Raw genomic sequence first — 144,179 nt, 5'->3', positions numbered from 1 at the left:
CGTACCGGGACCTGGACCGGGAAATCCCAGGAAAGTCTCGTCTCGGTAATGTCTTGAGTTCTGACAATTTCGGAGAAGTTAACTTGAAAATTGCCCGAAACTCACTTTTCTTGGCATCAATTGCATAAACTCTGAATTAGTAACATTCTAGGCAAATCCAGGCTCAATATAGACTCATTTTGATAACCATCATACCATCATTGTCTGAATGCGTAACCAAATGTAAATTATCAGTCATCAACCTCCCATCTTACGAAAATTCTACCAATAATTTAAATCATTTCAATTTCTGTCACATTAAACCCATCAAAAAAATGTTTTAAGAGCAACAAACTTAAAACGAGCTCAATTTATGGCCATCATAAATCAGGCTGAAAATTCACAGCTCATGTACTTTTTAAGATTTCACGACGTCTATATTTAACTCGAACTATTCAAAAGTAATATTTTACGACGCCGCGATAGAGTAAGGAATTTTCTGTGCCAACATACAAAAGCAAATTAATTATCGTTCTTATCATGTACGGCACGCAAAAAAGCTTTTTTTTTGGAATTGTACGTGAACATTTATGAGTTACAATGAGTAGATAAGTAATCACAATGATTCATATGGACTGACCAATCTGTGAAATTTAAAGCCTCAAGTATGTCGTAAACTTAAAGTATATCGTGAAATGACAACAAGAAATATTATTAACCAGTGTATGGCTGTCTCAAAAATGACCGTTAAATTTTTTCAAAACAAATTTTGTCGTTAAAATTTAAATTTTTTTTGACCGTTACTTTTACTTTTCTTCGTAACGTAAATTTTTATTTTAAAAAAAGTTTTGTTCTAAATGTTCGAATTTTTCGACAATCTAATGTCGTTAAAATTCAAATTTTTTTTGTCGTTAAATTTCAAATTTTTTTTGACCGTTACTTTTACTTTTCTTCGTAACGTAAATTTTTATTTTAAAATAAGTTGAGTTCGAAATGTTCGAATTTTTCGACAATGTAATGTCGAATTTGAGTCGGCCACACTCTGTTGCTAACGTTCCTCAAAAAAGAATATCCAACTTCATCTCATTTTCGAGCTAACCTCGAGAGAGACACAAGATGAGCAAAACAGATAATCACATTAGCTCCACACAAAAAGATGCGCATAAAAATCACATTTGTCTCAATCTGTCTCCATTGCACAACGTTACACAATATTTCTCTTTTTCTCTTTTATATTAAATTTGCAGAAATGTCACTTTGTGATGTTGTATATATATTTTTTTGAAATAGAATGTACAAGTGTCCTGACAAAAAAAAAAGAATCATTTTGATGACAATGATGATGACGATGAGAATGACAGAAAATACATGAAAATTGTGTAGTAACGAATGAGAAATAATAAAGAATTTAACGATGATGCCAATAAATTTTGCAGATGAAGAATAATTTGGATAAGTGGAAGAACTATCTTCGCTAAGATTTTACTTCTTTCATCATCTCATTGAGATGGAGCTTCAACGATGAGCGAGTAATTGGGTTGAGTGGAAAGTTAAACAGTTTATTTATGAAATTAAATTAAGCAAGGTGAATTGAGGGAGATGTACAGAACTTATTCATCAAGATGAAAAAAGTTTTTTTTTCTCTCCTTTTTTTTCAATTCAGTGTAGTTTATTTAGATGTCTGAGACAGATTTGATTATAGACGTTTGTGAATATCGTACCTTAATGAGGTCTTTCAGAAAAATTTCAAGAAACGAAGACACCAAAAAACCAAGAAACTATGACATTAGGACACCATGACATCAACACAAAAAAATAGCATGACATCAAGGACACTTACATCACAAGGCTACATGACACTAAGGCACCAAGACACCAATTTACTAAGACACCAAGAAACCAAGACACCAAGACATCAAGACATCAAGGTACCAAAACATCAAGTTGCTAAATCACCTTGACACCATAAAGACTGCAAGACACCAAGTTATGACATCAAGTTGCCAAAACACCAAAACACTAAGAACACTATGACACCAAGACACCATGAAACCGCGATCACCAAGACATCAAGTCACCAAAATACCATGACAGCAGACGAGACAAAGACACCAAGATACTAAGACACTAAGACACCAAGAAATCAGGACATCAGACACCAAGACATCAAGACACCAAGACACAAATCATCAAGACTTCAAGACACCAAGACACCACGATACAAAGATAGCAAGACACTAAGACATCATGGCAACATTAAAACATCAAGAAACAAAAGACACCAATATCACAAGACTACATGACACTAAGTGATCAAAACACCATGCCAAGACTTGATAATATCATAATACCAAGATATCAATATACTAAAACACTAAAACACTATGACACCATGACACCATGACACTAAGACTATAAGACACAATGACATCAAGAAACCATCAAGACATGACATGACCATGACATCAGGAAACCAAGACACCAAGACTTCATAATATACCAAAACATCAAGATACTAAAACAACTTGACACCTAGACACCAAGACACTATTAAACCAAGACATCAAGACACCAAGAGACATCAAGACACCATGAAACCATGACACAAGAACCAAGACACCAAGACACAAAGACATCAAGACTATAAGACAACAAGACACAAAGACACGAAGACAATAAGACAGATTAACAACCATTCAACCATAAATTATCCAGTTCAATGCAGTTTCGATTGTTAAAACAAGTCTGAAACTGTTAAACAGCTATAAAACAACACTGAATTTTATAATATTTATTCAATCATTGAAATTGAAAACTTTTAGTTCAATAATGCTGATGGAAATCATCAGTTATCGTTGAGTAGATATCCTATAAAATGTGAAATAAATATTTTGAAATTTATCAACAATCATTTGACTGTAAATTGCTTAAATTTGACAATATATGTAGGCTATATATATATTTATATGATATTGCTATAGCAGCAATATGAAGGCAATAAAAAATTTTCTCATCTTGTTTGCTCAAGCATCCATTGGCAATCAATTTAAATACAACCCAATATTTCATTTCTCCCTCATATTTTTAAGATTTACATATCTGTACATAAGTATGGTGAGGCATCAAGTAAAAGGCTCTATGATTTACATTTTTAGTATTTTGCCTCATTCACATCTTGAATCTAAATCATCTATGTCATACGAGTGGCACTTTGTGAAAATGAAAGATTAAAGGTAAAAATTCGATATATTCAATGTACATACAATATACACATCCAGACATATTTGCATACACATGCCAATGTATAAAGTAGCTGCTCAAATATACAATTTTTTTTGGTGAATTTTTGAAATAAAAAGGCGCTAAATAATACACTTTGTTCGACTGGCTAGCTGGCTAGCTGACTAACTGACTGACTGGCTGGCTTACTGGTTGTTCGTCCAGCAGGCTTTCTGATTGGCTGGTTTGCTGTCTGGCTGGCTCACTGGTTGTCTAGCTGGCTGGCTTGCTGGGTAAGGGACGAGATCTCGGCAACCAGACCTCGTAGAAAGCTCTAGTTTGAAGCATTAGGTTTGTGCCGTCGAGTTATTCCGGTATCGATTGGTTTGGAAGCGCATAATCATCTCTATAGACGGTAATTAATGATTTTTCATTTCATGAACAAAAGAAAAAACATTTTTAAAGCGTTGCTTACAATAAATTTGAATTTTTAATAACCGTTAGAAAATTTAAATCAGTTTAACGTGCGGATAGAGAATTAGGACAAACTAGGTGACAGAGCCAGCAACAGAGTCAGATGGAACGCCTTCTGTTGTAACCTAAGCTCGACATAGAAACATGGTTGCAGTACGTAATTAAAAAATTTAAATTTAAAAAACCGTTAAAAGTTTGGAATTCATTAAAAAACCGTTAGAAAAGTTTAAATTCAAAATTTTTTGAAAAACCATTAGAAAAGTTTACATTTTTAAAATCTGTAAGAAAATTCAAATTTTAAAAAACCGTTAGACAGCTTAAATCCTTAAAAACTGTTGCAAATTTTAAATTCTAAAAAGCCGTTATGGTGAAATTCTTTATCGTTTTTGAATTTATTGAGAATTGATTTGTATTTTACTGGATCTTATGTTTTATGTTGATGCAGTGATTAAAATCCTACTGGATCTTGTTTTTTAGGTTGTATTGAGTGTAAGATTTGCGCATTGATTCTTTTGCGTTTATTTACTATCCAATTATTGATGCCTGACCCAAAAATGCGCTGAAGTTACTCGATAAGGTCGAGTATTTTTGTAATATTTTTTATTATTATTTCTTCTTGTATCTGCAAGGCGAGGCAAAATAAAAAAAGAAGAGAAATAAGGTGAAAAGACGTACACAGAATTCATTTCCGAGGCTGTTTATTCAAATGCTCGAATGTAATCAAATGAAAATGTGTCAAAAATTCCTAAATTTGCTTACTGAAAATGCTTTCATGAATAAAACAAATTTCATGTTTCTTTTCTCTCCTTTTTTTTACATTTTTTTTTGTTGTTGTCATCACTTTAATCATTTCTGCTCTCTTATTTTTTATATGAAGACATTCCTTTGTAGCAATGATAATAAAGTTTTTAATGACTTTCAAACCATAAATTCATTGTAGGTTCAAAACTTTTCTTTCTAAAACTCTGAAGTTCTAAGTTGTTCTGACTCTCTCTCTCTCTCACTCACTTTTCTGCTGCTGCCCTACCTGCGCTTAAAATGCCAAATTAACGAAAAAAAGAAAGATGAAAGATGGAAGTTTTTAAAGATAAAATATGCAAGCTGTCACAAGCCATACTTGCCGTACTATAAATTTTCATTTCAAAAAAAAAGTTTTCTCATAAATTTTTATTGCAATAAAAAAAATAAAAGAACAGAAAAAAAGAAATTACAAAAGTACCTCGACCTTATCGAGCGACATCAGCGCATTTTTTGTCCCAGACATCTGCAATTGGTGGTAATAAACACGAATCAATTAGATTTTTCCAATAAGTTAAAGAACTTCATCATAACGGCTTTTTAGAATTTAAATTTTTTAACGGTTTTTTTCAAATTTTAACTTTTTAACGGTTACTAAAAATTCAAATTTTCTAGAAGTGGTTTAAAATTTGATTTTTTTAACGGCTTTTAAGAATTCAATCTTTCTAACGGCTTTTTAAAATTTAAATTTTCAAACGGTTACTACAGACTTGCGTCATTTCATTTCGAAAAAATTCGAAATTAGTTCGAAAATATTCGAAATTGATTGCGAAAATTCAAAAATATTGGGTGAAAATTTAAACTTTCTAACGGTTTTTAAAAATTAAATTTTCTAACGGTTTTTTGAAATGAAGACTCAAATTTGAACATTCTAAAGGTTTTTCAAAAATAAATTTCAACATTTTTAACAGCTTTTTAATTTAATTTTAATTTTTTAACTGTTTTTCAAGATTCAAATTTTCTAACGGTTACTAAAAATTCAAATTTATTAAAAGCAACGCTTTAAAATGTTATTTCTTTTGTTTATGAAATGAAAAATCATTAATTAACGTACATAGAGATGATTTTGCGCTTCCAGACCAATCGATACCAGAATAACTCGATGGCACAAAGCTAATGCTTCAAACTAGAGCTTTCTACGAGGTCTGGTTGCCGAGATCTCGTCCCTTACCCAGCCAGCCAGCCAGCCTAGCAAAGTGTCTTATTAGACGCCCTGTTTTCAAAAAAGCAATAAAAATATATTCTAATGGTACAAGGGCCTTCGCGTGCTACATATACTTTCTTTTTTTTTGAAAAGCATCAAACCCCCTCCCCCTGGAGTGTGGGTAAACATGTTCAAAAGAAGAAGTGAATTTCGCTACAGATGCTTTTATGAGAAATATGCAGCCGGGAACTGATAAAAAAAATTATTTTTTCTGCTCTACATTTCTGTTTTTTTCTCTGACTTGTACAAACAGCCGACCGAATTATATATAAATTTTTTTAAAAACAATTTAACGGTGAAATGTATGTTCCGGTACAATTTGTCTGATTCTATGTCTGAGCGTCTGTTTCATCGCTGTTGGAGTTTGTTCTGAAGGATTACACGGTTTTTAAAGGACAGTTGTAGATTGCAAGGTAGAATGTCGGATTTAATTTGCTTATCATATGATGGTTTTGAGGATAGGTGACTTGACGGTAGATAACATAGAGCAGGAAGCTTGATAAAGTAGTATTTTTTTGCAATTTAGGAACCGGATAGCTATATCTCCATAATATCTAACTCTTCTTACGTTTGGATCCGAAAGCACGGTGTGAAAACGTCGGAAAATAGTGTTAACAGGCAGTTGTGACTATATCGTGAGACTGCATTTTGCCATTTCCGACATGAAGCCAGAATCATCAATTTGTGCTGTGTTAAAATGATAAGAGGGAGAGATACGATAATAAGAGCTGTGTAATCAGCACTGGATTGACATGAAGGTTGAGATCTGCTTTGTGCCGCGTTCTCAAGAAACCTTCGGTAGCTGAGGAAGTAAGGGTAATTGACACGTGATTTATATGAAGAGAGTTCGAATCTTGTTTGGACTCTGACAGGAAGCTTTTGGTAGCTCAGTAGGTAAGAGCACTTGATACATGGTTCAGATGACGTGGGATGGGTTCGAGTCTCATTTGAACTATGGCAGGAAGAATTGTATTAAACAGCAAAATGATTATATCTAATTCGCGAGTAGCACAATGTAGTCGACAGGACGCTTGCTTTGTCTCCATTTACTTACATACTCCGTTGACCGAATAGATCAATTGTGATCCATAGTCATCCTTATTTTGCGTCTCAAATTGACTCTATCACCGGCAACCCAGGCTGAGAAACCCGCGGTAGTACCGCGGTATTCCAAGTACAAAATACCGTCAAATACTTGCGATATTTCATTAAATACTTTGCATACTGCCTAGTTTCCCAGCCTGGGACTGGCAACCATACTTGCCATTTACCAATCCCAAGTGCATTACTATCTTTATCGACAGCATCTTTCCATGAGTTCTTGGGGACGCTCCTCGTGTATCCCTCGCTTTGTCTTCACATTGATAGTAAAACGTGAGGATGTCCTAACGGCTACTTGTTGGCTGATATCCTAAAATATGCCCAAATAAATAAAACAAAGTCATGGTCTGAGCCAAAATGATTAGCCTGTCAAATTGCTCTCCATATCCTCTTCTGACTGATCTAATTTGATGACATTAAAATTAGAGTTGAGATTAGTAAGTCATCAGATGTGAGACAGTTATTTCAATCATGATTGCAATGCCTCAGACATCCTACATCATCCCATAGTTGGAATTCTATTACATCATCATTATTTCTATTAAGATGATCATTAGTCATAAGTTGACGTAATTCATTTTCGAACACATGATGGTTATCATCATGATTTCTTATAAAAATAAAGCATAGCAACGTCCAAAATGCGTCACTAGAATTCCAAAACGACATCACTTCCATTACTGATGATTTCCTTTTTCTATAAAACCAAACAAAAAATCAGCTTTAACAAGGCAAAGAAGAAGTTTTGAAAAGATGAAAAGAAAAAAGTACTTTGTAGGTACGGTTAATAGTAAATGAGTAAAAGGAGAGACTTTAAAAACGAACTGAATAAGTCGTATGGCAGATTTACGTAAATAATAAAATTATACACAAGTGTGCAGCATTATAATGCTTCCAAACAGATTAGCATTATGGCTCTAATGCCTCTCATTCCATCTCTATCTCACATTCAGTCCACATCATTCCTTTCACTCATTCACTTGATGCTCAACTATATGCCATTTCCATTTTTTCCCTTCCATACACAAACAATGAAATTTAAGTAAAGTAAAATTTAATGGACTTTTAAAACTTGATAGCGCTAGATGTAGAATGGAACAAAAAAAAAAATAATATTAAAAAATAACTCCATCTCTATTTGCCTTCACTTATGTACACATGTTTTAGTCGTTGTTCACATCATAATGTGATTCCATCTCGTACTCTCTTTCCATCTTTCTCACTCATCCACCATTTCTCCTAATTTCACACTGTTGGATGCAAATATCATTTTAAATGCTTAAATGTGCTTTCCTCCTTCTTTTTTTCTTCATCATTTCAGCATATAGTGTAGACATGCAGTGTTGTATTGATTTTATTGCTATTTTTTTTTAAAGTGAATCCTACAATGTGCTGTACTGATTAAATTGTTTGAGCTTTTTTTTGTGAAACTTTTATTGGATGCAACAAAAATATATAAAAAGTTTGGAAATGCGATGTGTCCAGATTAAAGGAAATTGAGTGAATTAAAAACTAGTAATTGGATCTTCATGTTCGGAGTATATAGAGTACTTGGTGATATTGGAATTGGAACAACAAGTTTTTAGTGGGCTTATGGATGTAAAACTAAGACTAATTCTATTTGGACATTTTATTGTTTTTTAATTGTTTGGCTGGAGTAAAAGCTTCTAAAAATTATTTAGTGCAACATTAGAGTGACATCAAAGTTATGGATGTTTATTAGCCAATTTAGTGAACTTTTCTTAAAAACACTCTGGTAAATTGAAGAATTTTCAGTCAAATATGCTCAATACTCACAAAAGCAAATACCTTGCAATGGAGACACGTTATGTGCTAAAGACCTCAAACTGCACCTAACACACAAGCCGAGCTTCGTAATTAGAACGGTGAAATGGAAAAGGAGCTTGAATTAGACGAAAATTAGACATGACCTAGGATTGAACCCAGGAATTTTGGCATGTAAGGCCAATGCTTTAACATTTAAGTCACATATGCTATTTCACCGCTTTCTAGCTACAATCTAGTGTTAATTGAATATATTTCAAAAGCTGATCCTTGACTACACACTTTTTCAGTTGTCACTTTCTTTTTCTTGACATTCTTATGCATAATCCTGGTACACGAGAAGCCTAACATAGCCACAACATTACAATATTGGTAACAAAACGTTAAAATAAGTAGCATGATGCAGTATATCGCTCGGGTTTTTTAAGGTTTCCCGAAGCCTCAATCTTGACCAATTCTCGAGATCGAAACCGAAGCTAACCCGAGTGGACAAAAATACGTTAGAACTAGTATTGAACTGGACATTAACTTGCCATCAATTAGTCATGACGTTCCTTTGTCCACTTGGATAAAACTGCATGATTTGATGAATCACAAGATCGGGACTGGTCGAGTCTTTGTCTATACATCGAGGAAACCATAGGGTTACAGAGTCAAAAGTTAAGCAATAATTTAAAAAGTTGAAAAATTCCAACATTGACTTTACTTTAATTCGAAATCCTTTAAATTCCTGTTTAAACGAAGCAGGTCCAGTCAACATTTTTAATTACAAGTCAGGCATGAGTCAGACACTCAGTTGTAAAAATTACAATTCCTTTCTGTGAAGAACATGAACATTAAAATTTAATTAAATTTTGTAGCGGTACATACCCGAGCAACACAAAGTAGAAGTATGAATCCATGTAGAGCTCAAACGGTTTGTTAATGGACTTTGAACCAGAGTTGTAGGGAATTTGAGAGCCCGGATTCCAAAAGTTTAAAAACCTCCGGACTCAATCGAGTCCAACTCCACATTGGAGTCCTGCCAACTCTGCTTTGAACTGCATGTGCCTTCTAAATGACCCTTAATGACGCCATGTGTGGCGCAATGTAATAGTAGCAACTCATGTGCTTTAAATGTACTTCAGGCACCATGAAAATTCAGTAACAAATTCTCAGTTCATTAACAATATAAATTTCATAATATTCTAGGTTACAGACATTAATATAGCTACTGGACAAGTGCTCTACATTTCCTTTACCTCAAAAATCAATTTATCAATGCATTTTCAAAATGTTACAGATATGCTTGCATGTATTATCTTACAATTTTACAATCAAAAATTAAGGATTAAATCCCCAAAATGTTACGAACCATAAAATGAGAAATCAATAAATTTTCTTTGGGGCAATTTTGGAAATAAAAGTTGTTTTAAGCTTCTTTTTAAGTTTTAAAACTACTTCTTCAGCATTAAAGCTTAAAGACTAAGCTCAAAGAGTGAAAATATTGAGAATTTGTTCATGATGGATGTAAAGTATTGAAAAGAAAATTGATAGGCGACTGTACAATAGATAAGAAAACCTTCCCAGAATTGGATGTCGTGCGTCATTATAAATTTATATAAAAGGAAAGCCTTGAACTTGAAGAAGCAAAAAAAAGATGAAATTTTGCTGATGGATTCAAGACACAGATAAGAATATCTAATGAGATAAAATTTGTAAAATTGTGACCTATGCCTTGATATGTTTACAAAATGCTTAAATTTATCTGATCTCAAGGATCTTTCACCCATCCCCACAAAAACATCGATACTTTTTTGGTCATGAACTCAATAGTTTTATGACAAACATTGTTATTTTCTACAATAAAACGAGAATCACGTTGACAATCTTGAACTTTTTTTATTTTCTATAAAGTTTTTCGTTCTCAAAAATCCCGTAACTACAATATAAGTAAGTCAACAAACAGCTAAAATCTCAATTGACATAACACTTTACTGACGAAAAGACAAAACATGTGGATTACTATTGTTTGATTGTAGATCCATTACTGTATAGCTTTAGTAAATAAGACATTCTCTTTTTTTTTTCGAGAAATGGCAGAAAGTAAAACTTCATGAAAATCCAATCTAAGTTATTTTTTGTGTTAGCGAGATTTTCTGTGAAGCTTAACATGTGAAAAAAGAAAATAATTTTCTAACAAATGCGAGATCATCATCATCATCACGTATTAAAAAAATGTTTAAAGTCCTCGTGTTATTGATCGAGGGACCTAGGCGCATTTTTGGACCAGTTATCAGAAAATCAATTAATAAGCTAGTAACTCGCCAGAGCTAGCCGGAGTCAGCCAGAGCTGGTAAAATATAGACAGAGCTAGTCAGAAATAGCCAGAGTCCGCCAGATCTAACCAGAGCCAACCAGAGCTTGTCAGAGACAGTTAGATCCAGTCATAGTCAGCCAGAGCTTGCCAGAGCCAGCCAGATCCAGACAGAGCTAGCCAGAGCCAATCAAATCTAGCCAGTGCTTGTCAGTTAGCCAGAGTTAGCAAGATCCAGCCAAAGCTAGCCAGATATAACCAGAGCCAGCCAGAACCAGCCAAAGCTAGCAAGATCTAACCAGAGCCAGCTAGAACTAGCCAGAGTCAGCCAGATCGAGACAGAGATAGCCAGATCTAGCCAGAATTAGCCAGATCCAGATAGAACTAACCAGAACCAGCCAGATTCAGACAGAGCCAGCCAGATCTAGTAATAATCAGCCTGAACAAGATAGAGCTAGCCATAGTCAGCCAGAATTAGTCAGAGCTTGTCAGACCTGGCAGATCCGGACAGAGCTAGCCAGAGTTAGCCAAATCCAGCCAGATCAAGACAAAGCCAGCCAGATTCAGACAGAGCTGACCAGAACTATTCAGATCCAAACAGAGCTAGCCAGATCCAGGCAGAAAGAGCCAGATTCAGTAGAGCTAGCCTGAGCCAACCAGATCTAGATAGAGCTAGCCAGAGCTAGTCAGGTCCAGACAGAGCTCGCCAGATCTAGACAAAGCCATAGTCAAACAGAGCCAGATAGCCTTATGATCAAAATGAAGTTAAAAGCGCCATTTCCTCAAAATAGCGCTAAAAAGCATTTCGCTGATTCTTTGTGTACGATAAAATGTTCACATGACATTAGTTGATTCAATTAAATGTTGTTGCTTTATACAGAAAAATGACACATACAACCTCATTTTGATGTGCTCTTTGGTGTTTATCTGCATTAGCATAACTGGCTCAATTTATGATGTGCCTTTATTTAAACATATATTAAATGTCTGGATATAAAAAAATTTCATTTTTTTTTGCTTTTCTGACATGAATATTTTAATTATCGATTCGATTCAATTTTTAAGAGCTTTCAACTTTATGTGCTGTGCAATTTCCGTTAGTGTCAATTGCTCCCCAAAAAAAATATTTCTGAAATACCCTCTTCATTAAAAATCAATAGAAATATATCGTTTAAAATTGTTCAGTGAACGAGAAATTTTTGCATCAATTTGCATTATCTTAATTCTTTTTGTTTTCGGTTGTGCATCCTTCTCTGCTGTGTCGATGATAATTGAGAGAGCTTTTTTTATGGGTGTCGTTTACTAATTACGTAATGTGAAAATTCAATTTCTTTAAGAACGTCTTAAATTGTATGAATTGAGTTTCTTAGGAAGTCGTTTTTGTTAATCCAGTCCTGCTGACTTCTTGTAGACTTGTTGTACACTTCTTTGTCCAATTGATTTCAGAGATAGCAAGTTGTAAGCCCACTATTCCTTTCCTGTTTGTGGGGCTGCCATCTTACAGGCGAGATTTTTGAAGTTTCTAAGGAAGTGCTTTAGAATTGACCACTGACTCTAGTTTGCAGCCAAAGTGATTGAAAGTGACCTATTTGCAATCTCCAGGTCCTATTTGCAAATTGTTCATTTTCTCAACCCTTTTATGTTCTAAAGAGCTCATGGGATTACTGTGTAAGCAACGATGCAAAAGTGCTGGGAATTAGTAAATGACAGAAGTTATCAAAAGACAGATCCAGCTTCCATCGAAATCTAAATGTGACAATGGTCCCGTAAAGGAAGTAAAGAAGTTAATAAGTTATTTATGTTCTAAGGGTACGTTTACCCAAACTAAACTATATACTAATATTTGGTTCATTAATGAAACAAAATTAAGTCCGGGTCTGTCTCGGGTTGCTTCAGCCATTTCTACATCATTTGCTTTCTGGGTCAAGAGGCTGTCGATAATGAATATTGGTTGGATGTGTTGCGCTTGATATTGAATATTGGCAAGTTAAAGCCAGCGATAGAGCTAGCTTCAGGTGACACCTGTGGGAGGATATGTACCAAAATTTATCTGTCTGACCAGCGAAGTAAGTAAGTAAGTGTTTTCTGGTAACATATTAACCAGCCATTAATAGGATCGTTATAAGGAGCTCTACAGTTCCATAAAACCTAAACTCACCTTAACCAAAGGAAAGAAAGAGATATTGCAACTAGACGTGCCCCTTAAAAACTCAATTTCTATGTAACATAACACCTGAACATCCCTATGTGTTCATGTCTCTCCCAGATTCGACTAGTTGCAGTTCAATTGTTATTTTTAAAAATCATTTTCGTATCTAATTATCTGAAAAAATAATTAATTTCCTTTTTCGCAGCAACAAAAAAGTGTTTTGTAGGACTTTTGGATTCACAATAATAAATTTACGGAATGCTTTTGACTTAATGAAAAATTTTCAATTGAAAATGCTTTTTGGCTTTTTTATGCTGCAAGCCTTTTGTTTGATTGTGATGCATTCAGAGAATTATATAACATATATTGATGATTGATTTCACATAATTTTTGATTATGATGTCTCTTATTGAATTATGTAGGTATTTTGATATTATTTGACAATGTTGTCTTATTTGAGTGATGGTATTTTATTAAAGGACTTGATTAAAGTGAATTTAAAGTGAATCTATTGAGGTCTTTTTGTGAATTTCCTAAATAAACAGGACATTGGACTCTGTAAGAATAATGATATTGTTGAAAGAGCTATGGCTTTAATATCACTGTGATAAAAGGTTTCCCGGAGTCTCAGATCGAGGTAGTCTCCATGTCTTTTTGTCCTCCTCTGGTTAGACTGTTTTGCCAATCATTAGCTTCATAAATAGGAATTTGAGGCCAAAATTCGAGGCTTAATTACTGAAAATTAAAACTGTACTCCAAGACGTCTGACCATCTCGTCCTAGTATTGTAAAATCGGCACCTAAGGCGTTCACGATACATATATACCACAACACTTACCCCTAAACCAACACCTGTACTAATTCCTGCACTTATACTTACCCCTAGTCTCATACACATCCCTATACTCATACATACCCCATACACTCATCTTGGTGCATACCCTAGAACATACCCTAAGAGCAAGACTAAGGATAAGTATGTACCCTGAGTAGGGTTAGGTGTTTATCGAGAAACTGACTCTTAATTTGTACCCAAAAATGTTGAAAATATTGGATTAATATCTTATCTTCTAGAAAGGCAACAGAGTACTCCATGATGACACCTGGACTGCCCTACTTATTAAATACTATGTACCTAAACACTTCTATAGAGCATGTTGCTACAGACTACCTATAGACGCAAAAACTTCTAATGCATGTAATATAGCTTCACTACCAAGATCGTCAATAAATTACTGTCAATTTGATAGACTAATTTAGTCAAACGAAATCGAACTTTATTTGATTGCATGACTCCCTCAAAATATTCACATTCATATTAAATCATCACATTAAATTTAATTTCACATCAAATGCATACTTAAACGATAGTTTACAATTTTCATTGCCAGACAATTTACTAATTACAAAGCGATAATTTAGTTTATAAAGTGAGATCAAAAAGCAATTTTATATAAACTCGATAGTTAAAAGTTCCTTTCAAATTAAATTGATTGACTTATCATGCAGTATAGCATGGGAGTGGTGAACCTTTGTGTCGCGGTACGCTAGAGTGGTATTGAGATTTTTAGGGAAGTGAAATGAATAGCATGTTGGGTGTGATTTTGGATGTGGTTTATCAATAATGTGGGTCGTGAAACAAAGGTTGTCCATCACTGCACACAAAATGCGGTTCTGAGCATTTTTAAAAATTTGACTAGAATTTAGTGTGCCGTGGCACACATTTTGTCCACCCCTGCAATATAGCATGATACAATCTCACTCTCGCTATTTTGATTGATGAAAATTGTTTGTTAAAATTTACAGCAAACTGTTTAATCCTATTTTTAAATTTTTTTTTTATTTATGAGACTGGTATTGCTGTCGGATTCAATTACAATTGTTCAAATAAATGAGAAATGTAATTACTTTTTTTTATTTTTCACCCTGTATTTAAATTAAAATTAAATGAAATTAAATTAAAAGTGGCAACCTTACTGATGGTTGACGGTGGTGGAGCTTTGGGGTTGTAAACTTTTTTGTTTGTACCAATATCTACGGAATTGCTATCGTTGCAATTAAAAGTTTTTTTTTGACATGGATAGTTTTTAACTTTTAACGCTCATTAAATAGATAAAGGCGGGGGAAATTAATCATATCAAATTTAATCACATAAAGATAATCTCATGCAAATGAGTATCCAATGAAAATGTATGCGATTTTTAAAAACAGATTGACTTTATCATGAACGAAAAAAAAAGTTGGAAATGGCAATAAAAATATATGAAATTAATGATTTTTATAGGTTAACCTGGATGCGCCCTTAATAAGCTTAATTTAACACGGAGTGGAAAGGTTTTAAAGCTTTTAAGTAGTCGATTAAAGTTGAATTAATGTTTTGATTTATGCTTTAGGTACAGTTTCATTTTGAATGGAAAGTTTTTAAATGCTGTTGTTCACTTTTTACTGTATCTCCCTAAAGGCATATATCCTATTATCTGCACTTTGTTTGTCCATTCATTTATCATACAAATTGGATGTTTACTGAAAGGTACTGACACGAATTTAAATACTTGAAGGCATGATGTACTTGTAATATTGAATAGCATTCACTAGATTCTTGCAGTGTCTATGATGTTTCTATTTAGTATTCTATATCAGCTCTATCCGAGCAATACAGATGAAGAAGTCTTTGTCCTGGAGTTATTAAGGCTATGCTAAGGCTTTCATTAACACCAACTGTCACACAAATGAAGAAGGATCCGCCAAGAAGCTTTTAAGTCCCCTTTTTAATCTCGTATATCAACACCAAATCCCGAGCGGCATAAATGAAAAACGCTCCATCACGAAGGTTTAAGGATTCAGCTAAATGCTCTTTTATTAGCGGCTGTTACATGGATCCACATGAAGGCAGCTTCAACTTAATTTAGTCGAAGCTTGAGATAACATTTGTGTCCATAGAGATAGCCATAATTGAATTTACTTATAATTAGTAACATCAAGTCAAGTTGAAGAAAATTCATACTTTTTGTTGACATACATAAACAAAACTATAATTATCGTGGACTATTGATTCATCAGATATTTAATTGTTTACTCGTTGAATTTTTACATTTTTAGATTCATTTAGTTTTTTGGTTTTGGTACAATAGTAAGACTCATGAGAAATCAAATCTGATCGACAAAATCAGAATGTGCTGATTTTTGGGGATTATTCAAAAATGATGTTAAAGATATTCAAAACATAATATAAACATTAATCCATACTCGAACAGAACAACTTGATCGCTAAGTCATTGCTATGTCTTTGAATTAACGGTTAGATACGAAGCTGACCTGATAATTCATTGACGGCTGATTTTGGCCCATTTTTGCGATTCGCCGCATTTTGTTGCTATGGACAATTTTTGAAAAATTCACAATAACTAGCCATCAAGGTGAGAGGGTGTTTAACCCTCTAAGAACACCCCTGAATGAAAGCATTCAAATTTGACAAGACAATAAATCCTTGTATTCGAGTCCGACTCCTTCGAGATGACCGCTACTTTAGCATATAACCGCTACTTTACAGCTGCATAGCACTGCACTAAATATTATACCCCATAAAAGAATGACTCTATATCCAAGATTCACTTTGTCGTAAAAGCAAAAGCTATTATTAAAAGCAAATAAAAAGAAGAAAATGTTTACTTTGTTCGCATCATATCTTTAATATTGATTCATATCTGTCCGTTCTCTTTTTATCAAACAATGACTTGATATTTCTGTTGGTCCATTGAACCATTATTATTTGACATTAATTTTATCATCATAAAATAGCTTTAAGAGGTTATTAAAGCTATGCCTATATATTTTTTCTACATCATTGTTTGTTCCGATTATTGATTTTTAAACACTTAAAGGACATCAATCAAAATAGGTTACATTATAAGAGGCAATCAATTATTAGTTAAAGGGAACTGTAAGAGGTTGAGAGGTTTTGATGATATTAAAGTCATTAGTTGTGCTTTATAAAAGCAAATAACAGAGTGTGGTTTTCTCAAAAACGACTGTTAATTTTTTTAAAAAAACTATTTTTATGGATAAAATTCAAATTTTTTTTGAACGTTACTTATACTTTTCTTAGTAACGTAAATTTTTATTTTAAAATAAGTTGAGTTCGAATAGTTCGAATTTCTTCGACAATCAAATGTCGAAGAATTCGAATTTGCGACAGCCACACTCTGGCAAATAATACTCAAATGTTAAGATTTTCTTGGAAAAACAAGTTTCAAGTATGTTTGAATATGTCATTAAATGTTCTATAAATGGAAATTAAGTGCTTCAAAAAATTTTTACCCCCATTCAAAAGCTTCTATGCTTAATTTTACAATGGAATAGATGAAAATTTATGAAAATTTATTCAATAGATTAACTTTTAACTTTTATTGACTTTTAATTTTAATAGACTCCCATTGATACCGAGAGCAGCTTCAGTAAATTGAATTCATAAATGGAACTTGAGGATTAATATTGAAAATTATGCATCAAAAAATGATGGGAGGATGATTTTAAATCCACAGTCCTTTGATACTGTAGAGATCCCGAGATGTAAATTGACGAGAAGGATTAAGTATGGATATGTTGTAAAGGGACTCGTTCACTTATTACTAAATGCTCTCAGGGGAGAATGAGCAGGAGGTTGAAATGTTGTCATGTGTCAACAAATGGAAGTGATTTTGTTACGAAGAGTATGGACTGGTGGAGAATATGGAGGGGAGAGTATGGACTGGTCAAAAAGTTAATTTCCTGCATTATGTACTAAATGAACGGTCACAAAAGTCGAGAGATTTTTGAGTTTCTGATGGTCAATCTTTCCATAATTAAATTTTCTGGTTCACATAATTTTGTCAAAATTAAAATTCTATATCATGAATGCCCCACATTACCGAAACAAGGAAGTGTGAGTCGAGAAGTTCATGTACAATTTGAGGCTTTAGTCCTTAAACGATTTCGACTTTATACTGACCAGAAAATTTGCAAGCGGCAGCCTGCTTCAAGCGCATACTGGGGGAGGCCAAGAATCACACTTGATCTGTACGGCCAGCGAAGTAAGTAAGTAAGTATTGACTTGAAGTCGTCCTATTACCAGATTTTGTTGTCATGACACTCATCCAATAATCTACTAGTTTCTATTGATGACCAAACCTATTTATATGAATATCTTCATGCTATACCTCAAGATCTTGCTCCGTTCCTTAATCGAAAATTCACCCCAGAGCACTTATTCATCTTGATCTCGCTGTTAATGTACTTGCTTACTTCGCTGGCCGTACAGATCAAATGTGATCCATGACCTTCTTCAGACGGCTCCTTTGGAATTGGTTTGGAATTGAACAAGTTTGGAATTGGTAGGATTCGAACCAACGACCTTCGAGTTTCTCATCCCAAATTTGAGCTTAACATTTCCGATTGTTCCACAGCAACACTTAGCTTTTGCAGAGTTAAATACACATTACTCACACTTGCTTGCATTCATATCTAAAGTACACAATAAATTTGCAATAAGCATATACATACATCCTATATACTTTAAATGCTACCAAGAAAAACATAAGAATTGAATCATCACATTATATCCATGATCCAAAGATGATTTCCTTACAATGCTTCCTTACAATCTGCATCAAGTACATCAATTCTAATAAAAAAGAGCTTGCCACAGTAGCAACATGGTTAAAATGTGAATTGCTTATATCCATGGAACCGTGACTACAAAAAAAAAATCCAGCACGTATAAGCATTTCAGTGTTTACATAGCAACGCAACCTACGCTGTTCCGCACAGTATACGTCTGTTATAGATTCACAGACGGTAAAATATAGTAGAATTCAAATTTCCTTCAAGTAGTTCTGGTTATTATGGAATTAAATTTTATTGTTTTCTATTAGAAAAATTGTAAAGTGTACAAGAAAAACTTTTGACCTCTTTTGCATTAACAAGTTTTCTCATCTGAGAAAAATTCCTCGCCTGAAAACTTCATCGCTTCTACAAAACAATAATTATAATAACAATGTTTATATATGAGTGATTTACAAAAGCATTTGTATGAGGAATAAAAAAATGTTGAAAATCCTCGAGGATTATTGAAGGAATTGAGCGCATTTTTGATCCAGCGATCAGTTTATGTGCTCGGTAAGACTAGTTATGCTTCAAATCCGATTGAGTTCTTGCGCCTCTTTAGCTTTTCTTCCAGCCAGCCACCTAGCCAGCAATCCAGTTCATCACCCATCTAGACAGTCAGACATCCAATCATCCACCCAGCCAATCATCTACCCATGCAGTCAGCCAGTCAGTCATCCACCTAGCCAGCCAGCTATCTAGACCGCCAGCCACCCAGCCAGCCACCTAAACAGTCACCCAGCCAGCCACTTAAACAGTCACCCAGCCAGCCACCAGACACCAGTCTAGTCATACAAGCCAGCCAGCTATGTAGCCAGCCACGTAGTGAGCCACCCAGTCAGCAACCCAGCCAGCCACCCCGTCAGCCACTCAGTCAGCCACTAAGCCAGCCACTCAGCCAGTAATACAGCCAACTCCCAGGCAGACTCCCAGCAAGGAAGCCATCCAGCCAGCCATAAACCCAGTCACCCTAACATCAACCCAGGTAGCTACGCAGCCAGCCACCCAATCAGCTATGCAGCCTGCCAGCCAGCCAGACACCCAGTCAAAAACCCAGCCATCAACCAAGGAAGCCACCCAGCCAGACAGTCATCCACCCAGCCAGCTAGCAACCAAGCCAGCCACCCCAACCAACAGCCATACATCCAATCAGCCACCCAGCCATTCAGCCAGTCAGTCATCCACCCAGCCAGCTACTCAGCCAGCAACACAGCCAGTTACCCACCAGAAAGTCGATCAAACTGAAATTACAAGCACATTAAAAAATACGCTAAATATAGGAAAATAAGTAGTTTATAGAAGAAGAATGAGGAGAAAAGTTTAAGCCATGCATGAAAAAGTTTCTCAGTTGAAATCAACATTTTCATTTATGAAATATCTAGCACACAAAAACAAAAGGAACATTCGAGAACAATGAATAGCTCATATTTTCTTATAGTTTGTAGGAATAAAAAAAAGAACTTGAACATTTGTGGATAAAAAAGGAACTTTGAAAGATGTGCATTGTCATTGTTTAATTTTCAGGATTGTTGCGCATTAATAAAAATATTTCTTTCCTTTTTTTTGTGAGCTCTGCATTATTATCCATTAGTTTTTCAATTGCTCTTGTGGTTTTTATACTTCCTTTCATCATAAAAAAAGTCTGAGAACAAGAAAAGCTGCAAAACATGATAAAAAAAAGATGAAGAATTTAAGTTTCCTGCAAGCTATATTTTGTTTTTGTATGCCAATCATAATCATAACACATAGCAGGAGCAGAAGAGGAAGCAAAATCAATCCCGGATGAGCGAAAATTAATAAAAACGTACGTGTATATAAAGTACAAATAAACATTTTTTTGAGCTTCTTGCATGTTTCTTTATTTTAGTTAGCTTTTTTTTTGTTTTGGGCAGGATGTTTGGTGCTGTCTTATTTATAGAATCTTTAAAGACTTAGCTTTTAAGATGATCAATTATTTTCAATTTTTTGCTGAGCAGCGCTGTTGCTTGAGTGCTAGTCATAATTAAATTTGGTATATGTTCTGTCTTGGGATGCATGCTGATGGATTTGATAATTGAAGTTCCTGCACTCATAGGTGTAGACAAAATTTTAATATTTTTTGTTTGGATCGTAAAATTTAGGAAGTTTTCGAGATTTTTCAGGTAAAATTATAGTAAATTAAGGGGGGAAGGGGAGATGACCACCTACATCAACCACGTTTTTACCCTTCCACCATTCCACACTTTCACACCCTTCCACAAGTTAATACCCTTTCACACCCTTCCACCCTTTCATACCCTTCTACCCTTTCACATCCTTCCACCCTTTCACACCCTTCTACCCTTTCACATCCTTCCACCCTTTCACGATCTTCCACACTTTCACTCCCTTCACACTTTCACGCCGTTCCACCCTTTCACGCCCTTCCACAATTTCACGCCCTTCCACCCTTTCACGCCCTTCCTTTACCGCCCTTACACACCCTTGGACACCCTTGCACACCCTTCCACCCTTTCACATCCACTCAAAATTTGATCCAAGATTGTCCAGGCTGACCTAGAGTACTGGTCTAGAGTATAGAATCCTTGAAAATTAACCTAAAGGCTGAGAGTTCGATTCTTACTCCGAGCAATTTTTTCAGGTTGGGGTGCTAAATAATGAACCCTTTTACAACACGGGTATCCCTAGCAATACACCATGACATTGGAAGTTTCACCTAGCATTTGTCACAACGTCTTCACGACGATCAATCCACCGTCATATGACTATTTTCCGATTATTCATTTTTAATGCTTTTACATCGTCATCGTCATGTTACATCGCATGAAGTTATCTTTAGAATCTCATAAAAACAAGACACGTACATATTTAAATTAAAAAGCACTTCTATTTCAATATCATCACTACAAACATTTTTACAAACTACATGCACACTGTCTCCCATCCTGTCATGTAACTCGTTTACTTATGTTTATGAGACAACATAAGAATTTACGCGCATAAAAATTACACCATAAAAATTGCTTTTACATTCGACCGAATAAAAAAAAAAGCTCATTTTGCCTGAATGATTTACAAAATCACGTTATGACACTTGTTGATGAGGAAAAAAGAAAATTACACAATCAACTGTCATGATCAATAAAAAAAATTTTAAAGCTGTTTCCGATACTATATTTTTGTGAATATGCTATAAAATTATTATTATTGAACGATATGTTTGAACGAAATGTTTGTGCTTATATGAGGCAATATCAGAGTTGAAGAGCAGACAACCTGTTACAGGCAAAAACCGTACAAATTCTCGATAATGTGTATGATTTTCTTGCAAAACCTTACAAATTATCCACAAATTCTACGGTTATGCCAGTTTTTTTTATCCAAAACCATACAAATTATAAATAAATTGTACAGTTTTTCCTCTATCCTTCCAAAACCATACAAATTATCAAGAATTTGTAAGTTTTTTGCTTATTTTTTTCTTCCAAAACCTTACAAATTACCAAAAAATTGAACGGTTTTTGCTTGCTTTTCTTCCAAAACCATACAAATTACCAATAATTTATATGGTTTTAGTCTGTTCCTTCCCTTCAAAACCTTACAAATTATCAAGAAATTGTGCGGTTTTCCCCTGTGACAGGTGCCTGCTTTACAACTCTGAGCATTATATCCACATATGTAACTTAAAATTCAATAATGCAATAAAAAAACAAAAGAATTGAAAAAGCCAACCAGCATGTGAAGCATAACATTATTAATTATGAACGGATCAAATTACGCGTATAATGTGATTACATCCAAAAAAATTATTATTGTGTGAGGTTTGAAGCTGCAAAAATTTTTTAAATGTTAATTAAAACATTGTAAAAGGTTAATTCTATTTACAGCTATTTACATTAATTTTTATTGCTTATTGATGTTGATTAGTGTTGAAATCAAGTGTTAATTTCATATCTGCGTAATTCAACTGCTATAATCATATACCGGGGAAATTGTTGCTGATTTTTCCGTCAATAATATCGATTCATCATGAACCATCTGTTATTGGAAATGAAATTGAGATGGATTATTGAGGTTAAATTGGCAGTTCTAAAAATTTTTTGGAATTTTTTTCATTCATTTTTGGATTATATGTTATTATTTGTTAAAGCTACTTACACATGTTGCTAGGTATGGTTTGGAGAATTTAAAGATACATTTGTTTTACGTAGACATGCAGCATCAAGGATTTTGTTGAAGTTAATGATCTGACTTTAAGGAAGTATTGATGAGTTCTGAGTATCCTGAGCAGTTTATCATAGTCACTAGGGCTCCGCTACATCACCGAGTTTACGCCAATTTACAAAGGAACCTTTATCTTAATTTTTGTCCATTTTGAGGACGTAAAATGAAATTTGCCATATCGTGCAGTTCTGGTGTCTTTAAAATTTCAGGTTACTTCTTTATGTGACTTTCTTAACATTCTGGTTTGGTATCAGAAATTGGCAAGTAGAAAGCCGACGATAGAGCCAGCTTCAGGTGACTCCTATGGGAGGTCATGGATCACAAACGGTTTTGTACGACCAGCGAAGTAAGTAAGAAGCTTATCATTCTGGAATGTAAGCAAATGAGTGCTTCTGCAGAGTTTTCATCAAGGTTCTCGTCTCCGACTTGCTGTGACAGCTCGAATGTCGTAAGTTCGAATCCTAAAATTTCCAAGTTCATGCTTTTTAAAAATTTAGGTCTTACAATTGCTTATTGTACAAGACCAAAACGGCATTGAACCTCTGCGGAACGTTTGATTAAGAAACGGGTCAGGAAACGACCATAGTGTAGCGGATAAAATAGAAATTAAGGGCTACAAGATTCTCTCATTAATAAGAGTACCACGTTGTAGGAATCAAAAAATCGAGTCCCTGTCTGCTTCAGTGGCCTATAGATAATTCAGCCATTTCCACGACTTCTGTTTTCCAGGCTAGCTATAAAGCAGTTGTATTTGATTCCCAAAATCATCAACAAGTCATTATGAAATACACGAAATCATTTGATAATAACCGGAATTAATTCCGAACGTGACTTACAATTTAATATTCTCAACAATTAATTAAATAAATCTGGGAATTGTCTTTATCAACTTTTATTAAAAATGAATCTGCATTCTTGGAAGTAACTTTGAGCCAAAAATAATTAGGTTCTAAGCTGGATCTTCTTAGAAGATCGGCTATTAAACTACGACTTATGAATTACAAATTCTGGGAAAGTTTTTCAATTATTTAAAATAAAAGCCTTCAAGGAATTGAAAAATTTAAAGCATGACATAATATTTATTGCAAAAAATTCATTTCTTAAGTGCTTTACCTTTACCTACATCCACAATTTTGTCTAAATTCCAAGCTTAAATGATTTTTTTTTGCTGACTTATTCCTTACGAAAAGCTCCTTGGAAGTAAAAAATAAAATCAAAAGCATCCTTTATGAAATCCAAATCCATCTCCAAATTCCTCTATTTAAAATTCATCATCCTTCATCCATAAGCAATTTCTCTTTTTTTCATCTATTTCCAAACACTTCAATATTTATCATGATTCATCCATTCACCTCCAAGTAAATGTACTTTTAGTGAGAAGCAGAAAAATTCTTATTAATTCAAACCACAAACATTGGAATAGCTTCATATACATGTATACGATTCTATGTACGTGTACAGCTATGAATAATTGTTTCGAGATAGGAATTTTCAATTTAAATTGAAATAGCTCGCTTTCCTCAAAGATGTTTGCTTACGTTTAGCACGCAATGTATATTCTTGATACTTTTCTCTCTCTTTCTATGATATACCTTACATTATGTAGATATGTATTTAAGGGGGTCGTTAGGATGTTACGGAATATTTGCATAGAAACTCTTCTTTCTTTTAATGAAATATTATGGAGTATCAATGACAGATATTCATGCCAGGCCAAGGTTCGGTTGGATTACTTACTTACTTACTTCCTTGGCTGGGGCGCACGAGGGCCCATTGCCGTGCCTTCTGCCAGTTCGGGATATTAGGGACTCTAGTGTCCTTTTCAACTGTCGGTTGGATTAGGGCTGGTCAATTGGTACATGGAAGGGTTCTAGAGTGATTCATTCACTTGACTGGACTAGAATGAATGAGATGAATGGAAGACTAGAATCAATTTGTAAACTAAAGTAGGTCAGTCATTTAACCAGTGTGCAGAAAAACACTTAAATCGCAAGTTTATTGGTAATGCCATGAACCGAATGCTCTGTGCGGATTCCGTCACGATTTCTGTCGAGGCTAACCACCAAGGTATGTCACTGAAAATAGAAGGTTGCTAATCCGAAAGGCTTAAGTGAGCCAATAGTCCAGTGTTGTCCAAACTGTATGCTGATAGACTGATAGGCTTTAGATCGGTTCAGTCACTTCAAAGTCTTAAGTAAGTCAGTCATTCGATAGGGAAAAGTCCATCAGTTAGTTGAATTCAGTTACCTGATAGCCACAAGGTGGTCATGTACCTGAGATGTCCATTTCATGCTTTCTCGTAATCTCGGTCCTGAAAAATAGATTCAAGTTCCTGAAAATTCACTATTTCCAATTTTGTTACGGAATATGCAGGCAACCCCCAATACCCCTTCTATAAATATCGAAAAGTATTAAAAAAAGAATGGCGAGGTACAAAATTTATGGCAAAAAGAAATTTTGATTCATCATGAAATATGCAAGCTATTTGAGTAAAAAAAAAATGCCAGAGTAAATTAGAGTAAAACATAAGCAAGACTGAATAAGAATGTGATGGGTAGCAGCAAAAAAAAAAAAAAAAAAAAATGGTAAAAGGTTGAATGCATAAATATGTTTGACTTTTTTTTGTACATAATAAAGTAAAGCAATATTTCAACCGTTTGTCGGTTAACATCAAAAATTTACTGAAGCATTTGATAGTGAAGTGAATGTTGTGGATGTACAATAAACGTAACAATCGTATTGTGATTGCAAATTTTACTCTCTATTCACTACACATGTTCACATACCGCATACACACAATTTACAATTTGGTACATGTTATACAGCATATTTTGAGGACTTAAGAGTCACTTGCTTCTCTCTCTACGACCATACAATTTTTTCGATGAAATCCATAAAGCTTGCTACATTTGTGTAGACTCCATATGAGTTAGCAAATCCACAAAATTTTCCAAACGATGTGATTCCGATGATATTGTACATGCAATAGGGCTCCGTCATGACAATCTGCAAAATCGATTATTGTTCTAGATCAACATAAACGCAACTATATATTATTGGCTATAACTAAAATTGAGGTATGATGTATGTATGACATTTTTTTGTGCTCCATCTCAGGTTGAACAACTTTGATGGCATTTTTTTTTTGTTCTGAATTGTCTGTTTGCTTTGTTGATCTCACAATCAATCGAAATCTGTAATTGCATACTTTTGACATAGGCATCGACTTTAAATTGCAATGCTTTGATCATCGATTTAGAAAATAAGGTCAGTACATAATGAATCAAAGATTTCAATTGGAATTGTTTACAATTAAGATGAACAAAGCAAAATGTCATTTATGGCTAATGAAATTGAAAGATATTATGGGAATTTTGGAGATTCATCTTTTGGTTAATTAACTTTTCGCACAGGAATTGGATGCTTTAGTCATTTACAGCTAATGCATTCGGATGTAATCGAGGAATTGAATTGATTTTTAAGAAACTAAACATTACGAGTCAATTTAAGTGCACAATTTGTTTATGGCTGATTATGAACACATATTAACTTGAATGTATCCAGAGTGAGTGGAGGATGAAAGAGAATTTTGTCTATTTAGGGACTGCTTACCACCTTTAAATAAGTCTTTGCTCAAAAATGTACTTTAAGCAGTTGAGTACCATGCTAGTGGAATTTAAGGTGGTTTGTTCAAATCCTGGTTTGAGTTTGATTTGGCAATTCAAAGGTCGTTGGTTCGAATCCCAGCCATTCTTAAAATTCTAATTTTTTGGAAGTTTAGAGATTTTAACTGCTTAAAATGCCAGAAAAAACCTTAATTTGACATCTGGAGATCATTGAATTACGGGGATCCTAGTCAGAAACCTGAAGTTTAGTTAATATGCATAAGAATGAGAGCTACGAACCCAAACGGTACAATGGGACGAATTGTATTTTTCATAATAAAAATGGTTGGAAACGGTATGCTGTTCGTGTAAATCACCTAATGATTGGACTATTGATTAAATGGACCTGAAAGTATTACTTTATGACTATAAGAAGATGATGGCGAAGATTTATGGGACATTCAAATCCCACTGGATTCACCTCTACCCTCGGTAATGCAATTTAAACATTTTAGAATCATGTCCTTGCAGAATACAGTCAAGCTTTAGCACCTCAAATTTTAACTAAAGTCAATAACAACTCAAAGAATTCAAAATGACCTCCAAACCATATCTCTAAATTTTTCTACACCACCAAAATGGACTCTACTTCTACTAAAAATATTTCCATGACATTACTCTACTATTTTTAAAACATAAAAAGGGTAGCATAGAAAAATAAAACAAAATACTGTTATCAGTAGACTGAACAAAATACACACCTGAAGTGGTCCTCCTGTTGTCATTCAGTCATGTCGAAAAGGATTGTATATAGAGTGAAAAATAGAGAGATGATCTTAGTCAGGTGATATATATTTTGCTTAAAAAAATAAAATATTCATACCGCTATCACCCTGAAAAAATAATTCATCAGATAGGTAAAAATTCGTTGATTAAAATATTCAAGCCATCCACTTCATTTTTGCTCTATCCAATGGTCTCTTACCTCGCATGCATCCTAGAACCAAAAATGAATTAGAATCTGTTATTATGATTAACAATTAATGAGGAAGAATGTTCAAAGAACTGAGGGCAAAACCATATTTCGGCGATGACATAAGGTTAAAATGGCTATAAAGCTCTGCATACCTTGTTACCCCCTTTCTCTCCAGCACAAAATTGTGAATCAATTATTCCATTTGTAAGCTGCTTATAAGACTGTGTGATAAAAAAGAGTAAAATGTGAATTAATTTTTTCATGGCACCAAATATTATAAATAACCTGATAAGTGCGTACACAAGTGGTTCTATCGACATAATTCAGTACAACTTTCATGAGATGAGGAGTTCCTTTATCGTTTTCTGAAAGGAAGCACACAAACATAATAAATTAGTTGTCTGATATTTTGGAACATATCGAATGATAAAGATGAGAATAATAGCAGATGAGGATGTGTTGTGGGGTTGGGGAGCTTAAGACGCATTTTTAAAGGTTAAGAGCTTTGTATATTTATTAAATTTTTGTTTTAAATGACCTAGAAGTCAACTCGAATTTCATATGATTTTAAGTCGATTTTAGTCTATTTTTACACTTTAAATCTCTGTCAAAACTGAGTTCTAGGTCTTTTGAATTGCTCATTCATGATGGTCATCGAAAATTGAGATATGGTGACTTCTGCCCCTAACGGAACATGCAGCGATTAGTCGACCGAATGCCAAGTTATAAACTTGACAATTGTGCAACTTGTGATGATTTCTCAACTTTATAACTAGAAATTCGGTCGATTAGTCGCAGTTAGGGAGCAGAATTCCCGTTCCCGTGAAATTTTGGGAATATTCCCGTCCGATTTCGGGAATCGAAATTTCCGTTCCCGGGAATTTCCGGGAAAATTCCCGTTTTTGGAAACCCTAGTCACAGTCTATTGATGAGTTCTCGATCCTGAGACCAAGACTACTCAATTTCAGTTTTGTTAAATCTCTTTTGGAATCTCGGCTCGCTCTTAGTCTCCAGAATTATGAGAGTCTGAGACTACGGGAAACTCTAAGCTTGTCTTTACCCTAGTAGCCCTACTAGTCAACTCAAGTATGTGAAAGGGTTTCTAATGTCACAGAACTGCGATAGATTTTCGTTATCAAGAATACTCTACTAAATGATCAAAAGGTCGGTTTCTATAGGAATCGAACCCATTCCACCATATTGTATAACTCAAGTCTATTGCTCTACCTCAATATCAGATTTCTTACACTCAAACACAGTGGCAAATTCGATTATTTATAGCTCAATATTCCACAATTCCCTTTAAACTTTAAAATCATCGTAGTTGAAACAAAAGGAATAAACTAGATTTCCATAAAATTTCAATCAAAAACTGTTCTTGATTATTTCAGAGAAGTTCTCAACACAAAGAAAGAAATTTAATTGGTTTTAAATTGAATGAAAAAAAGAGAACATAAGAATGCATAGTGAAAATGAGATTCTCATGGATGTAGACAAAAAGGGAGCATTAATGCTATTAACTTAGAAAGAAGCGAGAATAGAGAAGAAGAACAAGAATCAATGAGAATATATTATTATTGGAACATAATAAAATTATATCCGTATATTCCATATCGTCTAGAACTAAAAATAGATGGTGATGTAAATTATTCGCATTATACAGACCATAGTTTGTCTTCCCAAAACCAATAGCAATCGCCTTTTTGTATGAATTTTCCGATCCACTTGATAAACAAACGCATGCTGGACGAACATGCTCATCAAATCTAATAAATGACTTCAATTTGATTAAAGCTATGTCGAAATATTTTTCACTATTTTTATAGTTTGGATGTAATATGAAGGAGTCAATATCGATAAGTTGTCCATTCACATCATGAATATAAATTACTCCCAGCTTAACAACTACGGGTGGTCCATTTACATGGTCTGTTTCACAATGTGCAGCTTAAAAAGGGATTTTAAAGAATATATCCAAATTAGATTTTGATTGTTCTAAATATTCACAATTTTTTTTATTGCTGGCTTCCTCCATGGCAATAACAAATTTTAAATTGAGGGATAAAGTAAGATTTTCATTTCTATACGCACCTGTGAGGATGTACAGCTCTGATATAATCGACCCTCCACACTTGAATGCATATTGTTCCCCTTTCTCATTTGATTTATAGCCGATTGCTGCCTGTTTTATAGATATGCACATATACAGTGATTTTCAGGCACTCACAAGTGAGGCCAAATGGCCAAAAGTCAGACTGACATGAATTCAGCTTCTGGTACTTACCATATGAGGAAATTCATTTTCATTGACTTGATCTCCACCAACAATAAGTGGAGTTTCAACAATTCCGCATTTCGATACCAAATTGGATTGTGATGAGAAAGCATCCATGACAGGACTAGCTTCATTAACATAGACATATTTTGAATATTCTTTACATTCTGCAAAATTTTTGCGAATTTAATTTAATTTTAATGGAATTTTTATGCGAGAAAAAAATAGAGTAAGGAATTTCGTTCTTTTATTCCTGCTGTTTTTTATGTAGATTTGTCAAATGTAAATGAGCTTAAGGTTTCTACTTTGTCATGTTAATTGAATGTCTGTCAGATTGGTCTGGCTTGTCATTCACACCTTGAGATTTCATTGAAATGAGATTCTTTTTGGAGATCTTATTGATGAAATTTTGATGACTTTTTGCTTTGTGATGTTCTTTTTGAGAGGTACTGGGGGTAGAGTGGTTTGAAATTGGTTTTTTGGAGATTGGAAGATTTAATTTTCTTAAGGCTTGGGATATTTCAGAATTTATTTGTTAATTCGTTAAAGCATAGTGAGGTAGTTTATTTAATACAATCAAGGAGGGATGGGAACCCCATCATGGGGTGATTCGGATTTAAACATATTAGGAACGGTTCCTGTTTCAAATAGCTTTTGTTAGAATGGTATTCCTGTCAAGGCTTATCCATGGTATATCATTAGGATTGCAATAATAAGTGGGACACACAAAAAGTATAATTTATATATGGTACGTTGCTATAGATTTGGATTACCCCCCGATAGCTCTGTGAGAGAAGCATGGGATTGAAAATCGGAAGACGTAGGTTTGAATCCTACTCGAATTATTCGAGATTATACTATTTTTTCTGGAGCAACAGTTTTCTAGGGGATTAGCTAATCAACATCTCCGAGGGGCAAAATCTAGTCACTAGAATGTCGCTACTTCATCGTGTTGACGGCAAGACGAGAACGTGTGCTGCTGACTGATTTCAGCTCATTCTTGCCGCAAGAATAGAATTTACGACTTCATGTTGTTAAAAAGTGACCCAACTAGAATTCTAGGCTCTTTAAAACTAAAATAGCTAATTCGCAGCTTTCTAGTTCAGATCCTGAGTGGGACTCGACCCCATACCTCAAAAAGAATACCTTCTGATATCCATTCGACGACTGCTTCAAGTCACTTTACTCACTAGGTCTACACTACATATATATCTACATACACAACAAACATGCGCCTAAAACACAAACTTACTTCCACAGGCTATCTCACCAGTCGCATAAATAATTTGAATAAGATGGAATATTGTTAGAATTTTCAAGACGAAATTCCTCCGATGAGAAATCATTTCACACAATAAACTTGATAAGAGCAAGCAACAAAAAAGAACTGAGTCTTTTCTCTCATTTGCCTTTCAATTCATCACTAAATTACTTGAGAAACATTTGCTTAAATGATTTTTCTCTAAATTAAAATTAAAATAAAAAATACGAAAAACAAATTATTAGTTGGAATTATTTTGAAAAGGCACAAAACAAAGATGGAGAGATTCTAATTATTCACAGCAATTTAATTTTACAAATTTTTAAATTAAAGACCATTAAAAATAATTGTTGGAAATTTGTTCAAGCAGAAAAGAATTTTTTTCGATATTAAACAATTTTCTGGAGAGTAAAAAACGAGTTTGGAAATGCTTTTGTTGTTAAGGGCATAAAAGTTAAATACGTAAAATTGTTATCTGTAATTGGGTTTTACATTCATAGGAGTTACTGGAGCTGATTAATTGAATATATATGTTGGGGAGATAACATGTGCATATGAAAATTCTATTGGAACTAGGAATGTTTAGTTTCAACTTTTTAACAAGTGACGCACTAAAATCAATTTGTTAGTTAATCGAAAAATTTGTTATGCATTTTTCATTAGATTGCATCGTGACGAACCTGAGATTACGTTACTATATTGAAGTTTATCAAGGAATAAAGTAGAGCTCGAAATTGACTGGTATTTTATAAGAAGTCGAAACGACTCAAATCGCCTTTTCCATGCAAAATCCGAATTGACTTAAGTCAAATTTTCTTCACATAATCCGAGTCGTTTTCGAGGTCTGGAGTAAAATTTGAGGAATTTAAAGAAACTTTGAGTGATTGAAAGAATTTGAAATAGACTCCAATTTTATATAAATTTGTATTCAATTCAACTTGAGTCGACTTTTTCAATACTAAATCCGAGTCGATTTTGAACTCTGCTAATTTGGATTGAAGGATTGGGTCAATGGATGCAATATTGCAAAAGTAAAGTTTGATTAGAATTTTTTCAAATTGAATAATATTGACAAGAAAGGAGTATGTTTGTCCCCATACCCCAAAATCCTTTCCCTCTTCAAATACACCTCTGCATAGATTAAACCGAATTTGAAACGGATATTTGATAAGTTTCAGATGAATTTTGGATAGATTATAATTGCAATGCAGTCGACAGAGCATCGTATTGATTGGAAGACGCAAGGGTTCCCTGACGGCAGTGTGAAGCTTGATTTCGATACATTTTTACAAAAGAAAATGAAATTTGTTACATTTTGCTCGGACTTGTTAAAAATTACTTATTACAGCTGAAGCAAAGGCAGTCGCTCAAGACGTATGCAAATAGGGAGCTCAAGCATATTCTCCAATTATGCTTCTGCGAAACAGAATTTTGCATTATATGAAAAACAAACTGCATGGTGTGTAGCTTTCTAAGCACTAAGAATTTTTACTTTAGTCAGTCATTGGCTGTCATATGGTGTTCAAGTAACAATTTAACTGCCATTTAGATGCCATGTGGCTGGAATGAAAATATTGTGCCGATCGAAATATGGCACATAGCTTTCTACATTGATTTTTTGATAGAGTCAGATTCGAGGTCAAGCAATGTTGTCCATAACATAAAAGAATAAAAAGGCAATTTTATAAAAATTCAAATTTCTTCAAAACAATTTGACCTAATGAAAGAAGTGCCAAAATATCCTCGAATGCGCATCAAAAGCCCATAAAATGATGCTAAACAAACCATCAGAGGCTATTGCTTTGTTGAAAAAGAAATTTTGGTTCTCATTTTTCTTTCTCATTTCATTCAAGAAATTTCTCAGATCTAAACTACAAAAATAAAAAAATGCTTAAAATCATGGAACCGTTCTTAAAAAAACATATAAAACAATGAGAACAAGTCCATAAAAGGGTTAAATGCTGGAATTCCGGAATTTTTTCTTCATTTCTCTTTTGCTGTTTTGTGTGTAAAAAACTTTTTTAAAATAGAAAAAAAAGTTCCAACTGTGAATAAAATTAATAAAAATGTTTTTTTTTTTGTGCTTAAATACCAATCTCTCCATCTCTCTCATCCTCAATTGATTAAATTCGCTAGCCAGCGTTGAAAATTAAAAAAAATAATAACGAGTAGTACAGAACAAAAAAAATGAAAAAAACTTTACTGACAGCAACATTCAGCTTCTCACGAAGATTTATGATGAAGCGTGAACAACGCACAAAACTCGTTCCGTGCTTGTACGATGAATACACAACAAAAAAATAAAAAAAAATTAATTACAAATAAAATTAATTGTGACGATTTACATTGTTGGTATATCCTCATATCGTTGACTGAGACAAAGAGTCAAATGTGCATAAAATGTTAAAAAATCAAAAAATCAGGAGATGGAAATGCACAAAAAATTGTATTTTCATGTCAAGCATGAAGTAGTGCTGTAGTATAAATATTAAGCACATATTTTATATTGTACGTGTATTTTATAAAAAGCAGTAAAATTAATTTTCAACATATACATAGCAATACTCGTGCATGCATATAAAGGGTCAAACAAGGATCCTATTAGAGCATAAATAATTAGTTAAATCGTATGCATGTACGTATGTTATAACTATATATGGCAAACAATAGGCACAATTCTTGTCTGCTAATTAGAAAGCGGGGCTTTGATATGCTGCTTTTGATGAGAACATATGAATGACGTGAATATTTCATCCAATATCCAATATTCTATATTATAAACACCCAATTCCTTTGCTGATACAAGAACGGAAGCCATGTGAAGCCATTTTGTGAAGCCAACATTTGAGGGGTATCAGGGGGAATGGGGGGTGTAATGTGAAGTTATGTGAAGCCGTGTGAAGCTATGTGAAGCCAACATTTGAGGGGTATCTGGAGGAATGGGGGGTGTAATGTGAAGTTATGTGAAGCCAACATTTGAGGGGTATCAGGGGGAATGGGAGATGTAATGTGAAGTTGTGTGAAGTTGTGTGAAGCCATGTGAAGCCAACATTTGAGGGGTGTCAGGGGGAATGTAGGTATAATGTGATGCCACATGAAGCTATGTGAAGCTGAACATTCTGAAGATGGGCGCCACGGGCGCTCCCGATACTCTAGTATATATATAAACGTGGAAGAATTAATGAAATTATTTTGATGCTAATGAGCATTTCGTTCGATTGATATTGAATGGATTTTCCAATATAATTCCTCAATTTACAAAACACAATGGAAAGCATGAAAAAATTAGTTCTTCAATGCCTTTTGTGAGAATTCATAATCAATATAGAATTAATTTTTTGTACCATTTCATTATAAAATTTTTGCTGGTAATTGAAATATTCATTAAACAGCATAAATAAGCATTTTTCATTATTGTGTATGTCAAGAGCTTCAGTATTTCAAGCTTCATTAATAATTTCTATTGATTTACATTCTCTAATAATTGTGATGGATGAGAGATGAAATTTTGGTGCGAATATGAAAATTAGCGGTGCTATTGATAGTGATGTTAAGAAGCATTAAGCATATATGCGAGGTATGCGATGAAATTAGTTTGGTAGTAAATAATTGAAATATACGTTAATAATCGTTAATTATCGTTGTATACGTTTACTGTACTAGTGATCATGGTGATGTAAGAAAGTGAATTGTAAGGTATAGATTTATATGATTTCATAAGTATATTAATGAATGAATGGCTTTGTGGAACATAAATGTGGGTTTGATTCCTACAAGTTATTAATTAAATTGTAATTAAATTCAATATGTGAAGCAGTTTACTTACTTACTTCCATGGTAATGTTCGTTCTATTGCCGGCTTGCTCCTGTCAATTGCCAATACCAATCTCTATCGACTGCTTCCTTCCTGGAGTTCTGGAGGAATTAAGGCATGTAAGCAATTAAGTGTCTTGCTTGGCCATGCTCCGACTTGGAGCCTAGGTTATTACAAAGGCTTTTCATCTGACTCTATTGCTGACCACATCACAAAGCTTGTACAAATTCTTTGTTTTGACATCTAATTGACATTCAAATCCAGCCATATTCAAATAAGATCCTTTTTCGGAATAGATAAGGTGGTGGGCTGAAATTTGGTGTAATAAATCGAAACTTGTGAGTTCGAATCCTTAGCCATAATCAGCAATATCCAGCCAGTGAGAAACAGGGACGAAATGACACAGATTGCCTTAAGATTATACTTTCGGAACCGACCTTAAAGTATTAAACTCACAGGAAATCGAAACGAGTCATTAAATGCAGATTAGTATAATATATTGAATTTCCTTAAAATAAATCGGATGACTGCAATCTATAGATCTACGTTATAATCAATGATAAAAGCCTCTATCAATTGCAATTAAAGTAGTTAAAAGTTGAAAATCGGCGAGAATTTTGACTCAAATTTGATATCCAAATTTAGCGCTGTTTTTTAAAGCAATATACATCGACTGCTCAAAATCTTACAATAGAATTCTGGGCAGTGCTCAATTAGTAAAAAAATCGTCAACTTGAAGTGAAGCATGAATTTCGTGTGACTCTCCTATAGCTTCTATATTAAGCTTTTATGTCGTCAGAGGGTATCGTCTGGATTAATAAAGTATGCAAAACTTCCCCATATGTGAGAAAAAGGACACAAAAGACCTCCAAATGTAAAATTAATGCGATGAAATATTAAATGGTAGTAAAAATTAATCAAAGGGAAATGAGAGTAGGGAATCGTGGGAACTTAAAAAATCCGAAAGTCTGGATGTGACTTTTGATACCATAATAACATATTGCAGTGAATAATGAGGGCATTTTAAAAACTCGTTAATTTTCCGGTTGCTAATTGCAGTGTTTACTGGTTCAACGACAAAAAAACGAGAACCGAAGCCGATTCCTCCCCGATACAATGTCATCAAGTTGTTATAGCAGCTCATAAAAGTTTATAAATTAATGCTTCTTTTCCCACTTTTCTGTCTCGAATCTTTTTGACACAGCTCGAACGTCACATGATGATATTTCATATTATACAATGTATAAAAATGAGACCATAACTCTGCGGTTGCTGTATGTAAAGCACACAATCCAAATACCATAATTTTAACTCATTTCTGTTGACACAAGTAGCAAGCATGCATTGAGAGTGAGGAGTGGATAAGATGAATAGTTTTGCCAATAAAATTCACGGTTTTTTTTTTCGTCCTCATCCAGATTTTTATATTTTATTATTTTTTCACTATTGCATGTTGGGGTTGGTCGTTTGTTGTGTAACGCTTTTAAAAAGGCAGGGGGAGTTGGGTTCTGGTCGGCGTTGTGTGGGGAGGGAGTCGGTTAAGATCAGCGTTGTGTGGTGAGGGAGTGAGTTCTGTTCAGCGTGGTGTGGGGAGGGAGTGAGTTCTGTCCAGCGTGGTGTGGGGAGGGAGTGGGTTCTGGTCAGCGTAGTGTGGGGGAGAGAGTGAATTTTGGTCAGCGTGGTGTGGGGAGGGAGTGGGTTCTGGTCAGCGTAGTGTGGGGGAGAGAGTGAATTCTGATCAGCGTGATGTGGGGACGGAATGGGTTCTGGTTAGCGTGGTGTAGGGAGGGAGTGGATGAGGACTAAACCCTAGTCTTTTGTATGGTGCTGTGGTTCAAAGAATCGATGTTTCGCGTTACATAACAATTGATCTTTCCCATAGAGTGTGGGTGCAGAACAAGAAGGGGAGCAAGAAAAGAATTAAATTATTCATGACAGACAAACTAAAAAAAAATTTATGCACTTGAATTGTGTGAGAGAAAAAAAAGGAGTGGAGGGAGATATATATTGAAAAAGTTTTTTTTTTTTGCTAAAGCTTTACGATAGTTTTATAGCACAAACTCTTCCTTTTCATTCTACATAACTATATTTGCATGGTGCAGCAGTCTCGTGATGTTTGTACTTTAAAAAATAAAAAATTATTATTATTATTTTCATAAGCAAATTTTTTTAGTTTCTGTATGAAAGACGACGTTGTTTGCGTTTGGTTTGTCTTTTGTAGGAAATAAATTTAAATTGAAAGGAAATCTCTCGGTTTGAGTCAAACTTTTTCTATGGTGGAAAAAAAAACAATGAGAATGAAATAAAAACTTGTGGAATGACCTTAGTAATTCTAAAAATAAATCTATGAAAAATGGTGCAGTAAAGCTTGGTTAGTGAGAGTTTGTAGCTTTAATGACACATTTTATTCGGAACTCATTAAGCAGACTGTTTTGTATGAACGGATTTGCTTTTGCGACGTTGTTGAATTCATGGAAAACTTTATTATTTCTGGGAGGAAAGCAAACTCATTTAAATTGATCACTTTGTTCTAGATCACTGGAAATGAGTATGCTGAATTAAGAACCGAAACATAAGGCCTGAAAATCGGTCGCTTGATTTTGGAGAAATCTCAAGATTGAGGTTGTCTCGAGCCTTAAGTGCCCCTTTACCCTCTGGATGTGTTTTGTTCTCAATCCCGTCTCTAAGACTAATACCCAATACTCAAAAGCAATTAGTAAGCCTTATGCCTGGTCATAAACATGAGAGGGTGTTGGTGTTCTAATGGACGTTTTGCTTTCCCCAACTCTGCACGCTGCATGACCCAGAGTGTATCAATGCAACGTTCCTAGCCACAATTTATGTGTCGCGAATCACAAAAACCTAGTTGGAGTGACTAGAACAGCAAAAAAGCACCCAATCCAACTAGACATCCCCTTAGATTGATCGAACCCGGAGCTATTGAGTCCATTGCCCGACTTCCTAACCAACTTGAACATTGCCGCACTTTCGCTGCTTTTGAATGATAATTTTCGAGTACGGTCGACTATTCACACCCTGTTTGAATCGGGTAGTAATTAGAATGCCTATAATTAACAAGCTTAGGATAATCAAGCATTATTGATTAATTTCATTATCCAATCTTGAGTATTATGAGCATGTGAATCTATAAAAAGCTTCCTACTCATTAAAAAGTACTCTAAAATATTAATTACGTACTCCCAATCAATCCCACCTACACACTTGTCATGGTTAAGCTGATTATTAGATTCTACACTTTTACTACTTTCTTAGAATTCATTAAAATTATAACATCAAGTTTCAAACAGGTCGATTTATTAAGAATAGATCAATCAAGGCCAGTGCTTCAATGTCAGTCGCCAATGAAGGTCAATTCAGAAGCGTAATTAAATTAAATTCCGGTTAAAAAGTTGTGCTTCCGTTAATTCACTTAATAATCATTCTATACTTGTTTACTTTTACTTCTCATCCTCACCCACTCACTCATGGTGCTTCAACAAAGTTGGCGACAAAGAGAACGAGGAAATAAAAAATAAAAAATTTTCATATTCGTGATGACAGAATTTTTTTCTTCTGTGACATTCAGTGTCTACAAATAATGAATTGCTAACATTTCAATTTCTCGTCTACGTCTTCTCATTCTGACATGATTTTTAAATACTCATGTACACATTGTAGATATTTTTTTTTGAAATTTGTTCATAAAGTATTGCATGTCATATTTTTAGTCATAATAATTATGAGATAGAATAAGGAGGTCATTTATAAATGACATGTAGCATTTAGAGGGAAGGACGAAGTTTGTGGTTGCACGATATTCTTTAAGAGCAGAATTGAATGCTTGATACTCAATATGGATCAAGTTTAAGCTTAGTCAGTTTTATACAGATGCGACTTCGAATGGCACACAATACTTAAAATGCTTAAAAAGTGGAATGGGGACAGCATCGTGCATGCATATCTCACGAATCTCTTTTACTTACTTACTTGCGATTTAGAACAATTTTCATCTATGACTTCCTATTGATGACGTCTTGATGCTGCTCTCCCGTTGGCATCCATTCGTCTATTCTGATTACCAATACTAACCCTATCGACAGCTTATCTCGATTAGTTCTTAGGACACCTACGTCATCTTTAGACTTCTTTAAATTCATACTTGAAGATATCGACTAATTGTGCTTCTACAGGTTTCCTATTAACATGTCCGACCTGTCAAAGAAAGATGTTTATTAAACAAGCCTGAGTTCGAATCCAATTTTGTAAGAAAAAGTCGACCGAGTCTACTTGAATCCATCTCAAATTCGAGTGGACTTCCTTTTCGACTTCGACCTCTAGTTTAGACAAACATCACTTTCGAATGACCCCCTGAGAGATTAATCCATATATGAAAATATGCTACAACTGTCCTTATTTTATCAGAACATATCCGTATGTGAATTCATATTTAAATAAGCTTAACAAAAACTTCATGACATTTTTATTGCCTTTTCCGGTTGCTTAATCTCCATAGAATTTTTCATTTCCATTTTAGAAAATTTTTCATTTGTAATCACAAGTGTTAGTTGCGTCTTTTTTTACCCAAATCTATATTCACCTCTTGTGGTGTCATTTAATGGCAAACGGATTATAAAAATACAGACGTCATACAACATTGTTCAAAAAAATAAGGAAGATGTGTCTATTCACGTATGTCACGAGAGAATGAGTGAAATAAATGGTAAAATAATACAAACTCTTGACGACTCTACATTCCGTTTCTTATATTTTTGTTCCTCTCACACTTCCTTCTTTGAGGTCCGTTGACAGAAACATCTCTAACTTTCCTGACCAATTAATCTTGTTCACAAAAATTTTTTTTTCTCCTGCTTATTTTTGCTTTTCAACTGTCGTCCGAAAAAAAAAGTGCTTCGTCAAGCACTCGAGATGGGCTTCTCACCCATTAACATTGCTTTGAGCTAGTCAGTTAGTGAGGGATGGGGAGAGGACAAAAAAAAAGGAAAAAGGAGAGAGATTAGTAGGAAATATTGTGAAGCTATCTAATTGTATTTTTCATTTCACTTGACAAATGATGACATTTGTCTTCTAAAATCATCAATATATACAGAGAGTTTATGTTCTTAAACGGTAAGGGAACATTTGTTCCCTTTTTGGACATTATTGCTGTAAAATATATCAATTATATCTTACTTTGTCTGTATGTCGGATGGGGAATGTTGTCATCCATGAAAGGGATATCTTCAGACATGCTTCAATCAGATGTAACTCAGGTGCTTTGAATTATTAATGACATGAGTTACTTATGTTGAAAAATTTTGCATCTCAAGATGGAATTTCTTGAACTCTTGTGTCTGATATTTGTTGATGTCAATACTTTTGAAAGTTGTAATTCTTATTTTGAAAAGGAGTTTGAAGCTGTAAAACTGTTGTTTACTGTCATTTCGTTGGAATTATCTGTTGTTACTGTTTGGATGTTATTGGAATGTTATGTTAAAGCTGTAAGATTCTCGACACTACATAGCAGTAGTTCTTGAATTATATATGCTGGGGAATATTAAGGTACAAGATATAAGCTACAGCCAGCGATAGAGCTAATTGTAGGCGACATCTTTGGGAGGTCATGGATCACAATTGATCTGTACGACCAGCAAAGTAAGTAAGTAAGCAAAAGGTATTCTTCTTATTTTTTCATGACATTTTCATCGGTTTCTTCACCTACCCAGGATACCCTATCCACTCTTCTTAATGCTACCTAGGATATCTTACTGATCTTAATCCAAGTATCCTAGGGATCAAGGTTACCCTACCTACTCTATTTTAACTGCAGTAGGTTACTCTTCCTCAACCTATATTAGGAATCGTTGGGATGGAGCAATTCCATGGGTATCCCGAGTAGGTTAAGAAGTCGACTTCTGATTAAACACCAGACAGGGGTATGCTCTAGGGGGTCAAACTTTCCTCTTTCTTTTTTGGAAAATATTCTTCAATTTTTCGTTGTTTTACCGTGAGAATAATTCCAAACTGTCCTTCATTTCCCCTAAATTATTTGCGATCCATTCCAAAAATTTCAACCCTTTCCTGCTTCCCTCCTGACACCCGAACAATTGATATCCTAACAGTACCCCTTGAATTAGTGTTAACTCTATATTTGTTAAGAAAAATTTCAGACGAAGTTTATCTAAGACATGCTGAAGCCAAGTCTAATCTGCATGAAAATGCTCCCAATCTCCTCTTCAACTCATTCACAATGATGTCTCTTACTTCCTTTTTAATATAAGAAAACAGAGTGAGCATGCTGAATTAATTTGAAAAGATTCTCTTTACTTATTTCATCCACTTTGATTTATTTATGAAAATAAATTGTAAAAGGTCAAATGTGAGATTGATGATTGTCATGCTTTCATCAAAATGAGCAGCACAGCCATCGTCCATCTCAAATTTTAGTGAAATTCAACAATCCCTGTTTACATTTTTAATTGTCATTTATGCTCATTCGCACTGAGACTTGTTGTCTTCTTATTAATTTCACATTTTATTAATGCACGATGAGCAACAAGGAACAAAAAAAAAAAACATTTTTTTAATGTGCACAAAAAAAATTACAAGAGGAAATTAAAAAGGAAGAAAATTAAATTTTAAATGAGGAGAAAATTTTCATTTCTTTTTGGTATAGCTTGAAGGCATTTAAAACAAATTTTCATTAGATAGAAAATGTTTTGTTCCAAAGATGTAACTGATGGAACTATTAAATATGCATGTACTTCCTTTCCTGAAGAAACGTCCATACAACTTCATTTGAATTTTTATTCAAGTTGGGGATCGGGCAATAAAAATGACAAATTTACATAACATTAAAAAATTTCTTTAAATATTTTTTTTTGTGCTGTATAAAAATCTTAAGCTTAATTGTAATTTTACAGAGTGAAAGGGTCTTGAATGGACATGCGGTAAATAGAACAGTTGTGAGGAACCTTTTTGATGCGGCACACTGAAGGAAGTGATGAAGAGAATGATTAAATGAATTGTGAACAATTTTGATGGATTAATATGTTGTGCTGTATATAAAGGGTTGTCCACCACTGACGATGGAGAAGTAGAGCAATCCTCCAAAATGATGTAGATTCTGTGACTTTGATAAGTTAATAAATCATGGTTAATCGTATAGAAAACGCATTATCAGGTTACTTTTTAAGGAAAGATCAGAACTCGAAGTCAACTTATATTTTGTATAGAAAGGCAACTTCGAGTTTTAGGGAACTCAAAACTCTGAAACTGTCAAATTCAGTTGTATGGCTCAGGTAAGGCCAGGACAACTTCGATCATTTTCGAAATTAGCATTTTAAGTTATGAGCCCAAAAGTCATCATTTTGAAACACAATTGTAGTTTTAACAGGCAATGCAAATGAACTTAATCATTGCCACCATGTCGAGAGAAGACGTTTTAAATTTTTTTGGGATGCAATTTTTGGTCACGAAAAACCCCTAGAAAACTGAAGAATATTGTTCAAATTTGGGAAGGCAGGAGAGACAGGAGGAAACAATTAGAATCATTGAACAATGGTAAAGAATCATTGACGATTGATAAACAGACTGGCAATCATAACAGCATTGTGAAGTGATCAAACCAGACTTTTAGGTAGAATTACACCTGAAGGGCACAACATGTTTGTTAAGGCACCACTACGTTGCCGTACTAACAATAAGACGCGATGATGCCCTAATGACACCTTGACGAATGATTTCGAACGCTTTTGAACCATTGAGACATTTCGTTGCATTTTGCTGCTTGGGTCAGACAATTTCAAAAATACCCTTTCAAACAGACTGTTATGGACCACATAATTGCTTTATAGACAAACAGCCCAACAGCCAGATAGACAAAAGTAGTCGATATAATACAAGATCATCCACAAATGCAGACTATAAAGGATATGATCCAAAGAGAGCATAAAAGTGCCTAACATTGAGTAAGATATTTGGTTGTGTAAGGAAGATAAAGGAATGAAAAAAAAGGAAAAGGAGCTTAAAACATTATTTTACCTCAGAGGTTTAAATGTGTAAATGTTTTGAAAGAATTACGATCCAGATATTATCGTACTACAGAGATTTTTTTTAAAGATTTATGCCTGCCTTTTCTTTTTCATGCACACTTTTTCATAAAAAAATATTAATTAATCAAAAGCATATGGGTGAGACCTTTCCACCCTCCATAATTTATCATTTCTAAGGTTCATCGATTATGAAGAAGTAAAAAAAAAACGAAATCCTCAAAAATTTCTCACAACTTCCTGACTAATTAAATTTTAATGCTAAATACAACCATTAATAACTTTTTTTAGTCTACACAAATGTTTACATGCTATCTTTGTTGTTTGGTAAATCGTGAGATTATTTATGGAAGTGTGTGGGAGACTTAAGACAGAAAGTTTTAAACAACTTAGATTTCCCACGCATTGTCGATTCTATTTTCATATCGCATGAAAATTTGAAGGAGATTTTATTTCCAAAGTGATAAAATATCTTTGGGGCTATTCACTTATCACAATCAGGGAGGAGTGGGGAGGAGGTAAATGTGATTTGAACAATAAAAACACCGAGAATTCCATTGTAAAAAGAGTAACTCTGAGAGAGCTTCCATCAAGAACCACAGTGCAGTAAATTTCATTTTTAGAAGTAAAACTTGCTTGAAGTCACAGTAACTCTAATAAAGCCATCATGACACTCTCACGTCTTGCTGTGAACCCAGCAATCTGGTGACGTTGCGATACTTTGGCGACTACGCTGTGCAGCTCAGTTTCATTGCTTCAATCAATGACTCACAGTCAATGACTTTATTTACTTACTTTTCTAGCAATACACATAAGCTCTGATCTATGGATTCTCGCAGATGACGTCTAAAACTAGCTCTATCGCTGACTGCCCTTTGCCAAGAATGCATTTTTTAATGATCAAATGGACTCCATTTCGATCAATACTGGGTCTATTTAAAGCAAAAATATATGTCTTTCTCGGAACCTTGATTAAGTCATTCTTCGGACTTGATGGAGTCAAGTCAACTTTTTCATGACGTACACAATCCGCATCGACTTCGAGCTCTGGTCACGGCAATACCATTTCCAATTGTGTCCCTCGGATCTGAGAACTAAAGCTTTGCTGGTTATTATTTATTTATTTTATCTTGAAAATTTAGGTTATAATAGAGAAAAGAATCAACAAGAACATCAATTCGTTGGATATCATTTTCTCATCTATCAATTAAAAATTATTACCCGAAGGTATAACTTTAAATTTAGAAAATTTTATTGAAAATTAGTCAGCGTTAATTCACGTGCTGTGAATAAATTTATTAATAGGTAAACATCAATTTGAATATTATCTGATTCTTGTTATTTTTGGCAAATTTTTGGTTCTCAAAAGGTTTATTAAGATAATTTTGTTAATTCTTTGAATGATATAAATAGAATGTCCTTAAGATAGCTAGATATCTATTGTGTTATTTTCAAAATTTAAGCTTTATTTGGGGTTTAGAACAGTGGTATGGTGGACAACATTTATTTTTCGCGGTGGTAAGCCTCGATCATAACCAGACACGGCATTCGGTTTATGGCATTTCCAAACATTCTTGGCGGTACACTAGCATGCCGCGGCACACAGGTTGCCTACCATTGGTTCAGACACTAGCAAATTGAACAATTTATCAAAAATGGGGTTTGACACCAACTCCACGTTCCACCTTTATTGGATTCATTTTTATGGCATTTTTTTTATCTAAAAGCTCGTAGTCGACCAGGATTTTGCATGGAAAAGTCGACTTAAAGCAGCTTAACTTCATATGAGTTTTGAGTCGACTTCAATTCCTGCTTCATCAAAATCACAAGGTCTGATTTCAGAGAATATCAAGTCCTGGATGCATTTTAACTTCTAACCAAACCTATCAGCTTGCGTGTTATCGCGTTACAAAAATTGTGGCTTCGCACATTTTATTGATGTGTTCTGGGTCAATCAAGTATACAAAGTGCAGAGCAAAGTGTTAAAATTGCAAAAAGTTCAACCAAAATATTAGTCCAGTCAACTAAAAATACTTTACAGTCCTTCATTAGCCATACAACACCACATACTATCCATAACGAATAATGTAGCATGGTCTATTAATATAATAATGTAATTACAGCATAAAATTAGCACAACTAAATAAGGACTCTCAATTTTAATTGCACTTTTTGATACTCAATTTCCTAAATTGTTTCACTTTACATCAATTAAAATTTCAAATATTTCATGACATAGGCAGTCAGTGATGATTAATACTCGAAGCAATTAGCTCTATTAATATTACCTTATGATTCAAAATTCAATTAAATCACTATTATTGAATTTATTATGTGTGAAAATTTTAGTATCATTTGCTCAATTTCTGCATGATTAAGGCATTTGAAATTAATAGATGCCTTGAGGCTTTACAATTAAAATCAACACAATAAATCTATATGTAAATAATATCGACTAGTAAGTGTTGTTATTTATGTAAATAATCGAGAAAACTTTCAAAAATTCAATCAAAAATTTACCATACAAGACAACTTTGCATCTCAAGCCTTTATACTTTTTTTTCTTTCTTTTCCAAAATTATATTATCAAGAGAACCAGTTAGTAAATATTTCAAGAAAAATAAAGAAAATAAAGTAAGGATGTTAAATAAAGTTAAGATTCTACTTGTGATAAATAAGGCGCATTTTTGTTTTCGATATGTCAATTTTAAATGGACATCCGTTTTGAATTAACCGATTTACAGAACATGATTAATATAATCAAATACCTAAATAAACTCTTGGGTGGGTTTCTTAGTTAGACTCTTTTATCTGCATTTTTTGGGTATGTGCTGTCCAAATAGAACACCTTGGTGTTAAGACTCGATCTAAACCACACACTTCTTACAGTTCATAGCATTTCCAGTAAATTTCGGTACACTAGTTTACACTGCACACTTTTTAACAACACTACCTAGGGTATAGGTAGGCTAGGGTATAGTCAAAGTGTGATTGGCTATTGTTAACACGGATTATTACATTTAACTACCTCCAACACAACAATGATCCGAATGATTTAGAGTTGCTCGTTGGTCTAATTTGTCCCAGCCAAGGAAGTAAGAAATTAAGTTGACCTAGTGGATTTATTCTTATCGACTGTACACACTTAGCGATCAATTATTCTAGACTCTACCTAGGGATGGGCATCGGAGCCTCTGTGAGATACATACTGTAATGTCATCAAAGAAGTGGTTCAACTTACTTACTTACTTCACTGAAGCTGGCTCTATCGCTGGCTAGAAGTGGTTCAAATCCAATATAAACTGAGGTATGAATGCCGTATCTTTGCAAATCCTCACTGGTTAAGCTATCTTGTAACGAATATAACGTGCTGCAATAAAATGGTCTGAAGTTCTAAATTAGTCTGAATACTTAAAACAGTGGTAAGCAACCTGTGTGACGTGGCACACTAGTCTAGTTTTTATTGTCCATCACAGATCTAAATCATAATCTTCAAACAATTATTCACAAAACCCTCATATTATCATCAACAGCCATTCATAGAACTGCAGCACATCGTCTACAATTAAACAGCATCAATAATAAAGAAGAACTACTGAGAGAAGGAAAGAATTAGTCTTGAAACTTTTCCATAAGAATGAAAAAGGGTTTATCATCCATCACTTTTTTGAAGGAAAAAGTTTTTTTTACTCACATGTGTTGCACACTTGAATAATCATGATCCGAAAATAAAGTTCCCTTCTAAGATATATCCAAAAAAGAAAATTACTGACGGAAGAAGAGGAGGTGGAAGTGAAGAAAAACACTCTTTTAGTTTTTTCTTCATTCAAGAATAATCTAATAATGTACGGGACAGTATATAGAAAATACATTTAATTTTCATCCTACTTCCTTCTATTTCTTTTTTCTTTTTGCTGGCCTTATCATTGCTGTGTCAAATTTAAGGTTTTTTCTTTATTGAACAGCGAAGCACTTTTTGACACTTTGGCAAATCATTGAGTCAACGTATTTGGGAAGACTGAAATAGAATTTTTGGGGGGATTGTTTAGTAATGATGTGATGACAGGAGGTGGGGGGTTGGATTGTTAGCTGTGTAAATTGCTGGGGTCAAAACCTTCTTTTTTTTTGGATACATGTCATCAATTTGCTACGGTAATTTGAGTCAAATTCCATAAACCTGTTCAAAAAATTCTGGGTACGCTATTGCATCCTTTCTGGACACGCTCCAGTACCCTTTTTAGGTACGCTCTCGCACCTTTTCCGGGTACGCTCTTTCTGCCTTTCGGGTACGTTTTTACACCCTTTCCGAGTACGCTATTGCACCTTTTCCGGGTACGCTTTTGCACCCTTTCCAGTTACGCTCTTGTACCCTGTCATTGATTCACTACGCTCTTGTACCCTTTCCGGGGAAAACTCTTGCACCCTTTCCGGGTCCGATATTTCACCCTTTCAGGACGTCCAAAGGACGTCTGGATAGGCCACACTCTTGGGAAGCTCAATACAGCATAAAGTGCCAATGCGGGGCAGTGACACAAGTGTGTTTTACCATCCTAGAATTGAATCTACAAAGGATTAGATGTCCTGGAACTTCCAAAAGCAACATGGTTCTAATAGAATGTCAGTTGAATGCAAAAATGGATAATTTGGACACACTTTGTGATAAGACCAACAACAGAGTTAGAAGGAAAGCCTTTTGTAGTAACTAATGTTCCAAGAGGAACATGATGGCAGTATCCTGTGCTGTGTCTCTGGAAATAAAAAAAAACCAATATCAATTCCAAGTTTTGGATTTAACCTTACTACACCTTGCTGTTTTACTACAAGAAGTCCAAATGTCCATTCTCAATTGACATCATTCTATAGAAACCCCTAATGTATATTCACATTCTACTTCCTTTTCGTGTCACACTTTTTTTCTACTCTCTCCTGAATATTGTGTTGAATGTATTTTTCTCCGTAAAAAAATTAAAAGAGAGAAGGGAAATAAAGGAAGTAACAGGAGAGAAGGAATACTTTTATTTTATATCATGACTTGGGTTCACAAATGGGAACAGTATATCTTTAAGCATAATAAAAAGATATCAGTAGCTTTTGTCATTTAAATTAAATTATAAACTTTTCTTCTCCTCTTTCAACCGTAACACCAGCTTCAAAATAGATGAAGATCAAAATGACATTAACACAATTTAGCACTTTTGGAGATGACGATGTCTTCCCTGGAACAACGACAAACTTTTTTTTTTTTTTTTTTTTTTTTCAAAAAAAGTACAAAGTTTTGTTGTAAAATATTGCATGTATTTTAAGGGACAATTTATTCAAATAAAAATATGCTGGTTGGATGGAAAAAAATGAAAAAAATTACTGACTGTGTGCAAACGCTGACAGCTGTATAAAATGTAAACTACTAGGAATTTTCTATCGTATATGCTACATTCATCACAATAGCGACTACACATCTTCCACAATTTATATTTATATTTTTTAGAGCATTTTTCCAAAGGTAAAAGATGCCTGTCCGCCAGTCTGTCCGTCAGTCTGTCCGTCAGTCTATCCGTCAGTCTATCCGTCAGTCTGTCCGTCAGTCTGTCCGTCAGTCTGTCCGTCAGTCTGTCCGTCAGTCTGTCCGTCAGTCTGTCCGTCAGACTGTCCGTCTGTCTGTCCGTCAGTCTGTCCGTCAGTCTGTCCGTCTGTTTCTGTCCGTCAGTCTGTCCGTCAGTCTGTCCGTCAGTCTGTCCGTCTGTCTGTCCGTCAGTCTGTCCGTCTGTCTGTCCGTCAGTCTGTCCGTCAGTCTGTCCGTCAGTCTGTCCGTCAGTCTGTCCGTCAGTCTGTCCGTCAGTCTGTCCGTCAGTCTGTCCGTCAGTCTGTCCGTCAGTCTGTCTGTCCGTCTGCAGCCAAACTATTTCTTAGCTTAAGCTTTGCTTTGTATGTGTTTTAGCTTAGAGAAAAAACTGCCCGTGACTGTCGGTCACGAGGGACCACACCTATACTAGTTTTATGCCATAGTGAATAACTTGGAATGCAATGTTCACGTTCAATTTCTCTGAAAATTTGTTGATTGAACAACATATAAAAAACTGGAACAAAATGAAATTTTTTTTATTTGGATATGAATAACAGTAAAATTTAATTGGAGCGATTGTTTATTGGTATGCGACTTTTTTTTTATTTAAAAACCTTAAGTGATAATTGGATTTCGACAGTGTATACTTTACAATGGCTGTTTGAATTGGATTTTTTTTTATTTTAGTTTAAACATGAAAATCTGTGATTTTCGTGGTGAATGTTGCTTTAGGGGTTGGGATAAAAATTGGAATATTTATGGGACAATGTGAATTTAGTATTTTAAAATTTGCGTAAAATGTGAAGGAATTTTGATATACAATTTAGGATGACACAACTTAGGATGGCTTAACAATGGTGCTGCTGGAAATGAAATTTTGGATACTTGTCACTGATATGAGCAAATTAAGCAATCAAACCTAGCAAATTAAGTGGTTTTGTCCAAAAAGGACCGTTTTTCTGTGCTTAATAGCACCCGAAGCACCTGAATCCGAATAAATTATACTTGGGATCGAGCCCGGATCGTTAGAGTCGGTTGGTTGACACTGTAGCCACTACGTCATCGCTTCTTTTCAAGTGTAGCACCAATCTGAAAATCGTGCAGATTTCGGAGTTTAAAATGGCTTCCGATACTTACAATGAAGACACATAATAAATAATGGCCGAAAATCCATTTAGAAATCTACTTTACTTTAGCCCCATGTCAGATTCAATGGAATCCGGCAAGACTTAAGAATCAACTCGACCTGAGGCCCAATTTTCGATCAAAGCAGCTTTATATTGCAGTATCCTGGTGATATTGTGATCCCAAATAGCACAGTTAGTCGATTAATCGATAAAAAATCCAGCAATAGACTGGTAAGACTCTGGCATGCTGCCGGTTTTTAGTTGCATCCAGCACCAAGTTAGAATTGATTCGGTCTATGAGATATGGATCGGAATCGGCTTAAATCCGACAGAAAGACAGTGTCACCATGACCTGGGTTGAATTTTCGATCATTTAGCCAATTCGTGCTATTTGTGAATATAGCAAACTTTTAGGAATCGATTCCAATTGTCGCAAAATTGAATTATTATTCCCATCATTTTAGATGACGTCTTTAATTCAACCTTACAAAATTTCCACCACCCCATTAAATAAGACTTCGCCAATTTTAGAATCACATTTTCATATCCACACGTTGCATGATACTTAATTCACAGGTGTGCATCATTCACATTTCCAATAATTGACTAAATTATATTATGTACATTATCAGCCCTCAATAGAAGGCTTGAGAATCACCCACATTCAATAACATGATTTGATGAAGTAATTAAATGTAGCAAGTTAAGATCGATTCAATCAATAAAATATTGGGTATATCAAAATACAATTGTGGGGAAGCATTGCCAATATTCAATTAAAATTTTTATGTTATCATAATATTAGGACATTTTATAAATGCGTAATTCATCATACAATTACTTATACTAATTATAATGTGCCATTCAACAGAAAATTTTCCTGATGGATATCCATTGATGGAAAATTTTATGGAAATTATAAATTTTTATTTAGAAATGAAATTATAATGGTACTTAAAACTGGAAATGAATTTTGTATGGTAAAATTGAGGGGATGATGAATGTACGCATTATGGTTTATAATTTCATTATGTAAGGAACCTGCTCAAATATAAGAATGGAATTTTAATAATAAAGTAGGTAGTCATATCGTCATTTCAATTAAGACGTCTCGTTCATGAATTTTCTTGAATGTTGGTGTGGTGCAGGGGTGGGAAACCTTTTGTTTTTTGGGGCACACCTTGATGGTAAGCCTCGATTGAAATCCGCACACGACATGGAGTTCATGGTAATTCTACAAAATTGATACCGTGTCACACAGATTGTCCATGTTTGGTGTAGAACAGAGCTGGATGCCACTGGTGCTTTGTGATACAGCCAGCAACAGAGTCAGATGGAAAGCATTTTGTATCAACCTAGGCTCCAAATAGGAGCATGGTTCCAGTAAGTAAGTACTGGACAATCTTTGTGCCACCCAAATCTCTTGAAATTGTCATGAACCGTATGCTGTGTGCGGTTTCAATCTTGACTTACCACCAAGGTGTGCCATGACGCACAGGTTGCCCACCACTGGTTTAGAATAATGCCAATTATGAATGCTGCAAATTTGCTAAACGTCTTCAAGAATGTGAGTTTTTTGAATCAATGAAAGGTTTTGAATGGGAAGCAATAAGGTTTGAATGACATAGAAGGTGGAGTGGGATGCATGAGGTGTGAGATTGCTAAGGTAACTTTGGGGATGTAAATAAAATTTAAAGTATGAAGTACTTTTGAGTAAATTTAAAGGGTGTTTAATTAAGATGTGACTGAATTTTGGCAGAGATCTGAGCGGGGAGTGGTATGGGGTGAAGCTGGACTTGAGTCTGTGTAAGTGCAGCCTTAATTAGTTGCTTCGCTGGACTTACAAATCGATTGTGAGCTGCCACAGTGTCATCAGATTACCCTAAAGACTTGCTGTCAACAGGGTGACATAGCAGGACCTAGTGCTAGTGCTAGTGCTTTTATAACTACGGAAAACAGCTTGAGCACCCTATTTGCATACGTCTTAGGCGACTGCCTATGCTACAACTATATTGCACTGCTCGGATACCATGTCTTCTATACCAATGCATCTATCCAGATCTATAACATCTATTTTTCCGTCCATTTAACTCCAACAAACTCAACTCAACATCCGATCATCAAAGTCCCACAATAATCAATATCTAATCCCATGCAATGACAATACTACTTACATAAAAGGAACCCATATGACTTGAGACACTTGAGAAAAAGCATAAACATAGGAATTAACAAACAGTCATTTGATATTTTACACTTTGACTTGTATTTAACCCCCATAAGTGGATGTTTTCTTTCACATAAAAAAGAGAAATTTAATACAGTTTGTCATTGAACGAGTACTCAACATCTTCTTCGATTAAAAAATATCCATTATGGGATGACAGATGTGGATATCCGTAAATCGAATTTCCTTTTAGATTCAAATGGATGTATGGGTGTGGGTGTGGGGGGGTGATGATTGAAGTATTTTCTTGTGGCAATGGCAATTTAAGTGAAAATTTATGTTTGCGGTTCCTTTTTGAAATTTAAAGATTTTTGTGGGAAATTTGATAGGCTTTGATGGAATCAGATGTATTGAGATAGATTTGTGGATTATAGACAAAAGCTTGTATGGTTGAGGAGTTTTGGAACTGGCCTAGCAACGATTAATTCTAAGAATTTTCGTCTACATCCTTGGATATTCTCTTTAAAATATCTTCGTACCAAAATTAAATCCGACATTTTACAAGACTATTCATCATTTATTTTATTTTTAAACAGATAGCTTTTGTTAACAGATAGGCTGTCTAGTTAGTGTCAGAAGTATTAATGTTGAATAACAGAATTAAGTAATTTCTTGGAAATGTGAATTAAATGCCTAGTCTTTGGCATGAAATTCATTTAAATTGCCTCACCAAAAATTCAGAGAAAATGTCTTTAATATAAATTTACAGCATTTCTTGCTGTACATCATTCTTATCTATTTGACATTGATATTTAGACTAACTTTGAGTGATTTTAATATTTTTGACAAATAAGATATAACTGACAGGACTTATCTTTTTTGGTGATATTATGAAACTTATCTGGAAATTGTTCGTGGAGTTTTTCATCAAAATTAAGGCGCAGTCTAATGAGATGCAAGACATGGAAACTCCTGGAATAAAGGGAATATTTCATACAAAATTGAGAATACATGTGAACATTAGGAATACTTTTATGTATTTTTATGTTTGCATTGCATTGGCATTAAAAGTCGGTGGAAAATGACTTTTATGAATATACTTCCTGAACATATGCTCACGTGGGATCTAGTGGTCAAGGGGTATGCTCATGTGTGCTTAATTATAATAATTGAATATACTCATGGACACACTAATTTAGGGAGTATGCTCATTGTCTTAATAACCTAAATATCATGAGCTGGTAGTAGGTTTCGAAGGATAGAGCTGTCTTTAGACATTCTTTCCGCAGAGCAATGGGCCCTCGTGCGCCATAACCAAGAAAATAAGTAAGTAAGTATGCTCATTGTCTGTTAGGGTAAATCATTCTTTGGAGGGAGACAGAGCTCGAAGTCGATATGGTTGAAGACTAGACACAAATGTAGTTGACTTCGAGTTGACTCGAGATGGCTCGGTTTTTTTTTTTGAGACGACTCAATTCAACTCGATTTCGAGCTCTGTAAGGAGATAGACAGGACAGAGATGTATCCATGTACCGACTTTTGGGGTCAAAACACTCCTTGTCAGTAAAAAATTCTTCAATACTTCATAAAGAACCATTTACAAGTAAGATGAAAAATCAAAAAAGTTCTTCAAAAAATCAACAACATTTAATTACTTTTTATTTACTTTAGTTCATCACCAGTATTTAACTGGAAACTTAAAGTCTGGAATAAATATCGATACAACTTAAAGAATTGTTGGACTAATGACGTCCAAGAGTTAGAAAGAAGAGAAGAGGGTCTTTAGATAGGAATTTAGAAAATAACACAATTTTTATTGAACGTCATTTATGAACGACCCCTTAGGGGAACGTTCAGAAGTTACGTAATTATTAAAAATAGCGTTTTCAGGCATTTCCTCCCCCACTGCGATGATTGCTTGATGAATTTGTACTCAATAGCTAAACTCACCCACAAAGCGTTACGTCATTTATGAACGACCCCGTCAAAAACCATTCCTTTATTGCGTCACAAAATAACGATTCTTTTAAAATGAACATTGAAATTCTCGGACATTTAATTACTTTATTTACATTTACCACCCTCAACCCTCCTAAACTACCCCCAACCCCGCTCCTCCCACTTCTAAACGTTATAATTGAACACCCCTTAAAGTATTTCATGACTTCAAAGAAAACCGAAGAACTGATACTTAAATTTTTTCTATCAAGTTGTTGGCAAAAAACTTCTTCTTTTAGTTCCATGATAACTCAATGTCAGTCTTTATATATTTTTTTGATCAAATTTTTCGTCTGAATTCATTACTTCGGCAAACTTTTGATAGTTAAAAAGTTTTTAAGCACCCAATTTAGAATGAGAAGTAATATGAAGAGAATGAGAACATGAATATTTAGTAATTTTAGGCTCTTGATTTTCAAGTACATTAAATAAGAAGTATTTAAAGCTCATTTGGAAGCCTTAAGATATGTAAATTTTCTCTTTTATTCAAGGTCCTTTGAACATTACAATGATTTTGATGACGCATATATGAAGATTGAGAATGTTCTGTACTTAGTGGTGTAGTCAGAAAGGTTCGAGAAGGGGGAAGGAAGAGAGGGAAGAGTGGGAAGAGAGGGAAGAGGGAAAATAGGAAAGAGAGAGGACAGAGGGAGAAGAGAGGACAGAGGAGAAGAGAGGACAGAGGGAGAAGAGAGGAAAGAGAGAGGATAGAGGAAAGAGATGGAAGAGGGGGAAAAGAGAGGGGAGAAAGGGAAGAGGAGGAAAAGAGAGGGAAGAGGAGGAAAAGAGAGGGGAGAGAGGGAGTAGAGAGGGAAGAGAGAGAAGAGAGAGAAGAGAAGAGAGGAGAAGAGAGAGGAAGAGAGAGAGAGAGAGAGAGAGAGAGAGAGAGAGAGAAGAGAGAGAGAGAGAGAGAGAGAGAGAGAGAGAGAAGAGAGAGAGAAGAGAGAGAGAAGAGAGAGAGAGAGAGAGAGAGAGAGAGAGAGAGAGAGAGAGAGAGAGAGAGAGAGAGAGAGAGAGAGAAGAGAGAGAGAGAGAGAGAGAGAGAGAGAGAGAGAGAGAGAGAGAGAGAGAGAGAGAGAGAGAGAGAGAGAGAGAAGAGAAGAGAGAGAGAAGAAGAGAGAGAGAGAGAGAGAGAGAGAGAGAGAGAGAGAGAGAGAATTAGATTGACCACAGATTGAGCTCCAACCCCCCTGATTACGCCCCTGATGATAAGCTATCACAATGAATGCCAGCCTGAAGCCTGATTTTTTCACCTTTTTTTTACGCCGTTCGCCTTCTAAAATCTTATTGTAAATGCGCAAAATAATTCAAAAATGTATTTCAAATACAAAAAAAAAGAATTAAAATTATACAAGCTTTTCCATCACACCAGCATTACCGTGAAAATATCTCAAAGTGTAACGAATTTCAAAAATTCAGGCCTTCATTTTAAAATCATTCACATCACATTACACACAAAAGAGCACAAAATAAAAAGTATTTTCTCATTCATTCAAAAAATGTCAGTAAATGTCGACTTTTATAACAGACAAATTGACTTACATGTGATATGACTTCTTGAAGGAAATCCGAAAGAGCACAAAAAAAAAGGAAATACAATAAAAATTTTTGTCTTGGCTAAAAAAGATGAGAAGCTTGTTATCTTTTTTGACATTTTAAGAAGGGAAAAAATCAGACCGAAAATGGATATTGCGATAGGAACATTTCAAATCAAATTCTTAAAAAAAGCCTATCTTGAGAGGCGTTTGTCTGTATGGCACAAAAAGTTATCACACTGACGGATTCATATCGAGGAACAGAAGAGAAGCAAAAAAAAATCCCATCATAATTACCCCAAAAGCATATTAAATTATAGTCTCATTAACACCAAAGTTAATGATTTAATGTTAATTAATTAATTCGGTGCGTCAGCTTATTTAACACAGAAGTTATAATGAGCTATAAACGTTTTCAATGGAACTGCCTTATAACATCAAAATACATAAATCGCTTTATCGCTTCAAGAAAAAAAATTCATTTCCTTATTAATGTAAATTGCGTAAAAGTAGAGTCAATACCAAAAATTTCCGGATGAAATGTCACAGTATAATTTTTTATTTTTTTTCTTCTGCTGCTAAGTCCCATCAAGACCGGATTTATTTTATCAAATGAGTAGCGTGCTTTGTGATTAAAATTAAATATTGTGACACACTTTTGTGGGGCTGGAATGCAATAAATTTGTTGTAATTTATTGTCCCAGATAGCACTTTGTTCACTTAGGCACCGCTAGGGTCGTCGTATTAACAGTAAGTCCCAACTTACTGCTTACTACTTTGTAAGCACGAGGGCCCATTGCCACGTTTAAAGAACGTCTGTAGACAGCTCTATCTTTCGATAACTTCTGCCAATTTGGGATATTGAGAACTCTAGCTTGCTTCTTTATTAACACAACCAACCCAGGACATTTTCGGTCTTCCTCTTGATCTTTTACCGTCCACAAAATCTGCAAAGGTTACTAGTAAGATCCAAAGTGATCTTAATGGCATCTTGATGGATCATCTTTAATGGCATTTTCTTAATAAGATTCGCCGGATTGTAACGCTCGAGTTTGTAATTGAAAGATTCAGTGTCTTGGCTACATGAGAATTCACAAACTTGTATTTACAAAACTCTCGAAAGGTTTAACTGGTGGGAATTGAACTTACTTCCAAAGTAGAAATCGGAATTGTTGATGTCATGTCTCTAGCAATTTCCAACAACTTGTCCTTAGTTACTTACTTACTTCGCTGGCCGTTCAGATCATTTGTGATCCATGACCTCCCTTAGATGTCGCCAAAACTGGCTATATCGCCTGCTACTGCTTGCCAATTTCCGATTCCAAATGCATCCAGGGGTCTTAATTTGCATCCTTCGATTTCCGGTGTTACTTACTTACTTACTTACTGCAACCATGTTCCAATGTGGAGCTTAGGTTACAACAGAAGGCTTTCCATCTGACTCTGTTGCTGGCTTTGAACGTTGAGCTGACATTCTTTCAATACTGTTCTGCACAAAGGAGGGGGATAAGGATTTCCGGTCTTAAGGTCTCATAACAAAGCTATCGGTGGCTATTCAAGGTTAAATGCCAATTTTAGTACACCTAATTTTAAATTTATGCGGAATTGATTTTTGGCTCTGACGATTTTAGACAATGTAAAGATATTTGACATTAATGCGGCCTTACTTGGAAACTCCAACATCCTGCATTAGTTGTGTGGGAAACCAAATCCCAAAACACCATTCTTCCGGCTTCAAGAGTAAGATTCAAAGAATTTTTAAGCCAGAGTAAAGTCGACTTGGGGCCCGATTTTCTGACATTTGAACAACATTTGCTTTCTGGGAACTGAAAATAATCTTAATTCACATTATTCATGCATGACCAACATTTTCTTAGACAATATACTTAATAACCTCAAATCTACAATAAATATCATAAGAACTATTGTCAATTTATACAGCAAAAAAGACACAAATGGACATTAAGAAGTCTCTCCCCCAAAAAAATTAAAGACATTGGATGAAAGCCAGCAGATCAGACTTTGTATATCCACATGTGTTTATTTGTCTGATTTGAACTTAAAAGCATTCTCAAGTTTCAAACAATCACAGCATTTTTGAATCAATTTCATATGAAGGAGCGGAGATTCCTTTTTTTTTTGGGGGCATATAAAGAATAATGACTCATGGAACAACAAAAGAGACTGATAATAAATGAGCTCTTTTTCACATATGTCCACATCAGATTTAATCGAAAAAATCAATAAGAATGAGAGAAGAACGAACGCATCATCAGAAAAAGGAACTAGAGAAAGAAAAGAATGAAAAGTCAAGAATTATCGCAAACATTTTTCCACATTCCATTTACCAGAAAACATCTTCTTTATCGTTCCTATATATTTTTTTTTTCGTAGAGCGTAGGGGTTGAAATGATATGTCAGAATGAGAGATATTCTCGCATACAACTATAAATGGTTGAATGAAGATAAGTTGATGACCTAGCAATTTTCACGATATGATATCCATTATTTAGAAATTAATGTTTATATATATAAAAAAATTGTCATTATTTTCCGGTCAATCTGAAATATTGCTTAGTATGGCAAATAATAATCTATACTGTGAATAAAATTGCATGCTTTTTTCTCCTTACGGCATCAATTTCCATTTTATACCAATAATATGCACACAAGCTAATGACAAAATAAAGGGGGGAGACATTGATGACTGACTCTTAAATCCAAATAAAATGCAGTAAATAAAAGAGATGCTTTAATGTCCAACATTTACAGCATAATAAATTTACATCTTAAATTTCAGTAAAGCTACAAAGTCGTTATCGTTTTCATGACTAGACATTCATAAGTTGTGTCATCAAATGCCACTAAGTATCAACAAGGAGGAAAAAGACTATATATAAATGTTAATGAGCATAAAACGTAACGGCACTTAAACAGGAGTAAGAGCATGAAATAAATTAAATAGCGCAATACAAGAAACGTGTTCATTATGAGAAACTCATAAAGTTTATTTTCAATCATTGCAATAATTCTTATTAAGCATGGGATCACATCTTTTTCCTTTTTTAGCACAATTTTTATGTATGTACGAATGTGAATGTCATTTTTATATGCTCACTTTGATCTTTGGGTGATGATGATTATTATGATTATGATTATGATTATCATCATGGATTAGCATGTAAAGTTTCATTTTAATCTGTCTGTTAAATGACAAAGTAGATTAAGCAGATCACGAGTGTGAACATTTTAACTTTGATGTCTTTTTAGAAAAAAATTTCCGCTTTTTTAAGATCAAGAAAATCAAATTTTTATGGAGAAAATTTTCTTCACATTCTACAGAGTGACATAGACTGTGAACAGCATGATGTAACGGAAAAAGGCTTAATAAGACATTTTTTGAGGAGAGTATCGCAAAATACAAAAAAAACGAATGGGATTTTGGGATCTCGAAAAACCAAGTGGCAGCTATTTTGGTATTGGCAATTGGCATGCGTAAGATGGCGATAGAACCAGTTATAGGCGACATTTGAGGGAGGCCATGGATCACAATTGATCTGTACGGCCAGCAAAGTAAATAAGTAAGTAACCAAATTATTCAAGTGACTGCCACTTAGTTGTAAGTATACTGCCGTTTCGTTGCCGTGGTGGCAACATTTCAATATGTGCCGATCTGGTTTACAAGTTGAAGAACTCTTCCAAATTGGGGGAGGAGCAGGTTTGACTAAAAATCCACTCATCCATTGAAGATGCGCACCTTAACTGACGAATTGATTTGGGAGATCTAATCATGTCTGAAGCTGGACATATTATTTGAAATGTTCTCCGAGTTTCGAATTGTAGAGACTATATGTTCTATTTAATGCATTTTATCCAAAGAGCTGAATAAAACTACATAAAAATTCAATTGCATATCCTTGTTTTGAGCAAAATTAACTTCCGTGTGGATAAAGGAATGCATGTTATTCTCGTGGAATATTCTTTGAAGGACTACTTATCTGAGCGGTTTAAGGTGGTAAATCAACATTTTCCCCTCATAAGTGGATCGAATTAGCCATCACTGCTGTGCTCCGTCAGGTCAGCTTCGCATCTTGTCGATAACACACCGACGAACTACCGTAATAAAGTGAATACCCTGTGAAACAGTCAAAGAGACCGCTTATGGGTACCGTAGTGATCTTTCTGTATCATGAAAGCATGCTAAGTGCCTGTTAGGGTACGTTGTATTAGGTTGCTGGATAGCTGTGTAGCTGGGCAGCCCAAATCCTTGTAGCTGGGTAGCTGGGTAGCTGAGTAGCTGGATAGCTGTTTGCCTTATTTTACCACCATTGTCTCAAGACATACATACACATAAAAAAAATGCTAACCACCTTTAAGCAGAAAAATCTTCAAGATATATCAAATTTCCTATAAATATCAAACAATCACAATCACTACGTTACCAACACTTAAGTAGTATTGTGCATAAAAACTTCGAAAAATAATATCCAAAAGAGAAAATTGATTACAGAAACAACAACAACAACGAGAGTGGGATCATAAATATTATTTTTTGGAAAATAAACTAGAGATTTTTCCTCTACTCATTCATTTCTCGATGTTTGCTACTCTTATCATCGTTTCTATTACTATTGAAGAGTACACCCACATTAAGCTTTAATATCACATAATATTTGATCAAAAATACAATGAATTTGTGTCGCACGTTTCGGCTTTTTGAATGAATTTTGTTGTTTTTGGTAGTTTTTTTGCTGCTTAAGTGGGTGTTATCTGTTTGAAGTATCCAGGCTTTAATCGTGACAAACATAATTCGTTTGAAGTATGGTGTGACGTAATATAGTGGTGGACAATCTTTTGTGATTCACGGTACATCTTGGTAGTAGGCTTGAATTAAAATTGCACACGGCATATGAGGCAAACGCAGACGGCCTACTAGCCACAGACGAAATATGAGGCTATCGCTGACGGCATACAAGACTACAGCGGACGGCATACGAGGCTACTACAAACGGGATACGAGGATAGCATACACGGAATCCATATGAGGCATAAAGGCATATGAGGCTACCATACACGGTATATGAGACTTCAGTACTCGGTATATGAGCCTACCATACACGAAATACGATACTATCGCATACGACACATCAACTCGAAACGCACAAGGTTCTTGACAATCCAAAGCATTTCCATTAGTGACACACTTGTATGCCACAGCAAACAGGTTGCCCACCACTTCCATAACACAAAACAAATATAAACTATAAAATTCCAATGAAAAACTTTTCAACTGTATGACACGACATCATTTCCCAAAAATTACAGGCTAGCCTCAAATGCGCCACATGAAATGAAAATTTTTCTAACTTAATTGCCATGTTTCAGTCGTTTTTTGCTTTCCTTTCTCTGAGAAATGAAACTTTTATTTTGTTGTTTGTGTGTTTCAGATTTCAAGATTGGTAGGCTCATTGAATTAGCACTCGATATTTATTGAAAGAGAAGGAAAAAAAAAGATAGCAAAAGAAGAAGTAAAAATGTTTTGCGTCAATAAGCAATGTACAAATTATATTTCATTGATTTCAAGGCTATGCCAGTAGATTGATATCTCTCGGGCTTTTTTTTCTATTAATTAAAAGGTTTTAATTAGGATTTCTTGCCTTTCATTAATGGAAGACTGCTTTTCGAGACAATAAATCTATACAGTAATGAAAAAGGAGCATGAAATTTAATTAAAATGTGATAATATTTTTTGAATAAGTTCTATTTTGTGCAATACCCACGCACAGTAAAAAGTTGTAAACTTTTAAATGGATTACAAGTTGTAAAGTTCAATGCGTGTGTGTGTTGTGTTAAGCACTTGAGTAAGATGATTAAAATTTGAAGCAAAATCTATTATAACGCCTCGTCAGGAAAATGCTGGTGATGTCTAAGCCTAGGTTGAATGGTTTCAACATCTATAATTCATGAGCTTCATTGATAATATTCTTCAAATTACAATGGTGATTAAATTTTTGTGTGATATAAACTTCTCTTTAAAGACTTGGCTGTTACTAGCTCAGTGGTGGGCAACCTGAGTGTCGTGGTACACTAACAATTACTTATCCTAACAGGCAATGAGCATACTCACCTAAATGAGCGAACTCAGAAGCTTATTCAAGCAATATAATTGAGTATACTCATGATCATGCATCATATCAGTTTGGGTTACTTGCTGTATGTGGAACTTATGTGAGTGATAATTATATGCTTTACATCTGACTCTGTTGTTGGCTCTGTCACCTAGTTTGAACAAATTCTCTTTTCGCAGGTTAAACTGGCATTCTATCATCACTGTTCTGCGTTAAATATATAATGCTTGAAGGGCCTGGGCCGTACTGCGATTATGTACCTTTTGGAGCACGAAGATGTATTTTCCCTTCCTCATTCCAGCTAAAGATTGTTCAACAAAGATAGGTTTCTGTCAAAACAGCATTGACATTTTCCTGTGAATTTTTTCTACAAAGTGTATGACCAATCCAACACTACTTCCTCCTCTGAATCTCCTTATTGATGTCTTTATTGATGTTGATCTTCTAATTTTAGAAGCTTCTCATTTGGAGACCTTTTTTTCCAGATTACCAGCCCACCAGATTCTGAGAATCCATCTACAGCAGCAATTATCGTAAGCCTGTAATTTATGTGTATGCTCAATCAATATAATTTTGAACTGATTTACTGATTTATTACATTGGTGTGCTGTATGTACATTTTTGTTAGATATTGGGCAGTTTACTTACTACGTAACACTAAAAATACATAGAAGCCCCCTCCTCTCTTCGTAGCAAAACTCTTTGTCTTGCTTGTTGCGTAACACAATCCCCAACCTTCCCGAATCTCAATAGTGTGTCACGGCTTGAGACGTTCTTTCCGCGACTAAATGGAAAGGAAGTAAATAAGTAAGTAATAGTGTGCTGCGATATACTTCCTATAGCTGAGGTGTACCATCACATAAAAAAAGGTCCACCACCACTGCATTTTCTACTTAAATAGAACACAATTCTCTAGAACATGTTTAAGCCCACTTGAAGTGAATCATTGACGATTCAATTGTAATTAATGGAAGCTTCTATTTTTATTATTTTGTTAAGTACTTTGTAATTTTCTTCAATTAGTTGGGCTGTGCCTTTAAGCTTTTAAATGGCAGACATATAATAACAGAAAAATGTTGCTATGTACGTAGAATTATTAAAGCGTTCTGATTTCAATTTAATGAATCATATTGGGTCAGTGGAATTTGTGTTTTGTGTATATTGGGGGTTGTGGAAGTGCTATTGAGTAATTGAAGCAGGGGTGGGGAACCTTTTGTATTTTGTGGCACAACTTGGTGGTAAGCGTCGATTGATGTCGCATACGGCATAAGGTTCACAATATTGTGTCGCGGCACACAGGTTGGTCACCACTGACTTAGAGTCATTGCATCTGAAGATGTGACCACTCGACTTCCTGAGCTCTATGGATTAAGCATGCCAAAATTTAAAAATCTTTTCAGCTGCATCACGAAATATTTTTTTGTTTTAGAAAATCTTGTTTCCAACAACTCAGTTGGAATTATTCGCTCGGATACGAATCGGATCACTTGTCAATGAAAGGATTATTACCTATGGATACGGAAACTAAGGCGCTTTAAGGATCCTTTTGATTCTGACATCTTGGCCACTAGACTTATTGAAATCTAGACCAAGAATCATTATTAATTTTTTATTTATAGCCAGCACATCCATTACATCTTCTGGGTTCACATTTGTAGCCCATGATATTTAATATTACATCAAGATGAATTTTTCAGAATCATCCTACACACAAAATTTGTTGAGCATCAAGAATGAAAAAATTTCCGAATACAGACTGCGTCAACATCATTTGATCATTTATGGAATTAAACCCATTTGCTTAATCATAAAATTATTTACAAAACTTGAAGATAATTCTTAAGTTATAAACTTGATTGATATGAAATCTGTTTCCATCGTTACCGCAAGCTTGCTATTTTTTTTTTTTGTTGAGAAGGATTTGAATGCGAGAAACCCAAAAAAAGTAAGGAGGAAAAAAATAATTGACGTTACTTAATTTATTATATTAAACAAATATTTTTCGTTCATTATTCTTTTAGGGTATTTTTTTTTTTGGTTCCCACATTCAAGCATTGAGAATGATTGATGAATTTCATCATCAGATTCATAAATTAGATTGATTTTAGATGGATGAAATATTATGATGTAAGAGCCCTTAGAGGATGTAAATTTATTATTTAGCTTCTTATGACGAACAAGTTTCTTTTCTTATTGTTTACATCTAACCTTCTTATTTGCGCACTTGTTATTCATAATATTTTGTTGGAGTGTTGTGCTTAAATGACGTCTTTAAAAGTGTTTTTGAATGTGTGGTGTTGTACCAGCATAGCAGCAGTGTCGTATTGGTTAGCAGCAGTGGCCTAGTAGTTAGAAGGTTGGCCAGCTGACTCTAACGACGCGGGTTCAACCCAAGAAAAGTTTAGTCGGATACTTGTACTTTTTCACTATTTCTAGTTATACCAACTCTGCTAGATACATTGCATTGGTATAACGTCTGCCATGAAACTGTGCAGAGTTGGAAAAAGGTGTTAATTTAGAGTTAATCCAAGAATATCGCGCTTTTTGTGGGGTACCCTGTCAGTGCAAGAGAATATGCTTCAGTGGCAGAGTGGTAAGACAATTGACCCGAAATTTTAAAGCATCTGTTGCAAGGATGATAAGTTCGATTCTCATTAGAGGTCATCCGTTTATTAAATAAATAGAAAATTGACGAAATTTTGAGATTATGTACAATTTTCATGACATTTTAAATGGTATGTGTAGCTTTAGACTAGGGTTCGTTCAGAAATGCAGGTCTGCAGATAAAAATGCAATTGGCTGCAGGCCTTGGTTCAATAATGTGGTACTGCCGAAAACTGCAGGCCTGTGTATCTAATGCACGATATTCAAGCTTACGGAATCTTGGTCGAATCCAACTTTATATTAAGACATGATGTCTTAAGAGTTCAATCCCTAAATTTAAACACATTAACTAATGTGAGGTGGATTCGTGAATCCTCCTCGATTAGTGGTGGGCAACCTTTTCTTTTTGGTGGCACACCTTGGTGGTAAGTCTTGAAAGAATCCGAACATAGCATACAGTTCATTTCATTTTTAATTATTTTTGGAGGCACATTGATTCTCACACATTGTTTCAGGCCCATCACTGTCTTAGATCTTCAAAACATGCTGTCGCCTTCAATTTCCATCAATAAAATACAATAATCTTCCAACTTTGTTTGTTATTACGTTACATAATAAGTAAACCATTCCCCGTTCCATACACAACTTTTCTAGATACTTCCAAAAATTTATTTCTATGATTCTTTGAAACTCAATTCCCTCGGAATCTCAAATTCACAACACTTACAACTTTTCTTCCAAAAAAAAAAAAAAAATTCCATTTGCGAAAAAGCATTTCAAGTGGCTTTTCCTATCACAATTTTAAAGTTTATTGCGTCGTAAAATTTTCTCAAGATTGAATTACCTTCATTACCTGAATGTATTTTGTACACATCAAAAAAAAGGATGTTATAGTAACAAAGTTTTCGACATACGATAGACATAACAATTCAATAGAATAAAATGTTTAATGAACGTAAATAAAATTCCCAGCTTCACTTGTTGAAAGAGTTGCCTAGATATCGAATTTCTGCAAATTGCTTGCTCTCGGAGAAATTTACTGAATAGTTTCGTGATCCTGACTACAAATTAAATTAAAATAAAATTAAATTAAAATAATTGAAAGTTTTAGAATTTTGCAACTTACTTTGAATGAGCTACAATGTTATACAAAGTATCATTTTTGGAATGATAGAAATTGGAACTAGACAACATTTTTGTTATCTGTTCAAATGACGTACTTAGAGTTTTTGTTGGAATCAGTAGTAAATTAAGGGGTTGTTCACTTATTATGTTACTTGATAAATTGATTTTTGGAACTTGACTCCCCCAATTTATGGAAACAAATATTCATTGCGCAACAAAGTCTCCCGTCCTCCCTAAGAACGATAAGTAATGACGTAAATGCGACCCCTAAGGGATAGCTCACTTATTATGGCTTACTACATTAATGAATGAATTCTCGGAATTTCTATTGTTTTAATCAGATCTACTTCTTCTTCTCCTCCTCCTTGAGAGTAATAAATGTACGGTCCCTAAGGTAGATTATCCCAATATTACATTCAGTATAGTCTTATGCTCAGGACAGTAGAATTAATGAGAGCAACGGACAGGGGTTACGCAAAAAAACCAATTTCTAGACCCCCTCTCCCCTCGTTACAAAATGTCAATGCAAAAAAAAATTTGTTAGGGCTGTTACAAAATCATAGACCACCCTCCTCCATAAAAAGAGAACGTAATAAAAGAACAGTAGATCTTGACAATTTAAGTTAAAATTTTGTTATTTGAGTTAAAATGAACCAGTGACGTAGCAGTTAAAGTGATGGTCGTTAGCTAAGACACCCAGGCATGCAGCCAGAAAATTTTAGTGGGAGTGGTTTTGTAAGTAGCGCTAAAAATTAAAGTTGAATGGTCGTTGTAGGGTTTGAGATTTTTTCTACGAAAAACCCTAGCGAAATGAAGATTTTAGATGAAAAGGAAGAAGATGATGTTTGATCTTCAAACCCTCGCCCTTAATAAGCCCCTGAAGACACTCTTGAGCATCATCAAATTGCCTGAACGCCACAAAGGAGGAGGAGGAGTCTATATGGCTGCCATATGGACCCTTAAATTTCACGTAATTAACCAAGCCACATAATGAAGAAGGCTCAGCTAACTTCTGTATTGGAGCCTTCTTCATTTGTGTCCTTCGCCCTAGCAGGCAAATAGACCGCTTTTAGGTACCGTAGTGGTATTTCTGTACCATGAAAGCATATTCTATGCCTGTTAGGATCAAATTTAGTAATCATATTCTCGGGACACAAAAATTAAATCTCAAATCAAATTCTGCATGAATTTTTATGGTTTCTAAACATGGAAGTAGCCAGAGGGCTTAAAATCAAATCCTCGTCCACAAAAATTTTACAATTCGCTATAGATTTTTGAGAAAAAAATCTCAATCCTCGCCTAAAAAATCCATAAAATTCTGCCATTTTTCGCATCCATCAATTCATCATTTTAATATGTCTTCAAAAAGTGTCTAGTAACTCATTTATTCGTACACAACAGAATGCTTGCTGAAAAACTTTCAACCGCACGACAAAACCATCGAAGGAAAGAAGAAAAAAATGTTCAAGCTTCAAATTGAATGAGGAAAAAAAATTTTAAGCATTTTTTAAATGGTTTTTGTGTACGATTTTGTTCGTAGCAACCGAAAACTGTAAATATAATTAACTCGAAACTTTTTTTTGAGGAATGAATAAAAAAAAAAACTCAAAGCTGATATAATGCTGCATTAAAATTACATTTTTTATTTCATAAAGCTTTCATGCGATGCTTTCAAGTGGAAAAAATTTAAATTAAAGGTCGCAAAAAAAAAGAAATTTCGTAAAATGTGATGAATATCAAGGAGAACAAAACCTTTTTTCCTTTTCTGTTGTTTCTGAGCCTTTTTCTTATTTTTCTTCTTTCTGTGTAAATTTTGTTGACGCATTTTCTCGAAAACTATACGCAATACTGTGTATGCTTTGTCCATTAGGATAGTATGGCATGGCATGGTATGGTATAGCATGGCATGGTATAGTATAGCATGACATGGTATGGTATAGCATGGCATGGTATGGTATAGCATGGCATGGTATGGTATAGCATGGCATGGTATGGTATAGCATGGCATGGTATGGTATAGCATGGTATGGTATAGCATGGCATGGTATGGTATAGCATGGCATGGTATGGTATAGCATGGCATGGTATGGTATAGCATGGCATGGTATGGTATAGCATGGCATGGTATGGTATAGCATGGCATGGTATGGTATAGCATGGCATGGTATGGTATAGCATGGCATGGTATGGTATAGCATGGCATGGTATGGTATAGCATGGCATGGTATGGTATAGCATGGCATGGTATGGTATAGCATTATCACATCACAGGAACAGTGTAGTAACAATACTCTGTACATCCTAAAAAATGCGCTATCATCAGCCACATCCTCACTAGTTACTTTCTTTTTATTATTAAGGAAGAAAAAGTAAAAATGCTTCATTTGAGGGATAACAAGAAAAATGTATTAGATATCTGACAGTTGTACGAAATGAAAACGTTGAATAACGTGCAACATTTGAAGTCTTGAAGACGGACATAAGCCGAGAAGAATAAAATGAAATAAATTGTTTGTATTTTCACTGGATTAAAATATGTGCTCGGAGCATTTTCATAAACAGCATGTGGAATTTTAGATGTGATGAGCGTTAGTATGAAAATTTCTTTTTATTTTTTCGGATTTGATTAGATGAAAAATGGATGGTGGAGTGGGGGGTTGTTGTAGATATTTTTCGTATTTGGTTTCTCATACTCTCTCACTCGTAAATTGAACATACACGTTTGAAAACCATAAAATTTTTGCAATCTTTGAAATGATTTTAGTGAGGAAAGGTCAGTTGAAAAAATATTTTTTCACATGCTAGGTATGAAAGGAACACCACATTTTGCAATGATATCAAACTTCACCACTAAAGGTGGTAATACACATGCATTGAGTGCTTTTTTGGAAATGGGAACAAAAATTTTTGTGCTGCATTCTAAAATTGGAATATGCGACAGCAAAAATATACGAAAAGTATTTAAATTTCTGAGTATTGTATTAAGATATTTTGTTTGATCCATGGTATATTTTATAAGCAGACATGATTCTATTTTTAATGTTTTCGCTTTTATTTCTGGTGATTCTGAGAAATATTGATAGAGTAAACAATAAAAGATAAGATTATTTTGCATTTTAGTCGAATAATGCAGTTAAAACTTGTAAAATGTGTGATAATAATAAAAATGTATGATTTGATTCATGACGATTTGATTAGCGGATAGTGGAAAATTGAGTTTTAACGGAGTTTTCATATTTCAATTAATCATGGTCTAATCATAGTCTACGTTTCTTGGCAATTGATAGTTTAATGAGTGAGGATTTTCAAGATTTCAGTTCAAACCTAGACCTACAGTTTATAGTGCGTTCTGAACCACTTCTCTGCTACTTCTTTGATGACATTACTATCTGTAGACTTTAAAGCGATGCTTTGAGTCGCATTTGCACTGCACATGAATTTGAAAAAGACTCATTCAAAAGCCTCTTTACCGACTCTAGAACCAACGATTGCTTGCTCGGTGTTACAATAATTTGATACTGAGGTTTTAGACCGAGATTCCGTAACCGAGCTACTTCGACTCACTATAAATAAAGTAACAATTCATATTAATTCAAATGTTTTGCGCATTTAGAATTGATCACAATTCAGTGAAAGTTCAACATTTTCAATAATTACCTTTGTTTCAACTTTAACTTTTAAGAAATAATACAAAACAAAAATGTCTAAGATAATAAACCTAATCTTGTAGAATTTACATCTTTTGACATGATTTCAACCCACATGCATGTAGCAATAAGATTTGAATTTGAACTTTAAATCAAAGTTCATAAAGTAATGAATTCGTAGAAAACCTTTAATCCCGAGCAATACAAGAGATGAAGGCTTTGCCACGGAACTTTTAAGGCTAAGGAAAACTCCTTTGATTAATACCAAATGAAAGTTGCTTAAGTTCGAGGTCCATAATGACACGCCAATTGGAAGCCGTCTAAATTTGGGCGGAACCTTTTCCGAGCGACACAAATGAAGATGGCGTCCATAAGGCTTCCAAAAAAGTTGATTACCATTTGGGATTAATAAAATAGAACTAATGTAGCCTTAAAAGCTCCATGACAGAACCTTCTCCATTTGTATCGCTCGAATTTATGGTTCCGTGACAGAACCTTCTTAAGTTGTGCTGCTCGGTTAATTATAATTTGTTTTTCAAACAAACTTTTTCACAACAAACATCCATCCAAGATGTCATCAACCTTTAAGTACTAAATTGTTACAATTTTATTATCATCTTACCATAATCATACACGACTGGTCATCACATTAGCTCTTAAATAATAAAACCAGACATTTCCTTTCACTAATACAGCACATCTCATTGTGACTTACATGATTAATTATTTTTATTGTGACATAAAAACAAAAAAAAAAGCCATAAAAAGAAATGAAGGGGACACCTCGAGTTCATTATGCAGGCATTTTGATTAATCTTTATGTTTAAATCCAAAGTCTACGTGCTTCTTAATTCCGAAAAAAGTTGAATGAAACAGAAGATCTTCATTTAAAAGTTTACTCAATTCATTAAATATCATTTTCTTGTTTCTATGATGTTCTTTACATATTTTCCATTCGTTTACACAATCTTTTTACTTTTTTTCTTGTTTTTTTTGCAAATGAAAGTCTTTGATGATAAAAATAAAATACCTAAAAGGAACGAAAAATTTTGTATTTTCTCTCGTTACTTCCGTTTCTTATTTTTGGGCTCGCATTTCATTTTATTTACTGATGGAAAATTGAAAAACCTTTTAAAAAATACGCTTTTTGAAAAAGTTTTTCAAGAGTTTTAGGTATAAAGGAATACTTTCTTTTTTTGAATTTTTTGGTTGATATTAATGAGAATTTCGTGAGGTATGACTGTGTCAATCAGGTTTGGCATCGTGCTCTGCATTAAATCTGAACATCTCTTAATTGTAGGGCTCGGCCAAGAACAGTTGACCTGCATTATTTGTATTTTGAATGCACTTGGACTTATAATTTTCGGCTGTGTCTTAAAATTTGTACAAGTCTGGAGTGTAGATTCCATATAAATTTTGAGTCGACTTCAAGTTCTGCACATTGATACACTTTGAATAGAACCATTTGGTTACTTACTTATTTACTTACTTCGCTGGCTGTACAGATCAAGTGTTCATGGCTTTGGGAACCATTTGGCTAATCAATCCAAAATCTAATATTAGACCATCGTGACTCAGGCACGGCACCGGTGTTCGAATTCAATACAAAAACGGGACCAAGTCATAGTCACGCCGGATACATATATTAAAATGTAAAACATGTGATCCTGCCTCTGATTGCAAACAGACAAAGTCGGAATTATTGACGTACCCAAAATTTAGAGTCAAAATCCTTCATCGTATTTTCAAAGGATTTTAGGGAGAAAAATTGAAACACAACTCAGAAGAAATTTAATAAATTCCACCTTAAAAGCTTACCCCACTGGTTATTTTATGGATTCACCACAAATTCACAGGTTTTTACAGATTCTGTGTCATATTTGCTTGTACCTGTTACAAGAAGACCATCCAAATCTATCACTAGCTTTTCCATGCATACCAATGCATCTGCTGTTTACAATCTTGCAGCTCTCAGTTTTAAATTTCACATTCTGATGCACAAAATCAAATTCAAGTTCCTTCTTTTTATAATATTTGCATGTACAGTATGACAAATTTCTTAATTTTGTGTCTTTCAAATCGTACCGCCCCGAGCTTCAACATGTAATCTCGATTTTCTTACTTTACTGACAATGTCAAACAATTTTTTCATGTTTCTTAAAAATCTTCTTTCTGATTGAACATGTAATTACGAATGTTTCTGCGCTGGACATTCAGTAAAACAGTCAGATTAAAGTGAATGCTGACATGAGACCTTTTTTACGCCTCAATCGTAAGGTTTTTAAATTGGTTATCAATGTTATAGGAAGTTAGGATGATTTTTTTGGAAGGTGTTGGGTGAATTTCGGAATTTCTTGTAGAAGCCTTCAGGATGTGCAATTAGGTTGTGTCTTCGAATTTCATTAATTTATCCAATTAGCACATACTTACTGGAACCATGCTTTGATGTGGAGTCTAGGTTTTTACAAATCGTCTTCCATTTGACTCTATTGCTGGCTTTATTACAAAATTTGTACAAATTATCCTTTTTTGCAAGCACAAGTCGGTTAATCGGTACGAAATTCGGCATCAGGCCAGCGTGATTCTGGCTAGGATTTAAATTGAATCTTCCACCAACTCAAAGTCTCGACGACCGATCAATGGATGGATTTTAGTCGATTAACCTATTTGTGCTTCACATCAAGCTTTCAACTTGCAATATTTCATGAATAAATCAAGATCATCCTTCAATTTGATGAGCACACAACTCCATTGTCTGGAGCATGTAAATCCACACACATTAAAGTATAAAACAGTCGAAAAAATCCACCATAAATATTCCAAGAATGAATATAACCTTAAAACCTCCATCAAAAGACAAACAACAAAATAAAATTACAGGTAAAGTCAAACAAAAGCGTACGCAAAAGAAATACAATTTTTTTGTGTCTTTATTTCATTTTGGACAGTTTTTTTTTGTGTCTTTTGTTTTATAATGTTTATGTATATATACTTACGCACATAAAGAAGGGAAAAGAATAACTTGTTAGGAAGGCTGAAAATATCTGACAACCGAAAACCATTCAGGAGGCGATGTGATTTTGAAAAAGACTTTCTGTATTTCATTCCTCTTTTGCTTTTGCTCTTTGTTGTGTAACAACTTTATCTAACTTTCTATTTTCTTACATGAATGAGATTTCTCCCTGCAGATTGAAACGACGTAATCTCAAATAAAATGACAAATTGTATAAAGAATATTTTTTTTGTGCTTCATTTTACGTAAAAAAGAAGGAAGAATGAAGGGAAAGGAACAAAAAAAAATGAAATTGCAAATGATAAAATTAGAAAAGTTTTCGTTCTCTGTGCCCGACTTGATTGTTGCTGTAGGGTCATATAGCATATGAATGATTCTCAGTACATTTTTTTGTGCCTTTTTTTCATATTTTTGTTCACTGTATTGAAGCTACCATTAGTGAGAGCGGACGAAGAAAATACTAATCGATCGATCATAACTCATAAAAGTTTGAGTGACATCAAATTAGACTCATCTACGATAACATCGGATAACGTAAGGATGGGGGGAAGAAACAGTGTTGTTGATTTAGATGCCTAGTTCATTTTTAGTGGAATCGTATTTCAATTAGAATATCAATCAGTATCTAGATTTAATTTAATATATATATGTATGAATATATGTTAATTAGGCCAAACTGTCTGGATGAATATTACAATGATTTACAATTTAATTAGGGCTTTTGTTTCGTTTTTCTATGAGCATACTGAATTACTTAGGTCTAGGTTCTATATATTCCAGTCGTAGGGTAATCTTGTGGCTCCCGTTCCAAATTTTTAAGAGCTACTCCATGAAGAGTAAATGTAAACAGGCTCCATTGGGCTGGACACGTTATTAGAAGACCCGTGGATGCTCCACTGAATAAGCTCTGTCTTCAAATCAGACTTTATGGATGGTAAGAGAGCTCGTAGTAGACCGAAGAACATTTGGTATTGGTAATTGGCAGATAGAAGCCGGCGATAGAACCAGTTATAGGCGACATTTGAGGGAGGCCATTGATCACAGATGATCTGTGCGGCCAGCGAAGCAAGTAAGTATGCATACAAAATCCGAAACGACTTTCACTTTTACATTTAAGTTTATCCTGTTCTGTTTAATACCATAAAGACAACTCTGGATCTCAGAAAAGAAAAAAATCACAGAAAACTTTCCAATATATGAATAATGACACAAATTACGTAGATGATTTTTACGTAAATAAGAAGAAGAGTTGGGGTAGAAAGTTAAGGCAAAACTGTCGACGATGTGAAGAATGTCAGATTTACTGAATAATGAATAAATTTGTGATCTATCCAACTCGTTATTGCCATATATTACATTATATTACAATCTCTGCATATATCTACATTATCATCGAGATATAAAAATTCTTTAAGAATGTCATGTAGATGTGTGTGTAGATGTGTGTCATCTTATTGCCATGTATATATAATAAATAAAGTTGACAAACAAAGATGACTAAGCTTAATTCTCTGAACCATATCCGAATAATATTCAGGAAAAAAAAATATATAAGAAGATGAAGGAATGAAAAAAAGTTTTGCCTTTATTTTCGGCTCGGCAACATAACAATATGAAAAAATTATAACAAAAGTCCTCGTGTTATTGATCGAGGGACTTAAGCGCATTTTTGTCGCAGCGATCAGTAATTGATTAGTAGATATCAGTTTTCCTACTCAAAAATAAGATCCAGTAAGATCCAGGTGACTTTTAGGCCTAAAACACAAGATCCAGTAGGATCCAGGAGGTCACTTCCAGACCTAGAACACAAGATCCAGTAGGATTCAGGAGGTTTCTTCCAGTTCTAAAACACAAGATCCAGTTAGATCCAGGTCACTTCCAGTCCTTAAAAACAAGTTTCAGTAAGATCCAGGCCGCTTCCCAACCCACAAAACAAGATCCAGTAAGATCCAGGTCACTTCCCGATCTAATAACAAGATCCAGAAATGTCATCAACGATGTCTGGTTGCTGAAATCCGAACAAATTGTCGGAACTAAGCTACCTTTTTGTAAACAAGTTTCAATAATGCGCTAAAAAAATAAAATTTTCATCATGGATTTTACTGTAACTGCAACTTATTATGGTGGAAATTTCGGAAAAAGTTTTCAGAGAAAATCAACAATTTATGATGGAATGGTTAAATCTTATGAGATTATTATTAAGCAAGCCCTCAAGCATAGAATGTGTAGAAATGCTTATTTTTTCTCAGACTTGCCACATTCTCATTCATTTTACAACCATCATGTAATCAAAAAGTTACAACATGCAAGTATTCATGTATTTTTTTTACTATCTGCAACAGAGTTTCTGCCTGTTTTGCACCTCTAGGATTCAACGTAAAGATTTTTATCTCATTGAGAATTCAGATTGTAGATGAGAGCTTGAAAATGCAAAATTATTTTATTTTTTTGCATACGTGGAATGAATAAAGCGCATAAGCTGCTTTTGCAGCTCTATATTAGAAATGCAAAACATGAAATGTCAGTCACGTTAATGTGCTACTTAAAAATTTGTTCACTTGATAATCGGAGTGTTTTGTTATTATTTAGAGCATGGAACTTTTGATGTCTTTGTAGCATTGACTGTCACAAACTTGTTGTTGACACATACATTTCTTTTGAATTTGATTAGAATTTTAACGTCTTTTTGAAATTCAAACTTAAAAACCTTAAAATTGCATAGTTGCAACAAAGACTAGCAGTTTCAGAAGGATTTAAAGTCAATTGTGGTCATTTTACAAGCTGATGATATACCAAATACATAATATTGAGCTATGTACCATTAAAAGATCAATAATAAGACTTGAAACTATTTCTCCTCAGTGTAGTGTATGACCAGAGTGGAATCTGGAGTATCGAGTTATATACAGGTGAATCCGTCAGTGGGAAAATAAGGTCTCTACGGCCGAGTGGTTAGATAACAGACCTGAAATCTGCATCGCTTTTTTGTGAGTTCGTTGGTTTGATTCCCACCAGAGACTATTCTTTATGCGATATCGGAATTTCTCGGTCCCGTCCGTTTATGCGTTCCCCGAATTTCAGGATAGCTTACAGCTGAGACTTATCTGTATCATTCTTCTGTGAAGAATCGGGTTCGATTCTCAATCTTAGTGCATCAAAAAACCCGAGTGACACAATACGGCAACTAACAATTTTTGATCTGTTGATTTCTAATTCGCCGTCAAGGTGTCATCAACTAAACTTACCGTTAATATGGTGATTAATTGGTGACATAGTGGTGTCTAAGCAAACACAGTGTGCTGTTCGGTAAGACCAAAACATCTCTGCTAACTATAAACCTCAATAAGCATAAAGAAGCATAGACAACCATTAAATGCATTCAGCAAGTTTCCAAGCAATAGAAAGAGACTAAACGAATCAATAATGCATAAAAAACTACAGTACATGCATTCGTAGACTATGAGATAGGTGAAGAGTCCAAAAAGGCAGGATGTTGTTCAGGCAAGCGATTTAGCTATTTGCATGCATCGAAGCAATTGATCACAGCATAAACGGAAGTTTGGAAGGAAAAGCTCGTGATTTATTTCAAATTTTATTTTATTTTTTTTTATTTGAAAATCTCAAGCTCGATTTTCTAATAAGTGCGGCTCAACATGTGCGAAATTCATTAATTCCTGCCAGCAATCTTGAATATAAGTACCCCTATTATCGTCTTTGGCTCCTCAACTCTATTCTTTCGTCCACCCTTTTCCGTAGTCGGTATTTCAATAGGTGTGATTTTCGGTGTAGATGATAATGGCTTTACGCTCGTGTCAATGTTCATATTGCAATTGTACATACGATTCAATCGTATTATATCGCCCTCGCTCATACCTATTCTAACCGGAAAAGTAATCGGAAAATAATTAACTGTCTGTATGAATATGTTTTTGCACTATTTTGAGGATTATTTTTTAGCTGCCGTTCATATACGGCATTTACCTCTTCGCTGTCCCATATCTGGTGCAGGATGCAATGGAATAATTGTATCTTGTGATCTATCTATAGCAAATGCTTTTGTTGTATAATGCAGGATACTATTGTAATCATATGGTGTTGAGAACATGTTAACATGCGATACAAATTGTTTAAAATTTGTCCATGCATCTTTCTTTATATTCTTCCAATTTATTTGGATGTAATTGTCACGTTCACTGGTGAATCGTGTATAAGCGTAAAATGAGATGAGGATGAGGCATGAGGAGGAAGAAAGAAAAAATTGTAATAAGAAAATTGAAGACGACTTGCTTTCTTTTCATTTATACATGCAAAGTAAAGACACAGAGACACAGTGGATAGGAAAGAATGAAACGGAAATTGAAAGTTTGGGTGACTAGAGGTGAAAATAAATTGGATTTTTTTTTTCACTCCCAATCACGGAAGAGATGTTTATGCTTATAGTGATGCACAGGGGTGTATCTGAACGCGGGGAGGGGGAGGGGTTGGAATTTTGAATCCAAAAACATCTTGCAAAATGAACAATATTGTCCAGAGAGGGTATTGGTAGTTGAATTTGACACCCTTCACCCCCGATCCAGATACACCCCCGATTGATGATACTTAAATCTGAACATTAGGACTTCCAGAAAAATGAACAATATTGTCCAGAGAGGGTAGGGGTAGTTGAATTTGACTCCCTTCACCCCCTCCCCACGGATACACCCCCTCACCAACGCATAAGACTACTTTAAAATCATGTAAATAGGAATTTAAAAAGTGACACGTATTACAAAAAAAATGTCAAATCAATGTCCAAAAAAATATACGGGAGACTTACTTAGCTGTGTGCATATGAAAGAACCCCAAAGCGTGTAGAAGCTCATGAATAATTTTTCCGCGTGGACAATCTTTTTCATTTATATTCATCAACTGTCTTCCAGTATGTAGCATTCCAACTTCTGAGCTACAGCCCGATGTTGTTGATGTTATGTAAATATAATTCGGATTGTTTGACTTTCCTCTCTCAACGAATCGAATACACGATAGATTACTTATGTAGTTCATCGAATCATAAATACTTGAAATGTATTTAGGAGCTGTGAAAAATAGTAGAAATTGAGATTTTTTTATTCGTAGCTCATTTTATGACGTTCTTTTTTATTCTCGAGAGACTTTTTTTGCTTTTCTCGAGCAATATGAGAATGTAAGAACTAGAAGGAATTAGGAAAAAGAGGAAGAAATTTTCAATCTAAATACCAGTGTTGATATTTGAACCTTTCGTTGTGATCGTGTGTAGAGTTTTGGGGTAGTGATGGGATATTGCGCATTTTGAGTTGAGTGAATATTCAAATTTTGAGGCTCATGAAGAATCTTGGGTATTGATCTTTTCAATCCGAATCTGGCATCATACTAGATGCAAGGAGCACCCAACTTTTCCACTCTTCCTCTGAATACACCCCTATTACCCAGCTATTACCCAGCTATTACCCAGCTACCCAGCTATTACCCAGCTACCCAGCTATTACCCAACTACCCAGCTATTATTCAGCTACCCAGCTATTACCCAGCTACCCAGCTATTACCCATCTACCCAGCTACCCAGCTATTACCCAGCTACCCAGCTATTACCCAGCTACCCAGATATTACCCAGCTACCCAATTGTTTCACCCAATTGTTCAAATCCAAGTATAAACTGTAAATCTAGGTTTAAATACAGTGATTTAGCGAGAGTCCTTTGTCGTTAAACCAGTGGTAATCAACCTGAGTGCCGTGGTACTTGTGTGTCTCCGAAATTTTTGGAAAATGCCACAAATCTTGGTTTCGACCGAGGCTTACCATCAAGGAATGCTGTGACATAATAAAGGCTGCTCATCACTGCATTGAACTATCATTAGCACAGAACAACTTGTCTACCTATCGATAATGCTGCTCAGATCTGCTAACATTTCTTTAATTCCGAAACCCAGTTTCTTACTGATCCTTGAATACTCCTTTTCACTTACCCAACGAATATCTAAATTAGTTCAATAACAACACTGCTATATATTCGATTAAGTGCAGAAATAATGAAATATTCAAGCAAATAAAATGAAATTAAGTCAGAAACTAATAATCTTACAAAAAATTTTATCAAGTTCAAACGTCACAACTCCTTGAGGCCACCTGTAGAAAGCTGACTTTTGTCCATTTCTTCTCGTAGACTTTGCCGAATATAATTCTTCAAATTGTTCTTTTGACAGGATCATATCATCTTCATCGTCCTGGTAATGATTAGGAGTGTCATTGTTAGGGTTCAATTTGCTTATAGTCATTTTATTATTGTTCATATCCATCGACAGGTCATTGGTAGTAGCCATTATATTAGCTTTAGTTTCAATATTGCTTCCATTAGAGGATTGGGCTTCAATTTCTATAAAAGACCTGCCATTTGAGTTTATCGTCGGTACTTCAAAGTTCGGACAATTGTACATTCGATTTAATCTTATTACATCGCCAACCGACAATGCTAGAATGTGAATACATGTAAAGGTAAATAATAAAATGTATCAGTTGATAATGTTACGAAACAATAGAAAATCCCCATATAATCCTAATACAATGGATAATATGTAATTGAATTAGGTAAATTTTTCAATTATTTCATCATCATATATAGTCATAAGCAGTAGCTAATAATTAAATTATATAAAATTTTCATCATCAACATTATAAACAAGAACAAAAAAGCTGATTTTAATAATAACAATATTACACATGACACAATGACTAAATAGCATGATTAAATGAATATTTTTCTTCGTTTTATAATACATAGCAGACTTCTTCCTGCTCATTCTATAAACACGTGTATTGGATGTTAGTATGTATGTATATGAAATAGAGTGAATGTAAAGGTTAAATTGATGATGTTGCAAGCGCATTTTCCAAACATTTTCATACAATCAAAGGTCAGAGTTAGTTAAATGACTAAGGATGTGCAGTATATGAATCAGGAAGGTAGCTAATGAGGGGATTTAGAGTCATAACTCTAATCTCAACAATTCAATTCTCAAGTGATTATTGAGGAAAATTCATAATCCGTCAATATAAGAGAAATAGATATCCATAGCTTAAATATCACAGACAGCAAATGCCTGTCGCAAATACCATGATCTTGGGGTTAGTTGTTATGAATAGATTTGAAATGTTTTGACTATAGTGAATTGGGTTTATTTTTAAGTGGAGATTTAAAGATTATTTATGGATATTCATTGAAGCTGGCTGTATTATTGAGATTTTGGAATTGTTTTGTTTGATTTGAGTGACTAATTCTTAGACTGGATGTGTTAGTGGGATATGGAGAGTAGGGGTTGGGGGTTGGGCATTATCACCCATCCCTATCTTTGAGCAACCACTTCAATTTGGGTGGATTTTTTGTTTCAAAAATCTCAATCCTTCATAAAAATTGATTGGATTGTGTTCAATGTATTAATCTACAATTTTAAGATTCGAACACATGACTATCGTACCAAATTCACAGCATTCAAGCAAACCACAGCATCATTACTTTACAAAACTCTCTAAAATTTTTCCATTTAGCTCTAAAAAGCTCCAGCAAGGTCAAAAACCTCATCCGGTTCATGAAATTTTGATCAAAAAATTCCACAGCTTCAAGACATCCCGTCGTCCCCAAAAGAATTCATTTTCCCAAAACATGGAATTTTGTAATCTCAACAAAATTTCACTCGACAAAAGTTTAATGAGGCATCGTTGGAAGGAGTCAAAAAAATTTTTTTTTCACTGTCATTATTTAAATGCTTTCCAGGGGGAAGATTACTTGGCGTGAAACGTATACGCCAAAAATTTCACATCCGTGGCGTGAAATTTCACGCCATTTCACGCCGTTTCACGCCACTTTCACGCCATTTCACGCCAGCGTCGTGAAATTTCACACCAATTTTTTTTATTTCTAAAATCGACTTTTCCAATGGTTTTTCATCTTTAAATTGGTTTTCAAGTTGGTTTTCACCATAAGTAAGAGAACCGATCTGAAATTCGGTTTTCTCAGAAGTCAGAAATCCAAGTCACTAATGTCGGCGGCTAAATATTTGCATACTTTAGCGATTAAATCATATTTTTAACTTTTTTGTCCCAACGATTTTGTTATTTTTTATGATAGTTCCTTGGAAATGACTTGAATCTTTCTGGATCTTGCTTTAATGTTGGCGAAGTGTCTTTGACCGCACTGGATCTTGTTTTTAGTTCGTATAAGTGATTTTTTCCTTACAGAATCTTGATTTTGGATCTTATTTTTAGTTTGTATAAGTGACTAAAAAACAAGATCCAGTAAGTTCAAAGTCATTTCCACGAACTAAAAACAAGATCCAGTAAGGTCAAAGTCACTTCCACGAACTAAAATCAAGATCCAGTAAGGTCAGAGTCACTTCCACGAAGTAAAATCAAGATCCAGTAAGGTTAGAGTTACTTTTCCGATCAAATAACAAGATCCAGTAAGGTCAAAGTCACTTCCAGAAAAAACTGTGTCGTGAAATTTCACGCCATTTCACGCCAATTCACGCCATTTCACGCCATCGGCGTGAAATTTCACACTGCTGGCGGGAAATGGCGTATAATTTTCACGCCAAGTAATCTTCCCCCTGATGCTTTCAAAAGAATTAAAAAAGAATTTTTAGAAGAAAAAGGCAAAAAGTAATGCTTTCTTCTTGTTGACTGTCACTTTCCATAAGTCAAGCATTCATGCTGTTATTCGACCCATAAATCAAAGCAAATAATTTAGCTGTGTGAGAATGAGACATTAGTTCATGTGACACACGGAAAAAATGGACAAAATACCTCACAAAAAGGAAGCATACGTTGTGCCTTTGTAGATGAAATGGCGCTAGAAAGACAAATATGAAAATACACCATTGAGAAAAGGAAGGCACAAAGCATAAAATAAAATATCGAATGAAAAGGGAAATATTATAGCAATGTAATAGAGAGTAAGGAATATGTTTGCATGAGATGTGAGAAGAAGGTATGTGGATGTACACAATATTATGTATATTTCCTACATGAACCTTGCGGGTATTAAGTTTTATGTGCAATAGATAAGATCCATACATATAAAGTCTCAAATTTCTTAGTGTCTCGCTTTTACCTTTTCTTTGTCCCATATTGGGTGCTGGATATTTCGGAATAATTGTCGGGATGCTTTTATTCTTAGCGTAGGCTTTCATACTATAATGTGTTATTGAGTTGTAGTCGTATGGGGTATCATACATGCTAACATCTGCTACTGTTGGCTTAAAATTCAATTTAGCTTCATCCTTAATATTATCCCAGTTAATATTAATATATTCATCGCGTATACTAGCCGTATGCATATGCAAAAATCCGAGTGTATGTAGAAGCTCATGTACAACATTGCCCTTTGTACATAAATCTCCATCAATTATCATTGGCTGTTGGCCTTGTCGCATACCAATTTTTGAGCTACACGCTTTACCCTGCTTAATTAATACATAATTCCTTGTCTTTTCATCTTTCTCTATGAAGCGAATGCAAGACACGTTTTGAATATAATTCATAGCGACTGTAACTTTTCCCTTTACTTTTTGATCCAACGATTTGTCAAATTTATAGAATACGCTTCCATTTGGCCATTGTCGAATTGGATTTGTCAGTGCTAAACGCTGAGAGCTATCTGTTGAATAGAGATAATTTACTTGATCCTGTGTTAGAAGCATGTCGCCAACAACAATTATATCTTTGCTGTCGTCATTGCTGCCATTGTAACTGTCCGCTGTATTTTCCTCATCATGTAACTGTTTGCCTAAATATAAATTGAAGTAATAAATTAATTCATTTATTCTCAGTCGTTCTCAGTTTAATTTTTTAGTGGATTTATTTTTATGTGGATGTGATGTTGTTGTCTGTGATTTGTCTGTGTGGCTGTTTATGTGTCGCTTAGTTGCTGTGTGTCTATGTATGTGTCGCTTGGTTGCTGTGACTGTTGTTTTGTTGAATTGTCTAAATTCTTACTTGTTTGTCTGGCTGGGTGTCTACCTTTTTATATTTTTGTCTGTAGTGTCACTACAGGATGTACGTCAATCTGTCAGCACAATGGTAAAGTCTCTGTCACCATATGACCAGGCTGCATATGACATAGCTGCATTTTCTCTTATGTGAAGTCGTGGGTTCGATTCCTACTAAATGCTGATCTCTATGTCATTAAAAATTGCAATCTGTCACAAAACTTGACTACTGCAAATGAATTCTGAGGGCCATACCAAATATACCATGCGGACAGCATATCGGCGACTTGGTACCAGAGATCCAGTTTTACACCACACGTCAGATTTTTTCCAATTATGCTTTTCAGACTAGAATGTTGTCATTCATGTCTTGACTACACTTGTAGTGTTCAGCAACAAAATTGAATGTGACATAACTGATTTTGAGAAGCACAATCGCAAAGTTTTGTCGTCATATCAAGCATTTGCGTGATTTTCTCTGTATTGCGTCGTCCGTGTGCCTGACATTCCTTCTGTTGATCTGTAGGTCTTACTATCTTGAAGTAGAGTTGCTTAACAGGCACCTGAGATGGTCAAAAACCGTGCAATTTCTTGATAATTTGTATGGATTTGTAAGAAAATCCATACAAATTATCAAGAAATTGTACGGTTTTTGCCTGTCACAGTTGCCTGTTTTGCAACTCTGTCTTGAACTATGTCTCATAGCTTTTGTGCATCATGAAAATGACACATCGACACAGGCATCAAGCGACCTATAATTATGCTTTCTCGATACCAAGATCAGGACCGGGAAATCCCGGGCCAGTCCCATCCCGGTCCCGTCCCGAGTTCCGAAAATCTCCCGATTTCGGGAAAGCATACCTATAATGCTATAATAATTTGAATGTCATGTCAGCTTAGTGTCCCACAAAGAGAATCATGAACAATTCTCGATAAGTGCCAATAAATCAGTTACAGCCAATGCGCTAATGTCAACCTTAAATGTCCACATCCACAATAGTTCTTATTATTCAGTCACTTCCTCTCTTCCGTCTCTTTTATTTTGGTTTAAATTGAATCAAATAAAATTTAATTTTATTGCCACAAACATTTACCATCACTATCAGCACAAGAAATTGTCATCACGAGAACAATATCAATAATGGCAAACCAAAATTTCCGCATCGTTATTCCACACTTTTGTCAAGTTAACAGTTATTTTGCCAGAAAAACACACCAAAACTAAGCAGCAGCAAAAAAAAAATAAATAATTGTAATATAAGTCATAAAATTAAGAACGGAATGGAACTGAGGAGGAAAAAAGGAATGAAAAATGTCGTTAAAAAGAACATGAAATATTAGCAGCGTGAAATAAAGTAAACAATCGTGGAGAATTGGGTGAGAAATGAAAAAAATTAAAATTTTTCATCTCATTATACATTCTTTACTGCTATGTCTTCCACACACTTACACGTAATTATATTTGAGTAATACTTTTTTTTTTAAATTACTTTTTAAAATAAATTATTGTTGTTGTTTTTCGGTTTTCTTGGTGAAAATTTTTTTTAGGTATATCTATATATACATACAGTCTGCACCAGCAACAACAGCATGAGTGTGGACGTGTAGATTGAAATTTAATTGCTTTCTTGTTTCTCCTTATCTGAAACAATTTCGAAACAACAAAAAAAATTTTTGTGCAAACTGTTACAAGCAATCCAAATGCTGAAATATTCTCGTTCTGGAAAGTCATGGGAAAATAATTTAAAAAACTTTTCTTTCTTTTTTTACAACCAGCATTCAAATTGATTCGTTTGCAAATAAATAACTATATTAATACAGTAAATGTTAACTTGTATGTTAAGTGCTGGTAAAGCATGTGTGAATCTAATTTATTAAAGGAAAAACAATGTTATGCATTTAAAACGATCTGATAATTCGAGAATGTACAATCAGATTATATAATGGCAATTCTTACTTTATGAACTTCCGGTTGGAACGCACTTATCTAAAATATATACAAAATAATTATTGGATAAGGAAATTTATAGGTGCGGTTTAGAAGAGAATGGAGTGAAATTACATATACAAGAAACTTGTTTACAGGCAGAGTTGGATGGGATGACTTATAAGGAAGGTATTTTTAAATATTGGTTCTATAAACCTTGATCAGTGATGACTAGCGTGACCAGAGTATTTTCGCAAAATATCGAGGCACTTTTTGAAAAAATCGGGACATTACCAAGTTTGGCACTTTTAGGGTGCTTTTAAAATATTTTCAGTACAGGGATTGAACCCGGACCTTTAAAAGCATGTTCAAAATCTGTCAAAAACTCCAATATTTGTATGTAATACACAGCAGCAAGGCTAAAAAGAACAGCAGCGTCACGACAAAAATACAAAACATGGCCACATTAGTGAAGGAGCTAGGTCAGTGACAGACCTAAATCACCTAATCCGTTGTGCAATTTTTGTGATTCGGACAGCAACAAAGTCAGGCCATTTGTAGCAACCTAGGCTCAACAGCTGATAGACAGCTTTTTTTGTGACATGACATAGATTAGCTTCGGGAAATTTTCTTTTTTTTATTGTATGTCGTGACATATAGGTTGTACACCTCTGATCTAGATAATTAACCGGAAAGCATAAATGGAAAAAATCCGGAAATAGGCCAGTGTAAGGGAAGATTAAATTCTGATTCAGTGTGTATGTGGTATGAAGTTGGTACGACACTGTCCTCAGGCTACATTCTAGGTATGTAAGGGTCATGTACCCTCTAGATGGTAAGTTTAGTGGCTTTATCAAAATGCTATTCAAATTTTGCTACACTAATTTAGTGTCCAATAGGCTCGGCAATAATTTACAATTTTAGAGATAAATTTGATAATTTTGGTGACATATTTACGAATATTTCAGAAGTTCCATAACGCTTCAGGGTTTCCGAACGTCCCCTTACATAATGCTTCATGCACAGAATTCCTGCATAATAAAAATTGCAATTTTCAGGCTAAATTTTGAATTAACCAGAAAGGCAGTTTGCATCACACTTTTTATTTTCCCCTAAATATATACTTAGAACACCTCTAGCTCAGAGCTAAGGTATTGAAAATATAATCATAACAAATTTAACCTTGTTTCTACTCCTACACTGCAAACTCTATGTTTCTGACATCATTGAAAAATTTATTGCAGGTTTTTACTTTGTGTTGTGCATGATAATTATTATGCATTTAACGTATATGCAAAAATAAATGTGCAAAATAGTCAGGGAAAAATATATAACATACATGTGATATCTGATGCTTAGTGACGCTTCTTTGGATATGATTGAACATTATGCAGCATAGTGTAATGATGTGAAAATCATATGAATCCTTATCGTATCGATAGCATTTTATGAAATATTAAAGTTATGAAATTATCGTCATATGCTCGAACTATAGAAATTTTGAAGGTGGCTACTGATTTCGCTGCAGGGGTGTATTTTAGGGAGGGTAATTGGCATCAAATAAGGGTTCTTGATACCTTCACCAGACTACCCGGTTTCAAGATATCCTAAGAAAGAGACAACAAGGAGATTCTTCCCTGGTCTTGGCTTACGTTTCGAAAATCCTTTGGAACCGATACTTGGGTAGACCCCAGAGACCTTCTAGCACTCCTAGCCCTCCTAACACTCCTTATTTGGGCAAAATTGTTCATTTTTTTAAGGCGTCATCTGAGGGAGGCCATGGATCAAAGTTGATCTGCATGACCATCGAAGTAAGTAACTTCATTTTCGGAAGTAGCAGAGCCTACAGTAGCAACCAACAAAGATTGGAATGCTGCCAATATGGGAACGAGGTGAAATCATGCTTAGAGCGGTCAATTGACAAATTTGGTGGTTTTCAAACATTTTATTCGATTTATCGTAGCTCTTAGGGTTAGCTATCATAATATTTGAACTACGTTCGTCACAGCTGGACATCCTTATCAAAATATTGATTTCACCTATCTGAAGGCGTGTAAGTTGACCATGAAAAAGTGATGAAAACTTCCATTTAATTAAATTTCAGTTGAAATTTTCAGCTTTTACCATTTCGTATGCACGTGATAAGTACGTATTTTATGAAGTTCTGAGATAGTGCATCATAAAAAAATACCCATAAAATTTCAAAAAACTCAACATATTTTAAACACGTTCCTTCAATATTTCCTCAAATAAAAAAAGGAACTTCCAGAAAATAAAAAAATATATATAATCATATTCTAATACTCTCTTTTGTACTAATCATCAGCAAATACTACATGTTGAAGTGCCATAGTATAAAAATCAAGAACGAATAGCGTATAACAATTCTATACGGTCATATGACTACATTACAACATTAAATATTGTTCACACGAAATCGTGCATTACAAACATTTGATTACGAAAGGCACATACATATTATACATTGTGTCGGTCTTTGAAAATTACAAATTAGTTGCCAATTCAAGTATTTTTTTTTTCTTGCTTCCCTCTCTTACTCACTTACTCAGTACACTATAATTCGACGTACATTTTATGGCTGTGAGTGTGAGTCGAAATGTAAATTCCTTTTGGCATTCACATCATGAATTTTATTTTTATTTTTTTCATTCTTCCTTGTTTGTATATGTGTACAATAATGTTGACCGAATGAATTTTCATGATTACATACAATTTTCAGTCTCTTGTTTTAGCAATTTCTCGTTTTCTTTTCAGAAGGCCTTAATTTTTGGGTTTATATTTCTCGTTGCCAAAATTAACGTTGGTGGAAGCAGAAGGCATGAGGGAAAAAATAGAATTTTCATTGTTTTTTTTACGTCGTCAGCGATGAAGAAGAAAGAGGCAACAACAAAAAAAGTATATATAACTAGTAGTGTGCATGGAATATACAGTTAAGGATGATGGGGAGGAGGGTTAGCGGGAATAAATGAATGAAGTGTTGGAAAGTTTTTTTGGTGTGGATGTGGTCAAAGGCGCTATTTTTGATTGCATGCTGTTAGTGCTTGAATGGCCATTGCCATAATTGGAAGTAGAATCTAGAAATGCAGCAGTTGGTAATGCCAGATTGTTAGCTATACTTAACGATACAATGTAGTTGATAAGGCTGAGTCATGTCACTTTAATGCCTGAGACTCAGTACATTCTCCTCAAGGTATATTAAGGCAAGATGTTAGGTCAAATTTCGTTGCTTGAACTACTAGAACCTGTGGAAAATCCATTAGTGAAAGTCTTCTTTGCTAACTTTCTGGACGGTAACAGAGCCCGTGGACGTTCAAAAAACTCTTGGAAGGAAGCTGTCGATAGAGAAAGTATTGCACTTGGTATCGGAAATTTTCAAGTGGAAGCCAGTGATAGAGCCAGCTTCAGGCGACTCCTGTGGGAGGTCATGCATCACCACTGATCTGTTCGACTAGCGTAGTAGGTAAGTAAGTAGAACCACTACAAAGTGTTGCACCTAAACATTTCAGCTGACGCGAGACATGAAATGTTGATCAAGTCAGACCTGAGACTGTTCTTTAGAGTATTCTAAGTCACACTTCTCTAATAAAAGTTCAATTATATACAATATCATACCTCATCGCATAATTCATTCATTTTCCATTCAAAAAAAGAGTACTCTAGGAATCGGTTTGCACTATCTGACCTAAACTCTTAAGGACAACATGAACTTGATGTTCACATCAAGACCTAGGTATTTGTGAATTATGCATGGAATGTTCAATCTCCAAAAGGTTTCATCAAGAAAAGTTGTTTGAGTAGACTGGAATCTGGGTTGTCTAGTCGTAAATATGAGAATCTGCCAACATGACAGTACACCATCTGTGACCAAGTGGTTAGACAGCAGACCTCAAATCTGCATCACTCTTATGCTTTAAATTCTGCATAACTCTTTTGTGAGCATATGGGTTCAATTCCCATCAGAGACCGAACTCTTCATCATTATATAGAGTGCTGTCGATACGATAAGCATTCGCGCAACGCTAACGACATTTACACAAGACAAGAAATCAATGAATTTTGTATTTATAAAGAATATAAAGATAAATCAAACCTAAATCTTGATTCTTTTTTTTAAAACATCTAAACTACAGTTTATTTAAAAGTTCAACAAAATAGTGCAAACAATAGTTCCCTTCATCTTAACATGAAGCTTTACAAAACGTGCTAAACGAAGAAAAAAAGCTAAAACACAATCCTTATGCAAGCAAAAGAGTAAAGAAAATGTAAAAATATATATAAAAATTATGTTGAAAACTTTTTGATTTCGTGACAGAAAAAGCAGTAAAGTGTATATTTTCATAAGGAATTACAATTTCCATTTTCTTCATTTCGTTTGTTCGCTATTTTAATTTCATTTAGAATTTTGTGTGAAAGCAGCAAAGAAAATGAAAATAATAAAAAAATTGTTATCAGAGAACAAAAAAGGGCTTTTCTCTTCAAGTGGATGCAGTAACATTTCAATTTTGTATTCCGTCTGTTTATTTTATTGATTTTTCTCACTCGTCGCTTTTCATTATATTTTCATTTCATTGCACGATCTACTCTATTTTAGCTCACTCTTACTCCCTTTCCTTTTTCAATCCCTGTACACTTTCATTTCTTCCTTTTTATAAAATTAAATTCTCTTCTTTTATCTTACCAAAAAAAAGCAATACAAATGACTGAACGAGTGGATATATATAAATAAATGAATGAATCACGTGTACAATTGTGATTGAAATCACTACAATATTGAATTCGTTGAACTGCGGAGTTCACTGTTATTTTTGGCGAATGACTGAGGAGAAAATTTGTAAAGATATTGCTTAAATTATAGTGCTTTATGAATGCCGACATAAAATTATGCCTGCCTAACAATCGACTATGATTTGGATGAGGGGGGCTATTTGGATGTTATGAAATACTACTCGAATATTGCATGGAAAAGTCGGCTTTACTCCACATGAAATTTGACTTCTCAGGTGCTGTTTTATTAACCAACCTGAAATATCCTTGCATCTCCTCCTCTAATGTATCTAGGATAGGATGAGGTAGAGTAGCCTGGGGGAGTTAGGATAGAATTGATGGAGTCACCTAGGATACCCGGATTAGGGTATCTGAGACATCCTAGAGAGCGCTAAGAGGATTGGGTGTTCCGGAAGGTGAATTAACTGGTCATTACTTAGGGGTAGCCCAAGAGAACCAAGGATAGGATGGGATAGAGTATCCTAGATCAGTTATGATAGAACATGATAGATGCGACATCCTAGGGATCCTCAGGAAGATAGGGTTGATTATTCTTAGTAGGTGAAGAAGATGGCCCATACCCTACCCTGAGGGTATCTAAAATAGACTGAGGTAGAGTAACCTAATGCATTTAGGATAGAGTATGAAGAGTATCCTAGGACACCCGGATTAGGATAGGTGGGACATACTAGGGAGCTCTAGGAAATAAATGACAGGGTGATCCGGATAGTTGAAGAAACTGGCCTCTGCCCTACCCTTAGAGTATCTAGGATAGGGTGAGGTAGAATAACCTAAAGCAGTTAGGATAGAATAGACGGGGTACCCAAAAATACTAGGATTAGGATAGATGCAACATTATTGGGAGCCCTAGAAAGATAAACTAGGATATTCTGCGTAAGTGAAGTAACTTGACCCAGATTTTGCCTCCCTATTCGTGCAACTAATCACCTAACATCCATCCGACTCCCTCTAAGTTGAGACATAAAAAATATTGACTGTGAGCATGGTGAGGTAGAAATCGTATAAGTATGCGGGAAATATTCATAAGCCATTAAAACAACGGCAATTTTCATCCATTTATGTTTATGGCATATTATTAATGTTTATCACTTTGAAATAAAAAAACGTAAAAAAAAATTGTTATTATTTTGTTCTCCTCACGTTCACTGTTTATTTAATTATTCAAAAATAAATATATTTTTACTTTCTCATTCTGCGAGTAGAAAATTTTCTATTTTTCACATTTAATTTGTATTTTTAGTGCTTCATTATACAATAATTTTACCATTAATTTTTATTTTGAAATAAAACACACGTTTATTGCAATCACTGCTATGTATAGTTATGTAGGAATTGATTTTAATAGAGTAAGGATAATCGGATCTAAAATTATGCAATTTATTAATAGAAAATTTATGTTTGGAGTTAATTAATTAATTTAAAAGTGTGAAGGCTATTGAGAAATGGATGTAGATCGATGTTGTAGATATGAGTTTATAGTTTAGTATAACGCATTTTGAGGTGACGCTGGACGCACTTATTGGTTACTCATGAGGCCGACTAGCACAATTCGATTAATTGATTTAAAGTCGGTTACTCTTGTGCAACAACGGATTTAAACCTAATGCAGCACCAAATAAGAGTCAAATCGTCATGTGACCGGCTTTAACTCAAATTTAGCATCAAGTCAAAGTCATACCAACATGAGGTCAAATTTAAACTGAATCTGGCACTTAGTCAAAGTCACGGTAACCTAGAGCCGGATGAAAACCTAATCCGGCAATAAGTTAGAGTTACATTAGCCTGTGGCCGGATTCAAACTGAATCTGATACCAAGTCAGAGTCACACTGTTCTGGGACTGGATTCAAACCATATTCAGTACCAAATCAGAATCACATTGGCTTGTGATCGGATTTAGGTCAAATCTGCCTTGAGATGGATTAAAACTGAATCCGGTACTAAATCTGATTTACTTCAGCCTGGGACTATATTTAATCTGAATCCGACACCAAGTCAGAGTCGCGCTGGCCTGGCCGCAAGTTAAACCAAATCAGAATCACCTCGTCTTATTAAAAACCGAATCTTCATCTCAAAGATCAAGATATGCTAACCTGGGGCTGAATTTAAACCCAATCTGGCATCAAGTCAGAGTAACAAGCCCTGGGCTCGGATTTGAGCCGAATGCAACACTTAGTCAGAGTCAAGTCAGCGTTTGGCTGGGTTTAAACCTAATCCAACACTTAGTTAGAATCACGTCAGACTTAAGCTAATTTTAAACTGAATTTGACACCAACTTAGAATCAAGCTGGCCTGGAGGTGGATTTTGAATCGATTAACCGTTTTATGTTAATCGGGAGACTTAATTAGTAATAAAATCCTTGAATTATAAATCATTAAAAATATATCCAATTAAAATTAATTCAATTATCATCAAATCAAATATTTTTCAACCACTCAAATCTCCTCCTTCAACAAAATGCTACAAAACCAGCAACAAACACATTCTTATCATCTATTTTCTGCTCTAAACACTTCATTCCAAGGTAACAAAAGTTCATAAATATTCATCAATTATTTGAGCAAAAAGTCAACAATTTTAAAAATTTCCATCAGCAATCTCAAAATTTCCAAAAATGGAACAACCAAAATGAAGGTGAATTGATGCAAAAAACACGCTAACACAACTTTCTACTCATCGATGAGTAACAAAAGATAGATTGAAACGTGAGGGCGACCTTATCGTTCAAACCCAAACTTCTCTTTTTTAGTCTTATATCTAATTGAAATTCAATTCAAATTTTCAAACAGTATCAGAAAAATGGAAAGAGAATAAGAGAACTTTTCAATAAACTTTTATTTTTTTTAGAAAGTTCATGTCTAGTTGTAGGAATATGAGGCAAAAGTCTTCTTCTCAACACGACACTATAGAGTGTTCTTTTAATGAAGTGAGAAGTGGAAATAATAGTTTTTATGGTTTTCTGTCTTATACAATATGAGTTGAGCAGAGATGCAATTAGGAGAGAGAAAGAGATAGGTTGATAAGTTGGAAATTAAATGACAGTAGAATATAGAAGTCATCAACTTGTTTCTACTGATGATTTTGTAAATTTGTGGCATATTCCTATTTTTTTTGTAAAATTGGATGGAAACATCGGCCAGACTATCTCGATATATGTTTTATTGCAGATCTTTGCAACTTCTTAAGGAGAAAAGCCGTTTTGACTTTATGACTTGTCTAAGACTCTGAGCTCGGTTAAACATTTTTGCTTATTTTGTCATTTAGACATGCTTCATGTTGTGGGGTCATTGGTTGGGGGTTTACGGTCAATTCTTTTCTCACTATCAGTCAAAAATCTTCATGAAATCAATGAAATTTTTAACTACGCCCCTGAACATGGTATACATATGAGGACCTCAGTAGAGTTCTCCGAAGTCTTGTTTTCGACAATTTCTCGAGGTAGAGGTCGCGACTGAGACCAATACTAGGATCCAGATTGAGATCAAGAACGAAACTGGGATCTAAAACGAGGCTGGGATCGAAAGCAAGAATTGGAATTAAGAACGAATCCAGGACAGAGATCGAAACCGAGATCGGAAACGAGAACGTAACTTTGATCGATGATAAGATTGGCTAGAAGAAGGCTGGAATTGAGAACAAAACTTGGTCTGAGAACGAAACCAGGACCGAGATCGAAACCGGGACCGAAAAGGAGAACGAAACTGGGATTGAGAACTAGACTGGGACCGAGAATGAGACTGTAATGGAGAACGATATCTAGACCGTGATCCAGAACGAGACTTGGACACAGAACGAAACTGGAACCGAAAACGAGACCGTGGAATTCTAAAGAAATTTTCCGAAGCGTCGTTCTCGACGGGACGCCTTGTTCTCGAGAAGCAATTATACAATTTTTATAATTTCTTGGTGAGTGCTTGAAACTTACGAGAGAAATTTTAAAAGAAAACCATATGGAGTTCAATCTGACTTCATTTGAACTCCTAAATAGCCTCCTATCTAGCCACAAAAACCCCTGTTTTGACAAGACCAAAAACTCCAAAATTCACCCCTGATCTGCAGATTTTTTTAAAGAGAAACAAAGAATTAGTTTATTTTTTTGACCAGTTATACATAAGAAGCTAAACAAACTATCTCTATTTTTCCGTACACAATAGAAAAGAAAAACTTTTCTTCAACTTTTCACTTTTCTGTCTATCCTACGTGTCTCAAAGAGAATGTGAATAGCAATGGTTTTATTTATCATCGAATGAAGATGAATGAAAATTTTTTTCCTTTTTTTTCATCTTCCTTTCGTCTCCTTTTTCCATGACTTTATAGACCTATCCCTCTACAATTTCAATTCCAATGAAATGTGAGGAAGATGAAAAAGGAGATTTTTTTTTGTTTTTCTGCCCTTCGTTATATATGGTAAGATGAATGCAGATATCCGGACCCGCATTGTTAATGCTATGAAAATGGAAAAAAAAAATCAAGGCCGAATACCTAAGCATGAAAAGTCAGAAAGCATTTACGGATTTTTTTTCCCTTTTGTTTTTCGCTTTGTTGTTTTAATTTTTTTGAATGTGCACAAGCACTGTAAAGTTGTCAATTAATTACGATTTTATGCATGAACGGAACGGTGAACTCTCAAGAGGATTGTCATAAATTAAGTAAAGTTTTTTTTAACGCAAAAGCATTATTTAACGGTATCCTACAAATTCAGAAGTTCTTGATTGCTTTTTGAGAATTAAAAAATTTCCTTTTGCTGGGTATTTTGGAGTACTCACTTTTAAGGCATTAAAGGGATTTTTGAGAATCTTTTGTTTTCTTTAATTGCATTTTATCAAATAACATCAAAGAAAATTTTGAGGATTGAAGATTGAATGATGTGAGGTTTTGCAATGATTCTGTATATTGGAGTTGGATATAAAATTGGAATTGTATTTTTTTGTGGGAATTTTTTCATTTTATATTAAAATCAAATTTTATTTAAACAAAATCAAGGATGTGGGAAAAGAAAGCCTTTAACCTTAGGGTATTACTGTACCAATGAAATAATGCTTTTTGTCATTTAGAACTGATCAAATTTATCAAAAATACGTGTAAAAATGGCCAAAATTGATAAGAACATGGTTAATAAATTTCGCGTCGTTATTAAAAATGTTCTAAATGTTCGTAATATTGGGACGTAGTAGTTTCGTTCTAAATAATGTGGGGTCAACAAACAAGGCTCTGGTTATAAGCTTCGTTGGCCAGGCAAGCTAAGTAACTTAATATAAAACGAACCGGACTGAATTTACCAACAAAGACCAGAGGTAAACGGAAATGAATGAGGCCATGAATCACAGCTGATCTGTGTGTTCAGCAAAGTAATTATGTATTCGTTATACCGCTTTGATCTGTTTTAAAATGAAAAGATTTTAAAATTGCAGAATTCGAAGTGAGAATGATTGAATTATTTCATTTATAGCAAGATTATAGGCATTTTGGCTTATGAATACTTCAAGATAGGTATCATAAGTGAGTAGCTTGTCAGGGTCGCTTTTCTAGGTTATAGTTTAGCCATACTTCCTAACATAGGTAGGCTCTAGTCATAATCTTTACGAAATCTCAATTTTAGAAATTATTCTACCTATATTCTCTAGTTTAATTCAAGATAGCTAATAATCTAGCCATATTCTTTAGTTTAGCTAGAAAAATTGACTTTATTGTTCAACATATGACTTTTTTGATCATTTTTCACTGTAATTGTGAAGTTTAATACTTCTCTAGATTAAATAAAAACGAGCAATGTTAGATTAAAATGATGAACCCCGAACAGCACAACATTTTCAGTAAGGTACCGGTACTAGCCGGTTCTAAAAGAAATTATCAGATCATAAAATGCGAAGTGGCCCTAATGCCACTTTAACGTTTAATTACATCTCATTTTTATAGCGAAAAATTGTGCAGCTCGACTCAATTTCCACACAAAGAATTGTATTGTTACTGCAGTAATATGTAGATTATTGACTCGAATAGCTAGCATTTTATGATATAAAATTACTAAGAGAGTTTTATTGCAGCTTCAGTAAATAGCCTTCAAACCATGAAACCCACGCAAAAAACTCATAAAAATTTGGAATTTACCAGACGAAAAAAATTTCATTTTTGCGTTAGTGTTGCATCGAAATTTGAGAATTGAAATATTTAAATGCCGAAAACAATTCCAAATGCTGACTGTCGAGAGGAAATCGTTCAGTAAAGGTAACTTCATCAGCATACTTAACAAAAGAGGAATTTTTACTGATATTTACCATAGAGACATGAAAAACAGCATCATAGTTTAAAAACCCATTACCTCATATTTATTGCTGCATTAATAATTTCTCACTATTAATCCTGACCATTCAAAAAAAAAAATTGTTAACAAACAAATTTCATCAAGCACTGTTGAACTTTAAGCTTCATTTATTTTGTATGCTTTGTTATTAAACAGGAGGGCGATTTTTGTTTTAGGGATGTAAAAAAAAAATTACATAATGCTGATGAATATTTAATCCACTTTTGTTATTAGTGCTTGTTTATTTATAGACCTAATATGTAAATCAGTCATTAGATGCATGTATGTATGATTATTGAAGTTTGTAAATTGCTTCATAATTAACAGTCGTGTATTTCATAATAATAATTACATGTTCATGCAACAGCACAGGCATTATGATGATCTGTTTTAATTATGCGTACCATGTGTATTTTACATGATGGAATTCTTCTTATGAAAGGGTTGAACATAAGTTAGAATCAGTGATGGGCAGTCTATGTGATGTGGAACACTTCCGAGTGGACGTTATGGCCAATTAATGTCCAGTTTATGAATACTTATAATGCATTTTTGTCCACTCGGGACTAGCTCGAGTCAAGTGTGCCGCAAAAAGTTCATAAAAATCCCATGAACCGTACACCATGTACGGTTTCGATCGACGCTCACCACCAAGACGTACCGCGTAAAACACAAGGTTGCCCACCACTGAGCTACAATAAAAAAAGTAAATTAATGTGGTAAATAAACTCAAAAGCTTTGAGTGAAAATCAACATTCTTTTAATCGTACGTTTCAATTTCAAATTGCTTTTTACGAAAAACTCAAAAGCTTTTCTTTTGATGCATGTGAAGTGAAAATTTTTAATTTGATGCATGAAAAGGAATAAAAAGGCTTCTCATTTGACGTTATATAATTAAAGACTTTTTTTTATGTGTTTGATAAATTTTCAAATCTGGGATTGTGAATAAGGCAGAATAATTTAAATGGATTTTTTTTGAAGGCTTGTGATATTTAGAAAGAATTTTTAATAAAGTTGTTTGAAAAGAAAATTCAAATTTTCATCTTATTGCTGATAAATTGATGATTTTCATGATTGATGTGATCCACGTGTGGATTATTTTGTATTTTTCTGGGGAAATTAAGAAATTTGTATAATCTCTTGAGGAAGACCAAAGAACTCTTAGATTGAATGTGTAGAAGGAACTAAGTAAGTGAGTCTATATAAGTGAGGCTCATAAAAACTAAGTTGTTAAAACGTTTAAATGCTGCGCATTTTTTGACAAAGTGGACAGATTAATTAAAACCAAGAAACAGTGGCACCATTTGTCGGTCACTTAGTAGTCGATTTGAAGCTTTTGTCAAGCTGACGGTTCTTGTCGTTTCAAACATACTTTTTGCTTGTGGCCGATCGGTAACGGAATGTTAGCTGTTGTGATTCTAGCATTTAACCACCATCTGATCAATTTCACAATTTTGCGTTACTCGACCGTTGTGAAGATATCGTGATGAATCATTTTACAACTTCGACGTCATAATGCATCGTTTGGGGCAGAGTTGCAAAACAGGAACCTGTGGCAGGCAAAAAAAGTACAAATTGTTGATAATTTGCATGGTTTTGTAGAAAAAAACTGTATAAATTATCAATTTATTTGTATTTTTTTTTTTGCCTTTTACGTGCACCTGCTTTGCAACTCTGGTTTGGACTAACCTCAATCTTCAAATAATCCTCATAAAATGACAAGCTCAGTTCTAAGCAATATGAGATTTGAATTTGCTGTTTGTGGACTACACACACTCTGTTATAGTAGACTTATCATGATTCTCATCCATCTAACTTCGAGTCGAACAAGATTATCTCCGATTGACTTTGATTTCTGCAAAATTGCAGAAAGGTAGTAATCTACACACTTTATCTAGTTGCATGGACGACTAGACAAATTCTGACGAAATTTGTCCTCCTTAGAACTACACATAAAGCTAGGTTGACTTTTGTTTCCACTTATTTTGCCAACAGAGCATAAAGAATTAACAAAAAGCAACGTCATGAGCATATTTATTGACTGTTTGGAGTCGTATGTAAACACAACCACAAATTAAGTCTTGTCAAACTCAAACCTACTCAAACCAAATCCTTCAATAAACTTTCATCAAAATGCCATTTCTAATTAAGTCTTTCTAAAACAATTCCAACTTATTTGCAAATCAACATAAGTCTCGAGTGTAAATACAAAATGCTTTTAATTACAAAACTCTATTTTTCCACCTCAACATATTTCGAATTGTTCAAGCTTTACTGAATCTACAAACAATTTTACAAAAGCTTAACTCTGAATTGATATCGAATAAATTTAGCATTATAATTTTTGGAGGTTTTGTTTGTTAAAAAATATTCGGCCAGACTGTTTGTATGGATATAATCCATAATGTTTGGATTTTCAATTGGTATTGGATATTGGCAGATGGAAGCCTATGATGCTACAAGCTTTAAGGACCATTTGTGAGAGGCTATGGATTTAAATTGATTTGTATGGTCAGCGAAGTAAGTAAGTAAGCATTAATCGATATTTATGTAGGATCAAGAAAAAAAGTTCGAGTCGAGGTCGAGTCGACGAGAATCCGGGTTCATTTTTTTTAATCAAAATTGGAACCAGATTTATGAACGTATTCAAGGCTGTTAAAAAATAAATAACAATAGTCATCAATGCTTCTTTAATTTTAAAACAATAATAAAAATAACTCCTTTTTTGGAAAAGATTCAAAAGAACTATTTTGTACGAGCGGTTTTCCAGAAAAAATTGGACCAAGGCTTATTCAACCAAACACTCCTTTTTGTCATCATTTTGTAAGCCTTGAAAAACACCAACTTTCCCTAAAACCCGCCACCCCCAGTTGCGTGGGTGGCTCCCACATCCCGTTACTTTACGCGATCCTTACAAGACGCTCCCTTTTCCCACCCATAATTAATTTTTGGCTACACCTCTGATAGTAACCCCCAAACCCCCTAAATCCTAAGTGTAATGTCGTAATTTCCGAACTTATTTACTCCTTACTGGCCGTTCAGATCAATTATGATCCATGGCTTCCTTCAAATGTCGCTTGAAACTGCCCCTATCCCTGGCTTCCGCTTGCTAATTTCCAAACATTCCCTCAATATTCCATTCAGATTATAATCTAGCAACTCTCATTCCAATTTTCCGTACTAAACTTCAAGTTACTGACCCATTTCTTAATCCAACGTTGCCCAGAGCTCCAATTTCAACATGATCTCGTACATTCGTGTTACCAAACAAAATTTTGAGCCAAACGCCTTCTCAATTACTCCACAGAGACTCTTAACTGCTTCGATGTATTCAAGCTTGTTGTAAAATTTTGTGGATGAATATTTTAAATAATTTTTGAGTCTTTTTTACATAAAATCATAACTGTAGGCAACTTTAAAACTGCGGTCATTGAATTAAGCTATATTTTATGAACGTCAAGAAGGCGTATAAAGTTCAAACAATCACTAAAATATGTAACGAAAATAAATAATAATTCTTTTATTATTAAGTAAGGAATTTATATATTTATTGCGGCATTATTCATTTCTCAGAAGAGAAATTTATTTTACCTAGAGCAGTTTTCGCAACATACCTGCTACTCCATCATTTTCATTTTTCAACAAAGCGGCAGCTATTTTATTATGTATATGCCTTTTTTTCTTTGATATACTAGCTGGTACAATATAAAGCATTTTAAATGTGTATTTATAACATATTGTTGTTTATGAGCTTTACATGATAGAAATAAGGAGAAAATATACGAAAAAATAAGGCCTGAATAAAAAATTAAAGAGAAACAATTTTGGCTTTTGTATACTTTTTCCTTACTCTATGTACTCACATCAACAAAAAGTTCATTGAAAAGCTAAGTTTGTGGTCGACCTTGCGTGGTTAAACACTTTGTGGTTAAAAGTAAATTTTTTAAAGAACGTCCGAGCAGTTTTTATTTGCTAGAGGTTCAATAAAAGCTTTATGCTGGATAATTATTTGTAAATTGAAATGGTGATTTGCGCAGATGTTTAGTGGTTTGTTGCCTGAAATAACCGATTTAATGATTATGGGTTCGAAACTGGATCCTAGCCTGGATTTTGGAGTTATGAAATACGGACTTCTGTAGTTCTGTAATTTATGCTGTATGCTGATTTTGTATTTTTTCACGAAAAATCCTAGCAACTTAGAAAATTTTATCCAAAAAAGGGATTTAATTCCTTAAACTTCCCAGAATTCCACCTGTATACACATATTTATGCTGGGACAGAAACACAAGTTTGTTACACAGTCCTTGGATGGAATCCACAAGGGAAAAGGCGACCAGGAGCTCCAAAAGCTTCTTGGCGCAGAACAGTAATGAAAGAATGTCAGCTCAACGTGCGGACAGAGAATTTGTACAAACTAGGTGACAAAGCCAGCAACAGAGTCAGATGGAAAGCCTTCTGTTGTAACCTAAGCTCCACATAGGAACATGGTTGCAGTAAGTAAGTAAGTAACACATCTTGTGAGAAAATAAGTTTGATTCCCAGGAAAATTCGATATGTTAAGCATCGTCCAGTGCAACACAAACACAACACACTCTACCATCTCTATCAAATGGAAGTCACCTTCATATGTCATCCATGACAGACCCTTCTTCATTTGTGTCGCTCAAGCATGATTATAGAAAGGTGATCTGTGATTTTGTAATAACTCAAATAAACAACAGAAACCAAGGAGATTGAGAGGTCCAAAAATAGACTTTTGGGAATACTCATTTGCTTGTATTTCCTTTTCTAGTGAAAATGTAAGCTCCTTGCCGCGTGTAGAGATGGAGTGAAACCGTTTCCATCCTTCGAAGAATTCTGCCAGGATGCTATTATTTTCTCCTTTGTTACACAGCCAATCTTATTGATAGCTTGATATCCAATAGTCAGAAGAGTACCCTGGATTTTTTAAAGGTAATGGGGGAAGGGGTGTTGGATTGGATTCTCTTTTTTTGAAATATTGCGTAGCAAAAATGTTGTTCAACAGAAGGAAAAAGGCGCCCTGGTGCTCCTGAAGCAACATGACGTAGAACAGTAATGTAGGAATGGCAATTAGATGTCAAAACAGAGAATTTTTCCAAGCATTGTGTTGTGGCCAGTAATAGAATCAGATGGAAAGCCTTTTGTAATAACCTAGGCTCCAAGTAGGAGCATAGTTCCTGAAGTAAGGGTATTAGTTTGTGGTCCAACAGTGGAACTGATTGTATCTATATTCGTACAATTTTTAGGCATCTAATGGAGCTTGAGCCTTGAAAGCCTTCTATCCGAGTCATGCATCTAGGATAAGTCTTGATATTTTTGTGAATATTGGTCCTCTTGAGTTCATACTGAGGCACATATTTGTGCATTTCGTAGCAAATAAACCACCCAATAGTCGATATACCCCAATTGTATGTTGTCGATATACCAAGCAGATAAATTTATGCATAATCAGCCTTAATACATGAACAAGTATGTCATTCATAAATCCATTAGATTCATCCTTGAAAAAATGTTTATATTCAAAACTTTAATTGAAATCCACACTTCGACTGCTTCTGATTGGAACCTCTACATGTCGAATACATAATAATACCCAAGCAAAATAAAAAAAAAGTATATCCTTTTCAAATATTTACGCATTTCAAGGTTTTCCAAAGAGCTTTTCTCATTTTCTTCTTTCCATTTTTTCCTTCTTTACGTTTATTTTGCTTTTTCTGTTATCAAACAGGATTTTGACACAATTTTTTTTCTTCACTCTCAAGTTCATCGATTGTGGCAGGCAAAGAATGTAAACATTTTAGAAGGACTTAAAGTAAGCGATTTTTATGAGTAAATGCATGCATTTGAAATGTAAATTTGCAATGTTAATAGCTGATAAATGATAAAAAGGAAAAAAAAATATGCGGCACTATATCATGACTAATCGATCTCGTGTCATTTCCATTAGGTTTAATTAAAAAGTAGATAGCAACGACGCTCTAATTAGACTTGAACTAAGCGACCTGAAAATAGAAAAAAATGAAATAAAATAAAATTGAAAACTAGACGTGGCCAATCGTGACTGACGGTAGCGCATTTTTCTCGGACAGACTGACGGACAGACTGACGGACAGACTGACGGACAGACTGACGGACAGACTGACGGACAGACTGACGGACAGACTGACGGACAGACTGACGGACAGACTGACGGACAGACTGACGGACAGACTGACGGACAGACGGACAGACTGACGGACAGACTGACGGACAGACTGACGGACAGACTGACGGACAGACTGACGGACAGACTGACGGACAGACTGACGGACAGACTGACGGACAGACTGACGGACAGACTGACGGACAGACTGACGGACAGACTGACGGACAGACTGACGGACAGACTGACGGACAGACTGACGGACAGACTGACGGACAGACTGACGGACAGACTGACGGACAGACTGACGGACAGACTGACGGACAGACTGACGGACAGACTTCCTTTAAGGAAAATGCGCTGAAAAAGAGAGAAAAATGTTTAACAGCAATAATATTATCTGCCTCATACTTCCTATATGTTTGGATATTAATGAACATTTTTCTAAATAGTCATTAAAACTAAAAATGGTATTAGACTATATCGTGTGGCTCAACTTCAATTGCTCAACATCACGAATTTAATTAGATAAATAATGTTTGTGAAAACTGTCATTATTCAAACAAAAAAATATCATGATATAAAATAATTATTAATGGATGATTCCAATAATTAAAAATCTATTGGATATATCTCGCGTTTCTGTAGTCTTTAATAATCCCTAATGAAGCAAGTAAAACGAAAGAATGGGGGATAGGTGGGCGTAATAAAGTAAAATAAATGAGTCTACAACCATTTTCACTCGCTGATGTGTAATTAAGATCTGGAATGAAGTTCTGTATGATACTTATATCGTTGTCTGCTGGAAAAAAAATTTACCATTGAGCATGAAAAATGTTTTTTCGAACGCATTCTTTTTTTTTAATTAAATGAATATGTGGGGTGAGATGTTGGATATGTTTGTTCAATTTTTATGATGACATAAAGTGTAATTGCAACAAGAGCATGCATATTTTCTGTAAAGGTTAATAATTTTACATTATTTAAATTCCATTTTATTACTTTTGGCACTTAACGCCTAGATACTTGTCGTGTCATTTTGAGGATTTACTATCAACACAGTAACGCACCTGGTATCTCACTGACTATGTAGTTTGTCATAGTCAGTGGACTACATTGTGTCATGTGGGTCAATAGCTTCATACAGGACATGGCCCTGGTGCTCCAAAAGCAACTTGGTGTAGAGCAGGAATGCGGGAATGTCAATTTAGATGTCAAAACAGAGAATTTGTACAAGCTTTGTGATATGGCCAGCAATAGAGTCAGATGGAAGGCCTTTTTTAATAACCTAGGCTCCAAGTCAGATCATGGTTACAGTAAGGAAGTAAGTAAGGACATGACAGGACTCCATTGTGGAAGCACATCCCACTAGAGTTTGGACTCCCAAAATCTTGCCAACTCTGGCTACACACTAATTAGTTTGGATTACTAACTTTGACTATTAGCTTTCATCTTTAATACTATATGCAGTGCTATTGGCATTTGTGGGAATCGAACCAACGTTCTCATAGAAATACCGTGTCGGATATCTGGTCAGCTTCTTACTAACTCAACCACAGAGGCTTTAAACGCGCACTGGCAATTTGCTTATATTAAGCTCCAATCTAGATTGTTCGGTCAAAGCTCATGGAACCGAATGAAAGTCGGCGAAATTTGCTTTGGATACTAAAAATTATGCGTTATTTTCCTCAAAAAATATGAATTAAAAATTCATTTATTTGCTCAGTTGTAGGAGTATTAATTTATTTACCAAAGTTCCTCTCTACCACGCAGTAACGACATGTTTCAAGAAATTGCTACATTGAAAATATATACATTCATTTTTTTTTTCAAAACAAATGACGACACGTGGTTCGAATATAAAAAGCTCAATGCTATAGAAACAGGCTTCTTCAATATGACCCGATTGTAGCAGCACTTTAACAATTGATTCGGAGAAATTTTTGTCAGTTTTTTAAGCTAAAACTCGTGCTGCAACTTTTTTGTGACGAGAGAAAAAAAATTTTTGACGAGAGAACGTATAATAGCTACAGGTCAGCAATAAATAATGGCAACGGAATTTTTCCGAGAATAAGTGCGTGCTAAATAATCGTTTTAAATTGCAATCACGTTTTTATGAGGAATTTGATGAAATTTGAGAATAAGAGGAACTAAAGTGAAAGATAAGAATTTACATAATCTGAGAATATAATTAATAAGGAATGCTTCAATTGGCAATATATTATAGGGGAGAGGGGGACATAGGCCTTCCCCCTTTTCGTCCTTGGATACACCCATAGTAAGGGAAAAAGAAGAACAAGGAGGACAAGAAGGACAAGAAGAACAAGGAGGAAAATGAGGACAAGAAGGACAAGGTGGATAAGAAGGACAAGGAGGACAAAGCGGACAAGGAGGACGAGACGGACAAGGAGGACAAAGCGGACAAGGAGGACGAGACGGACAAGGAAGACAAGGCGGGCAAAGAGACAAGACGGACAAGGAGGACAAAACGGACAAGGAGAACATGGAGAACAGTGCGGACAAGGCGGACAAGAAGAACAATGCGGACAAGGAGATCAAGGCAGACAACGAGGACAAGACGGACAAGGAGGACAATGCGGACAAGGAGGACAAGGAGGACAAGTAGGACAAGGAGAAAAAGGAGGACAAGGCGAACAATGAGGACAAAGAGGACAAGGATAAGGACAACGAGGACAAGAAAGGCGGCCACAAAGAAATTAGGACAAGGCTCTGAGTCAGTACTCCGTCACTGCCAAGCCTCTGCCTTAATTCTATGTCCTCTAAACAATTCCGCCTAGGGTAGTTACTAAGCTTTCCCCAACATAAACACCACATCAGCACGATCATTTTATGAATTACTTTAATTAAACAATTTTTCCACCCCACCAGACAATTAAAGTCATGAAAATAGAACAAAATATGAACGTTTCATTTCAAAGAAAATGCTTGAACATTATCAGGAAGTTTGTTTTAATTGAGAGCACATGAAATGCTATAATTATTTATTTATTTATTTTTCCTTTATTTCAATTAAAAATGTCACGTAATTATTAAAACAAAAACAATTCGAGTCTTTGTTCTTATCATTAATGGCATTTGTTGTTGTTGTTTCTAAAAGACCCTCAAGTTGCTGTTGCTCGGCTTCGTATTTTTATATTCGTAGACATTTTTACCTTCAAGGTTTTCCACGTCGACCAAAATTAAAAAAACAGAGAAAAATTATTGTTTGGGATTAAAAAATTTCACTTATTAGTTTTATTAATTGCTGCAATAAAATTGTGTCAAGTATAAGTAATGGAACTAGATGTAAAATTAATGTGTAAAGTCAAAATAATCATCAATTTAACCCTAATCTTTTGGAAAATTGGATATAAGAAAATACTATTTCTTATATACAATTATGAGGCAAACATTCCGGATAATAATTTTTTGTGTATATACACAGTGGTTGCTCACATAAAGTTCATTAAAGATTTAGGTTATTGAGTGTGGTCAAAAATGAAAAGATTTTTCGATTCTTGAGTAACTTGCTCCTATATTTTTCATTGCTTTGGGCCGTTTTTATGACGATGTAATGCTCGCCTTGTGGTCGTTTAAGTTTGCAATATTAATGACGTACGTTTTGGTCTTTAAACTGATTTTTTTGGATGAAAATATTGAGGAAGTGGGTTTAAAATTTAATAGATTTTAAAGTCGACTGTGCTGATTGAGGAGAATTGAATCTTGGGTATCGAACTATGTGTATGTATATAGGCGAGGGAATAAGGTTCTTTTGACCGAGAGGTTAGGCAACATATCGGATATTTGCAAGCCTCCTTAGTAAATACGTGGGTTCGATACCTCATATTCCACTCTGTTCTGACAATGACACCGACTATGATGAGGTCGACAACGACTGAAAGACTCATCGATCGAGTCGATTACATGGAAATCTTGCTCAAAGACTCAAAGAAGTTTGATTTTGCAAGTTGAATCTGAAACGATTAGACTTAAAGTCAGCTATGATGTGACTTGTCGACATATTTTGAATATACACAAGAAAATATATTTTGTACATAACTTTATTCAGATACGACTCAATAAATTTTGAGTAAATTTGTAGCCAACTCAAAATAACGTGTCAACTCAACACAACCTACAGCTCTTGAATTTAGTAATCTAGGATTACATGACTTTAAGGATTTATGTACTTGAATTGTCTCACTAGTCATGAATATAAACTTGATATCTTGTCTAGCCATCTTTATAGAATTTCTTTCTAACATGATTTATAAATGATCAATGACAGAAGAGTTGATTTAGATGATTTGCTATATGCTCATGATTATTGGCGTTCTGTGGCTTGGTGAAGGAGGTAATTGATTTCTTATGTTAATATTTGAGGGTAGAGGATAAGGGGTCTGCGCGTTTATTATAGATTGAGCTACAAAAGTTATAGCTATTCTGCTCAGGAATTTTTGAGGGTCAAGCATCAACCACCACCTTTCCTACTGTTTCCTCCCTCTGTCCTCTTCTCCTGTTACCTCCTCCTGTCCACTAATCCTCCTGTCTTTTCCTGGAGATCTCCTTTTTTGGACCCTTTTGGACAAAACTCTTCAAGTCGCTAGGGATTTACAAGACAAAAATCCAATAATCCAATAAGCATCCTCAAAACTTTCAAAATCAGCCTTGATCGTTCTTCTTCCTCTTTAAACAATTCGATTAACGCACATGACTACTTTAGCCGTTCGTAATTCTTCAAATAATTAGTCATCAAATTAAGCAACCTACCTATCAAGGCTAATAATTTGTAAATTGAATAAAAACCATACAAATTTGTAATATTTTCTCAGTAATTTATCAAACTATTCTCAGTTGAGTGTCAAATTATTCCAAAAATTTCATTCATTACATTCATTCAGTGTCAACTGTTTATATAATCGTGCGTCATTAGAGCTACAACATTGAAATTTCATTAAAATCATCCAATAAACTTTCTATTTTTATTATAGTTCCACCTAAATCATCAAATAAAAGAAGCTTTTATTGCCATTTCTTCTTCAATTTTGTTGAGTGTAAAAGTTTTTTTTTGTAACTTTTACAAAAATGAAAAACTTTTATTTTGTCTTGTACATAATTCGAAAAAAAGATAAGGCAAAACAAACAACAATGACAATGTTCAGCAATCAGTGTAAAAGCCTTAGAATAAACTCGACAGTTGTATTATTTCCACAAGAATCAATTATGTAAGTGTAAGTGTATATCCCTTATTTATTTGTCAGCATAAAAAAAAAGTAAATTAATATGAAGTGGTTTCAACAATTCACTATAATGAAACGAATGAAAGGAAGAAAAAACAGCCAAATAAGAAGAACAAAAGGAAACGAAATTATGTTTTTTTGTGTGTGTGCCAGAAATTGTCGCTTCTGTTTCTTTATTTAGAATATTCGAATTTAATTTAGTTGGAGAAAGTAGGGTGGTATTCAGGAAGTGGTGCAGTGAGGGCTACTGTAGTTCAATGGTCTGCTGTGCAGGCATGTGGACATTGGGAAACTCAACAGGATTAAGGTCCAAATTCTACACTTAGGCCTCAGATACATACTTATTCTACTAACTATTTCAAGATCTTTTGAGAGGATCAATAGAATTCAACCTTTAGGATGCGCTGATGTTGCTGGGGTCCAATAATGCAAATGCGACTTTTAGAACGCAAAAAGCAAATGAAGTGTTGAGAGAAGGAAAATCACTTGACGCACAACAGTAGAGGAGGAGCAACAAACCAAGAAACTAGTAGAATTAACCGATCTAGCCTCGAACAGAAACCTGTTCGTCTTCCTTCCTTTATTAACGCCATACAATTCACAGTGGATAATAGGAAGTAATCATCATCAATTCGAAAGTCTTCTATCAAGGGATTCAGAAGCAGGTGTCTCCTCTCATAAAGGGAAGAATACAAATATTCGACTTGATATAGCTTCTTACACTGCTACGCGCGTTCTTTATGAATGAATGCTGCAATACTGGATAGTTAATGACTTTACTTCATAATTGAATAGACTGCAATTGTGCAGTATACCGGAGAGTAGCTGTCTCTATCCCTACCCGAGTGTATATGACTTCTTTTTCAACTACTCCTAGTTTACACCTAAATCCTAGAAGGTAAAGACGTGCTCTCAAGAGCAGAGTAAGCTGAAAGCAACGCTCACGAGCATGCTCATCAAGTATAATTTAAGGTGAGCTAACTCTCGAGAGCACGCTCTTTGAGTGTGCATACCCTTGAGTGTGTACCAAGTATAACTGTAGGTGTAGGTCTTGGTGTATACCAAGAAACCATTTCATTCCCAATAACTACTTAAAATCTACACTCCACCACTAAATCACCCACAATTTTAATTAAAAATCTTAAATTATCAACGAAACAAATAGCAAAAAAATTCCATTTAAATAAGTATCCAGCTACGATCCTGATGAAGACTAAGAGTAAAAAGTTATTTAGGTTACACAATAAATAATTATACGATTATAATCAATAGAAATTAATCATGAAAATGTTAAGAGTAAAGTGACAGCAATTCATATTGTGTTCATGAATTATGACAAAATATTTTAATTTTGTGCCTTTCAGCGTCACACAATTATTCTCTAATGTATAAATAAAGCTTGAATGAAGCGCGAAAATTTATTCTCTCAGTATTTCATCTCCATTCATTCCCCCATCTACCCCCAGCTTCATTTCTCTTTTGTGTTTTATTAATAAAAATTTTTCAATTTCAAAATGTTATGTTTTCTCTACAATTTTTATTTCTGTGCTGAAAAGCTCATTGTGAGTAGTTTCCTTCAACATTCATTCATAATAAGATCCCAGCGGCAATGGGAAAATTAAAATGTCAAAATGAATTTTACAATAATTTGTCTGCAGTTCCTCAACTGAATAAATATAATATGTACATTTTCATTATGCGCTCATATATGAATGAATGTGAACGACGAGAATCCGGTTATGAGTCAGAAAAAAATAATATCAGAAATTACTTTTACAATCAGCAATTATGAGTGCAAGTAAAAACTGATTAAATCATTACTGATGTATTTTATATGAATATGACCAGATGTTGATCCTTGATGATTTCTCATTGAATAAGTCATTATGGTGATGCGTTTTTCATTGTTTTATGCTGTTTTTATTTGATTAATTCAGAATGAATGGATAGTTAAGTAGTTTGCAAAATATGTTGACTTTTATAATAAATGGTACTGAAATACTGCCAGGAGAGTATGGAACCTTAGGGTTCTCGATGCAGAGACCAAGAAACCGACACTACCCTGAAGTCAAGAAGGACATTCGAGTATTTGTAGAGACCCAGACTTCCTGAAACCCTACGATATCTTGTAAGTTCAGTCTTATGATAACATGAGCAAAACATTGCGAAACTGACGGCATCAAAAGTGACCCGAAATCGATGTCATAGTGCCGTCAGGTTACCTTCATGTCACTTTGACGTTTAGCCATCGACAAAATAGTGTCTTAGAGGTTATTTTGTGAAGATTGAGTTTGAAGTCGACTCTTTAATGATGAATGGGTTTAGTAGACTTTTTCATACAAATCTGAGTCGACTAAAGAGGGAGATTGCAATGGTCGAAGTCTACACCGAAACTGACCAAATGTCAAGTGCATGTGGTATCCCCTGTTATCACTATTTATTGTGTATAATAGCATTTTTAAACGGTAGCCAACGATAGAGCTGGTTATAGGCAACATCTGAGGAAGGTCACGGATCACAACTGATCTGTACGGCCAGCGAAATAATTAAGTAAGATAGTTACTGCCATCAATAGCTCTTTCCACTCCAAACTGTCTCCCCAAATTTACATCATTTACAAAATTCAGTTCATAATGTAAATTTACATTATTTAATGAGTTGAAATATGAATAATTGAGAGTTATAATATGAAATATCATAATACAATATCAAGCACTTTTTGGCAAAGTAACAATGCACGAAATCATATAAAATACACTACGCGAAAAATGAGATGTTATTCATTGAGGAAAAATTATTTCGATTTTAATAGGATTGCTGTAGATTAATTTCAAAATTTATATGAACATATACATAATTGAAACAAAATGCGATTATGTTTAATGATATGTAATGAGAGGATAGTATCCCTTTTTTATATTATCTGGAATTTTCTATAGGCTCTAGTATTTTGTGAAAATCACAATAGAATGTAATAAAGATTGTTCTAAAGGAGAGGAGGCTCGAAATAATTTAGGACTAAAGCTGAGTGCACATTTGGAATTGGTAATTGATAAGCGGAAGCTAGCAATAAAGCCAGCTTTATGCGTCGACTGAGAGAGGCCATGAATCACACTTGATCTGTATGGCAAGCGAAGTAAGTAAGTTAAGCCTACTTTTTAAGACACCAATTAGACGTTCGTTTGCAGCAGTAATCTCAAACAGCACACTGTGCTCATATGGACACCGATACGTCGTCGTAGTCGTAGTTGTTCCATCAGGCAACTTAGATGTGACGGAACTGATGGATCCATCACATGGTCAATCGAAAATTCATGGAAGGAATTGTTTTAAAAGACAGAATTGCCTTTGGAATTGTGAATTTGCAAATTTGTCAACCAAAAATCTTTAATGCTTTACAATTTTTCTGACCTCCACAGCATTAAAGCTCTCAACCCAAAAGCTTTAACAACTTTAATACTGCCATTGAAAATTGTGCCTCAAAATGAGCCCTCGATTAACCAAATTAACAGCATCCTCATCAAAAAAAATGTTCAAGTTCAACCGTCATTTTCAGAATCTTTAGTTGAAATTTTATAAGATATACGTCAACGCCAATAGACAACCCCACAAAAAATCATATTTTTCACATTAATCTTACTAATTTAGGAACAATCATAGGTAACATGAGATGGTTTATTATTGTTTAAATATCATAAAACCTTAATTGTTGTGATATAGAGGATATATTGCTCATCATAAATTGAAAATAATTGTTGAGACTAATAAAATTTTGCTAAAACTTAATACCAATTAAATTTTATATGTAGTCTCGGATAACAAGGTAAGAGTAGATGGATGCTTTTACTTAAATGAATACATACTGTATCACATCATCAATATCAGGTTAATATTTTATCGTTCATGCTTGAACAATAAATCTCATAACTTAATTGCTGTTAGAATGGAAAGTACGATAACTTATGGAACTCATGTGAACAGCATGTGAATATGGTTTTTGGGAAAATACCTTTATCAAAAAATTTAATTTTGATGTTTTCGGGATATTTTAAATGAATTTTAATTGTAAGTTATGGAAAAGTGATTTTTTTTATAGCAGACAAGAGAAATGATAGTTGGATTCTTTAATGGACATTTGAGAAGTTGATTGGACTTTTATTTTGAGACTTCCGCTACCCTTACGTTACCCTTACGCTTCCCTATAATTACTGAACCCATAGTTAAACTAAAATCTATTATTAGCAATACATTTGATACCTAATTGGAGATCTTACTTATTTACTTAGCTGTTCGTACAGATCAGTTGTGATCCATTACCTCTCAGAGGAGTCGCCTCAAGCTAGGTCTATCGCTGAATTCCACTTGTTAATTTTTAAAACCAAGCGCAATACTATCTCTATCGACAGAGATCAATTGAAGGATATTGACAACCAAATGTGCATATTATTCATTAAGTCAAGCAAAATCTCAAGACATGTCAAATTAACCATGTTTAAGACACTCATCCTTATTGCCCAGAATCATGGTAAAATTTCCCGAGCAGCACAATGCAGCAATATTTCATTGCGAAGGCGGACGAAGGCCCATTGCCGCATTCAGAGTTAGTCGGAAGCTGGATTTGTCTTAAGATAACTTCTGCCAGTTTTTAATTCTCAGCACTTTTGCATTGTTGCTCATACAGTAATCCCACGAGCTCTTTGGTCTACCTCAAAATCTCTTTTGATTCAGAAAGTCATCAGTTGTCAGTTTATTATTGAGGCATCACCTGATCTTTTACCAGTTGATTTTAACAAAAGGTTTAGCAGATCATTTAAAGCTCTATCACGAAGCCTTCTTCATTTGTGTCGTCTTTGGTGGGTTTTAATGGAATTGGTCTAGATGTATTTAAGCTGCAAATTTCAACGAATACTGATTTTGATCCCTAATCAAAAAGATCTTATAGTTTTCAATTGACTGCTTCAAAACACTATATTGAATATCCTGCCACACAGTCCTCAACAACCTCAAAACTCTCAATAGTTTCAAGGTTATATCATCAAATTTTCAACGACAGATATTAAAATAACCCCAAATGTTAGTATAAAGACTATTTATAGTCAAAATTTATGATCCTCGTAACCAAAATTCAGCCAAATGATTTCGTAACTTATGTCACAGGGTAAAATATTTGATAATTTTGAGTAACGCGAAAATTTATTGTCCGGAACTAATGCTTAATGGCTGTACTTACGTTTGAAAATTTTGTTTTCATCTGTCGTAGATAGAAGCATTTCCTGCTTATGAATTTTTGTGTATTTCGAGGATTTTCATGCCTTAACAGGCAATGAGCATGCTTTCATGGTCACTCCGGTACCTAAAAGCGGCCTGTTTGCCTGCTTGGGATAGTAAATAATGTGAAAATTAATATTTGATTTTCAGTTCCTGTTCAGTTCCATTAATTAATTCAAATTCATTTTCAGAATGATAAATAATTGAATACATTACACACAAAATATAAACCAGAGTTATAATTTGTCATGTTTCGATTGCATACGTGACTGATTAAATAAATGTAGTGTCAAAATTGCGCTATCATGAATCACTTACAATATCCTAAATGCTTGTTCAATTCAATGATTAATGAACGAATTTATTCTCTCTTTTTTATATATTTAATTTCGAACAATTGGAAATCCTTTCAGGGGGGCCACAAAAGGAACATAAAAAAAAGGATGAGACAAAACAAAAAAAAAATTTTATTGAATGGAATGAACAGCAACACAAGAATTATTTATTTGATTAAATTTATATAAAGCGATCTCGATAATGATATGACAATTCTGTAAAATTTCATAATCCTGTTTTGGGATGAAACAGCAATGTCTTTTTTATTAGCGTCTTTTTCTTCCTTTTTAGCGCATTTTTTGTAGTAAAATGACGCTTGTAATTTTAGTTTGATAGGTTAGCTGGCTGATTGGCTTCTGATCTCTTAGACTAGAGACTAGAGGACTAGAAGACTAGAGACTAGAGCCTAGAGACTAGAGAGACTAGAGAGACTAGAGAGACTAGAGAGACTAGAGAGACTAGAGAGACTAGAGACTAGAGACTAGAGACTAGAGAGACTAGAGAGAGAGACTAGAGAGACTAGAGAGACTAGAGAGACTAGAGAGACTAGAGAGAGAGAGACTAGAGAGTATAGAGACTAGAGACTAAAGACTAGAGACTAGAAACTAGAGACTAGAGACTAGAGACTAGAGACTAGAGACTTAGAGACTAGAGACTAGAGACTTTAGCTTCATCTTATTGAGTTACTGGCTTGATGCTTGAACTAGTAGCCAGTCAAAAATGCGCTCTTTTCCCTCAATAACAAGAGGACATCCAACATTATTTTTATATTTAAAGCGCAACGATGGCACAGATTTTATTGTTAAATTTTTATTTAAATATTCAGCTTTTTTTATTTCATGTACAACATATATTGTATACAAAAAGGGACAGTAAAATAAAAGAAAAGAAGAATCTAGCCTACGGTTATTGTGTACTGACAATAAAAAGCTAAGAAAGCAGCAGAGAGACAAAAGTACTTTTTTTTTTCTTTTCTTTGTGTCTCTTCTTCTTTCCTTTACTTGAAAGGAATAAAGAATAAAGGCAAGAAAAAAAATGAGACAAGACAAAACATTTTTCATAATTAAATTTTCATGTTTTTGTCATGGTCACAGGAAATGGTCGCAACCGCTTTTCTGTCGAATAACAACAATATAATTTCCATCTTACTCGCTTAATGCTCATCTTTTCTATTTCTTTGGAGTCGTTTGGATGTTAAGTGACCTTAAAATTGGCTACTTTAGCGGGCTCACTCCTGGTTTGTGAGCTTTAGGGGTAATTTGCACGGATCATATCTTATTGTCGTTTAGAAGCAAGAGATTTTGGCACTTGAGATTGTAAGATTTTGTGTCCATTTGTAAGAGTTTTGCACTTTTTATGCACTTTTATGATACAAAAAGCTGAAGTGACTTGACAGCGATGTGATTTCGTTTTTAATTACCGCACATTGACATAGCTTTCTTTTGTAGACTATAGAGAGGCTTAAAGGGGAATTTTGGTGATTTTGGTAAACTGTCATTCGCTGTGTCACGCATACAGCGAGTAGCAATTGATTTTTAGTTCAAAATAGTCAACATTTTTGGTTTTTTTCTGGATTTTGTCTCGAAAAATCATAAAAAATTGGAAATAAACTGTCAAAAGAGATTAAAGATGCCCCAAGAATGAGATAAGACCAAGATGTCAGCAATGAGAATATTCTACTCGGTCATTGTTAGATTCATCAAGAATATTGGTATTCTACAGCAGATTTTACAGGAATGCATAAATTTTAGATTTCAGTGATTTTTCATCTTCGGCGAACTCTAACATTTGTATGGATTTATGTATGTACTTCTGCCAATCAAGTTCGAATCCGCTTTGACCTCCTCCATGTAATTCCGTGAAATTTTCAAAAATCCCTTCTTGAAAATTTCCTTCAGTTGATTCCTTCCATTACTACAACCACTCTTCATCCCTAACGTCCCATAACACTCGAACTAATCCTTCCATCTTTCACCATATTTCTTCTTATTCTCATATCCGACGGCCAACTAGAGGGCATTTTTGTTGAATATCAACAAACAGAGATTTTGAACTTTATTTTTCAGTCTTGTTAAAACTTTACTCCGTAGTACAATGTATAATTCGATGGAAAGGTTTTATGCTTTGAAATTTTTTTCCTTTTGAAGTGTTAATCAAAGTATTGAGAAATATCTTTATTGCGATCGCTTTGAAGTTTTCCTTTTTTTTTTATTGAAAAAGGGAAAGAAAAAAACTTATTGATGAATTGATTCTCGGTACGATTTAAAACAATACTTTGATGGAAATTCACCATGGGAGTGGAGCTTTTCTAAAATAGGGTGGCTATTGATATTTTGAGTTGCGAGAAGAATGTCATAATTAATTTAGAACGAATTTTGAAAGAATTTGTGAGGAAATTAATCAAATTTTGGCATTATCTGTATAGCAACTATAGTAACTTCAAGATTCTAGTTGAAATCCTCAAATATTCACCTTAAATTCTTTAAGGTTAGTTGTAGGTTAGGTATAGGTTAGGTGTAGGTTAGGTGTAGGTTAGGTGTAGGTTAGGTGTAGGTTAGGTGTAGGTTAGGTGTAGGTTAGGTGTAGGTTAGGTGTAGGTTAGGTGTAGGTTAGGTGTAGGTTAGGTGTAGGTTAGGTGTAGGTTAGGTGTAGGTTAGGTGTAGGTTAGGTGTAGGTTAGGTGTAGGTTAGGTGTAGGTTAGGTGTAGGTTAGGTGTAGGTTAGGTGTAGGTTAGGTGTAGGTTAGGTGTAGGGTCAAGCGTAGTGGCCGGATAGGTATTGGTGTATATCTCGGGTGTACTAAAAAGACAGCCGCTTGCTTGTCCTGAAAAATAACTACCAAATAGCCAGCATACACAAAAATATCTCATTGAAGCCCCAAAAACAAAACAAAATATATATGTCAATTAACTGCCGTTAGTCATTTTTGTCATTTGATTTATCTATTCTCGGCATATTTCCGCAGATAACAAATCAAAATTACTGCGTCGTCAAAATACAGTTAGTTGGTCAACACTGACAGAAAAAGGAAAGACAAAGGGAATGTTCATCGTTTTTTATCATTTGTTCATTTACATTTTCCACCCACAATAATATCTTAATTTACTAACGCACTCAAATCACGATTTAATTAAGTAAAGTTTGAAAAGGAAGCACAAAAAAGGGGGGTCTTTTCGGTAGTAGTTGTAAAGCATGAAACCCTTCTAAAACAACATCAAGTAAGTATTTGTGTGTGTACGAAAGGCTTTCAAACCAATTTTTGTCCAATTGTGTACACGTAGATTGGTTACAGCATAAGTCAGTTGCTTAAGCCTTACGTGATTAATTAATATCAACAAATTACTTCTTCACGTGTACATAATTGGGCTTTTATGCTTAAAATTGTTTATGTAGCATTATCGACGAATAAAATTACGTGAATCCAGAAATAAATAAAGTTGTTAATCTAAAACTTTCATACATCTAACATAAACATAGACTTATGTAGACCTAACCATTACGAGGTAAGCAAATTCAACCCCTTTTGGCACTCTCATCAACTATAATAATAATTCTCGTCTCTTGCTTGCTTTTCAATTTCTTTTTTTGTGTTTGTGATAGTAAATGAAAGTTTTTAAAACGTAAGGATGCGATAACGTGTAAAAATGAGATGGTTAGGATATACATGCGAGAATTTTCTCATACCACGCATATGGCTTTGATATGTTTATATATTTTTTTTCTTTCAGTCATAACATTTCCTTATTTCTTTCCAAAATATGAGTATGGATTATAAAATGATACGTTGAAAAAAGGCATTTCATGTTCCGACTCATTTTCGGTTATGTCGTTCATTTCTACGCTGAATGGAGCTTTTTTGCCTTTGAACGTAGATAGAATATCAAAAAAAAATGTTTTAGATCCGATGAGTGAGTTCTATGATGATTTTTGGATGACTTGTGCTGAAATCGGTTAGATTTTATAGACTACTGCTGGGGTTTTTGTGGATATACTTTAAGAATATTTTTTTAAGGATCTCTAGAGTTAGATAAAATTATTGATTTTACTTTAAAGTGATCCTGATGATGCTTTGGATATGTTGAGGATTTTTAAGGATGTCTCACGTATGCAGTTCAGTTGTGTAATAGACAAGGAGGGAAAGATTAGCGGCGTTTGGTGGTGGTGGATTGTGGGTAAAGTGGAGTGTTTTCTTAATGAATATGGGGGGTAGAAGTGAGGTTGGGTGGTCAAATGACGGAGCTGGATAGTCAAATGACGGGGTAATGCAGTCAAATGACGGAGTAGGGTAGATAGTCAAATGACGGGGCTGTATAGTCAAATGACGGGGCTGGATAGTCAAATGATTGAGCTGGATAGTCAAATGAAGTGGCTGGATAGTCAAATTATGAGGCTGGGTAGTCAAATGACGGATCAACCACTTGTTCCTTATTGGAAAAAATTCCCCTAAAAATTCCAGACCCTCTTCTCCTAAATTATTGCGATACATATTTAAATAGCCTCATTCACGCCCTGCACCTCTAAATAACTGCTGGCTACTCCTCCTGGCTAAAAATACCCAATAATTTTTGACACTTTATGACTTTTCTTAATCTAAGAAATTCTACACAATTCCCCATGACACCAAACTTCCTTCCCATAAAACCTCCATCTCATCTCCATCTCCTCCATCTCAACTCTTTTTTAAAACCCCATTTAGTCAAAAGGGCAAAGCCTTCCTGCCAAATTACGAATAATTGCTCCTTTTCTAATACCCTCCATTTTAAGAAAATATGCCAGAGAAGTAAACCCAAAAAAATAAATGCGTGACATAAATAGCCTAAATAAATTGCTTTGAAAAGAATTTTGACATGGCAAAAAGTGAAAGCGGCGTTGATGAGATTTCCTTTCTTGCCTCAACAATGCGTCGCGTTATTTCACGCACTACATTTATCATGTTTTATGATTTCATTATGCTCATTATGTTTAAGTAAACGCAATTTTCCAAGCTATACTATCCGGAATATTTCCCTTTCCTCCTTTATTTTTCCTATCGACTTCGAACTTTTTCTCTCTTTTTTTGCTCTTTTATTTTCACATTTCACACGATCGTCCGTGTGTAAATGTTCATTAAATTGAAATGAAATTTTCCTTCCTCTTATGGACATAAAAGACGGTATAAAAAGAGGATAAAGGGGTTTTTCATATGTGATGGGTGCCAAAAATACAATTTGTAGATTTTTGGAATCCATGGAGGAAATCAGGACATTTTGTATCTTTTTGATGTCAATAGCCATGGTCCTGAGGGACAAGATAAGGATTTTTATCGAAATTTCAAAGTTTCTGAAGAATAATCAAATTGGTGGATTCCGTTTCTAGGCAATATATTAGGCTCTACAAGTCAAATGTCCCATCTTAACACATATTTACTTTACCAAACAGACAATGAGCTGATCTAAACGAGCGTTTACACATCAAAAATATACTCGACTATTCGAACTTAATCAATATGGACTGAGTATGTTGGGGTAGTAAGAACTTTTAGTTTATACCATGTCTTTACTTACTTGTACTGGACATTTCAGATAATAATCATAACAATGAACTTTTTAGATGTAGCTCAGGAGATTCTGGACTTTATCCATAGAATCCATATTCGTTAACCACTTCCATGAAAAAATCCACCAATACTGTTCAATACTGTTTCAATAAACAGCTTCTATTCATGATACGATGCTTCTACAGGTCATCCCTGAGGTATACTAATAACATGTCTATCTCATCGAAGCCTGTTCACTTTAAATTGTTAAAAATTGTATGCCTAAGAAGAGGATTTCTAACACAAGGCTTATTCAATCGAGGGCTACTCAATTGAGGGTCGTAGTCAGGAGCGAGAGGTTTGAGGGTCAATTCTTCTTTTTTTGAAGAAATTATTCATTTTCCTTGGCATTTTCGAGACAAAAATTCCAAAAACATCCTCAATTTACTCAAAATTTTCTGGATACACCCTTGACTTATCTTCAAACCCCCTTACTTCTGCAATGTTAGACCATATCAAATGACAACCTTGATGACGACCCTTTGATCAAAAGTAATATAAAGCACAAGATAAAAGCAAAAAATCAGTTCAAATCCCTCACTTCCAACACATATTCTCAATCTATACATATGTACACCAATATTTGAAAGTTTCATTTTTGTGGACAGTTATGGAGTTATGAATATTCACATTTCATTTAACTCCGTAAATGTTATTGCATTCTATAGCATTTCTATAGCATAAAAGGCAAACAACAAAAAAAAAATCGAAAGAATAAAAAAAAGGAAAATGTTTTTCTGGGCTATTAAACATCTATTACAAGACGTTTATGGAACTTGTGTAATATGGAAGTATATTTACATGTGTTACTAAAAAAACTTTTCGTCTTTATTCTCAAACAAGTCGTCTCATAATCTCATGTTACGATAAAAAGTGGAAAATTTTTGAGCGAAGTAACAAAGACAGTAACTTTTAATTTATTTTTACTGCTGTTTTGGGAAGAAGCAAAATTTTTTTTTGTTCTTCTCGTTTCTTCGATTTTTTTTCAATACCGCTAACTGTCTGGTGATTATTGGAATCACTCTTGGAACGAAATGGAGGTAAAAAGTAAAATAAAAAGTTCTTATAATTATTCAGATTAATTAAGGTTAACGGTCGAGCAGTCGTTAGACGGAACAAATTGGATAACTTTTACTCTCCAAACCATCGTTTAGTCAAACCAATTAATGGTTATAGTATGTCCTGTAACTTTGATCAGGAGAAAGAAATTTTAATGATTCTTGTCGAGACTTTATCTATTGGTAAAATTTTGAGTTAATTAATTGTGATAAGAGAAATGATATTGAAATTTGAGAATTTTGGACATGAAAATTGAGTTCATTATACATGTCCATGGGTCCGGTTTTGGGCATATCCTAGCTGTTCGTAAGGTATACCGGAGAAACTGATTTATGATCGAAATTAGGAATGCATATAAGGGAATAAGTAAGGAGTTGATGATCTTTAGATTTTATCCATACGTGTAGGTCCTTAACTTAAGCTTAGCCTAAGCCCTTAGCCCAAATCCTTAGCCTAAACTCTTAGCCTAAGCCCTTAGCATGAGCCTTTAGCATAAGCCCTTAGCATAAGCCCTTAGCAGCATATTACAGTTACTAGAATATTACCATACAGAGATGCATCCAAAGAGCGGGTAGAGGGTTTACTCTTACTCCTTTCATTCATTTTTGAATGAAAAGACTGTACTCCTGTCGTCATGTTGCCGAGTTGATGGCAAAATGTGAGTTTATCTTGATGGCAATGCAATCACTACATACTGCCGATTTTTAAGATGAGAGCTGAAATTTGCTGCATCAGGGCATTGTGGCAGCTTTAAACGCTCTATTTTCTAAGTTTCATCTAAGCGACTTGTAAGCGCTCTGGACGCTCAAAGCACATTATCATCATCCTAGATCATAGCTAAAGTAACAGTATTTTGCTACAAGCAGGGCTACAGGTGATCTCACTTTAAGGAAAGTTCTCAGATAATCCAAAAAACCTTCAAAATTTGTATCCATAAAAATAAAGTTCAACTTCATCCCCATCCACACAAAAATGTCCACCTACTCCCCTAATACCGTCATCATTCTATAATCTGGATGATGATTCTAAGCTCTGGAAAACTTTTAATTACTGTTGCTTCCACAAATCAATTATTTCGGTTATTCTAAAAAAAATTGTCTTTTTTTTATACATCCAATGCTGTGATTGATAATTAAAACTTATGGAGTATGCTATCAAGTTACAATTAAATAGATTTTGTAGAAAAATAAATGCAAAAAAGTTTCTCTTCTAAAGCTTGGACTTTTATGAGATTCTTCGAACAGAGATTCAAGATGGTAATAAATGGATAAAGTTTCTGTACAACAGTTTTGTATCTCTTTTTTTTTTTTGTCTATCATGTGGCTTATACTTAAATTTTATGTCAATTTTTTAATAGGTACTTTAACATCGAGCTGCACAATGTTCTTGTGAGTTGAGGCTATAAATGGATATTGTTAAAAACATTAAGTACTGAATTGGGTGTAATTAAAATTTCTTTGGAATTATGCGTGGAGAAAAATTAAATAATAATTTGTAATGGGGTATTTTTGTGGGTCAATGCTACCAAAAATAGTAAAAGAAGCCTACTTTTGAGGCTTATGTACTTTAAAATTTAGAATAACCTTCTGGAATAGTTAAAACTGGTTAATTTCTTAATTACTTCTCTGGCCGTACAGATCAGTTGTGATCCATGGCCTTACTCAGATGACGCCTAAAATTGGCTTTATCGCAAAAATTGGGTGATTGGTCAAAAATCAATCCCTTGCCGGCGTGACTATAACTTGGTGCTTTATTCGGGTGGACTTGGTGCCGATACCATGCCAATAACGCTTTCCAAGGTGGATACAATGTAAAATTCCCGAATGGACAAAAATACGTTATATCAACATAGTTAATGCCAAGTTAATGTTCAATTGATCGACACTCAGAATTGATACCACTTGTGCTAGACGCTGTACTCATGTCACATTTTTGGCAAATTTGTAATCGCCTCACTTTCGGTCTCTGGCAGACAATCGCACATATTCTAAGACAGAGTAAATTTGAGTATAAAGCAGAGTCAGCTTTGAGAGACTTCTTTAACTTACTTTTCTTCCCTGACCTTACAGATCAATTATGATCCATGGCTTCTTTTAGTTTGCGTTTGAAACTGGATCTATCGCTGGCAACAGCCAGATTCTATCGTCAAAAACCGATGCCAACTGCATTACTAACTCTATTGATAGCATCTTTCTATAAGTTCTTGAGGCGTCCTTGTGATTGCTTGACTTCTTTAAATCAGATTTACAGACTTTATTAATTGGAGCTTCAGTAGGCCACCTAACAAAATGTCCAGCCCAACAGAGCCTGTTGGCCTTGATTCTTCGTACAATATCCGCTAATACCAGCAAAGTAAATTAGTAAGTAAGTAATCCTCCAATTTTATATGAATTCGAGTATATTCAAGTTAACTTCGAGCTCTGCCTTCAAGAAGCACTTGATTTTCCTCAAAAATTTAATTGCAATTCCCATTCAAACCATGTTCATCAAGAGAATATCTCCCTTTCAAATTCAATTATGAAAAGTTTGTCTTCACTATATTGTGTCGATTTCATCATCTTATCTTACATCTTGATCAAAATAAATAGTCAAATGAATTTACTTTAGAGATTCTTCATTCTACTGCGACTTTTGCAAACGTTTGCAACTAAAATAATTATTTTTAAGAAAATTTTTAAAATTTTTTCTTGTTTAATCATAAGTGCAAATATTTCCACAACTTTATAATTTCCGCACAACCAACAGTATTCCTACTTTCTATTGAGAATATTTACTTTAACTTTTTTTTTTCATTTTTTTCCCCGCTCACGCTCTCCATATTCAAGGATATGCATAATCAAAATTATATTGAAGCTTAAAAGAAAATTTTTGTTTTGGTTCTTCTTATTCTTCATGTGCTTCTTACAAACGTTATCAAAAAAAAGGAAAAATAATATAAAATTTGTGTACATGAGCGCATATCATGACAAGAAAGCAAGAGAGACTGTCTATAAGGGAAGCAAAATGAAAAGAAAAATAAAAGAATATTTTCCTTTTATTCTCAATATCGTCAAATAAACATAAAAGTAAATACCAAGTACCTAGTTGCTTTTTTTTATCAATGTAAGCACAGACGAGCTTTATTTTTTTTTTGGAAAATATAAGGCATTTAACAAGTTTCTACGCCTACAGGGTGTTCTTTAAGGTATAATGTTCCTTTTGTTGTTTACATGCTTATTATTTGATTTTTTGTTCCGCTCTTTTATTTGATATAAACAAATCCATTGAGCACTAAAATTCTATTTTTACGCCCATGAAAAAAATTCTTCTTTTCTCCTTTATTTCTATGCTTTTTTGTTGCTATTGTTCCTTATAAGAATGTTCTATTTTTTTCATGCTTTCATCCGTACCTCGTTCACCCGAATTTTGCTGGATTTCTATAGAAAAAAGGGAGAATATTTGACTATGCAATTTCGAGATATAATATGCGCATTTGTTTACTTTTTTTCTGTGTCTTATTTGTAGGGTGATTTAAATTTAAATTGGTTTGGAATTTAAATGTCATGTAAATATTTTTGTTCTTTTGATTTTCGAAGCAAGTTGACTATCAAATTTGATGTTTTATTTGGAAAAAAGCAGAAATTTTAGAAATTCAACAATAATATCATATCAAGAGGCTGTGGAACAATTCCTAGTCACAACAATGATGTGTCTTTTCTGGACTTTGGTCTTTTTTTTATGTCGTGTGCTTTTTGGAAGCTTTGCAAGATAGAAAGAGACCATTATTGTTTTAATTGTGCGTTTACAAAAAGTCTGACCCTGCAAAATGTATTAAATCGAATTTGTAAACTTCGATAAGCTTGACACATATTTATTAAGAAACTGTCAAATCTGACGGATGTCCAAAGATCAAGAGGACAACCAAAGAACTCAAGGAAAGAAACTGATAATTGAGACAGGTATAAGAAATTGGCAAGAGTAGTCCAGTGATAGAGCCAGTTTCAGTTGCCATCACACGGAGACCATGGATCACAATTAATCTGTAAGAAGTAAATATTCAAGTTCTTTTCGAATTATCCACAGTATTTAAATTAACAAAACAGCACAAAATAGTCACTAGTGCTCGTCTATGTTGTTGCGATGAAAAAATTAGCAAAAAAGGCTAGTTAAATGACCATTTAATTAACATGGGTGGAATTATGAAATTTTGATTGGCCAAAAATCTAGTTTTTTGCATTAGTTGATTTTGAAGAGTCATTTACGAATTGAAGAGTCATTTCACTTCGTACAAAAAATCCTTTAATTCATAGCAACTAGTCTATACACTTGATTGAAAGTTAAGAATCTATATTTCAATCAAACGTCACAAAATCAAGCTCTTTACATCAGATTCTCAAGAATCTTACATTTCAGATTAACTCATCCGAGCAGTACATGGCTGCGAACTGGGTTTTCGCCGTTAAAATAGGGCAAAATCAACCGTCAGTGAAATTCCTCATACAACTGTTAATATGGCGACATAGCGTTACCCTTGCAAACACGTGCTGTTCAAGTCAATCTTCAAATCCGAACAAAATTATTTAAAAATCATGCCAATAAATGCAACCCAAAGAAATGCACAAAGATGCACTTTTACTATCAAACTTAGCAGATTTCATAACTTACTTTCTCGTAACAGAACACTATGTAGAGTTTCAATACTGTTGTACTCCTGTTTTACTTCCACCGATGCAAAAATTACCAAGCTTATGAGATATCATGTAATAACTTTTTAGTAATTCCTCTCAAGAGCACAACTAGCAATTATATTAAAAACTTGTTAACCTAAAAGCATCGCTTTTTATCGTTATTACGATTTATTTTCTATGTATAAAAAGTTTTCTTTTTTTTCTTCATTCGCCGTCAATTCATGTCATATACAACAATTTAGCTTCTTCGATCAACGCATTATTCTCGTTTTGAGTATCTACAGCTTCTTTTTTTTCACGACTGTCAAGTGAAAAATTATTGGAGCTCATTGACTTTTTTACTTCTTTTTTAAGTTTATGCATTATTTGAGCACTTTTCATTCGATATTTTTACATTCAATTGAGTTCAAATTGTTGATGACATTTCTTATTGAAATTCAACCATGAATTTTATGGTGCTATTAAAGTTGTCAAAAAATTTATGTAGTTGACATTATGATTTTTGGTGCTTGCTAATTAAATTATAGTTTGAGGTTTTTTCAGTCTGGTGAAATTGAAATTTGTTGAATTTCATTATTCAGAATGTTTTCTTAAATTTAATAAAATTCAAAATCTTTTTAAAATTTTCAGATTCAAATTTTCAAATTCAAAAATTTTCTTAAATTTTCAAATTTTCAAAATTTTCCTAAATTTTCAAATTCAAATTTTTTTTTAAATTCAAATTTTTTTTAAAATTTTCTTCAATTTTCAAATTCAAAATTTTCTTAAATTTGCAAATTCAAATTTTTCTTAAATTTTCAAATTCAAAATTTTCCTAAATTTTCAAATTTCAAAATTTTCTTAAATTTTCAAATTCAAAATTTTCTTCAAATTTTCAAATTCAAATTTTCTTAAATTTTCAAATTCAAATTTTACTGCAATTAAATTTTTCAAAATCAAAATTTTTTAAATTTTTAAATTCAAATTTTTATTTTTCAAATTTTCAAAATTTCAAAATTTTTTTTTGAAATTTTTTGATATAATCAATTTTTTAGATTTCATAATACTTAAATTTTTCAAGACCATCAAAATTTTTTAAATTTTCTTCAATTTTCAAATTCAAAATTTTCTTAAATGTGCAAATTCAAATTTTTCTTGAATTTTCAAAGTCAACTTTTTCTTAAATTTTCAAAATTCAAATTTTTCTTAAACTTTCAAATTCAAAATTTTTTTCAATTGTCAAATTCAAATTTCTCTTAAAATTTTCAAATTCAAATTTTACTGCAATTAATCATAAATTTTTCAAAATCAAAACTTTTTTAAATTTTTAAATTCAAATTTTTTATAAGATTTTCAAATTCAAATTTTAAAATCAAAATTTCTACCTAAACTTTTTTTAAATTTGAAAAATCAAGTTTTTGAATTTAATAATCAATTTTTTAGATTTCAAAGATATTTTTTCAATTTTTATCTTAGAACTGTAAAACTTAAAGTCAATCAAAATAAAATTTTAAACATTTTTCAAAGAAATTTTGTTGCTATGTTTGCAAAAATTCCTTCGTATTTCCCCAACCCACACGTTTAAACATCAAGCATAATGACTGAAATAGGAATCTCAATTCATCTACTTTATAAATATAAACATAATGATTCTGCATAATATCAAAAGGATCTACATCTTTAATATATTAATAAATCGCATATTGCTATCGTAACAACACATTTATAATTATATTTTTAGAAGCGATGCCATGTAATGCCTGCAAAAAAAAAAGAAAAAGTGATTATGAAAAGCTTTTTAATGAATATGTGTGTGTTGTATGTGAGTATGATTAATAATTCAATTTGACTTATTACGTTCAGGCTTCACATTACTCACTTCTTTATAATTATGTCTGAAAACGTTTCTGGTTAAAAATTTTTGTGATTTTTCAAGGACTTTCAAGTGGTTTTGCAAAAATATTTTTAAAGTAGATTTTCGTGCTTATATAATTTAAAATGTAAAGGCTTTGAAGTTAAAGTGATTGTGAAAAAGGGAAGCATGAGGATGCCGAGAAAAGGTGAAGGTGCTGTTCACAGTCTACGTTCTGGAGAGTGCCCCTACCAAGAAGAGGGGGAGGTTTAGATTCCATTTAGTAAGTTCCTGACGGACGAGCAATTAACTCATGGAAAGAAGGTGTCGATCGAGATAGTATTGCATTTGGAATCGGAAATACGCAAACTGTAGTCAGCAATAGAGCTGGTTTTAGGTGACATCTAAAGGAGATCTTAGATCTCAACTGGTCTGTACGGCCAGCTAAGTAAGTAAGTCCCTGCTAAATCTGTTCTGGCCGTACAAATCAATTGTCATGACTATGACCATGACCTTTGTTCAGCCTTTGTTAAATGATGCCAGAAATTGGGTTGTTCTTGAGAGTCCCCTGGGGGGAGGGTTCCTCCAGGGAGAATGGGATGGAATTTGATTATATTTAATTAGTTCCTGTTAAATCCGTTCTGGCCATACAAATCAATTTACATGACCCTGACCATGACCTTCATATGATGACGCCAGAAGTTGCCTTTAATTTGCTATTTTTAAAAACAAATTTACTCCTGTCAATGCATTTAAGTGCTCCTGTGTCATAATATTTACATGTACACTCACATAACACAAATGCACACTCTAAAAAAGAGTAGACAATATTTTAATTAAGTAAATGCTTTTCAATTACTTTAATGAAATCTTGTAGAAATTTAACACAAAAAACACATATCCTGTTTGTTTGCTTAACTTCATCACCTTGTGTTTACACATTCATACGAGTTCAAGGCAACAAAAAAAAAACGATGAATTTTTCATGTCCCTTTTTAAGGCTATAAAATAAACTTATTGAAAATTCATGCATATATTTTAAGAACAATGGAGAGAGAGAAACAGAATTGGTCACTTTACAGTAACAGGTTTACACTTTATAGGTTGAAAAAGTGATGGATAGAGTAAATATGCATAGAGGAATTATTGACGGCAGATGGTCTCCTGAAGCACACAATGTGGTGAACAGCATTATTTGTCATAAAAGTGGATCTAAATTTGCGGTAATGATGCAGACAGGGAAAATTCACGTCTTACCGTTATTACAGCAACTTAGTGATACCTTAGCGTACATAGTGTGTTGTTCGGGTCTTGTTATGAACTGTAGTCTTGTACATAACTAGACCCAATGTAATGTGATTCAATCCGCAAATCTTGAAGAATCATGGTTTGTAAAAGATTTGAAATCGTTGTTTCTGATTAAACTCAAGTCACTTCAAAAGTTCTTAAGGTTCCTGCAAATGGTTGTGTTCATTTTGAACTGAATTTAAACATTCTTTAAGTATCGTAACAAGGAGGTGTTTTTAGACATTTAAACATCTTAAGAGGGCAATAAATCAATGGAAATTCAATAAATCTTAGCTTTTAACGAGATCTGGTTTCAAAATCTTTGCTACTCCGAGTGGACAACTTAACAAATAGTCAAGTTAATACGGATAAGTTCCTGTATCTCTAACATTCTCTCCAGAGCGACACAAATGATGAAGGTGTCACCATAAAGCTTTTAAGGTCCCGCTAAAACTCTTTTATTAATACCAAATGGAAACCGCATTCACGTGGACGTCAAATGGTGTCCATATGGCTGCCTTAAAAGCTCTGTAGCGGAGCCTTCTTCATTTGTGTCGCTCAGGTCTTTGGCATTCGTACAGACATTAGAGCATTAGACAGATTGCCTCAACTTCCAACTCCGTGATGAAAAACCTTTCAAAATAATGATGTCCATTAGGATCACAACATTTATCAACAACAAATAGACCTCTTTTAATAGCATTGATACTTTTGAAGAAAAAAAAAATCAATTTACAGCACAAAAGTGACATAAACAATTTTTATATGATAGATGTACATGAGAAAACATCAGATAGATTTATGGTTTATTCATAAATTATGGATTTATTGATTTATGAAACATTTTTACGTTGCTTCATCATAAAAAAGTAGAAATTGTTGATGAAAAAATTTGTGTAAAAGTTAATTGAATAGACTATGTCTTATTCAGCTTTCATCGTCGGAATTCCATTGACTTTTGTAAGTAAAAATTGTTTTGCAATTACAACATCTTATTTACCATAATTTTCTATCGTCAAAAATTGTTTTTCACTCTGGCTTTATTTTTTCAAATTTTTCATCCTCATTGTGATGCTGTTTTTGTGCTGCTCTTCAATTCAATTTTTATTCATAACTTTTCATAATAATTTACATGATGAACATGAAGACTGAAATATCGTAAAAAAATGTACTTGATGTGAATGTTAAGGAACGCAAATATCGTCTTAATAATTGTGGTTTGATTGAAAGGTTAAGCATGAATCAATAACAAAAGGTTTGAATTTCCTGGAAGGATCTAATGTTTTGGTAATATTTTTGAAAAGTTTATTCGAGTCTAACACAGGTGCAAAGTTCAAAAAGTAAATGAAAATCAATGAATGAAGTTATACTTTTCTACTTTTAATTTGGGGTTATTTGATACACAAATGTTTTCTGTACGTTTAGGTTCTTTTTGTGGGAGTTTGTTATGGATGATGAATTTGTCCTATGAGAGTTCAATATGTTTACAAAAAATTGAATTGATTGACTGATGGATATGAATTTTTAGATGATTTTGTACATAGAAAGTTATACTAAGTCAGGTCTTAGTTGAAAATGCTCTTTTTTGGCAAGGTTCATTCAAAACTGGACTGTACTTTTTGCCTAAAGCCCTGCAGACTTAGACAAACTTTAATTTACAGTCGAAAACTGCAGAAAAAATGAAAGAATTAAAAGTGGCTCGAGAACTTACTTAACAAGGTGCGGGTCACGAAAGTTAGTGTTATATTTGAAATTCCGAGTTCGAATATCACCATCACACTAGTAATTTTTATATCCACACCGTTTTCACGGGTTAACTTATTGAATTTGTTCAGATTGTTCGGGTTTAGATCCTGGATTTGGGATGAAGCACTTAACGGATGTCATGTAATCCACTACCAAGACAACTAAATGTTGATGACACAGAGGAAGTTTAGCAAAGTTACTAAGTAACATTTGAGTTAGATTTTAAGTTTTGGTTCAATACAGCGATTAAAGCTATATAATGAGCACTATATAGAAAAGTATGTATACGTATGCATTGTGTTAAACAGACTTGCCAGCTCGGTAGCTCAGTAGGTAAGAGTACTTGACATGAAATCAAAAGAATGTGGGTTCGAGTCCCCCAACTCGAGCAAAGCTCAAAGGAAGTTCAATTTTTCTACTACTAGAACTTTTAGCAACCGTAAGATTCTGAACAACATTAAATATACAACATATTACGCTATTTTGAGTTCTATTCCAAAAATTGATACTAGGAATTTTTTAAATTTCTATTGTTTAAATAGAATTTAATCCCCTGTTCCTTACTTACTTTTCTGCATTTATTAAAATTTCTATCAATTCTTTCTCCTAATGCACAGTCACCCCGACAAAATTGAACGACATAATTCCAACTCCCTGAGTAACATCACGAGAAATAAATTAAGGAAGGTATGAACAGAGAATTTATTCAAATACATTCCCTTTCATGCACAGTAGCAAGATCATCAAAAAGCTTTTTTAATGACGAAGTCACTCATACACCTTCAATGCATAATAAAAAGAACTGACAAAAGCAAAATACAATTATAGAAGGGAATAATGTATTTATATACATCATGCACGGCGACAAGCAGCAACAAGAAACAAGTTGAATTTGCTTGAACATTGTGAGTTTGATAGCAAAAGTACAGAAAGAAAAGCTCATAGTTCATAAGCACTACTTTTCACCAATAGATGAAATGAAAAAAAAAAGAACCTGCTGTTTCTATAGTTCCTGCACTCTTTTCAACTTTTTCATAGCTTCTCCAAAGAACAAATGTGAATTATCAGATAACAAAAGCATTTGCATTTAAACATGAATTTCTCACTTCATGCAGACTTTATTTGTTCTCGTTTTGTATTTACATGTGAACGCATTGGTGCATAGTTTTGCATAGAATTAAGTTCTCGATTGTGAATTCTCGATTTGTTATGTACTCTATATTTTTTTCGCACAATGCAACGAATGTGTTATATTAAACACACTATTCACTATGAGGAAGAAGTATAATAAAAAAATGTTAATATCGCATTGCAAATATTTTTTGTGTGCTTTCTTTTAAGCGAAAGTAGAACTAGGAATTGCAATGTCCATTTTTTTTTGGGTTTCTATTGTGTATCATAACACGAATTGCAGCGTCAAAAATTATTTTTTTGCTCGTTTTTTTGCAAAAAATTGGAAAGATTCAAGATTTTTTCTGTTTGTCCGTCTGTCTGCACTATTGGTTGTCGGGAGTATAGTAGGAGAGAATCGGAGAGAGTTTGAGAGGGTTAGAGAGGTTCAGAGAGGATCGGAGGTCGTTGAGGCTCGGAAAGAGTCGTAAAGAATCAAAGAGAATCTGATAGAGAGGTCGAAGAAAGGTGAGAGAGTCGAAGAGAATCGGTGAGAGAGCCAAAGAGGATCGGAGAGAGAGTCGAAGAGGATCGGAGAGAGAGTCGAAGAGGATCGGTGAGAGAGTCGAAGAGGATCGGTGAGAGAGTCGAAGAGGATCGGTGAGAGAGTCTAAGAGGATTGGATAGAGAGAGTCTAAGAGGATCGGCGAGAGAGAGAGTCGAAGAGGACCGGTGAGAGAGTCAAAGAGGATCGGAGAGAGAGTTGAAGAGGATCGGAGAGAGAGTCGAAGAGGATCGGAGAGAGTCGAAGAGGATCGGAGAGAGAGAGTCGAAGAGGATCGGAGAGAGAGAGTCGAAGAGGAACGGAGAGAGAGAGTCGAAGAGGATCGGAGAGAGAGTCGAGAGATTCGGAGAGAAAGAGTCGAAGAAGATTCGGAGAGAGAAAGTCGAAGAGGATCAGAGAGAGCCAGATAAATCCAGGACAAATGCGCTTCATAACCTCTGAATAATCTCAACTTTTTCAGTTCTCGCCTGGTTTTGGATTTGTCGACAATTTGAATTTTTTTTTTGTTCTCTCAATTTTCTTTCAAAGCAAACACTTTTTTTATGCTCTATGCTGTTTTTATTTTCTTGCATGAATGAATTTTGATTTCTTTTATTTTCAACGTCACTAATATTGTTTGTGCATGATGCTTTTTATTCCTCCTCACACACCCACTCGCAACGGTTCGTTTTTTTTATTTCAGTCGATAACAGTCAGTCTTGATCAAAATATTTATCCTACATTATGCAATAAAAGTGATTTTTTATGCCATAAAAATTTATTTATTTCATTTTTTTTATGGATTATGAGTCCTCTTAGCATAATTTTTTCTACTGTGAAATCGATTCGATTTATTCACTTTGGTTTATTTTGGACATGTTTCGTTATGTATGAGATTTTCATTCATTATTCTGCCGTACTCGAAGGTCTGTTGAGTGGCATGTCATGCACACACACACACATGCAAATATTAATATTTAAATAATTTTTGAATACATTAATACTTTTATAGCATGTAAATGCCTTCCATAAGCCGTTGTTAAGAATATTTTTTGAAAAAACTGTCTCAGACATGCTATTACTGTGCCTACACGTTATTTGCACTAGATAATTTGGTGTAGTTGTAACCATGATTGTCCAAATGTCAGACAAATGTTTCCTTCGTCATGCCTGAAGTCGTTGTTTGAACAATATTGGTTGTGAATGAGTGTGGGCGCTTATACAGTTTAGATTTTCTAGAATGAAACAACATGAGATATGACTGGATGGTAGACGGAGTCATTGTTTTTTGTATTTGAATTTTATTAAACTTTTGAGTGGCAGAATTTGAATTTTGTGTGAATTTGACAGGCAAAAAATCATTAAAGCTTTGCATATCCATCAATGTTGTGGAACTGATAAAACACTTCTGATGATTTTTTGGTTCTTTTTGATCCTTTGATTCCCACACAACTGGTTAATGTGATTTTCTTATTCGGAAAAGAGTGAAGCTATCATAAATAATTTATATCTTGAAAAGGTGTGTTTAGGATATTCAGGGGTTTGCAGCTTGTTGAATGGACTAGAGCAATTCTTAAGGGACTACTCGGAGGGGTCTAATAAGGGTTCATTCAGAAATTACGTAACGTTTAATTGAGAAGGGAGACCAAAATCGCTATTTTAGCATTACGTAATTTTAGGATGTTCTCTTTATGTATAAAAAGTGATTCAAATTCTGGGAGGTTTGGAGGGTTAGTCTCCCAAACGACACAATTGAAGAGCTGTATTTAAGCTGTATTTGGCAGCCAAATGAACGCTAAACGGTGGCGGCTTCTATTTAGTGGTAATATTAGAGGTTTAGCGAATCCTTTAAAGTTCCTTGCCGTAGCTTTCTGATTATTTGTCGCTCGGGTCTTCAATTAATACCTACAATAAAATTGCTCTTCCACCAATAATTCAACCCCTCAAGAAAATTCCCATCACATCCCTGTTCCTGCACAAAACCAAGTCAACCAGAAGATATGAAATTCGAGCATTTTTAAGGTGACTTTAATTAACTTCTCAATGCCGAAATATTTTTTTTTTTTATGACAACGGTCGTTCAGATACATTTTAGATACAAACCCTATGCTGTACAATAGAATGAATTAGTCACAGAAATTGCTCCAATTTTCCACCTACACAAGCACAATTTTCTGATCCTTTTTTACATTTTTTGACGTAAAGTTATCTGAAATGCCTTTTGACTTCAAGCGTCTCGATTACAAAATTTTGTAATAAATTTCATTGCTCGTGCTACATTTTTACTTCAGAAAGCTGAAACAATCAGCTTTTTTGCTATCGGATTTAAATGTAAGAATAAACAAGAAGAATGTCCGCTGTAGAAACAATAAGTAAATTTGCATTTTGATGATGATGAAAGATGCATAAGAAGAGATTATATATAAAAATATAAAGTTCATCAAAATCTATAAATTTTATGACATTTTTTTTACGAGTTGAATGCTTGAAGCATGAGACAAGCAATGATTGATATTCTTAGTAACGGTTTATCTTCGTGTCATTCGATCAAAAATTTTATTTAATACTGATTAAACATTATTCTTCGCTTAGTAGCTATTATTTTCCATTTTTAAGCATTCATCATTCGCTTCATACAAAAAACGACAGCAAAATTTATTTATTTGTGTATACAAGGATACTCTGAAACATGACCAAACATCATCAATATCTCAAAGATAGAATTTTTCTATAGAATTATTTTTTTTTGATGAAATGGACGCTTTTTGTTTCTATGTTGAGAAATAATAATGTAGGCTTTATGTAGAGCCTCATAGAATAAATAAATCTGTATTAATTGGAAATTTGAGTTGTCATGGAGCTTCTATTTTCCTTTAATATCTTAATGGAGTAGAAAAAGAAATTGTTTTTGCTTCAAATGTACTGAATATTTATTATTAATAAAATAGGTTGACGTACAAATGCGATTTTATTGTTTGGTGTCATTGAGCAAGTTGGTTTCGGAAATGATCGGTTATAAACCTTACTAACCTTAGTCTGATTCTGGGGTTGCCATCCTTCAGACCAAGTGGTTCCAATAGTCTTTTACTCTTTCCTTTAATGCACTTATAGCGTCATGTAGCTCAAATGTCAGCGGTGTGTTTAGTGGTCTGAGAGGATACCACGAAAAGGAATAGACTTTTTGATCAACTATTTAGTCACAATTCGGCCTCCATTCGGTGGCTACCCTTTATGTGCCACGACATACCACAGCTCAAGATAAATAGTAGTGGTCTACATGAGATTATTCGCTGCAACCCAGTGTACCGCAGTACACAGGCTGCTCTCTACTGCAATAGTAAAGAATTAGTAAAATTCTCCTGGAAACAAAGGAGCTTATTTGGACGCTCCTCTCTGCTCATGTAGTACCGACAAGCGTGAAAGCTATAGTATTTTGCGTTAAGGGCAGTACAAAGTAAATCCGCGTTTTTATGACACTTGCATTATAGCAAGAAGCAAGTACAAAGAAGCAAGGATAGATTGCAAGAGATCGCGCGGTAGGCCAAAGAACTCATGGAAAGAAGCTGTCTATAGAGATAGTATCACACTTGGGATTGACAATTGGCAAGAGATAGAGCCGGCTTGAGACTTGATCTGTACTTACAGCAAAATTAGTAAGTAATTAAGAGAGGAGTGCAAAGGCAATCTTTGAATCTATCACCCTTTACACGACTTTAAGACCGAACAGACAAGACTCATGAACACATTCATTTAGGTTAGTACGGTCACTGTTCTTCAGAGAAGTTAGATTTAATCTTAATGTATCAGAAGACCACAGAGTTAACAGCACTGCCAAAACTCTTATCTATCTAATTCTCTTATCACATAAATGACAATTCAAACTGTGAATGAGTTAGAAACTTTTATTTTGGAAAGAAAAATGTATCAAGAGAGTTTGTTGAGTTGTTGATTGGATACACAAGCAATATACTTTGTCTTAAAAACTTACTACTTATTTTCCAAAAAAAATGCCAATCACTCAAAATTTTTACCCCAAAACAAACCCTAAACTTTGAATAAACTTTGAAACAAACTTTTAGTTCCGAAATTATATTATTTTTTTTCACAGTACCTTTATAAATTTTGAAGTAACACAAAAAATTCTTCTGAGAATTGAAGCTTATACAAATGGTAATGCCATAAAATTGAGCCATCATACGTACAGTATATTAAAATCAATAAAGCTTACAATCTTTCAGATTTTCGAGAATATAAAAAAAAGAATCCATTATGAATGTAAATTAGTTTGGGCATTAACGTGTTTCATTTTACTCAGGCATGATTTGTGTCAAAGTAAGCTTATGTACGATGTCTGATAAGATTTTTTAGTCAGCTCCGAAAAAGCTCATTATATTGAATCTATGAGCCATGAGATGTTTGAATGGAATACAATATCGATTTTGTTTGCTAGATGCGAATCAATATTGAAAATAGAGACAGTAAAGGATTTTTGTCTAAAATCATTAGAATGTAAAACGTATTTATGTCTGTTATACGAACACAAGCGGGGTTCCAATCTGAAAATATTCATGATAAGTATGGATTTTTATTTATAACTAAATGTCGTTCAGAGAAACTTTTCTTTTTTTTTTGTGAAAAGAAGCTTTAAATGCAGAAGAGGGTCGTAAGTGAGCAGTCTAATGAGACGAAATCCTTCATAGATCCCACCCTCATGAGAATCAATTTGAAAATTTTTTCTATCTGTTTGAAGATGTACTTGAGAGTTTGATTTATGCTACGACTATAAATAACAAGACAAGAAAGTATTCAATGAATTCATTGGATCCTTTAAGTATGAAGATAGAGAGTGGGTGCTAATATTTACAGTTTGTGAAATTATAGCGCTTTATTGAGTTTGACATGCTTGTGAGTAGGTGTAATGTCGTGAACATTGTGTGAATCCTTGTCATATCGACATTACTCTATGTAATGATTGATAATTCAGAGTCTGATGAGAATCGAATCCACTTTCTTAGAAAAAGGGCTACAGATGTCGTGTCTGGTGTTTAACCATTCGGAAAATGATGGCTTATTCTCGCTTTGGCAGAGTCACTATGGGTCAAACCCTTTTTGGATGCTATTTTTAAATTTGATGAAAATTTTGAAATTTTGTCCTTTTTGAGTATATTCACCTGTATGTATGTAAATCTGCCAAAGCGAGAGTAAGAATGGTTGTGCGAATGGTTAGGTTGCTGACAAGGCAACTGTAGTTCATTTCGGTAAGAATGTGGGTTCGATTCCCATCAGATGCTGTTTATTACAATTCTTATATAAACCCATCTCCTAAAAAATTCTGGCTACGCTTTCAATGAAGACTTTCTCGAAATAATGGTCCTGATAAAATTTTCGGGATCGGGATTGAAATTTTCGGGATTTCCCAAGAAATCACGATCCATAGCCTTCCGATAGGCGAGAATGCTATCCATTATACTCAAAAAACATCAAGAATGAAGAACAGGCACAGAGTATGCATTTATATTACAGAAAGACCACTACGGTACCTAAAAGCGGCATCTTTGCCTGTAGGTAGGGTAAATAACAGTCAAAATAGAATTGCCAATTAAAAACCTCCCCCAATTTGTAGCTACACAATGTCTAAAAATGTGTTTAACATCAAAAAAGCATTAAATAAAAACAATTCTAAAAATTCAATGGAATAATATTTTATATGTATTTCCATGAAAAGCGGTTATAGATCATAAATTTATTCAATTTATGTACTAACAAAATTACAGCACGAGCACACACAAGCTCTATAGTATTTTTTTCAATTTATCCGCTTTTTATTTAATATTGTTTCAATATTCAATTAATTTCTTTCCTCTCGAATTCAATTGATATAGATCTTTTGATGTGGTTACTAGCTAGCTATCATAACCGTACGCATGTGTGCTCTTCTACCGCTTAAAACTATGAAATAAAATTAAATTTTATTTTGAAAATAAATATTAGTTTTTCAAATTTTTGCTTGAGTGCATCCACAAAAGCTTTTTAAGCGACGCTCTCCGAAATCTACATCTACATAATAATTTCATTGCCCGAACAGACATGAGGATTATCTGGATGGAGTAAAAAAAAATCGAGATAAATAATATAGAAGAAGGAGATGAGGAGAAATTTGTGACCTCAATATTGTTTGTTGTTTGCCATTGTACCACCAATATACTTGGAGCCTTGGATACTCTGTTTATTTCTACATTGCATTTTCTAAAGGGAGGATACAATGAATTTATTTCCCTGTTGGATTTATTCTCAAAAAAAAAAAAAAAACACCCGAAACATACTAAATTCTGGCTATGAAATATTACATTTCGCTTTAAATTTCCATTTTTGAATTTTATATGAGGCAGGCAGCCTCTCTCTGAAATGGAGCACAAAAAGTAAATACGAAAAATTATTATCATTGTATCCTTTTTTTCTAAATCATTGTGACTCATAAAAATGGATTTTTTTTTTCGGTTTGTGCTGGTGAAAAGAACTATGAAAATGTATAAAAATGTAAATTTTTAACAGAGAAAAAGGAAAGATTCACATGGGAATGTCAAATCGATATATTTGTGTGTGAGAATGGTCAATGTTTTGTATTAAAATGAAATTCTATGCTATAATATTTAAATTATTTTTTTTTTGCTTTCCTTAACAATAACATGCCAATGGAATATTTTTAGCGCATTTTCTCTGACTTTTAGATTCTATGGCTTATTTTTGCCAATGCGTTGTTAGGGATTAAAGAAAATATCTTTATTTATCTTTAAAGAAATCGTGTTGATGTAAGATGATAGTGGTAAGTATTCAATTTAAGATCGCGAAAATCAATGAATTTATCTTTAAAGTTGGGCAGATATCCACGAGTGACACACATGAAGAATGCTGCGCTGCTGAGCTGTTAGCAAGAGTGGACTATAAATCGGTAGAATTAGTCACTAACTAGTCAAGAACTTGCATTCAACCAGTTAAAACGTACATTTGTCTACTCATGTAAGTCTCCCTCATGACATTAAAACCTGTGTCATCCATATTGATGCTAAATGGAGTTAGTTTCTATTAAACATCCTTGTTTTGATGCCTGTCAAGCTCCGTGGTAGAACCTATCATTCGGATTTTCATTTGTGTCTTTCGAACATACCTTGTTCGTGAGCTAATTCACAGCAATAAGCATGCATTTCAGATGTTGAATTTAGCCCACAAATTGAAATTTTCAAATGCCCGACACTTCAATTACACAGCATAGGTGTCACCAATCCCTATTCTTTAATGTCAATCCTTCGAGCCCACATCCTTTGAAAATTGCCCTTTTCCTTTAGTTCTTTGCATGCTGAGTCATTCACACTTACTGCAAACACCTACTGCAAAGGAATAATATAAATTTTTAAATTTTAGATGTTCTCCCGGGAAATTCACATATTTGGGTTTGTTCCAACTGACTTTGTTGTAAATGGTCATTCACTTATGATTTTCAAGACTCATCCAGCAACATGCTAATCAATTTATTATAAAATTTACAATTTATGTTACGTCAAACATTCAAAAAAATGTCACAACATTGAGCTTCCAGAAGAATTTCATTCAGCCTATAAATAAAAATCTACGTCGTTGAAAATTGATTCAAAAATTTTGATTCATTCATATGTGCATGAAATATTAGATAGGCAAGTTAAATGCGACATCATTAAAAAATTCTACGAAAACAGAAATCGCGTCTACATCATTCAAAAAAATCACAAATATGAAAGGTTGAAAAAGCTATATTTTTTATGAAAGAAAATCTGTATCTCATTCATACACAATATTATTGCTCAAAATCATTGAACTTTGGGTATATCTTCATCTATAATCTCATAAAGAATAGCAATATGAGATAGAAAGAATAATAATGATATGAATAAGAAGTAAAGAAGAATGAAAAATCCCCGTAATAAAGTACATACATGAATGAGTAGTGACGTAGTTGTAGTTAGGGCTGTTGTCAGGGGTGGCAGGGAGTCTTGAATTACAGAAATTCAGTTAGATTTTTTATGCAAGTTTCCAAATAATTTTTGACTTTATTTCCTCAATTAGCGTTGAGATCCCTAACAGGCGAAGACACTAATTTGAGGTACCGTAAAGGTACTTCTGTACCATGAAAGCATGTTCATGGAGAAGACCTGTTAGGGGATATCATCCAAAAGATTAATTTGGTGGCCTAACTGGTGTTGGAAAGTTATAGCAAGTCATTTAGTCAGGATCAGTGGCCATCTAAGGAAGGTCATTTATCATTTTTGGTCTGCTCAGACAGCGAAGCTAGTAAAGTATCTAAGTAGTAGTTTCCAGTCAGAGAGAGAAAGCTTTAAGCTGCCCTATGTGGGACTGGATCGAAATCACCCAAATGGACCGAAATCAGATGCATTATCAGGGTTAATTCGCGTCTTACCGTAAACACAGCATCTTAGCGGTGCCCTACCCAATAAATTGTGCTGTTCAGGAGCGAGCTTAATAGCACAAACAGCTAATATAAGCAAGTAGCGTACAAGTAGCTTTATGCTCCAAATACAAAGGTCGATCACACCTTATCACTACAAAGTAAGTATCATCCACACATTCCCCATCATACACGCCTGTACATGTTCACATATATTCTGAAGTAAAAAAGCAGTGGCTCCTGCAGCTGATGATGAAAAATTTTCTTTTCTCTTCTTTTTATATTCACTTCAAATATTTCGTGATGAAAGAAGCAACGAACCAGACCAAAATACTAAAAAAAATTTTTGCTTCTCATTCTACATTTAGAATTCCTTTTTCTACTATCATGTATGCTTATAAGTATATATCCATATACAAAATATAATATGTGAAAATGATAATTGTTAGCAGCATACATAGGAGACATAGAGTATAGCATGATAAAGCACTTTTTTTTTGTTGTGTTCAGTAGTGAACTGAGAACAAAGGAAGATGAATTCTTAAGGACAAAAAGCAGGCCTTCAGGATATTGACTTTCGCACACCATGCTCTTTCAGTATATATACAATGTTTGCTTTTTTTATTCATGAGCATATCATATAGTCACTATATCACATTTCATTTCATGAAATTAGTTATGTTGCATCTTCAGTCGACTCTCTTTATTCCAAAAGAACAAAAAACACAAAAAATGTCAGACGAGAAATTTATTTCAAGCGCGTACACATTTTGTAATGAACTCTATCTCACTCTATTCATGGACTATGCCTTTCTCCTATAAATGTTTATATATGTAGAATGTAATAAATGCTTGTAACATTTGATGCCATCTCCAAGCTGTTGCTTTCGGGCTATATTAATAAAAAAGCTTCACAGTTTTTTTTTTCTATACTGCCATCTTTTTTTCCGTTCTCCTCCTTTACATTTTCCCTTTTATTTCGCTTTTCTTTTCGCCTTATTTGTGCAATTTTCAACTACAACTCATAAACAAATTGTGATATGTGGACGTCCCAACCCAAAAACTTTAATTTCAATAGAATGGGATGTTTTATGATGTACATATGAAGAGGATGAATGAGATGTATGGGATGGTAGAGGTTCTTAACAAGAGGTGTAGCGGTGATGTGGATTATGATTTGTTGCCACTTTTTGAAAGTGACAGGGTGGGATCATGATGAGTTATTGTTATTGCGATTTAGGAGGATTTAATCGTTTTTTTGTTTTTATTTAATGAGTTAGGACATTTAATGATGAAGTGACGAAGAAGTCTGCGATATAAATGGGGCAAAAATATATTATTGTGCCGCTCGGGATACTCAAATTTGCCGTCGACACGACAACTTAGCTGCATCCTAGTGATAACATTATGCTGCTCAGGTTAGTTATTTTGAATTTGACCCAGCAATCGTGTGTCATTTGTTCTTTTTCTACGAATCATTTGTACTAAAAACGTGACTTGTAGCTTTCGTATTTAGCAGAGCTTGAAGTTGACTGGGAATTTATATGAAGAAGTAGACACGACTGAAATGAAAAGAATCTATCGATAGCGATATTATCACACTTGGAATTTGTAATTGTCAATCGGCAGCCAGTGATAAACCCAGCTTCAGGCGCAGACTGAGGGAGACCATGGATCACACTTGATCTGTACAGCCAGGGAAGTAAACTTGACTAAACATAAAATTCGAATAAATTTCGAGCTTTGCTTTGCAGGCTACAAATATAAATGTCATCAAAAAAGTGGTTTGCATTACAACATGAACTACAGATTTAGGCTTAATTGTAGCAATCCATCACTCTTTAATCTAATATAATTCGTCGTTGAGCAACTATAGATCTTCCTGATCTTGACAGTTAACGGTTTTATGCTGGTCAAGGGTCAGACACCATTGTAAAAATTTTACCATAATTTCTTATCCTGGATGCTGGTATTTAGGGTCTTGCTTGATTATTTTGAGCCTCAAATGTCAACCTGATCAATTTCCAAGAATTCCTCCTTAAAGCCAAGCCACACGACATCATTCACAAAAAACACAGAATCCCTCTCCATCATACAAGTACGCATCAAATTCATATATTACGTCATGAATAACTTTAAATGAAGCACGAACACAAAGTCATGTTTTTCAACTCATATCTTTAATGATCTCATTTTCTCATGACTTTATCAACTTCCCCAAAAAAATAAAGTAAAGTTTTTTCGAAGTTTTAGACTCACTACAACACATGCACCATCATTGAATGACTGACTGACTAAAAAGTAGTTGAATATTTTCTCGGAGAGTAATTGAATTATTTGCAATGATGTCTGAATGATAAACATATTTGTGGAAAGCTCATGAGTAAATTTATATTGTATACAATGACATTTTTGTTTCAAAAATTACTCTACTTAGTTTCGTCGAGTAATTTATGAGTTTCAATATATGTATAAAAATAGATATATGTACTGCACGTTCAATTTCATAGGAAGAAACTTTAATTTATTTTATTGCATAATTTGCATTTATATTTTATGTTATATTGTTGTTACAACAACAACATAAAAAAGTCGGTAAATATGTACACAGAAATTCAATTTATTTCATTTCATCCCTGTAATTACAAATATTGTGATTTTAAAGGCTGTTTGATATTGAAAACCGATTTTCATTTACATTGCTTTGATGTTTCTCATTTGTGGCATTAATTTTAATTGAAGAGGTATAAAAATTGTGGATATAATGGGTAGATATACAAAAAATAAAAATAAATGCTTAATTTATGTTACAGATAAGCACATCCAAAAATAAATTTGTTGGAAAAATGAAAATATTTTTAAATCCTGATTTTCCGCAAAAGCTTGAAAGCCTTGGATTATGCTTTACTGTTAATTGAAATTATCATAAGAAGCATTAAGGTGCATTAAGATATTCTTATCTTTTTCATTATTATTATTATTGTGATTCTGGGATCTTAATTGCTTTGTGGTGGGGTAAAATGGGATTAGTTTATGATATTTATGAAGTATTAAATCATTCACACATCAGTCGGTAATCACTTTTGAATATAGCATTATGACACTATGAAATTATTTATGGGGATGATTCAGGGATGGAAATTTAGTACTTTTTTGGTTGTTTTGTGAACATGTCTTCTGGTGTCATTGGTTTCATGATTTTAAGGGATGCAATACTCATGATAATACTTATGATAAGGACCCTAACTAGATGAGGAAGGGGAGAGCTGTCATCGTTAGGGATGTGAGTGCTACTAAGTCTAATTGAAACTTGGAAACCAGGCATGAGTTGCCTTTATTTGGGGAATTCGAATTTCAAACATTTTTCGGTTGCCAAGAAGCCTCACTAAGCCTCCGAAAAGCATGAGAAGAGTTCATAGTTACCTCCTGGTGCTAGACGTTCCTTCACTAATGACATCCGTTTTATTAGGGAGTTTGGATCCACATGATGATTAGATATATGACAGACTAGTCAAATAATCTCAAAATTGGACTAGATGTCACTTATAAGTGATTCCATGAGGCAATGCCAGAGATGGGGGGTTTTGAGTGTTGTAAATATGAAACCTAACCCTCCCAATATCCTCATAATTCTCAGAATTTAAAACCATCTTCACACTTCATTTACCACGCATCTCCACAACTTGTCAATTTACACCACAGCCAATAAAATATCAACTCTGATTGAAAACAATCATGCATAAAGAATGACATAAAATAATAATACAGAATGAGTCTAGTGTTCATTCAAACACAGGAAATATATTCTAGCCTGATACAATAATCATATAGCAATATTAATAAAGTATATCCTCATCATGCTGAAATTTCAAATTTTATTCATGCATTATCTGATCAGTTTTGTTTAAAATAAGGGTTATTGACATTCATAGAATGTTGCATGATATCTACTTTTATTTAAATTTACAGGATATGAATGACAGAATTTAGAATTGACATTGTTTTGAATTGAGCTTGACTAGTCATGTGATATAAGCTAGTCTCGTGCTATAAGCTTGTCTTGTTAGTTCAGGTTGACTGTTAACTAGCTTAAAACTAGAATGGATAAGGGATATTCATTAATGAAGTGGATTTAGGTGAATTTTGATGAATTTGGATTCATGATCTTAAAACAAGGCGTTAAGGTGGAAGGAACGGAGATGTTGACAACGCTATGTACCATAACAGGCAAAGGACATGCTCTCGAGAGCTTCTTCACCTTAAATATACTAAATTATCACGCTCATGACCGTTGCTCTTTGCTTGTTCTGGATAATTTCACAAATTTCCTAATAAGCAGCCATTTACAGCTAAAGGCACCAACCAAATAATTTACAATAAACCGAACTCATCAAAACCTATTCAAACGTGTGCAGATCCTAGCAATTTTCATTTAATTTAACAAAAAAAAAATATCAATTCAGTGAATTTACATGCACAAAATTAATTTTTTCATATATCAAATATTGCTATAGCATTGGGTGATACATCGAGCGAAATTTTCCATTAATTAAGTTATAAAAATAATCTTTGATAAAGCAATTATATGGCGATTGATTCTGAATATATGCATGTTGGATGTTGTTTTCTAAAAAAATATTTTTTAAAATGCCAAAAGGTTAAAAATGAAATAAAATAATAATTTCCATGAGTGCTGCACAACTTGTTTGAATATATATGTGTATGTATCATAATTAAATTTTCAAAGAGCATGTTTGTGGAAACAAATATTGCATTCAGTGCAGCAACATCAAATAAAACAGAATGAAGAGAAATTTCATGAATAAATATCAATGTAACATCATAAAATCTCATGAAATATTTTATGTATTAATTAAAATTATTTATTATCTCAATGCATATGACTGCCTGCCTGCTGCTTGCTTGCCTACACCCAAAATCACTAGACATTAAACGAGATTTTTTTTTGTGCCTATGTAGTCTTTTGAATGAGTTTTAATATTCATTCATAAAAATAGCACAGCAGGGTTGGTGGAGGCTGGAGCATATCTAGTGGATGATGAGTGAAGGCTTGGGACTTGAGTTTTAAAACAATATTCTTAAATTTGTTAGTATGAGCATGAGCATGCAACTTCTGAGTAGGTAAATACTTATTTAGTAGGTGTCTAGGTAGGTCAAATGGAAGAATTGGGGTATCCGGCAACATTTTAGACAAATTTTGTGGTATTTGTGAGGATATATCTAAGTGGGGGAGAAAGGGTTGATCAATTTACCATTTTGACAGTGTTTTACAAGTTTTGGTATGAGTTGAGTGAGAAGAACTGGAGTAACCCCAATTTTTGCATAATACAGTTAAATTTGGTGGATATCTCTTGGATAACGAGGAGAGGGGTAAGGATTGTGGCAACTGTCAACCTTTTAGACAATGTTCTTCAATTTACTGATATGAGGAGAGGCATTTCTAGTTGGAATGGGAATTCCTATATTTTGGACAATATTCTACAATTTGCTGATAAGAATTGGTGTATGTCTATATCTAGGTAGAGCGGAGGATGGGCTGAAGAACTGGAGCAATCCTTGAATTTTTGAACAATATTCTTCAATTTGCTAAGAAAAATTAATAAAAATTACCCCATCTCCTCTCTCCCTCCCTCCCTTTTCTCCTATTTCAAATTTGAAGGGGCGAAGGAAGGAGCATGGAACTTAACTAGAGCCCTTCCTACACCCCTGTTTTATTAACATTCTCCAAAATCTACACCAACCAAATATAGATACTGTTCGTTGACTACGAAATAAATATGTCTATATATTCTCATTTAAATTGAATTCATAAAATTTATTGCATGCAATCTACAATCGCGATAGAAATAAAGGGAAGTCTCAAAGGTAATTTTTTGATAAATAACAGTTACTTTCTTATTTCACATTCTCACAATATTAAATGCTGAAATGAAAATCAATCGAGTATAAAATTGAAAAAAAGAAGGAATAAAATGAGAAAAAAAGACGAGAAAAGTCGATAAGGAGAGGAGGAAGAAAAATTTTCAAATTCCAAAGATTGATGTTCAATCTTTTGAAAATGGCAGTATTGAAGCATAACGCAATATAATGTTTAATAGGCAAAATATCTCTCTGTTCGAAAAGTAAATGTCAAAAAC

General features: G+C 34.2%; 1 protein-coding gene across 1 annotated transcript; it reads right to left on the bottom strand.

Annotated features, from left to right (window-relative positions):
* Positions 1–25,709: 25,709 nt before the first annotated feature.
* Positions 25,710–75,003, bottom strand: LOC139093898 (serine protease snake-like). Its single transcript, XM_070644752.1, has 8 exons — positions 74,976–75,003; positions 29,713–29,870; positions 29,520–29,610; positions 29,094–29,375; positions 27,714–27,793; positions 27,581–27,649; positions 27,438–27,449; positions 25,710–25,853 (listed from the first exon to the last, which is right to left on the bottom strand). The coding sequence occupies exons 1-8, from the start codon at positions 75,001–75,003 to the stop codon at positions 25,710–25,712; spliced, it is 864 nt and encodes a 287-aa protein (XP_070500853.1).
* Between the last annotated feature and the right edge of the window lie 69,176 nt (positions 75,004–144,179).

The sequence above is a fragment of the Chironomus tepperi genome, unplaced genomic scaffold (genome assembly GCF_022539635.2).
Source record: "Chironomus tepperi strain 1889 unplaced genomic scaffold, CSIRO-AGI_Ctep_v1 contig_346, whole genome shotgun sequence".
In the NCBI taxonomy this organism is placed as follows: domain Eukaryota; kingdom Metazoa; phylum Arthropoda; class Insecta; order Diptera; family Chironomidae; genus Chironomus; species Chironomus tepperi.
This window is presented reverse-complemented; position numbering and strand designations above follow the sequence as displayed.

What these genes read in the sequence shown, in the direction of transcription:
- LOC139093898 (XM_070644752.1), bottom strand. Translation starts at nt 75,003, where the DNA reads ATGTCACCAATTAATCACCATATTAACG. An exon ending in AATTAATCACCATATTAACG is followed by an intron (nt 29,871 to 74,975) that starts GTAAGTTTAGTT and finishes AAAATTTTGCAG; the next exon opens with AATGTAAAGAATATTCAAAA. An exon ending in AAAATGAATTTCCTCATATG is followed by an intron (nt 29,611 to 29,712) that starts GTAAGTACCAGA and finishes TCTATAAAACAG; the next exon opens with GCAGCAATCGGCTATAAATC.